General features: G+C 40.3%; 6 protein-coding genes across 6 annotated transcripts in view; 1 reads left to right on the top strand and 5 right to left on the bottom strand.

The window, feature by feature from the left end:
- The window catches only part of LOC139468689 (chromobox protein homolog 8-like), a 9,447-nt gene extending 8,238 nt beyond the window's left edge, over positions 1–1,209 (bottom strand). Inside the window, exons 1-4 of the mRNA XM_071250809.1 lie at positions 1,075–1,209; positions 936–979; positions 781–846; positions 591–654 (exon numbers count right to left, since the gene is read on the bottom strand). Of these exons, the coding sequence (XP_071106910.1) occupies positions 591–654; positions 781–846; positions 936–979; positions 1,075–1,143 (243 nt within the window). The 5' untranslated portion in view covers positions 1,144–1,209. The remainder of the gene's footprint in view (positions 1–590; positions 655–780; positions 847–935; positions 980–1,074) is intronic.
- A 14,222-nt stretch (positions 1,210–15,431) lies between these two features.
- On the top strand, positions 15,432–25,891 carry LOC139468688 (chitinase-3-like protein 1). The gene is made up of 10 exons (XM_071250807.1): positions 15,432–15,608; positions 17,428–17,620; positions 18,495–18,753; positions 19,102–19,226; positions 19,719–19,836; positions 20,471–20,656; positions 22,529–22,648; positions 24,190–24,326; positions 24,639–24,892; positions 25,623–25,891. Exons 1-10 carry the CDS (start codon positions 15,551–15,553, stop codon positions 25,796–25,798), a joined length of 1,626 nt encoding a protein of 541 aa, XP_071106908.1. The 5' UTR covers positions 15,432–15,550; the 3' UTR covers positions 25,799–25,891.
- A 5,777-nt stretch (positions 25,892–31,668) lies between these two features.
- On the bottom strand, positions 31,669–77,106 carry LOC139467444 (probable chitinase 10). The gene is made up of 32 exons (XM_071248999.1): positions 77,058–77,106; positions 74,994–75,186; positions 74,105–74,360; positions 72,607–72,731; positions 71,780–71,903; positions 70,434–70,619; positions 69,831–69,950; positions 69,261–69,400; positions 68,674–69,074; positions 67,078–67,253; positions 59,850–59,888; positions 59,546–59,600; positions 58,106–58,298; positions 57,370–57,625; positions 56,272–56,396; positions 55,315–55,438; positions 53,314–53,499; positions 52,411–52,530; positions 51,701–51,843; positions 50,797–50,873; positions 49,529–49,861; positions 48,656–48,836; positions 44,470–44,564; positions 41,913–42,105; positions 40,847–41,105; positions 40,375–40,499; positions 39,743–39,860; positions 39,082–39,267; positions 36,080–36,199; positions 34,249–34,385; positions 32,697–32,980; positions 31,669–31,976 (listed from the first exon to the last, which is right to left on the bottom strand). The coding sequence occupies exons 1-32, from the start codon at positions 77,104–77,106 to the stop codon at positions 31,801–31,803; spliced, it is 5,295 nt and encodes a 1,764-aa protein (XP_071105100.1). The 3' UTR covers positions 31,669–31,800.
- Positions 77,107–89,405: 12,299 nt separating this feature from the next.
- LOC139467443 (chitin-binding domain protein cbd-1-like) lies at positions 89,406–91,747 on the bottom strand. The gene is made up of 3 exons (XM_071248998.1): positions 91,714–91,747; positions 90,752–90,979; positions 89,406–89,581 (listed from the first exon to the last, which is right to left on the bottom strand). The coding sequence occupies exons 1-3, from the start codon at positions 91,745–91,747 to the stop codon at positions 89,406–89,408; spliced, it is 438 nt and encodes a 145-aa protein (XP_071105099.1).
- Positions 91,748–96,412: 4,665 nt separating this feature from the next.
- Positions 96,413–121,729, bottom strand: LOC139467442 (chitinase-3-like protein 1). The gene is made up of 11 exons (XM_071248996.1): positions 121,627–121,729; positions 107,848–108,040; positions 106,626–106,881; positions 104,744–104,868; positions 104,373–104,496; positions 103,786–103,971; positions 103,083–103,202; positions 102,819–102,949; positions 102,185–102,225; positions 100,359–100,397; positions 96,413–96,591 (listed from the first exon to the last, which is right to left on the bottom strand). Exons 1-11 carry the CDS (start codon positions 121,727–121,729, stop codon positions 96,413–96,415), a joined length of 1,497 nt encoding a protein of 498 aa, XP_071105097.1.
- Positions 121,730–129,097: 7,368 nt separating this feature from the next.
- Positions 129,098–134,954, bottom strand: LOC139468964 (uncharacterized). The gene is made up of 3 exons (XM_071251107.1): positions 134,447–134,954; positions 131,254–131,406; positions 129,098–129,971 (listed from the first exon to the last, which is right to left on the bottom strand). Exons 1-3 carry the CDS (start codon positions 134,637–134,639, stop codon positions 129,703–129,705), a joined length of 615 nt encoding a protein of 204 aa, XP_071107208.1. The 5' UTR covers positions 134,640–134,954; the 3' UTR covers positions 129,098–129,702.
- Positions 134,955–144,179: the final 9,225 nt, after the last annotated feature.

The raw sequence follows: 144,179 nt of genomic DNA, 5'->3' as shown, positions 1-144,179 counted from the left end.
GACGTGTAAATATGGCTAAATAAATAGCACGCATAATTACATTACATATAAAAAAAAAAAAAAATACATAATCATCACGAAAGTAAAACATTAAATTATTTTGATACACCAAGTGATAAATTTATTCAAAGTAAACAGCTAAATAAAATATGTATGTAGAAATAGGAAAAAAATCCACTAATTTCAATAAAATATAAATGTAAACAAATTCTTGGATTACAAACACAATGCTGAAACCATGTACTCCAAAATATAATTTTGTGTTAAAAAAAAAAAATTCTCAAATATAGCAGAAACACTGATAATTGACTTTTATATCTACATATATAAACACAAACATGGTATAAATCAACATATATATACATATATACTTTTCATCTTATCACATCCGTAAACATGACTTCATTTACACAAGTAAACAATTAGCACACACACGAAAAAAAACTGCATCAACAACCATCTCAGTGGAATTTTTAAAATATGCAACAAATGTCACGACTTGAATTGTTTGTTCAGTTAACTTCAACAACCTTGAAATTTCCAAAGTGCAAATGGGGAAAAAATCAATTCAAATATTCTAATATATTTACCTGCAATTTCTGTTTCTTTGGTTTTGGTCCCCGTTTTAAGCCAGTCGGCGGGTTGTCCCTCTGACTGAAGACATTAACAAAGCGGCTCAAATTACAACATTTACCAGGTGAACAATTACACACCACAGCAAAACGACAACGCGACTTGAATATTCAGAACGGCCATTATAATCTCACAAAATCAACCTACCTATTTTTGAAAGCTTCGATTAAACGCAGATCTAGTATGTTTTCAGCAGGCTCCCAAGTATTGTGTCTGAAATATAACAAAGGAGAGCGTTGAGTTCGTGTGCACAAGCAACAACGAACCCCAGTATCCCACGAAAATAGGTGATAGCTACTTACTTTACCGACCAGCCTTTCCATTTGACGAAGTACTCCGTCCTTCCCTGAAATCAAAACACGAGGACGATTACACACAATCATGGAGGGTGCCTTCGCTAAATCGACTCGCGCAAAGAAATCGGTGTACGTAGCCACCTACCCGACGTATCCTCTTTTTCGTGATGCACTCGGCAGCAAAAACTCGTTCCCCCATGTTCGATAGTTCCATAATGTGCGAGCCAAACAATGTGAAACGCGACCTTTGTTGACGACGCTCAGTTTATCTCGGCCGAGCTCATTCTACATCCCATAATGCTCCGCGCGTGACGTCATGACTATCATTTTCCACTGCGCGAGGCAGGCAGGGAGAGAAGAGTTTGAGTAAAACACGGGTTTACTTCCCCCTCTCACGGCTTAGCCCGGGGGTGAGGGGCGGGGGTGTAAATGTAATTGTCTGCTCTTTTTATTATCCTACTGATAGAAAATACCGTACTGTGGGATTAGAGGCATTCTTGAAATATATAATTATAATAACACATTCGGTGCGTTGTGGAAAATTTCCAGAGGCAACTCCTTAAAAAAATATGTCAAAATATCAACGGGTTATTCAAATTAATGACAATACGGAAATAGTATATTGCGTTTGTGAAAGGTGTTGTCAAACTGGATCATGTGTAATCTATTTTAAATGCAAGTTTTACATCGTATCTATTGGCGGGCATGTCGGCTGTTTACTGTGAACGACATTTCATATTGTTTTGAGTTAAGCCTTTATTTGTAACGCGCGATACGTATGCTTAAATTTTCAGAAATTAATCATGAAAACTGAATTTGAAAATTTCTTTTATTTTATTTATTAGTCACCGGATGTCACGAAGCCGACACGTGTAGCCTCCTGGTTTGATTCGAAACCAGTATCGCGCTTGCGTCAATATATCTGCAGGTTGCATGTTCATGAGGCGAGGCTGTTATATTTTTCACCGAGAAATATATACAAACAATACAAAAATCTATGAATCAAGAGTGGTTCTTATCAATATTTCTCATTATAACACAATCAGATATTGTTCCTTGTTATTATCAAAGATGGTAACTGTAGTCATAATTATTTTTGACAAATTACAGTTATTAAAATGATATGAGAATTATGATATAGACTATATTGCTTTAAAGAATGATGAATCTTTTGTGTACAAAATAAACAACTTCTCAAGACAGATTAGGATAGATTGATGCCATTATAATGGATACTGGGTCTTAAAGAATGCCAAGTTTCTCATTTCTCTTTCAATCTGATGTATCTCATATTGATGGAGTGAACATAACACATCACAAAACTTCTGTAAAGAACACAAATTGCTATTCCGATAGAGAAAAAAATTGTTTATATCTGAATTAGAAAAAACCCTTTGGAAAGCTTTTGGGACCTGGTTAACAAAATACAATTGCACCTCAAATGCATAAATTAAAAGATTTTTTTTTTCTAAAAGATCCCGATTTGATTAGCAGAACTCATATATTCCCATTACCTTTGCCCTTCAGGAAAATATATATACCACGATGGTTGCAGTCCATCCGGTAGTTGAATGTGCCCACTGTTAATTTCATTAAAACAGGATAACGGTAACTATGTGTGACAGGCACGTATTGCATCATTAAATGACATTCGTGTGAAAGTCACGTACATTATAATTCCCGTGTTTTTCCCGGTGATAATTTTTTAAATTGTAAAACCTTTAAAATGTGAACATGATTAAAATGTATAAAAGAAATTTTATCATAACTGTCTCACATAAAGTCAAGATTAAGAAATATTTCTCTCAGTCGCTGGAACAGTATTCAACTATTGCACAATCAGCAAACATACGGTGAACTGCCTACTGTTGAAGAGTTCACAGCTGTATAACGTGTTTACATAGTTTGTTATGACTTTTGTCATAAACTGTTGAACTGATGAAGATAAAAACGTGAAAGAAGGATTGTATTATGTTGTTTCCGACACAACAAACGCGTTTATATTTGTTTCTTTTATGTATGTTTAAACTTAAGTCCCATTTGAACCCGTTAACAGTTATTTTCAACAAAACTACGTCATTTCTAATTATGGTAATTCAAGGGAAATGTACAGATGTCAGCAAAGTATTATATTATTCATATAGTAGTGTACTTTTATAGTGATAAGAAGACAAAAGTAATTTCTGTGATGTAAGAACACGAGACACTATGGAATATTTCAATCAATCAAACGTTTATAAATAACAGCTAGGAGAAATATGACTTAACCCAAAACCATCATATGAAATGTGTTCAGTTTTGTTTCTTATAGTTCAAATATATTTCCTATATTCCTATATTCGTATCAAATTGTCACTGCAGACATGAATTTAGTACACTATAATTGTGGCATGTGTGTGAGATACCATTACCATTGTTCGTAATAGGGTCACACGTCACAACTGGTTACATATTGAACTGCATTGTGTTCCGACTGGTTTACCGTTACTGACACGACAACAGGTATATGAGAGACAAGATAACAGGTATTTGAGAGACGTACGACAAGACAACAGATATATGAGAGACGTACGACAAGACACCAGGTATATGAGAGACGTACGACAGGCATGCAGTCTGGTACTTGTCCATTACATATGATCGCCGAAAAATCAGGTAGGTATTAATAGTGAGTGAGTTAAAATTTAACGCCGCACCGGCATTATTTCAGCCATATAGCGAAGGTATTAATAAACTTACATATTCAAATAGGTTTTCATGAATGATGTGCTACATTCTTGAATCTAGTCTTTAAAAATGAAAATATTTTACAGAAAAAAAAGTTGTTAAAAAAGTTGTTAAATAATAATGAAATATAATAAAATTAGCCCAAGAGACACATTTCAACTGCAGTCGTCTAGACTTGCCAAACATTATAGTGAGTGAGTTAATATTTAACGTCACATCTGCAATATTTCAGCCATATCGTGACGAGCCAAACATTATAGACTGGCAAGGGTTGTATCGGCTATATTTGTGTCAGGGTCTGCATGACAGGCTACCTACATATGTGATTGAAGCTGACTTAATTTAACCTATTTTTATGGACAAATCACAACAGAACTGAACGAATGTGTTCCACGAGATCATCTCCTTTTTGGAACATCAGTATTTGACATAAACGAAATGTATACATGTTTGTCTTTATAGCCTCAATATTAAATAGGGGCGATCGGGTAGCCTCGTGGCTAAAGCGTTCTCATGTCACACGGAAGATTTGGGCCTTAAATGAAACTGTGTGATTGTTATATACGTAATACAATTTGAGACAGCGTATGAACAAAGTTGACGGGATTGCCCATTTCACGAGTTTAGGGGGCGGTCGGGTAGCCTAGTGGTTAAAGCGTTCCCTCGTCACGCCGAAGACCCGGGTTCGATTTCCGACATAGATACAATGTTTGAAGCCCATTTCTGGTGTCCCCCGTCGTGATATTGTTGGAATATTGCTTAAAGCGGCGTAAAACCATATTCCCTCACTCAAAATTAAATAAGGTGAGGGGCAAATAAACTATACCTCTCAGTTGAGTTCATTATCAAACTTTTCAATTAAAATTATCTGAAGTAAGCGATATTATATAAAAGAATGAACTGTAATGGCGCTTAGTCAGCATTTAATTATAATTGATTAAAACCTATGAAAAAAACTTTATTATCGCATATACACAACTGTTGATGGGTATCTTAGATATCTTATCTCTTAAATAAAAAACATTGCTTTTTTCGGCCCAAGTGTACAACTTTTCAAACATGTAGGAGTCACGTGGTTGCAATTCATTCCTTATTCCCGTTTGTATTATTTTTACAAAAGTGAAACAACAGTTTTCATTTACTTAAAAAACAAACTCAGTTTACATGTACTTTCTTTTGCCCCTCAATGTACGTGTAACTGCAAACATGTATACGACGCTTGGTTGTTATATTGTATTTTTCACTGATTTAAAACTCGAAATGTTTGTATAATGTGACAATAACTTTACTGATATATTCTGAAATCACGCTGTGACAACACTGTTTAATTCGAAACTAAAGGTGAATATAGTAGAGAACTACCACTGCGATATGACTTCTGTAATTACCAGAGTATTTAAAACGTTGGTGCGACTTATTATGTAGGATTTCTACGTAACTAAAGTTTGGGGCGTTGCTGGTGATCACACCACAAATGTAGAACTTATAATATCTGAGTTTCAGATCCCTAATTCTGTATGGAATTTGAGATGGCATATATTCTCTCTCTCTCTCTCTCTCTCTCTCTCTCTCTCTCTCTCTCTCTCTCTCTCTCTCTCTCTCTCTCTCAATACTGTTTAATGTCATTTCCCCATCTTGTTCATCTATCACTACGATTAAGGTATGACGTTATTGATAAAACTACTAAATATGTTAATTATTAATTTAATTATGATAATTTTTTATCAATCAATGTGGAAATAGTATGTATATGATACAGGATGTTTTCGAACCGAATTATTAACTGCCGGGCAAAAGAGAGTATACGCACTTGTTTGACCGTGGCTAAAAATGAAATACACTTAACATGTTTATTCGACGGTGATATATTTGAAACGGGCATCTTGGTGTTGGACCTTCAGTTTGCAATGTTTCGGCGACTGTTTTCAGCCTGGTAACGTTAAAATAACCTTTGTACATTTGTCAAATCCACTTTTAAGTGTATACTTTCTTTTGTCCGCCAGTGTATAGGCGTGTTCATATTCCGACATGTTTACTGTGACTTCTATTAACTGTGTTTATTGTGTAAAACGTGCCACATTTTGAACATAACCTCTTTCCCAAAAAGCATATACACTGCAAACCATGTTTTTAGAATGTAAACACATTCAAAACATGTTTAGATCTAAACATGCTTAGGAATGTGTTTCAATCCTAAACTGTATACATATTTGGTGTGTTCTATCTAAACACGTTTAGGGTCCAGACACATGCAATGAGCTATCGTCTCTAAGCCTAACCACCTAAACGCAAGATTCCCATAATCTAGACATTTTTAGAATTTACACACGTTTAAACCTGTTTAGAATGTAATCATGCTTAAAGTTTAAATGTTTAAATAAAGTGCATATCATTTGGCAATAAGTCAAATATGGATAAGATGTATAATTTATATTTAAAAATTAAATGTGCAAATCAGATGCACGGGCACTTGCATGACACATACACCTCCAGGACGTACAGGGAACTTGGTACACTATTAATATACAACTGTACAGATAAAGCTAGCTCGCTTTCCTGGCAAGGAAAACTGACATTTGTGACGACAGCAGTCGGTAGCACAGGTGGTAGCCTGAACGACTCAAATCAAGAGGTTGCATGTTCGTATAACGTCGCAGTTTAAACGTCTAACTGTAAATGTGTTGTTGCTGTATGGCTGATGTACCATGATAATGATTACAACCACAGATCCTTTTTTTAGTTGACCCAAAGACTGAAAGTCTGAAACAGTAGCAGAGGTCCGGAAGACAAATATGACATCCGTATTAAATACATAACCATCGAAGACCGCCTCCGTGGTCTAGTGGTAGAGCGTCCGCCCGGAGAGCGGAAGGTCCGGGGTTCGAACACCGGCCGCGTCATACCAAAAGACGTTAAAAGATGGTACTTGTTGTTACCCTGTCTGGCGCTCGGCATTAAAGGGCTAAAACAAGGACTGGTCGGCTCGGAGTCAGTATACTGTGACTGAGTGGGGTTTTCATCTTAAACTGCGTCATGGTATCTCAGTGAGCTAGCACTATAAATCGGCATCAGTCCGGACTAGTACAAGCAGCCACACAAACACATACACGTACATGCACGTCGCTATATAAGTGCCATAATCTTGGACGCGACGTTAAACCCCATTTCACCTCACATCACCATCGAATTTCTTGTTTGTTTCATTTTTAGTCACAATCAAACATACATTTTCTTTTGCCTGGCACGTTATTAGTTTGTCTAATGTAGAGTGGATTATACGCGTGTGTGCTTCAAACAGATACATATTAATTATACCCATCGCTTCCTTCGGAGAAATAGCAAAAATCATCTGATCCTCAACTTGAAAAACCAGTACACAAACGTACATACACACGAAATATTGTCTATCACCCTCCATTAACATACATGCTCTAAGTAAAAGATTGAAGATCTCACATGCATATGTCTTATCTTCAACAGCCGTAGTCTACATGTAGCTTTTGATTGTATCGTCGAAAGTATTAAATGTTTGACTTTTTGTGATAATGTTGTTGTTTTTATAAATTCGTGTCTTGACACATTTCAGACATACACACCTTCTGTGCCAACCAAGACGATGGTGTCCACGCCGACCCGAGCGACTGCAGTTACTTCTTCGACTGTGCTAACCACAACACCTACAGGATCCCTTGTGCCCCAGGGACGGCCTTCAACCCCGCCATCAACAAGTGTGACATGGTGGCCAATGTACCCAGCTGTCACCATTGATAAACGGCACAACATTTGTGTCTGAAATAAAACAGTTTAGTCCTGAAATAATTGCCAAATGTTTACCTCGTTTATTTCTGTCTTAAAGTGCCAAATATTTGTACAAGTATCAAGTTCAAGTTATCTTTCACAAGGAAAAATGTTTTCTATAAAAAATCCAAGGGGGGGGGGGGGATTTAGCTTTTAGCTGATAGTATACAACAGTAGGACAACGACGGTCTATGGCACTGTTTCCAGTATAAGAGAAATTTGGGACACGACTATGCCCAGAAAGGATACTTATCAACATCATATATATTACATATTCCTCCATACATGCTACATATTCCTCCATACATGCTACCTATTCCTCCATAAATGCTACATATTCCTCCATACATGATACATATTCCTCCATACATGCTACATATTCCTCCATACATGCTACATATTCCTCCACATATGCTACATATTCCTCCATACATGCTACATATTCCTCCATACATGCAACATATTCCTCCATACATGCTACATATTCCTCCATACATGCTACATATTCCTCCACATATGCTACATATTCCTCCATACATGCTACATATTCCTCCATACATGCAACATATTCCTCCATACATGCTACATATTCCTCCATACATGCTACATATTCCTCCATACATGCTACATATTCCTCCACACATGCTACATATTCCTCCATACATGCTACATATTCCTTCATACATGCAACATATTCCTCCATGAATGCCACATATTCCTCAATACATGCTACATATTACTCTATGTTTGTAATACATTCAGAGGGTCTTTTAGCGTATATATGTTCTCGTTATATTTATGTGTGACACCTAAGCTTAACAAGGCCAGGCTTTTCTATTTCTTATATTACATAGTCCATGGACCACACTGGCTGGTTGATGGTCCGACAAATGACCAGATATGTTTATATTTTGGATTTCTGGGACTAAATTGGTAGGAAGGAGGACGGAATAAAACACACAAGAAAATGTTGAATGTTTCCTGACTTATAGGTAACTACCATATTTGCTGTGTGTAGAGCGCCTTTAAAAAAAACCCACAACTACAGCTGTGCTGACTGTAGAGTAGGGTGCGCATAATACATGCATGCAATGACAGTCCGTGAACACGTCACAAAGGAAATACCATGTCAACAAATCCGAAGTCAAGTACGCACATTAAATCTGTTATTTCACCATCTGGTTAGAAAAGGTGGTCCTTGTTTATCTGGAATTACATTTGTAATCTGTTTTATTCGTTTTATTCAAAACTTTGTTCAATATTGTTTACAGTAATTTCGTTTATTACCCATATGGGCTCAAATATGCAGTGTAATAACTTTTTGATATTTGCACAGTGTGCAATTAGTGATTCTCGAAGCAGATTGGTCAGTGGAACAAAGAACAATTTTCATTGGACAACGGAACTATTTTTTTCTCATCCCATTCATTCCCAAATCCACGCCTTTCCCTTCAGATGTTTTACGTGCTACAATCTCACTGATTCGAGATTTTTAAGACAAGACACATAGTTTCATATTCACAACATGATTTCACATTATCATTTTTTTCATTTATTTCACATGATTTTCATTTTACAGTAAAAACCAAAACTACGTCCCCGTTTGTAAACAAACATATGGCTGGCCATTTGAGACCTGTCAAAGTAAATTACCTCGGAGATCTGACTGACATAAAAAGTTATTCGTATAATTCAACCTCTGAACACATTTAATGTCTTTGTTGTCAAAACTGCATATGGCCAGATTGAAGTTCCAAGATTCAGATTGTGATGTTGCCAGAAACTGTTTCTAGGACGCCAAGATCATCACCACCAAGTCCTGGTTTGCGTCTGTGTTAGAGGGCTTGCTGTTCGATGAATTTTTCGACACCCCGAATCCAAAAATCGGACTTTGTATAGACAGGTTTGCCTTTGTGAACGATGATGACATCGATAACTGCCAATGAAAATGAAAACACAATGAAAAAGACCAAACTTGTGAAGTTGACATGAACTTAGTTCACAAATGAAAAACACGAAAAATATGACTACTAACTCTTTCAACGATGGCATGAGAATAAAAACAAATTCATTTTGCAACAACATTTAGACTTTCCGAAAGACATCATAAAGATACACTATTTCGTAAAATTTGGTAACGTTGTGTGAAGAAATAAGAACGTGACACTTTTTTATACAATGTATACGTTTTTCGTAACCGCGACGTCTGCAAAGTACGGCGCTGAGCGGTATGCAGGCTGACTGACGTCCGGGGACAATATGACTATGAGGTTAATGACACAGGAAAGATGCAACTAAACATTATTATTTGCATCATTTGCAAATGTTTCATTTCGGCATGCACATCAGACAGTTCAGAATTCAGATCAAGAGTAGCATAGAGAGTTACCTTAGCGACATGATTACCAGCATCTGGTTGCGAATTCGGAGAGGTTTTGAAATCAAAACAAAAATAATTATTAAAAATACAAGGAAAAGAAAACTTACCCCAGCGAGCTGATCTTGTGTCCGACACTGAACTAAATGAACTCCGTGAATGCGGACAGCTTAGCACCGTGATTGTCTATCAACAGGTATTCGACCATTATGAATCACATCAAAATATCAACAAACTCCCGTCATCTGACTGTGTCCACTCCGCGTTTGACAAATCCTCCTGAAATCTCACATGCACATGTTTCCAATCAGTGACACTTGTCTCAAATCACACACGATGTTCATTAAACGTGTTGTCCGGATTAAACTGTAACGCCGGTTCTCTTGTCATTCCTGGTTTCGGCTGTCTCATATCTGGGTCAAGTCGGGTCATTCATTCCGACACTGTGACAGCAATCGTACTTTTCAAAGTTTACCTTCTTTTCGTAACTTTTCTCTAACAAACAAGACTTCTGTACATTCCGTCTATGTTGTTGTTATAGGTTTTGGCATTTTTGTCAAATGACATATAAAAAAATTGACAGGTTTTCCATGTTTCCTCTTCTCAATGTGAAATGCATGTATCTGCCGATGCACGACGGGGGCTGTCTGTCAGTGACGAGATCTTGTCAAAACAAGCTTTGATTTAAAAACCTGATGAACCTTTTTGGAAACCTGTCTTCTTTATCAATGCTAAATAGTGTACGCTGTGTAAATCGGACAGAAATATAACTGCAATAATGTGATCTTTACATTTTTTTAACAGAACTATATCTTTCACGCGTAACAACACGTTAATTGAGTAATGCGGTTGGAATGAGTGGACAGTGTTTTTTCACACGCGGATTGATTCAAAACAGCTGATTCTTGATCGGCGACAGTTGATTGTTTTTTTCTTGAAACATGTCTTTAATATGAATATGGGTAATAAATAGAATAACCCACTCGGTACGAGTGATTACGGAAAATATGTCACTCGCGAAATTAATGTTTTAAGTTCCTCGCTAAAGCTCGGAACTTAAAACATTAATTTCACTCGTGACATATTTTCCGTAATCACTCGTACCTCGTGGGTTATTCTATAAGTATTCGGCAGATCGCACCAACTCACCGTTTTTTTCAGATTATCGTTATTGACGACTTGGAACGAACTCTAGTTGTCAGGGAATGAATACAGATATCATAAATGACTCGTTTAGAGTCGTACTTGTAGTTTGACTATCATATTTCAGCATACAGAATTCACGATCAAAATTGCAAGACTTCGGGGAACGTCAATCGGTAACTCGTCAAACTGTTCCATACTTACAAGTGGTACGGTTGTGGTTATTATTTAATATATATAATACAAAAGCTGCAACTAAAATAACATGAAATATTAATATATTATTCCTGATAAAATAATGATTTCAGATACAATTTCTTCCTATCACTGCATCAAAAAAAAGAAGTTATTGGGTATGTTTTAGGTGAATCACCGGTAGATCTGCAAGAAAATGATTATATTTCCAGCTTAGTTTACAAGACCCCCCCCAAAAAAACGGTAATAAAACAATGTCTCCATTGTTTCCATATAGGCGAATACTTTAAGCGAAAACAGTGTTGACTTTTCATGTATTCCACATACTGATCAGTCACTACAGTCAACAAGTTGAAGCGTGAACACAAACATCCACTTACCAGTTGCTGTCAGTTTGAAATTCAAATATAAATATAAATACTTGAGACTATGTGCCAAATATAACACAAGTAACTATATTTCGACAAAGATTCTACAACAAGATTAGTTTTCATTTAAAAAAAAACAAAAAAAACCCAGATCATCCTCAAACACAGACATTTATGATGACTTTCAGAAATGTTTGTTCACTAGATTTTGAGAAGATTTATTTTTCAAAATCGTTTTCGACGCCGAAGTTTCATTCCCACCATGCTGCCTTAAACAATTTCGCATTCATTGCCAATGGAGGTAAAATGTGAAGTTTGCAATTGTTGTAACTAAACAGAACTTACAATAAATTCCAAATTATTTGATCGAATATGCCATAAAATGAAGAAACTTGTAGGACAAAGTTACCAATCCTCAGTCTCGAGATGAAGAATTTACAGACATTCAGAACTTTATCAAAGTACAGAGCTGAGGTTTAATCAAGGCCACTATTTGAAATGTTGCAGCAACTAAATTTCTATATATACACCCGATCACGTTCGTCGCCTCTCACGACGAGCATGGGTTGCTGAAAATCAATTCTAAACCGGATCGTCAAGGGCACATGGACTTCCCGCCGCTGCCTGAATTGCATCTTACATAGCTGAAGACATATATATACACACACACACACACACACACACACACACACACACACACACACACACACACACACACGTGCACATACACACAAGCGCGCGATGCGCAAAATTATATTCACATTCGCAAGCCCTGGTCAATTGTACGGTTTGCAAATAATGGTTTAGGTTAGAATCACAAATCACAATCACGGCCTCAAAAACAAATAACTGAAGTTCAATGGCAAAGTGAAAGTGTCTCATTAGCAGTGAAATCGTATTGTGTCCCGACACGAACAAAGATCGTAAATACGCGGTAAACCAATTTCTCCTAACAGCAAGTCGTGGCCCCGGTCTGGTAACTAGGCGCTTCAGTTCTTGATTCCAAAGATCACTCCAACTTGCGGTCCTCCCGCCACGGATCTCAAAAGCGTTTAATGAACGCATTTAGGAATGCGTTCATTGAACGCTTTTGAGATCAGGATCCTGTTTGCAGAGCTAAACTTCATGTTACATTATGTGACATTCTGTATTCTATCGTTTGTACTGTGGTTCTTGTTCTGAAATCGGATGACATCATCAACTCTAATTTCGATTAAACTTGTTATGTAAAACATTCAACTCAGATTCTTGTGCACCAATCGAGAATTTGAGTAACCTTTCACTTGCTTACTCTGCTTATTTACATTATAGACCGCCTCCTTGGTCCAGTGGATATAGCGTCTGCCCGGAAGGTCGGTGGTTCGAGGCCCAGCCGCGTCATACCGAAAGACGTTAACATATGGTACTTGTTGTTACCCTGCCTGGCGTTCGGCAACACGGACTGGTCGGATAGGAGTCAGTGTACTGTGTCTGAGTAGGGTGTCCGAGTCAGTATACTGTGTCTGAATGGGTCATTCATGTTACACTGCGGTGTGGTATCTCAGTGAGCGAGCATTATAAAATCGGCATTAGTCAAATGGAATTTACAGAACAACGAACGCCCTCTTTGCAACATAGAATGTACGTGGTGTACACCCTTAAGAAGTTAAGCACATCCGTATACGATGTTTGTGTTAGTTCATTGTGCACTCTGCGCGGGATGAAGGCTTGACATGTAGACTGTTTGTTAGTGGATTTGTAGAGCTCAATACACTCAAATATTTAATTTAACACAACTATCATGTTCTGTTTTCTAGCTCGCTGTGCTGAATGAACAACCGTGTCTTTGATGTACGGATGGGTAATTAACTGTCGAGAACTAGAACATTCAACTGTTTGTTATTCGTCGCTTTTTTTAACAGGTGCTCTCTGTACACACAGAGGTTGTTCAAAATAAATATATTTAAAAGCTTACTTGATAAATAACCCGTACATAAATAAGCGATGTGATACCAATACTTATGCTCACATAAAAATGATAATACTCAGTTGGTATAAAAAATTATGTGACTGGCGGGTGCTACCGGTAGGGCAGGGCATGCTTACCCTTTTCTCGAACACCTGGTGTCATCACTGATTTTCAGCGGTCCAATCATATACTTTTCACAGCTATTTTGCCCCTTACGTCAAATGGAATCTGTTTCGGCGGATAATCTTGACTGTTTATTCTCTCGCATTTACAATTTATATTATCCATGTTTGTTGTTTTACGCTGCATTCAACAACAATGATTATCCTTTATCACGATTGTTCATAAGTAATCCCATGTCACAGTTGTTCATATATAATCCTATATCACGATTGTTTCAAAATAATCGACCCGTGAAGAGTAAACATCACTGAAAAGCACAATTTAACAATCTCTATGACGTTGCAATACATGTATTGTATTCATATAAAATAGTTTGTGGTGTACGTTTTATATCGCTCATGTTGGTCTGCTCTTTATAAGTAGCGCTACGCATGCATTAGGGACGTTGGAGTTGACGTTTTTGGACCAGGATGTATCCCTGAGAATAGAGCAAGAAGAGGTTGACAGCCACCTGAAAGATAAACAAATAATGTCGGCCATGTTAAAAACCTGATCTACTGACCTACAAGGGCAACATAAAACAAGTGTTATACTTTTGAAAGAAAAGTAAATGAATTGTCAAAGCAAAACATTTGAGTTAAGGCAAAGTGGATCTACCTTTGAACGTCAGTGAAAGGTCGTTTGGTTAAATGACAGTTTTCCTGTATGTATTGTGTGGCCATTCGCCCTGTTCCGTCAACATCCTATTAAATCAGTCATCATTCATTAGCTTTGCTGAGTACATGTCAATAGTGTCTAAGCAGCTAAGTCAAACCCACAACAGGGTAGCCAATGAATGATTTAAGGAAGTTAACCATTGTAACATGAAGCTGGGCGGAAGCAAGAGAGGAGCGTGATTTCTTTACTACATATAATGTAAATGGAACACACTGGCCAGTTCCGAAAGGTGATAAAGTTGTCGGACCGAGGAAGATTAATCTATAACAATGTAAGTTAGTAAATAAATCAGGTAATTTTCCGTTTCCAAATACCTTCGAAACTCTACAGTTCTATGGTGACATGGTGACAAGCTTCACGTTGAATGACACACATGTGCAATGACTGCCCCTGCGACAATTTGGTATTTAATGTTATTCGGGATGAACCTAAAACTGTTCCCCAAAGGTCACCGTAGTGACGGTCATCAGCGAACTATGCACGTTGAGGATTAACTTGTGGTGACATGGTTGTGTTGGATGTTAATCCCAGCAATTACCTTTCTAACAATGCCTTGGTTATTTGGTAGGCCTCTTCTGAATTCCGTGACCACATTACAACAGACACATGATGAAGGCATGTGCTGTTTTTTTTAGTAAAGGCAATATAACCGTTTTCCATGTTCAAGTGTCATTCCGTGTACACGTCGTCGTTTAAAAAGAAACGTAAATTAAAACATACAAACATTAACAATGAATATAAAAATGTCGATAAACCATCTGTAAGGTACCCAACTGACCAACCTTCTCATTTGATGACATTCTGTTGGATGCTGACGGATGTATACTGGTAAAACAAGTTTGACTTCGAATTAACAGCTGTTTGACGACAGACAGGACCATCAATGTCACACAATACCTTAAAATAAAGATACACTGAAGTATCACATTTTCGACAGTGCGACGGCGTTCTTGAACAAATACTCCACAACAACGTTTTCTATGAGCATGCGCAACACGTGAGCAAGGTGATTAAGCTGTGAAAAAAATATTTGACGCTCCCTCCTCCAATTAAAAGTGAAAAGAGATGGTAAGATCCTACTCGCACCCAGTTCCCTTTGTGTGATCAGGGTCGTCTGTTAAGGAAAACAGAGGTGGGGGTAGAGCATACCCCAGAGGTACTCCAGTCTACGACGGGAGTCACTTGAAGCTTCTTCCGTGGAACAGGGATACCTTGTCTTTCAAAGATGTCGTGCATTGGATATCTAATAGCGGCTTCTTTGTTGGCGATCTGTGCGGAAGAAGGTGAGATACAGTGAAACTCCGTTAGTCCGGACTCGGAACAGAGTATATGAACGATTATCCTTAATGTCTACATGTATGCCATCTGGACTAACGGGGATAGCGTTTCACGTTTTCAGCATCAGAACCAATGTTAAGTTTGATCTAATTTGTAATGACTACTAGCGATCCTCACCAAAATGATGGTGATAGCTTCTAGCAACACGACTCATTCATCTCAGTCAATGCATTTATCTTGCATGTAATTTGTTTAAATCTGATAATTAAGGGTACTGATCGAGTTAGATCTGTTACATTTTAAGCGTATGTCAAAAGATTTCAAAATATCAAAGTGACACTCCGGTAATCCGGACTCGGAACTGGGTGTATGAACGATTACCCTCAGGAACGTCTACAAAAGGCGACTTTGCTCGTCGTAAGAGGCGACTAACGGGATCGGGTGGTCAGGCTCGCTTACTTGGTTGATGCATGTCATCGATCCCAATTGCGTGGATGGATGCTAATGATGTCAATCACAGGATTGTATGGTCCAGACTCGATTATTTACAGATTGCCGTCATATATCTTGAATGTTGCTGAGTGCGGCGTTAAACCACGAACTCACTCACTCACTGCTACATCGTCCGACACAGAGCCAAACATCAATAGAAACCTGTTTTAATTATGGGTTACGTTGCAATGCTCATGACAGCCACTGTTAGTTCACGCCGTGTTGCAATACTTTAAATTTGAAAACAACCGTGACATCTACTGAACTAAAGGTAAAGAATCATAACAGGAATATGTGTGTTAAACTGTATGCTCCTTATTTACAACAAAAAACATTCATGATCCTCAACTTTTTTGTTTAGTATATATACACGAGATGATATTTTAGTAAAGTGGTGTTAAAGCGATTGCATCTTGAAAATCAGAGTTTACTTTCCCTAAGTTTAAAACAAAAGCCCAAAAGGGGATCCTGGGTCAGTAAAGATTACCAGTATCTCGGATGGATCGGATGGTTGCACTGTGTGACCTGGCTGATCGTGTGTCTTCTTGTGACGACAAAGTAAACCTCATACAGTCAATCACTGGGTTACCTGGCCCAAATTCCAGGTACAGTTCCTCGCAGTATATCTGAAAAATATATATTGCGTAAAACAACATTTACCTAATTGAAAATAAGGATATCAACCTTTCCTGTAAACCGATATTTGTTTTACTACCATTATTTTACATAAACCTCTTCCAGCGTCACTGTTTTACGCGCTGTGTATCACGTTATCATTATTTATATTTTTTAGATTTATTGGTATAAATTTGGGAGGGAACTACCAACTGCCATTAACTTATTACACTTTGAATTACAGACATTCTAGCTTCAGCTGAAACTTGTGTTTCGGACTACGTGGGGCAACCTTTGCTCCACTCGTTATCCTTGTCTTTAATCCCAGCAAGTAGATAATGTACGGGAGATCAGATCAGTGTCTGAGTTAGTAGAGATCACTGGTTCAAACAGACCAAGGTCCCAAGGGGGATAAAGTCAGTTCCGAACCCATGACCAGCAGATCCTGACACGACAAAGGGACTGTTCGGAGCTTCACGAATTACTCGTACACACAAATAGCTGAACAGACTTGAGTCGCTACCATAACAGTTTTATATCATTTCTCTGTCGGGCGGAGGGGTACCCTAGTGGTTAAGGCGTTCGGTCGTCATGCCAAAGACCCGGTTTCTATTCTCTGCATGACTAAAATGAGTGAAGCTCATTTCCCGGAATGATGTTGCTGGAATATTGCTAAAAGCTCCGTAAGACTAAACTGCCTGACTCACTCTATTTCAGTGCTCGCGCAGAACTTCAACGTGGTTTGCTACTACACCAACTGGTCCCAATACAGGAAGGGAACGGGGAAGTTCTTCCCCGACGACATTGACCCCTTCCTGTGCACCCACATCATCTACGCCTTCGCCCAACTGCAGGGCAACATCATCATCCCGACTGAGTGGAATGACGATACTCAGTTCCCACCGGGCTTGTACGTTGTTACAAAGCAAAGGATGTTGAATATGTTCATTGGTGTCGTAGTTCATTGGCGTCTTAGTTCATTGGCGTCTTAGTTCATTGGCGTCTTAGTTCATTGGCGTCTTATTGTGTGTTGGAGAAAAAACACATTGCTTGTTGTGAGAAAGATTACTTTTGCATTTTCTGTCAATGAAAACAAAGAATGACATATAACAAACTCGGTCTCTAAAATAATTTTATCTATCAAAATTATAAAATTATACATATATGTTTAATACATACCCGTGTTCTCCCACTCTCGAAGACCAGTAGAGAAAGCCTGTGCTCACACCGTGACGGAAACGTCATGCGCTGCAATGAAGCCATCAAATATGGACCGGTTCATTACAATGCGACACCTATAAATTTATTAATCTATTTTAGTAGACTATATGGGTTGGTTAAAAGTCACTGTGTCATATTTCAGTATGTACTGTCCTACATAAAATTTAATCCAACCAATGGAATGGATGGAACATCTGGGCCGCATGATTTGATGCACATTCATATTTCATGTAGAGTAATGAATGCCTTGTGTGAAATGATTTCTGTCGCTATGAGTACAATCAATTGACTTTTTCAAATTTGATATATCAATCGACGCAAATTGATATACTGTATATATTTCTAATGGTGATGTCAGATGAATCAGTTCTCATTGTATGAAAGGTCTAAACTCAAAATAAATCGATAACGGGTTATTCTGTGTTCCCAAACAACACACACGAGCAAGTTTAAAGTATGTCACATTAACTAAATTAATCCAAGTACATGTTGTTGATGTCATAAAAGGAGTATAAATGATTTCAGCATAAACCTTTGACCTCCGTTTCGTCTTTCCGTTCCAGATACGGTAGAATGATGACTCTGAAACGACGGAACCCAAACCTGAAGATCCTGCTTGCTGTGGGAGGATGGACCATGGGGACTAAATCCTTCTCAGAAATGGCTTCCACAGGCGCCAACAGGGAGGAGTTTGTGTCCTCAAGTATCAACTTCCTCCGAGCCAGAGACTTTGACGGCCTTGACCTTGACTGGGAATACCCCGGATGGGAACCACGTGGAAGCCCGAAGGAGGACAAGGATCGATTTACGTTATTGTGTCGGGTAAGAGATGATCCACAGATACATAATGTTTCAAACACCATTATAATGACACACAATGAAAAAGAATAATGAACTTTACCTCGAAGGACAAGAAAAATATTATATCAGAAAATATTTACTCGCATGACAAAGAATGACGACTGTGACAAAAATGGCATTGTTGTGTTTAATTATCTCATGTCTTATTACACAGACCAGCTAAATTTGATTGTTGTGTCTAATTTGTCAAATAATATAAAAGTTCAAAAGCATTTTCACAGTGGTTCAGTTTATATGACGCGGAAACTGGATTAACGTGTGCATATGTTGATTTTTGTAAAGGCTGATGGTCGCCATCTTTCTTCCTAGGACCTGAGACAAGGATTTGAAGCCGAGGCGCGCAGGTCTGGTCAGTCCCGTCTCCTTCTGACGGCAGCCGTAGCAGCAAGTCCCGCCATAGTGGATGCTGGATATGATGTGCCCCAAATATCTAAGTGAGTGACAGAGTTGGATTAACACCGCTTATGACAGTGGTTCGGTTATACCAGCTTGATGTGAGGGGATGCGTTGGAGTGAAGCACGTTGTATGATTAGATGAAGTGTTACACAACTTTAAGTAATATGTCAGCCATGGAACGACGAGGACACCAATAATTGGCTTCACACGTGTTCCCATGAGGAGAATCGAACCCGAGTTCTTGGTGGTGAATGCTTGAACCGTTAGTCTACCCAACTGCCACTTATATTAAAGAAAACATCTCTCTAAGAAACAGCATCAACTAAATGACACCCTATCAAAATACGAAACACCACTTACCCCCTTGTAACACCACATTGTGTAATATTTATTCAAGATGGTCCATGACACTGATAACGACCCATGGATAAATGAATGAAAATTATCCTTCTAAATCATGTGACAATGAAACTGTGCAGAATTTACGAGAAGCTTGTAAAGTTAGTTTTCAATTTTTTTCAAATTTCAGCTACTTGGACATCATAAACATCATGTCCTACGACTTCCACGGCGCCTGGGACGCCGTTACTGGCCACAACAGCCCCCTTTACGCCGACCCCAGTGACGGCTCGCCTAAACTGAACGTGGTGCGTTATCAGTTAGTCTCGGTATTAAACTGCAGTGCCAATAGTTCGCCTGTTCCAATATTTCTCTGCTGGGATATCAGAGTTACCAATCTCTGGAGTTTCACGTGTAAAAATTCCGTTCACATATGGAATGTCATTGATTTCCACCAGCAATTGCTGCAATATTGCTGATGCGGCGTTAAATATCAACTCACTCACTCACTCTGGCTGAGGAGGAGAAGGAATGGATGGTTGAAGGTTTATTTCGAGAAGAAATAAACACGTTAAAATCTGACCAAAATACTTCTTTGGTATACCTTCCTTGATATAACACATCCAATATAAACAAATAGTGTTTTCAGTTTACTTCTGTCCCATATCTTTTCTCTTCATTCTTGGTCGAAATATTTTAGGAAAGGAATGTCGTGAATATAACAGACACACGTTAAAATCTGACCAAGATTTTATATGCATACTTCTATGGTACACGTTCCTTGGTTTTGCCGATCAAAATTATATTTCAGATCCAATATAAACAAATTGTGTTTTCAGTTCTTCAACTTCTGTCCCATATCTTTTCTTTTTATGCTTGGTCAAAATAGTTTAGGAAAGGAAAATCGTGAAAGGATTTATCTCAAATTATTGTCTTTTACAGGACTATACCGCAAATTATTGGTACGTAAAGGGTGCCCCTAAGTCGAAGATCGCCGTTGGCACCCCAATGTATGGACGGTCCTTCACACTAGCAAATTCCCGGAACACTGGCATAGGTGCCGCCGTGAGGGGAGGGGGAACAGCTGGACCCGTCTCCGGGGAGAAGGGTATCCTTCTCTTCTACGAGGTATGGTAAAGTTATGAGAGGTTTTCAGATCGATAACTGATCCGTGTATTTAATCAGAGGGACCAATGAATTTCCTTTTATTTTATTATCAAGATTAATATTAACTATTACTCAACTGAGTAGGCTCTAATAATGAATTTACGCAAATAATCGAATTGAATTGTACCCATGTAGAGAATCCAACCGGATTCTTTGGAGTGACGAATGAACACTTTAACAACTAAAATATCTATCCATCTTTCCGAGGAAAGAGCATCCCCAAGCCTTTTTCTTATCAAAGTCTTGTTTCAACCCTTGCCACATCAAGTCCACTTTCCTGAGCTGAATATGACTGGACTATCGCACATATCGATAGTCCAATCAGAGAACGTTACACAAAATCAACATCCACGACTAGTACACCTTTGTATGAAGGTGATCTACCGCTGCCTGTGTTTGTTGAAACGGATATATGTTTTTTTCGTCTTTTAACCAACCCCCTCCATCCCCACCCCCTAACGATTGCCTATGGTCTTGTGTCAGGGATGAAATGTTTTCGCTATCTGATCGGCTAGGTCGTCGCCTATGGCAGTCGCCATCTTTGTGAAGCTATAGGAGATGGCGAACAGCGATCTGATTGAATATCGCGTTTTTATTACAAGGGGCACAACTTGTTGATCTACGCGAGTTGGCGCCAGGGTCGAGCCAAGAAAAGTGGCCTTGATGTGGCAAGGGTAGAAAGTTGACGTTGATATAGGCTAGTGGACACGCTTGCCCCGGGAAGATATAACATATCCGGCTAACATCATCTCAAAACAATTCATCATTATCATCATTTCGGTGTATGCTTATGACCACGATACTTCGTGCTCACGGCAGACTCCGTACCTGCATTAAGGGCTGATATGAAAACACCGGATATCTCGCACTACTGATAGTTCGAAGATATACTACTCAAAAAAGTTAAAGAACAACCGATTCTCTAATTGTTCTATTGTTATTCTGTCTGACCGTGCTTGTACTATGTATTTTATAAATGTATTTTGCAATATGTTTTTTACTGTTTTAGTTAATATTTTGCATATATGATGACTTGTGTCTCGCAGGCATAAATGGCCGGATATTGCAATATTTATCAGGTGCAATCAATGCATGCAATATGTGACATTCAAATGAAATAATAATCTTCTTCTATCATCGTCGGACCCCAAGATTTGAGTTTGAGGTTTATGTATTATTCAATCATTTCATAAAGATTATAATGACGCACCATTTAATCCGCTCGTTTATCAATATGCATCTATTTTATCTATTTATGTTTTATTACATACATACATCTCACAAATATTTACACATCTATTTATTAGCAGTTTATATTCATTATGATTCATATCTTTTTAATTGTTTCTGTGCAGTATATATTTCATTTATCTATAACGTACCGATGTATTCTCAATCATCTTTTTCTAGCTTTACATTGTTTATTGCGATATCCAAGCCTAGACCTTGTAATTAGGGCCTTAATTGAAACTGTATGATTGTTATATACGTAATATAATTTGAGTCAGCATATGAACAAAGTTGACAGGACTGCCTATTTCACGGGCTTAGTTCTCGTTTAATGGCAAATGTCTTCAGGAAGTCTCTTGTTGGTTGATATTGGAGATGAGAAACACATAAAAATATGAATGGCCAAACAAGTCATCTTTTAACTGTATCTAGTAATCTCTTTCAACAGCTGACTTTTGACAAATTAAATCATAAACCCGACTATTTCAGTAGTCAATTGATTTGGTGGTATAAACCCTATTGCTGTAACTACGGTAAGAGTACACATTCAATTGCAGCGTGATTCAGCAAGGAGAGGTGCTAACTCCGCTATTATTATTCCAGGTTTGCTCCGGGGTGCTCGACAGGTACACACTGTCGTATTCAAACGCGTCCCGGGTGCCTTACGCCTACAGCGGGGATCAATGGGTGGGCTACGACGACAAGTCCAGCATCGTTGAAAAGGTAAAGGGAGATAACTCGGGTTGCGTTAAACGTACATGTACGCGTATTGCCTACCCTGTACATTGCCTTCACTGCTGTCAAAACCGCTTCAATGTCCGGTGAATATGGCTGTCATACCGTCAACGTTTCAATATAGCGAATCAGTCCCCCGTTTTGAATTTGTTGAATTGAATTTGAAAATATATTTACATTGTGTGAATATTCTAAAACAGATATGTTGGTATACTTTTGACAACTAACGCAAGAAGATTGATACTTTCTGTCATCAAATAGGGAGTACAATTTGTACAGATTGAAGACGAATTTCGTGTGTGGTGTATTTATACTAGGTATACGATTATAATATTGACCCATCATGTTCAGATGGTCAACAGACACTGATCAATGTACTAACCTCGAAGAATGTTGACCATATGCACTTTCAATCTTTGTTTCTCAAACACGTGTTCCCTTAATACAAACCTGGTTTAATATTTGTTGCAAATATTTTCACGTAATATTTTTTTCTGTCAATATGGTTGTGCTGGGGGACATTAGGCCTTTATAAAGCTATGTCTGTACATTATGTAGACATATTTTACTTTTTACATTAAAGTCAAGAAAGTCAGATAAGCAGATTATAATGATATATATATTTTTCGAACGTCCATAATTCGCAGCACAATTTATTCACTTCCTAAGATTTTCAACTGGTAATTTGAATAGCGAACGTCTTTTCTAAATTTATTTCATTTTTATGATTTAATAAAATACATATTTCCTAGAGTGTCAAGTCCATGTTTGTTGATAGGCATCTTTGAGCTAAGATTCAGTCATGATCAGTAGTTTCAAGTACGACACGGCTAACACTCCTCAGGTGTTGATGTAGCCATAGTACCGAATCATCTGGACAAATGACAACGAATCATTTAGCAGGTTATGTTCAGTATGTTGAGTCTCCTTTCGAAAAACAAGTGATTATTTCATCCTAACTTCATCATTACTGATAGTCAGATACGTTTCAAAATTGTCCATACGTTATGCAATATAAGATGCGCATACTGGAGAAAAAATTACTATATTATATTATTATATTGTTTTTATAATACGTGATATATCCGATACGATACGTTAATTTTTCACGAACATTTGTAAAATCCCTTGTTAACTGAGTAATATTTACCTGTGTTAAAGTAGGATTATTTCTTGGCATATTTGGGCACACGAATAACAAAAGTTATAAAAGTTATAAACAAGTAAGTGTAAACCATAATTAAATTAAATCCCTTATTCAAAGTAAAGTGTAACCAGAAAGTATATTTATTATCAACCATATTGTCAACCCCTACTATAAGACAATAAGACTTTATTTTCTACTGAGTTGTATCTATTGAAATGTAACTGCCATCTGCACGTGTATATCGTGTATTTCAGTCGAATTGGGGACAAATGTTTATATTGGTGTGTATATTATTTTGACACTCCCTCAGATGCTCTAAGCTGTTCTTGAGAATATACTCTGTGCTCAGAACGACCAACTACACGTGCATGACGTGTTTCAGATGAACTGGCTGATGGCGCAGGGTTATGGCGGCGGGATGGTGTGGGCTGTGGACCAGGATGACTTTAACGGGGACTCGTGTGGTGAAAAATACCCTCTGATGAACATCATCAAGCGTTGTCTCCTCGACGGAAACGGGTACGTGTAAGATCCAAATCTTCATCTCGGAATTAAGATTAACGGAAACACTGAAGTCAGATCCGTTGGACAAAAGCTTATAATTGAGGATGTCAACATTTTCAGAAGTATCTTCGCCTGAAGTCACAGCAATTCCTTGTACAGAGTTGCCTCCCTTAGGTGCCAGGATCTGCTGATCGTAGGTTCTCATCCAATAGCCATCGCAATTTATGGCTTTCCTATTACTTTGAACTGACATGCTGCAATAAAACGGAAATACAGTTCAATGTTTAACCCAACTTACACACACACCCTCTCTCTCTCTGCTTTCAGGGGATCCCCGTGTTCTGCAAATATCGCACCAACAAGACGACCTACCACCCGTAGACCAACCACTCGTAGGCCAACCACCCGTAGACCAACCACTCGTAGACCAACCACCCGTAGACCAACCACTCGTAGACCAACAACCCGTAGACCAACCACCCGTAGACCAACCACTCGTAGACCAACAACCCGAAGACCCACCACCCGTAGACCAACCACTCGTAGACCAACAACACGAAGACCCACTCCACCTGTCGATGGTAAGTATATCGATATATTTCTAGCGTGAAACAAATCTTGTGCATGAATATATTTATCACCATGTCGTATTCATATAAAAAAAATATTCTCTTTCTACGGGAGCGGGTTTCGGGTGGCCCAGCTGTCTAAAGCGCCGCCATTCGCTTTGCAGAGTTGTTTCCCTTGGGCACACCAGAAACCTATGATTGTTGGTTTGAACCCCGGTTCGCCACGATTTTGTTTCTATGTTTGTCAGCACCAAATCATGGATTTCGCCAAAGTGTTAAACGTCCTACATCACTTCAGGCTTTTCTCCCATATCAAGTTAACATGCCGTTGCATAACTGAAATACTATTTAAAGCGGCGTTAAGCTCAACCCACCCACACACTCTTTCTACATTAGAAATGAACGCCAATTATTGCATATTCAATTATCATTATTTACACAGCTTGCATATTTTGAACTCATTTTAATTATAGCATGCGACAGTATAAAACCAAGGACCTATATAAACATGATAGAACAAACTCGAAAACTTATTATTTTTTTTGGTTGAAAATGTGATTCCTAATCCCGTAGGTTGGTATTGCACGGGCACATAATTCATATTTACTGTCGTCCTCCATATAAATTAGAAAAATATCCGGCATCGAATTTCAAAAGTAGTGATTCTGGTAGCACCTCAACCAAATGTTCTTGTCAAGTTTACCAGCCAATCAATAGTACTGAGTGGCGATGTCTGTTTCAGATAACATCTGTGCGGGCCGCATGGCGGCGTGGCTGCCCGACCCCGTCCAGTGCACGGCCTACCACATCTGTGTATTCGGCAAGGACTACCGCTTCGACTGTCCCCCCGGGACTGGCTACAACGCTGCCGAGAGAAAGTGTGACTTTACTGGACAGGTTTCAACGTGCAGATTTTAAACATGTTGAGCACGTCATAGACACGGAGTGCCATTTGTGTATACATTGTAAGAGAATATTATGACTGCATGAAAAGATCAGAGGTTTTATTGACTGCCGTTTCATACACCATACACGTCAAAATATTTGATGAATGTTGATTTTATTCTTAATTAATAATTATTTGCACCTAATAAACTTTTCGATGTTACAATTTTCGAATAAAAATATAAAAAAGTTGTTTTGTTTCCTTTATTTCAGTGGCTGTGGATTATTGTGACCTTTATACTGAGCAGGATAACATACTTGTTTATCTAGACTAACATCTAGTCTCTGAAATAAACATGTGTTACAGAAAAAAAATTTAAAATCATAATAATATGATATAATAAAAAGGGGATGAGAGACTTTCCTCATTTTCAGAAACTGCAGTAATCTAGACTTGCCAAATATTATAGATTTGCATTGGCTCAATTTGTTTCATGGTCTGTATGACAGATTATTGTTTATCTGAATGTTGAATATGAGGTTATATATAGTTGTGCTTTTCTACGTAGTGTATTCACTGTTTTATATATAGTGAGAGAACAACCTACGAACAATGTAGGATTATTTGTCAGGAGTGAATTCATGTTGAAAGTTCCGAGCCTTCAATAATTTGCGACCTGTAATGATACGGGGAGAGAATTGGTCTTCAGCAATCCATGCTTGTCGTAAGAGGGGACTAACGGGATCGGGTGGTCAGGCTCGCTGACTTGGTTAATGCATGTCATCGTATCCGAATTGTGTAGATCGATGCTCGTGATGTCAATCACTGGATTGTCTGGTCCATAGTCAATTATTTTCAGACCGCCGTCATATAGCTGGAATATTGCAGAGTGCGGCGTTAAACAACAAACAAACAGTAAAGAACAATATATTTTATGGATGACAACTTCTATAATATGCACTTCGCATCATGTTATAGAATATAGAAGTTGTCACCAATAAAATATATTTTTCTTTACCCTTGTATTAAAAGACGAGGGAATCTGCCCAAGTCTGCATATAAATACCTGTAAACTATTTTCTGATCTATCATATTGCAAGTCTTAATTTTGTCTGTATAGTTTTGTATATTGATGAACTGATTTTGTATGTATGGCGTTCATTCCTCTCAACGCACATGACGTAAGAAGCTAGATTATCAATGTCATGCTTATTGCCGGCTAATTATCACAATTAATTGACACGTGAAACAATTACAGCCCCCATTAATGCTGGAGGGTGTAAATTGCCATCAATCACTCCACAGGCGGTCGGGATCTCTTGTCAGCTCATTATACACTGAAATAACACCGGAATGCGTCGATAGTATAATACAGTTTATGATAGGCATAATACCGTGTTTACGCCCACCATCGTTAAACTGAAAATAACGTGTGAATATGTGACATGCACTGCCGGACAAAAGAAAGTGTTCTTATGAAAATTGGATTTGACGGACAATTTGCAAACGTTACTAAACTGAAATCGTTGCCGAAACACTGAAAACACAACCATAACACCCGCACGTCTAGTTTCATTGTCGTCTTCATGATATCTTCAATATTACTAATTCTTACCCCCGTAGGTGTTAGTATTTTTCATGGATATTTTAATAGTGGTGTAATTTTAATATAACTGCACACATAAGGGGTAGAATAGGTCTTCGGCAACCAATGCTTGCCGTAAGGGGCGACTAACGGGATAGGGTGGTCAGGCTCGCTGACTGAGGTGATGCATGTCCACGTAATCCAGTTGCGGGTATCGAAGCTCATGATGTCAATCACTGGATTGTCTGGTCCAGATTCGATTATTTAAAGACTGCCGTCATATTGAATATGCCGTCAGAATATTGCTGAGTGCGGCGTTAAACAACGACAACAACAACAACAAAAACAACAACAACAACAACAACAAAATACATATAATAAAACGTGTTTCCTTCGCATGCATCAAACTGTACGGCATTGTTCAAATAATTCTTAATTTAGACGTCAACGCAAGATAATACTCAGTGTCGACTATCGAAACAGATTCCACTGAGAGTCAAATGCAGAATAGTTGTTCATTAATTTTCTGGCAAGAATAATCAAAGATTTTGTCTACGATGAGTTTAATGCAATGTGTTTAACAACTCTGTGTTTGTGTAGTTACCACTGTCTTTAAGTCAGATATTATTTACAATTACAATAAGATATTCTTGTACCGATGTACTGATACAGACATTTTGTATTATCGTTTTAAAATAGTGGATTGTTCAATCCACTTGTCACACGCTCTTGCACATGAACTATCCACACAAAACATACATACGAATGAAGAGTATCGAGCTACAGAAACTCCATTTGTGATACATAAACAGTGTGACATAAATACTTATTTTTCATCATTTAATATGTAACACAATTAATCTATATGATATGCTTTACATCATTTGCAGTCTTCTGAACATCTTAAAAAGAGTTGAAGCTAAATGATTTCAAAGTGTTCTATCATTCAGAAGAAATCGAAACGTATCTTCATCATAGAAATGACAACACTAACATATATAGAAACTATATAAACTCTTATTAAACAACAACGCTGACAACAAAATTCCAAGAGAGAACCAAAACAATCACTGGAATAAAGTACAATTTAAAGTACAGTATTTCTCCCCAAACCCTCTAATGGTCGTACAAGAATATAGATATACAACATACAATATGTATCAATATAGATCACAATGTCTGCTGCATAATTTAGACACTTTTATGTAATAATGTATACAAATATACAATGAATCTGGACAGCATTTTTAATTTGATATATTTTCAAGTGATAAGATTTTACTTAATTTACATATTACATATATAACAATTTTTGGGATGTATAGAAGTCGTTGTTGGAGAAGAGCTTCACACAGAGAAAGACAAACTATTAAGTGAAACTCATCTCCGTCAACGGATGAAGTGTACAGACCCTGTCTTCTCTCAGTCTCGCAGTACATATCGCCATCGGAATGAAGAAGTACCAAAGCTAGGGCACAAATCATGCGTCTACAACCAACGACTGATTGTAATATACGTGGAATGGATGGCAGGGGGTGTCTTTCATATTTTTTCATACGTATTTTACATGTGTATATGTGGATCTATACCACCGTTGTTGTTTGAAGATATAAAGGGGTTATGATTCTATCGGAGGAGAGCCAGTGTATTGTTGGGGAGATGGGTCGTGTATAAAAGGGGATTTTAATTTCACTCTTTACAACGGAAAATAATATTACATAATAACATTCGTCACTTCCTCGGGGTCACGGGGGCGGTTGGGTAGCCAATCGGTTAAAGCGTTCGCTCGTCACGCCGAAGACCCGGGTTCTATTCCCACATGGTTCAATGTGGGAAAAATTCTGATATTAATAACAACAACGAAATCGGTTATTTCTTATTACTTCTAATAATGATGATTATAATTGACCTTTCCCTATCAACTTTTAACCCGCCAAAATTTCCCTCCAATTTTGCTTTAATACACAATATAAAACAACATGTTTTCCATGTGAAAGCTACAGGCACGGCAATTCCCGTCCAATTCGACCCTCTGACACTATGTATGAAACATTAAATATTAAATTCACGCTCTATTTTATCCTTATTAAACTGAGCAACCACCCATTTAGAGCACAATGCCACTATCCCCACCTCTCCCGACCCTCTTTGAACCCAAATTCCACCCCGTCGAACTCTAAACAATTTGTGTTTTGCCTCTTCCAATTTGATTTATACTCACCCCAGTACTGTATATACACTAGATGCTCATGATGTGCCATACTATTTCTTTCTCCCGTGTTCGTTTTCCCATCAAAGGCATCGGACGGCTTATTTGAATTACGCAATCGTAACCAGATAAAAAACACACACCACATTAGGCCGTATCAGGTGTTATACGGGCCCTGGGGCGAGTCTATTTTGGTAAAAGGGGAGAGCAGGATGGCGTTTTCCCTCCACCGCTCGTTGCTGGGAATGTTTGTCAACAACGATTGGAATGTTATTTCACCGTCACATTTTGAAGATACGCTTATATCAGTTGGACATAAACTATACCGAAAACTTAACCATTTCATCATAAACCACATGCTATTTCTTTTTGACGTGTACATCAATTTTAAACAAAGATTTCAGACATATATTCACAGCACGTTTCACTCACCCATATGCGGTTTTTGCCGTCGAGATACAAAATGAAGTAGATATTTCAGTCTTAATTCCATTCGTTTCCAGACCCGAAGCCGCTCTTCAAATGTATTTTTGTACATATAGATTTAATGCACTATGCTAATATAACACGATCAATTTCGCCATCTAACAATTAAACATCCTTGATCTGAGTTGATGGTACTCATTTTCAACCAAATTTTTGATGATATTATATTTTAAAAATTATTCTCAGCGAGGGTCGCAGAAGATGGAGAAAACTAATTGAATACATATTAACATTTCTTTTTATCAAAAATACGTGTTTTACAACAGAAGAAAAGTTGACATGATTTCGTCCATTAATTCATCCGGGTGATTTCGTTCGAAAGAACTATTTTCATGAGATTACTACGCAGACTGTCTGCAATGAATGTGTGCACTTAATATATTATATTTTATTCTTTAAGGGTATTATTTAGTATTTTGTTGTCTGAATCGTGGTATAAGGATATATACAATGGGTAATATATTGTTTTGATGGCCTTGAAGACAGGATAGCCGTGTGGTTTAAGATGCGATGCTCAAATGCCTAGATCCACTAATCGTTTGTTCGAATCCAAGATTAAACCTGATTATGAACTATGGTTTGTCAACACCATGCTCGTGCTCGTGAGTTTGAAGGAAACGGTCAACCTCAACGACGGGCGCCACTTTTGACTTCACTGCTCTCATCCTGACATGACATTTTGTAATATAACTGAAATATTGTTGAAAGCGACGTAAAATCAAACTCGCACTGTATTTTGACATTTTGTTTCTAAATATGTCAGTTTAATCTAATCTCTGCTCCAAAGCTATATATTACCCAAGGGTAAAATTGGTGAAATGCGTTTCACTAATTCTCACTGAGCATTATAACAACATTGCTTTGTTTGCGAAGAGGCTCGTAGCAACGTGACGTCATATGAACACATTGTCGCAAATTATTGATTTGTTTGTTTGTTTGTTTGTTGTTTAACGCCGCACTCAGCAATATTCCAGCTATATGACGGCAGTCTGTAAATAACTGAGTATGGACCAGATAATCCAGTGATTGAAATCATGACCATCGATCTACGCAATTGGAATACGATAACATGCATCAACCAAGTCAGCGAACCTGACCACCCTATCTCGTTAGTCCCCTCTTACGACAAGCATTGATGCTGAAGACCATTTCTCTCCCCGAATCATCACGAGTCGCAAATGATTGAAGGCTTCATTGTTCGAAGGTTGTTCTCTCACTATACTCACTCACTGGCAGTGTATACACAATATGAAATATACAACTACATTTAAATTCTTATTTAACATTCAGATAAACAATAATCTGTCATGCAGACCATGAAACAAATTTAGCCAATGCAAATCTATAATATTTGGCAAGTCTAGATTACTGCAGTTTCTGAAACTGAAGAATGTCTCTCATCTCACACACACAAATCTGTAAAACATGTTAATTTCAGAGACTAGATGTTCGTCTAGATAAACAAGTATGTTATCCTGTCTAGTATAAACGTCACAATAATTAATATGTTAACACTGAAATGAAGAAAACAAAACAACATTTTATATTTTTATTCGAAAATTGTAACATCGAAAAGTTTATGAAGTGCAAATAATTATCAATTGAGAATATGATTCAAAAGCCTTACAAAATGTTGACGTTTGTATTATATAAAACGGCAGTCAATGAAACCGCTGATCTTTTCATGCGGTCATAATATTCTCTTACAATGTATACACAAATGGCACTCCGTGTCTATGACGGGCTCAACATGTTTAAAATCTACACGTTGAAACCTGCCCAATAAAGTCACACAGTCTCTCGGTAGCGTTGTAGCCAGTCCCCGGGGGACAGTCGAAGCGGTAGTCCTTGCCGAATACACAGATGTGGTAGGCCGTGCACTGGACGGGGTCAGGCACCCACGCCACGATGCGGCCCGCGCAGACATTACCTGAAACAGACGACGAAGAACTATTGATTGGCAGATCAACTTGACAAAACCATTTGGTTGAGGTGCTACCAGAATCACTACTTTTGAAATTTGACCCCCGATATATTTCTAATTGATAGGGAGGACGACAATAAAGATGAATTATTTGTCCTTGCAAATGAAAATTACGGATTTAGGAAGCACATTTTGAAACAAATAGTATTTAAGAAAATTTTGTAATAAGTTTTCGAGTATGTTCTATCACGTCCGTGGTTCTATACTGTCGCATGCGAAAATTAAAATGAGTTCAAAATATGCTAGCTGTGTAAATAATGATCATTGAATGCACAACAATTTGCGTTCATTTCTTCTATAGGAAGTGTGAGTGGTTGAGTTGGGCTTAACGCCTCTTTAAACCGTATTCCAGTTATGTAACGGCATGTTATCTTGTATGTGAGAAGAGCCCGAAGCGATGTAAGTCTTAGAAATCAATGATTTGGTGCTGACAATCTTAGAAACATAATCGTGGCGAACCGGGGTTCAAACCAACAATCATAGGTTTCTGGTGTGCCCAAGGGACACAACTCTGCAAAGCGAATTGCGGCGCTTTAGACAACTGGGCCACCCGAACCCCGCTCCCGTAGAAAGAGAGAAGTACGTTTTTACACGAATAATACATGGTGATAAAATATATTCATGCACAAGATTTGTTTCAGACTAGAAATATATCGATATACTAACCACCGACAGGTGGCGTGGGTCTTCGTGTTGTCGGTCTACGAGTGGTTGGTCTTCGTGTTGTTGGTGTACGGGTGGTTGGTCTTCGGGTTGTTGGTCTACGGGTGGTTGGTCTTCGGGTTGTTGGTCTACGAGTGGTGGGTCTACGAGTGGTTGGTCTACGGGTTGTTGGTCTTCGGGTTGTTGGTCTTCGGGTTGTTGGTCTACGGGTTGTTGGTCTACGAGTGGTTGGTCTACGGGTGATGGGTGGTCTTGTTGGTGGGATATTTGCAGAACATGAGGATCCTCTGAAAGCAGAAAAGGATGTTTCCTATCCGTCCACAGCGACAAATATTATCACAATTTAATCCTAAGTGCATTAAACATGTTGTTTCCGAGCATGGTCATCGTTTTAATTTTGTTGCCTAAAATATACTTTTGAAGATTTTCGAGATTAATCACTGACATAATAAGAATTTATTGGTCGCGTGTGTGAGTGAGTGAGAAACGCCGCTTTTAACAGTATTCCAGTCATATCACGGCGTGTCAGCTTAATGTGGGAGGAAGCCCGAAGTGATGCAGGTCTCAGACGTTTACCATCGGGAACGGGTATGGTGCTGACAAACCTAGAAACATAATCAGGGCGAATCGGGATTCGAACCCACAATCATAGGTTTCTGGCGTGCATTTTGGACGCAACTCTGCACAGCGAATCGCGGCGCCTTAGACGACTGGGCCACCCGTGCCCCCAGTGAGAGAGTGAGTTAGTGTGTGAGAGAGAGTGAGTGTGTGTGAGTGTGTGTGTGTGTGTGTGTGTGTGTGTGTGTGTGTGTGTGTGTGTGTGTGTGTGTGTAAGTTGGGTTTAACATTGAACTGTATTTCCGTTATATTGCAGCATGTCAGTTCAAGGTGACAGGAAAGCCCCAGATTACGGGGCCTATTGGATAAGAACCTACAATCAGTGGATCCTGGCCGCGAAGGGAGGCAACTCTGAACTCCGACTTAAGGAGGAGATACTTCTGAAAATGGTGAAACCTCAATTATAGTCTCTTGTCAAACGAATATGACTTCGCAATGACGTGTTAAGCTTGTGGTGCGGCAGATTTCAATTTCGTACTTTTACTTTGCCTGTTTTTTTTCACTTAACTCGTTACAATACCCACTGAGAAGATGTTTACTGTCAGGAGGCAAGTGTGACCATTAGTTTGTTGTGTGTTGACTTAACTTAATGTCCCAAAAGTGTTGATGGTTATCGAATGGAAAAGGTTTATTTACCTGTTAATCCCTTTATCCGCAAATTTGAGGAATTAAGATTGCTATCCGACATACACTTTTTAACTGCTACCTTTGCTCACTGAAACCACACTGCAATATCTCAGAATCATGATCACTGCGGTGTTTGATAATGATTTATGCCACTGTGTCGCTGAGTATAATGTTAATACATGTAAGTAAATGTGTGTGATTTCTACCTTTTTCAAAGAGTCATGTTTATCTGTTTCTAACAAATGTTTCCGTTAATATCTGTCTTCCATTAATATCTTATTTCCGAGATGAAGATTTGTATCGAACGTACCCGTTTCCGTCGAGGAGACAACTCTTGATGATGTTCATGAGAGGGTATTTTTCACCACACGAGTCCCCGTTAAAGTCATCCTGGTCCACAGCCCACACCATCCCGCCGCCATAACCCTGCGCCATCAGCCAGTTCATCTGAAACACGTCATGCACGTGTAGTTGGTCGTTCTGAGCACAGAGTATATTCTCAAGGACAACTTAGAGCATCTGAGGGAGTGTCGAAATAATATACACACCAATATAAACATTTGTCCCCAATTCGACTGAAATACACGATATGCACGTGCAGATGGCAGTTCTATCAAAATAGCTACAACTAAGTAGTAAACAATAAATGTTAAAAGGAACAATGTTCATCACAACGACTTTCTTGTACAATTAATGTTTTGTGAGAAATAATTTCAATATACTTCAAGGAATGAAAAAAATAATTTCAATATATTTTAAGGAATAAAAAAATAATTTCAACATATTTCAAGGGATGATTAGTGTTCTTATTGCAAACTATTTTAGCTGTGCCTCATCCAACAACTACAGATCGTTTATTCTGTCGAATGCTTTAAATCCTCACACAAGTACACTTTGTGAAGCCTCCAACATCTTTATCATCGTGTTATTCGGGTGCTCCAAACTGCTTCGAAATATACTCGCTTGAACACACATAAATATTACTCAATTAAAAACCAAAGGGCGTTTACAAGTGCTGATGAAAATTGTAAGCGTTGTATCGGATATATCACAAAGACAATTAATATTATTAATAAAATATATAAATTATATAATATTTTCCAATATGAGCATCTTATATTGCATGAAGTAATATGGAGGTTATGATGAAATAGTCACCTTTTTAGACAAGAAGACTCAAAATACTCATCAACACTAACATATAACCTGCTAAATGATTGGTTGTCATTCGTCTTTGTGCTTCGTTACCATGGCTACATCAAAACCTTGCGAGTGTTAGTCGTATCTTACTAGAAACTAATGATCATCCTGAATCTTGGCTCAAAGTTGTCTGTTTAAAAACATTGACTTGACACTGGGAAAGCTCTACGAAATATAATGGCATTTGCCATTATCTAAAATCATATAAAATGAACTAAAATTAGAAAAGATGTTCGCAACTCAAACTACCAGTTGACAATATAGGAAGTGAAAAAATATAGGAAATGAATAAATTGTGCTATGTGCGTTCGAAAATTCAAAGATAAAGAAAGGTCCTATCTCTATCTTGTAAAAATTAAAATATGTGCATATAATGTACATACATATATTTTATTCAAGAACAAAGGTCTAATGTCCCCCAATGCAACTGTATCGACAGAAAAAATTGTAACGTGAAAATATTTGCAAGAAATATTAAACCATGAAAAGGAATATAAAAGGAACACTTGTTTGAGAAACGAAGCTGGAGAGTGGATATGGTCAACATTCTTCGAGGTTAGTACATTGATCAGTGTCTGTTGACATTTGGACATCTGAACAAGATGGGGTCAATATGTTAAACGTAAATGTTAAAACCTGGTATAAATAAAATTTATACAAATTTGTACAAATTATACTCCCTATTTGATGACAAGAAGTATCAGTTTTGCGTTAATTGTCAAAAGTATACCAACATACCTCTTTTAGAATATTCACCCAATGTCAATATATTTTCAAATTTGAAATCAACACGGTGGACTGATTCGCTACATCGAAACGTTGAAGGTTTGGCAGCCGTATTCACCGGACATAGAAGCGGTTTTGACAGCCCTGAAGGCAAGGTGCACGGTAGGCAATACGCGAAATCACCGTTTAACGCAACCCGAGTTATCTCCCTTTACCTTTTCAGCGATGCTGGTCTTGTCGTCGTAGCCCACCCATTGATCCCCGCTGTAGGCGTAAGGCACCCGGGACGCGTTTGAATACGACAGTGTGTACCTGTCGAGCACCCCGGAGCAAACCTGGAATAAAAATAGCGGAGTTAGCACCTCTCCTTGCTGAATCATACTGCAACTGAATGTGTAACCGGCATTAGAACGTGTTCTCGTACCGTAGTTACAGCAATAGGGTTATACCACTCAATGACATGAATACTGAAATAGCCGGGTTTATGATTTAATTTATCAAATGACGTTGAGTCAGCTGTTGAAAGAGATTACCAGATAGAGTTATAAGATGACGTGCTTGGCCATTCATATTTTCACGTGTTTCTCATCTCCAATATCAAGTAGCAAGAGACTTCTTGAAGACATTTGCCATTAAACGAGAACTAAGCTCGAGAGTGAGTGTGTATGGTTTTACGCCACTTCTAGCAATATTCCAGCAATATCACGGCGGGGGACACCAGAAATGGGCTTCATACATTGTACCCATGTCGGGAATCGAACCTGCGTCTTCGGCGTGACGAGAAAACGCTTTAACCACTAGGCTACCCGACCGCCCCCTAAACTCGTGAAATGGGCAATCCCATCAACTTTATTCATACGCTGTCTCAAATTGTATAACGTACATAACAATCATACAGTTCCAATTAAGGCCCAAATTACAAGGTCTAGACCTCCACATCAAATGCGCAACAAACAGTGTAAAGCTAGAAAAGGTGAAGAAATCAGTAATTTATAGATACATGAAATATGTATTACACATTAAAAAAAAGAATCATTATGAATAAAAACTGCTGATAAATAGATGTGTCAATATCAGTGAAATGTATGTGCGTAATAAAACATAGATATACAGAATAGATGCATATAGATAACGAGCGGATTAAATGTGGTGGACAGCGCGAAAAAAATAAATATGCTTTCGTATAACAAGTGAGTGAGTATCTACCATAAACATTCATAAGTGAGTGAAGTCACATTGGCAATATTTCAGCCATACCGCAGCGAGAACTTATTTGATAATAATCATATTATAATCAACGAAAAATATAACAAAGGGCTACAGATCACCAGTAACTGAAGGTAGATCATCCTACTAGGGATCAAGGGGGCTTACAGTACTGTTGCTACCTGCATGGACCCCGGCAGGATTTACATCATCCCTTCAGTTTTTGGCGATTATTGACATTAAACAACATATATTCTACGATAAAAAACGTGGCAGAGATAAATATACGTTGAATAACGTGGTCTTACATACGCTCCCTGGGATATAAACACTAGCTGCCATTAGGTAGGGTTATAGAAGGAATTCTCTACCCCCGAGAGAGGGGCAGAATGGTGTTCGCGAGAAGATTACTAACTAGTTTCAACCTGTCCACCTTTGATGTTAGCAGCCTGCCGCCAGGTACACGGCCAGGTGTCTATAAACATCGAGGTCAGGTGGAGCACCCGCCCATAGACAGGTAAGACAGGTACAAATATATACTTGTTTCGTGACTATCCACGCTGACCGTTTTCGGCGGTTAACATCGGCTAACGTAACTTAAGCAGCCTGGTATTACCATTGGTCTAATCCTGGGGTGCGGAAACACCTTGATAGTCTCAGTAACATTGCATGGTGATTTGGTTTGGTTCTATTTCCAATATATCAGAAAGGATAATGGATCTGAAGGAACAAAATCTAACCCAAAAGAATGGTGCGTCATCATAATATTTATAAAATGATTGAATGACACATACACTAAATCTCAAACTCCAATCTTGGAGATAGAAGAAGATTATTATTTTATTTGAATGTCACATATTGCATACAATGATTGCACATGATGAAAATGTTTTGCAATATCCGGCCATTAAGGCCTTCGTATACGAGACACAAGGTGTCATACGTGCAAACTATTAACTAAAATGGTAAAAAATATATTGCAAAATACATTTATATAACACATTGTACAAGTAAGGACAGAAAGAATAATTATAGAAATATTAGAGAATCGGTTGTTCTTTCGAGAAGTATATCATCGAATTATCAGTAGTGCGAGATATCCGGTGTTTTCATATCAGCCTTTACTGCAGGTACGGAGTCTGCCGTGAGCACGAAGTATCCTGGTCATAAGCATACACCGAGATGATGATAATGATGAATTGTTTTGAGATGATGTTAGTGGGATATGTTATATCTTCCCGGGGCAAGCGTGTCCACTAGCCTATATCAACGTCAACTTTCTACCCTTGCCACATCAAGGCCATTTTTCTTGGCTCGACCTTGGCGCCACCTCGCGTAGATCAACAAGTTGTGTAACTTGTAATGAAAACGCGATATCCAATCAGATCGCTGTTCGCCATCTCTTATAGCTTCACAAAGATGGCGACGACCTAGTCGATCAGATTTCATCCCTGACAAAAGAACATAGGCAATCGTTGCGGGTGTGTGTGTGCGTGCGTGTGCGTGTTTGCATGTGTGTGTGTGTGCGTGTGTGTGTGTGTGTGCGTGCGTGCGTGCGTGCGTGTGTGCGTGCGTGCGTGTGTGTGTGTGTGTTAAAAGATGAAACAACTTTCGTGTCAACAAAGACAATTACTTTCATGCGAAGGTGTACCAGTCGTGAATGTTGATTTTGTGAAACGTTCTCTGATTGGACTATCGATATGTGCGATAGTCCAGTCATATTCAGCACAAGAAAGTGGGCTTGATGTGGCAAGGGTAGAAACAAGACTTTGATAAGAAAAGGCTAGAGATGCTCTTGCCTCCGGAAGATGATGGATATCTTAGTTGTTAAAGTGTTCGTTCGTCACGCCAAAGAATCATGGGTACAAATCAATTCTAATTGCGTAAATTCATTATTGGAGCCCATTCAGTTGAGTTATAGTAATGTTAATCTTAATAATAAAATAAAAGGAAATTCACTGGTCCCTCGGATCAGTTATCGATCTGAAAACCACTCATAACTTTACCATACCTCGTAGAAGAGAAGGATACCCTTCTCCCCGGAGAAGGGTCCAGCTGTTCCCCCTCCCCTCACGGCGGCACCTATGCCAGTGTTCCGGGAATTTGCCAGTGTGAAGGACCGTCCATACATTGGGGTGCCAACGGCGATCTTCGACTTAGGGGCACCCTTTATGTACCAATAATTTGCGGTATAGTCCTGTAAAAGACAATAATTGGAGATAAATCCTTTCAGAGATTTCTTTCCTAAAATATTTTGACCAAGGATAAAAAGAAAAGATATGGGCCAAAAGTACATTGTTAATTGAAAAGTTTTACACTATTTGTTTATATTGGATGTGTAATATAACTGTGGTCGGCAAAACCAAGGAAGGTATACCAAAGAAGTATACATTTAAATTCTTGGTTAGATTTTAACGTGTTTATGTTTCTCTCGAAAGAAACCTTCAACCATCCATTCCTTCTACTCACCCAGAGTGAGTGGGTGAGTTAATATTTAACGTCGCATCAGCAATATTGCAGCAATTCTGGTTCGAAATCAATGACATTCCATATGTGAATTGAATTTTTGCACATGAAACTCCAGAGACTGGTAACTCTAATATCCCAGCAGAGAAATATTGGCACAGGCGACACAACGACTGTAGTCACAATACTACTGATTGATAACGCACCACGTTCAGTTTAGGCGAACCGTCACTGGGGTCGGCGTAAAGAGGGCTGTTGTGGCCAGTAACGGAGTCCCAGGCGCCGTGGAAGTCGTAGGACATGATGTTTATGATGTCCAAGTAGCTGAAATTATTTTGTTTTTTGTATTGTTTCACGAAAACATTGAAAACTTACTTTACAAGCTTCTTGTAAATTCCGCACAGTTTCTTTGTCACATGATTTAGAAGGGTAACTTCCATTCATTTATCCACATATCATTGTCAGTGTCATGAACAATCTTGAATAAATATTACACAATGTGGTGTTACAACGGGGTAAGTCGTGTTTCGTATTTTGATAGGGTGTCATTTCGTTGATGCTGTTTCTTAGAGATATGTTTTCTTTAATATAAGTGGCAGTTGGGTAGACTAACGGTTCAAGCATTCACCACCAAGAACTCGGGTTCGATTCTCCTCGTGGGTACATGTGTGAAGCCAATTATTGGTGTCCTCGTCGTTCTATGGCTGAAATATTACTTAAAGTTGTGTAAAACCTCATCTAATCATACAACGTGCTTCACTCTAACGCATCCCCTCACATCAAGCTGGTATAACCGAACCACTGCCATAAGCGGTGTTAACCAAACTCTGTCACTCACTTAGATATTTGGGGCACATCATATCCAGCATCCACTATGGCGGGACTTGCTGCTACGGCTGCCGTCAGAAGGAGACGGGACTGACCAGACCTGCGCGCCTCGGCTTCAAACCCTTGTCTCAGATCCTAGGAAGAAGCATGGCGACCATCAGCCTTTACAAAAATCAACATCTGCACACGTTAATCCAGTTTCCGCGTCATATAAACTGAACCACTGTAAAAACGCTTTTGAGCTTTTGTAATATTTGACAAATTGGCCACAACAATCAAATTTAGCTGGTCTGTGTAATAAGACATGAGATAATTAAACACAACAATGCTTTTTGGTCACAGTCATCATTCTTTGTCATGCGAGTAAATATTTCCTAATAAAATATTTTTCTTGTCCTTCGAGGTAAAGTTCATTATTCTTTTTCATTGTGTGTCATTATAATGGTATTTGAAACATTATGTATCTGTGGATCATCTCTTACCCGACACAATAACGTAAATCGATCCTTGTCCTCCTTCGGGCTTCCACGTGGTTCCCATCCGGGGTATTCCCAGTCAAGGTCAAGGCCGTCAAAGTCTCTGGCTCGGAGGAAGTTGATACTTGCAGATACAAACTCCTCCCTGTTGGCGCTTGTGGAAGCCATTTCTGAGAAGGTTCTCGTTCCCATGGTCCATCCTCCCACAGCAAGCAGGATCTTCAGGTTTGGGTTCCGTCTTTTTAGAGTCATCATCCTGCCGTATCTGGAACGGAAAGACGAAACAGAGGTTTATGCTGAATATGCACAGGTCCTTTTTTGTCTCATGGATTCAATGTTCTCTTTATTATGAAACCTAATCATTTATACCCCTTTTATGACATCAACAACATGTACTTGCAATGTTTGAGTTTAGCTAATGAGACGTACTTTAAGCTTGCTCGTGTGTGTTGGTTAGGAACACAGAATAACCCATGATCGATTTAATTTGAGTTTAGCCTTCTAATACAATGAGAACTGATTCATCTGACCATTCATCATCACCATTAGAAATATATACAGTATATCAATTCGCGTCTATTGATATATCAAATTTGAAACAGTTAATTCATTGTACTCATAGAGACAGAAAATCAATTTACACAAGGCATTCATTACTAAATATGAAATATGAATGTGCATCAAATCATGCGGCCCAGATGCTGGTAAAAGAAGGAAGATGAGATTTCTTTTTTAAAACTATTCCATTGTTTTGGATTGTGTTTTATATAGGACAATACATCCTGAACATACATGTATGACACTTGTCACCAACTAATACAGTTGTCTGCTAAAATAGATTAATCGATTAATCGGTCTTTTTATTTATAGGTGACGCACAGTCATGAACCAGTTGATGGCGTGACGTTTCCGTTACGGTGTGAGGAGAGGATATCTCTACTGGTCTTCGAGAGTGGGATTGACAGAAAATGCAAAAGTAATCTTTCGCACTTAAGAACTACCAGCAATGTGTATAACAAACGATAAGACACCAATGAACATATTGAACATCCTTTGCTTTGTGAAAACGTACAAGCCCGGTGGGAACTCAGTATCGTCATTCCACTCAGTCGGGATGATGATGTTGCCCTGCAGTTTGGCGAAGGCGTAGATGATGTGGGTGCACAGGAAGGGGTCAATGTCGTCGGGGAAGAACTTCCCCGTCCCCCTCCTGTATTGGGACCAGTTGGTGTAGTAGCAAACCACGTTGAAGTTCTGCGCGAGCACTGAAATGGAGTGAGTCAGTCAGTTTAGTCTTACGCCGCTTTAAGCAATATTCAAGCAACATCATTCCTGGAAATGAGCTTCACTCAGTTTACCCATGCGGAGAATTAAACTCGGGTCTCTGGCATGACGACCGAACGCCTTAACCATTAGGCTAGCCCTCTGACCGAAATGATATAAATCTGTTATGATAGCGACTCAAGTTTGTTCAGCTATTTGTGTGTACGAGTGCTTCGTGAAGCTCCGTACAGTCCATTTGTCATGTCAGGATCAGCTGGTCATCGCTTCGGAACTGACTTTCTCCCCGATTATGATCCTTGGTCTGTCTGAACCAGTGATCTCTACTAACTCAGACACTGATCTGATCTCCGGTACATTATCTATTTGCTGGGATTAAAGACAAGGATAACGAGTGGAGCAAAGGTTGCCCCACATAGTCCGAAACACAAGTTACAGCTGAGGCTAGAATGTCTGCAATTCAAAGTGTAATAAGTTAATGGCAGTTGGTAGTTCCCTCCCAAATTTATACCAATAAATCTAAAAAATATAAATAATGTTAACGTGATACACAGCGCGTAAAACAGTGACGCTGGAAGAGGTTTATGTAAAATAATGGTAGTAAAACAAATATCGGTTTACAGGAAAGGTTGATATCCTTATTTTCAATTAGGTGAATGCTGGTTTACGCAATATATATTTTTCAGATATACTGCGAGGAACTGTACCTGTAATTTGGGCCAGGTAACCCAGTGATTAACTGCATGAGGTCCACTTTGTCGTCACATGAAGACACACAATCAGCTAAGTCACACATTGCAACCATCAGACCCTCTTTAGTCAGGGGTACTGGTGACCTATACTGACCAAGGATCCCCGTTTGCGCTTTTGTTTTAAACTCAGGGAAAGTAAACTCGCTGAAACACTACTATATTAAAAAATATCACCTGTATATCCCAAACAGAAAAAGTTAAGCATCATGAATGTTTGTGGGCATGTTATTCTGTTGTAAAGAATGAGCATACAGTTTAATACAAATATTCCTTTGAAAGTCATGTTTCTTAACCTTCTGTTCAGTAGATTTCACGTTTTTTTTCAAATTTAAAGTATTGCAACACGGCGTGAACTAACAGTGGCTTTCATGTGTATCTCAACGTAGCCCAACATTAAAACACGTTTCTATTGATGTTTGGCTCTGTGTGGGACGATGTAGCTACACACACTGGTTCTGCATGAAATGTCAAATGCTGGAACTGTTTGAATATAGCGTGCTTGAGACACTAGTGATGCATTCAATGTATATCTGGCATGTGTGATCACGGAATGTCACGACCTTCGTATTTGTAGTACTTGTTAAGCCAAGACGAGCGGCATAGGCCACTTGTGATTGCAGTGTGATGGATCAACGTGTCATTTGTGGTCAATAGATACAAATGATCTTTCTGTTCCGAAAGACGCGTAACGCTGATCATTGCAAAATAGTGCTTCACTATTTTGACTCTTCATTTCACTGTTATCGTAAATGGTTTGGGTACTTTCCGTCGTCGCATGACATGCCTACATTTGTGCTCAGTCAGGCAACAAACACATATTATTCTAATGCAAATATTTGAGTGGCGGGTGCTACCGATAGAGCCGGACACGCTTACCCTTTTCGCGAACACCTGGTGTCATCACTGATTTTCAGTGATCCATGCATATACTTTTCACCGGTATTTTGCTTTTCACGCCCAGTGAAATATGTTAATCGAGACTGTTTATTCTCTGGCGTTAACGTTATATTTTTACAACACGGCACGCTAGCTTTACGTGAAAGAAACACCCCTAATGACGAAGGTTGTAGACATTGATCACGTTTTTGAAACCCACGATCATGGGTATGGTTTTGTCAAACCTAGGATTCGAACCTACGCTCAGTGGTTCCTCGCAGGCCAAGGGACGCACATCTCCGTACGTATCTCTACACCTCATACATGTCAGTGTATCAGCAGCATTTTATAAATCAGCAGTATTTGATATTTTGAAATCTTTTGACATACGCTTAAAATGTAACAGGTCTAACTCGATCAGGACCCGTAATTATTAGATTTTAACGAATTATATCCAAGATAAATGCATTGACTGAGAGGTGTATGAGTCGTGTTGCAAGAAGCTATCACCATCATTTTGGTGCGGATCGCTGGTAATCATTACAAATTAGATCAAACTTAAACTTGGTTCTTATGGTGAAAACGTGAAACACTATGCCAGTCAACATCCCCGTTAGTCCAGATGGTAAACATGTAGACATTCTTAAGGATAATCATTCATATACTCAGCTCCGAGTCCGGATTAACGGAGTTTCACTGTATACAAGTTAAAGTTCTCACCTTCTTCCGCACAGATCGCCAACAAAGAAGCCGCGATTAGATATCCAATGCACGACATCTTTGAAAGACAAGGTATCACTGTTCCACGGAAGAAGCTTCAAGTGACTCCCGTCGTAGACTGGAGTACCTCTGGGGTATGCTCTCTCCCCACCTCTGTTTTCCTTAAGAGAAGATCCTGATCACCTGAAGGGAACTGGGTGCGTGTTGGATCTTACCATCTCTTTTCACTTTCAATTGGAGGAGGGAGCGTCAAATATTTGTCCGTTCACAGCTTAATCACCTTCCTCACGTGCTGCGCATGCTCAAAGAAAACGTTGTTGTGGAGTATTTGTTCAAGTACACCGTCGCATGGTCGAAAATGTGATACTTCAGTGTATCTTTATTTTAAGGTATTGTGTGACATTGATGGTCCTGTCTGTCGTCAAACAGCTGTTAATTCGAAGTCAAACTTGTTTAACCAGCATACATCCGTCAACATCCGACAGAATGTCATCAAATGAGACATTTGGTCAGTCAGGTATTTCACAGATGGTTGATATATTCAGACGACACGATTGACATTTTTTGTAGTTATTTTTAATTTCAGTATATTTTAATTTACGTTTATTTTTAAACGATGACCTGCTTATGGCATGGACATGGAAACACGGTTATATTGCCTTTATCCAGTAAACTAGCACATCCCAACAAAAGACGCCTCCATCATGCGTCTGTTTTAATGTGGTCACGGAATTCAGAAGAGGCCTACTAAATATCCAAGGCATTGTTAGAAAGGTAATTGCTGGGATTAACATCCAACACAACCATGTCACTACCTGTTAATCCTCAACGTGCACGTTTCGCTGATGACCGTGAACTACGGTGACCTTTGGGGGACAGTTTTAGGTTCATCTCGAATAACATTGAATACCGAATTGTCGCAGGGGCAGTCATTGCACATGTGTGTCATTCAACGTGAAGCTTGTCACCACGTCACCATGTCACCATTTAACTGTAGAGTTTTGAAGATATTTGGAAACGGAAAATCACCTGATTTATTAACTAACTTACATTGTTATAAAATGAATCTTCCTCGTTACGACAACCTTATCACCTTTCGGAACTGGCCAGTATATTCCATTTTTCATTTTATGTAGTAAAGAAATCATGTTCCTGTCTTGCTTCCGTTGTGGGTTTGATCCAGCTACACATGTACTCAGCGAAGCAAACGAATGATGACTTATGGAATAGGATGCTGACAGAACACGGCATATAGCCATACAACTTGGCAGCCGAATGGCCTTTCACTGACGTTAAACGGTAGAACATTTTACGTCAACTCGAATGCTTTGCCATGACAATTCATTTAATATTCTTTTCAAAATGATAACACGTGTTTTATTATCCCTTGTAGGTTAGGAGATCAGGTTTCTAACATGGCCGTCATTATTTTTATATATTTATTTATCAACAATTGTGACATAGAATTATTTACGAACAATTATTGTTGACTGCAGCGGAAAACAACAAACATGCATAATATAAATTGTAAATGCAGGAGAATAACCTGTCTAGATTATCCGCCGAAACATATTCCATTTGACGTAAGGGGCAAAATAGGTGTGAACATTATATGACTGGACCACTGTAACTCAGTTATGACACAAGGTGTTCGAGAAAAGGGTAAGCATGTCCTGTCCTACCGGTAGCACCCGCCAGTCACAGAATTTTTATACAAACTAAGTATTATCATATTTGTGCGAAAAGGAATCAGTTATGTGAGCATACGTATTGGTATCACATTGCTTATTTCTGTACGGGTTATTTATCAGCTAAGCTTTTAGATATCTTTATTTTGAATAACCTCTGTGTGTACAAAGAGCACCTGTTACAAAAAGCGACGAATAACAAACAGTTGAATGTTCTAGTTCTAGACAGTTAATTACCCATCCGTACATCAAAGACACGGTTGTTCATTCAGCACAGCGAGCTAGAAAACAGAACATGATAGTTGTGTCAAATTAAATGCTTGAGTGTATTGAGCTCTACAAATCCACTTACAAACAGTCCACATGTCTAGCCTTCATCCCGCGCGGAGTGCACAATGAACTAACACAAACATCGTATACGGATGTGCTTAACATCTTAAGGGTGTACACCACCTACATTCTATGTTGCAAAGAGGTCGTACGTTGTTTCTATAAATTCCATTTAGTGCTCGCTCATGGGATACCATGCCTCAGTGTAACATGAATGCTCCATTCAGACAAAGTATACTGACTCGGATACCCTACTCAGACACAGTACACTGACTCCTATCCGACCAGTCCGTGTTGCCGAACGCCAGGCAGGGTAACAACAAGTACCATATGTTAACGTCTTTTTGTATGACGCGGCTGGGGCTCGAACCACCGACCTTCCGGGCAGACGCTATATCCACTGGACCAGGGAGGCGGTCTATGATGTAAAGAGTGAGCAAGTGAAAGGTTACTCAAATTCTCGATTGGTGCACACGAATCTGAATTGACTGTTTCACATAACAAGTTAATCAAAATTGGAGTTGATGATTTCATCCGATTTCAGAACAAGAAACACATTTCAAGCGACAAAATACAGAAGGTCATTATGTAACATCAAGTTAAGCTATGGAAACAGGGTCTAGGATCTCAGAAGCGTATAATGAACGCATTCCTAAATGTTTTGAATCCTGCCCCCCGCCACACAGTTGTGTACCCGGGGCGGGAGGACCGCAAGTCGGAGTAGTCTTTGGAATTGAGGAACCGATGCGTCTAGGATCAGACCGGGGCCACGACTTGCTGTTATGAGAAATTGGTTTACCGCGTATTTACGATCTTTATTCGTGTCGGGACACAATACGACTTCACTGGCAAGGAGACACTTTCACTTTGCCATTGAACTTCAGTTATTTGTTTTGCAGGCCGTATTTTGTGATTTGTGTCTCCAACCTAAACTTAAATTTGCAAACTACGCAATTGATCAGGGGTTGCGAATGTGATAGCGTATAATTTTGTGTGTGTGCGCGTACTTGTGTGTGTGTTGGTGTTTGTGTGTGCATGTTTGTGTATGTATGTGCGTGCGCGTGTATAAGTAATATCACCCAAACAGATATCTGAGTCATCTCCTTTCTATTTTCGGGGCGGTCAGGTAGCCTAGTGGTTAAAGCGTTCCCTCGTCACGCCGAAGACCCGGATTCGATTCCCGACATGAGTACAATGTGTGAAACCCATTTCTGATGTCCCCTGCCGTGAAATTGCTGGAATACTGCTAAAAGCGACGTAATACCATACTCACTCACTCCCTCATCATATTATCATAAATAACCCGGAACGAAAATATGCCATTAGCATAAAGGAATGAATATGTAGCATGTATGGAGGAATAGGTAGCATGTATGGAGGAATATGTATAATGTATGGAGGAATATGTAGCACGAAGGGAAGAATATGTAGCATGTATGGAGGAATATGTAGCATAAAGGGAGGAATAGGTAGCATGTATGGAGGAATAGGTAGCATGTATGGAGGAATATGTAGCATAAAGGGAGGGATAGGTAGCATGTATGGAGGAATATGTAGCATAAAGGGAGGAATATGTAGCATGTACGGAGGAATATGTAGCTTGTATGGAGGAATATGTAGCATAAAGGGAGGAATATGTAGCATGCATGGAGGAATATGAAGCATGTATGCAGTAGTAAGTAGCTTGTATGGAGGAATATGTAGCATGTATGGAGGAACATGTAGCTTGTATGGAGGAATATGTAGCATTTAGGGAGGAATATGTAGCATTTATTGAGGAATATGTAGCTTGTTTGGAGTTACTCTCCAGTTTGTATGGAGGAATATGTAGCATGTATGAAGGAATATGTAGCATTTAGGGAGGAATATGTAGCATGTATGGAGGAATATGTAATATGTATGACGTTGATAAGTAACCTTTCTGGGTGGGCATAGTCGTTTCCCAAATGTGATGCTCTTATTCTGGAAACAGTCCACGTGCCATAGACCGTCGTTGTCTTACTGTTGTATACAATCAGATAAGGGCCATCGAGTAGTGTACAATCAACAATGATCGGTACTGATTACATATCAAGTGGCACTTTAAGACAGAAATAAACGAGTTAAACATTTGGCATTTATTTAGCACTAAACTGTTTTATTTCAGACACAAATGTTGTGCCGTTTATCAATGGTGACAGTTGGGTACATTTGCCACCATGTCACAGTTGTTGATGGCGGGGTTGAAGGCCGTCCCTGGAGCACAAGGGATCCTGTAGGTGTTGTGGTTGGCACAGTCGAAGAAGTATCTGCAGTCGCTCGGGTCGGCGTGTACGCCATCGTCTTGGTTGGCACAGAAGGTGTGTATGTCTGAAATGCGTCAAGACACGAATTGATATCACAGAAAGTCAACCATTTAATACTTTCGACGATAAAATACATGTAGACTACGGCTGTTGAAGATGACACACAAGTATGTGAGATATTCACGGTAAAACGTTGTTATATCATGACGTCATTTCTGGAGCTTCGAAAATGCGCTGGCCACTTGGTGACGTCATATATTGAACGACGTTATTTTTTAGAGGGAAGTGTCTAACTTAGTAAGATCTTCCCCATAGATGTAACTGGGCTACCCAGATAGACGAGGTGGTCGAACGATTGCATCCAAACGTGGGAGAGATATGACATTCGGTATTAGGAAAAAAGGCACAGATTAGCGACGTGACGATTGTGAGACTAGGCGGGAAATACCAAGCTTAACTCACCTGTTCGTAAAATGGACATTTCCGAGGTCAAATTCTATTTAGGGTGTCTTCATTGTTAAAATTTGGGTAAATATTTTTCAAGCTTGTACATTTTATCAACACCCTTTAGGAGGCGGTACATGGTGTTGATATCTCATTTAACAAGTAATCGACTCGTGGGCGTTGTTTATCTTATAATAGTGTATTATTGTATGATAAACAACCCCCACCCGTGGTTTATATCATAATTGAATAAAAAAGGAGTATTAGACCGTCACACGTGCTCTCCTCAAATAACACTCCGTGAACACTTACTGACGTTGCCAGGGGACTGAGTGTGCGTCGGTGAGTTAGTGTATGGCTTCTGGGTCACAGGCCTGGGGGTGGATGGCCAGTGGGTGTGCTGTACGGGGTGTGTTGGCGCCGGTGTGTACGTGTTGCCGCCGATGGTGCAGTGGAAGTTTCTCGGCCAGTCACAGAATCCGGTCTTTGAGTTGAAGACAAGTCCTTCCGCGCACATTGTTTTGTAGGCTGTCTGCCCAGCGCAGATGTAGTATTCCTGGCAGTCATAGGGGCTGGCATAGAAGCCGTCAGCTTTGCCGCCGCAGACGAAGTCTTGGGAGTGGGCAATGTTGCCGTGTCCGGAGGCTGATGTAAAAAAAAGTTTGGAAGGTAACAACATCGCGTGAGTGAGTATTGTTTTACGCCGCTTTTAGCAATATTTCAGAAATATCAAGGCGGGGGGACACCAGTAATGGGCTTCACACACTGTACCCATGAAGGGAATCGAACACGGATCTTCGGTTTGACGAGCGAACGCTTTAACCACTAGGCTACCCGAACGTGCCCCAAGCGCTTTGAAGAATTACTGCTCAAAGGTATAGAAGACAAATAGTTTATGCGTAACTCAGATGTTTCTTATTTGCTACAGTTTTGGTTTAGAAAAGAACACGGAGCTAATATGTCAGTGTTGACTTTGACAGAAGGTATTCAATATAACAATGTGACTCTGTAGTGCATGGTAGTGTACCTCCGATATTGTAAGAATTCTGGCTATTTAAACATCAATGTCTTCAAAAGAGTAATATCATATAATATTTATAATGTAACATGATAAAATGTAGTATAACAAAACCGTATATTAGTGCAGCTGTTTGTCAAAGCGCAATATTAATATTTATAATGATTAAATTATGTTATATAATTGTCCTCCATATCAACACGTATATTAACGTAAGATAAAGTATATAACATTGATATCTGCTCAGGCGACAAGAGGTCGGAGGGTTGAGGAATTAGTAGATGTCACCTCTGTGGTGATTCCGGTCAGAACAGGTCCCCAGCATCCTATGCTGGTCGAACGAGGCAACTTAATGGATCGTGATCCGGTTCAGTGACTTGTTCTGTAAAGTCTCATCGTACCCCGACGGAGTGGATCAGTGCTCACAATATCAATCAATGGATTGTCTGGGTACTCTCAAATATTTTCAGCGAGCCGTCATACAGCTGAAATATTGCTAAGTGAGGCGTTAAATAACAAACAAACAAACAATAGGCGGATGTAACTGGCGTGTACAACTTACTTGTGGCCTGGGGTCTGTGGGTGGAAGCACCTGGTTGAGGTCTGGCAGTGGTCGCCTGTGGGGCAGGTGTGTTCAGGCTGAAATATGTAGCACTTCCATTAACTGTGTACATTCTACATTGTTCCGGACAACTGTTGCCTGGGTGGTTTCAGAGGAAAGCTTCTAAAGTATCTCATTGTACATAATTAATCAGTTGTGGTCAAGATTTAATTATGGGAGTTAAGATGCAGTGCTGTTTTGGTAGGTTTTACAAATGTACCATGTGATACAGAGAGTAGTGATCAGTTAGTTTTGTTAATTCACGACACTCCACGAGAGCCCGAAGACTATCAGCACTTTAACGTTTACCATATAGCCGCAGATACAATACGATATTGCTCTGACAGTGCAAGGATTGTACTGGGACCAAGTCTATCATTCGGACCACGACTAGTGAATTCTGGAATGGTTAAGGGACGCGCCAACGCAGCATACCGACGCAATCCGCTCTGCTTTGTGTTGTTTGTTTGAGTGTTTGTTGTTTAACGCCGCACTCAGCAATATTCCAGCTATATGACGGCGGTCTGTAAAAAATCGTGTCTGGACCAGACAATCCCGTAAATGATACAAGAGCATCGTTCCACGCAATTTGGATACGATGACATGCATCAATCAAGTCAGTGAGTCTGACCACCCGATCCCTTCTGTTTTGCCTATACGCCATAGTTGTTGTCTCGTTTCCTACCAAAAGGCGAACGAATATCGACGCAATTTATTTCTGTTTCTGTGAAATTTTTCCCTGGGCCTCTTCACACAGGGTATGATACAAATAGGTCATTTAAACACAATAGGAATGAATAATTTGGAAGTTTGGGACGCCACATAATCTGACACTTTTAAATACTATATGAATATAATAACATACGATCCTCCAGATGCCTGGCACTCGTTGTGGATGGTGTGCATGAGAGGGTATGGACCCTTTCCACAAGCAGTCCCCTTGAAGTCATCAAGGTCGATAGCCCAGATCATCACACCACCGAAGCCATTAGTCTTAACATAGCGGACCTAGGAAACAGAACATACGTGAAACGATCAAACTTAATAATTATGTACTGGTGTTTTTGAGGTCGACATGTAGAGTACATTCCAAATTTGACGCATCAGTGACCAAAAGGATGTCCGATGCAATTACATATTTTGACATGTACCGTATGTTCCTGTGTTGCCTTGCCTTTGCATGTGTTTGTGACGGCTGTCAACGGTTTGGCAGGACACGCTCACCTTTTGACGAACACCTGCCATTATCACTCTTTGATGCTCATAAACATCGTTAAATGGACTTACCAGAGATGCATTGTGATCATGGTTGTGTTGCTTTTATTTATACGAACTTAAATATAAAGCTTCAGGAGTTTGAGAGACAGATGCCGTTATCGTTCAGAAACACTAAACCTAATTCAACATCTATGAAAACAAATCAGACTGGATAACATACTGAGAGTATTTTACTGTAATTGGTAAGAAATGTTAATGTAAACGGACAAATACGAATGCAGTATTATCAAAAAGGGCATATACTCGGTGGGTGTCAACTCGCAATGAATCACATAGTTTCGTTAAGCAAGAACACACCTTTTGTTTCAGGCTATTTTCGTTATCATAACCGATCCACTGGTCACCCTTGACCACATATGGCACTTGCTGGTCAGTCTCCTGGTGCACGACTCCTCCACTTTTAATCATGTTACAGATCTGCGCAAAAAATAGGGACGACATATATAAAGAGGGAACACATACACAAAGAAGGATCACATACACAAAGAAAGACCACATACATAAAGAAGGACCACATATATAAAGAAGGACCACATACACAAAGAAGGACCACATACATAAAGAAGGACCATATACATAAAGAAGGACCACATATATAAAGAAGGACCACATACATAAAGAAGGATCACATACACAAAGAAGGACCACATAGATAAAGAAGGACCAAATACACAAAGAAGGACCACATATATAAAGAAGGACCACATATATAAAGAAGGACCAAATACACAAAGAAGGACCACATACATAAAGAAGGACCAAATACACAAAGAAGGACGACGTACGTCATATGTATACAATACATATATCAATAACGCCATTACACGTTAACCCAGTGATTGAACGTATGAGCAAGTACGTGTAGTTGAGACCAATTCTTCCCTAGTATCCCCATAGGTGTCGAGATGGAAATTCGTCACTATGCTTATTAGAGCCAGGAGCGCAACATCACGAATTTGTCTATGGAGTTACTTTACACAAAGACTTAAGATTTAACGCATGAGTATGCTATGCAGCAATATCACAGGCGGGGGACAACGGAAATGGGCTTCAAACATAACGTTTATGTGGGGAATCGAACCGGGCCTAGCGATTACCAGCGAATACTTCAGCCACTAGGATACCCACCACGCGCATCTTTTAAGGCATGTCATGTGACATGCCTTATATCCTATTGGTTGTCGTTCAACGTGTTCTTACCTCGTAGTAGGCAAGGAAGCCTCCTTCTCTTGTGAACTGTCCTGCTTGACCTTTGCTTCTGGTGGGGTCGCCAACATGGTCTTGAGAGGCGGACTTCAGAGTAAACGACCTCCCATACGTGCCAAGTCCGATCACAAGCTTGTCCTTGGGTGCTCCCTTCTGAACCCAGTAGTTAGCCGCCCAGTCCTGAAACAATGTGGAAGACTCACATAGTATGTCGGGGATCCTTGTTGATTGTACTTATACGATGGTTCTATTGGGTAACTAGACCACGTATATAACTGTTAGATGCATTGACAGTGTAAGGGCAGAAGTACCCTCTATGGGGCCGTGTGGTTTGAGGTACCCTCTGTGGTGCGGTGTAGTTTGAGGTACCCTCTGTGGTGCGGTGTAGTTTGAGGTACCCTCTGTGGGGCGGTGTAGTCTGAGGTACCCTCTGTGAGGCGGTGTAGTCTGAGGTACCCTCTATGAGGCGGTGTGGTTTGAAGTACCCTCTGTTGGGCCCTGTGGTTGAAGGTACCCTCTGTGGGGCCGTGTGGTGCGGTGTACCCCATGTGGGTCCGTGTGGTTTGATGTAACCACCTAGACCACGTATATAACTGGTAGATGCATCGACAGAGGCACCCTCTGTGGGGCCGTGTGGTTTGAAGTACCCTCTGTGGGGCCGTGTGGTTTGAGGTACCCTCTGTGGGGCCGTGTGGTTTGAGGTCCCCTCTGTAGGGCGGTGTGGTTTGAGGTACCCTCTGTGGGGCGGTGTGGTTTGAGGTACCCTCTGTGGGGCCCTGTGGTTTGAGGTACCCTCTGTTGGGCCCTGTGGTTTGAGGTACCCTCTACGGGATCGTGTGGTGTGATGTACCCCATGTAGGTCCGTGCGGTTTGATGTAGGCCCCCTTTGGGTCCATGTGGTGTGATGTAGCACGGCCACACAGAGGGTTCACATCAGATTGTATTCCCCGAGGGGTATACCTGAAACGTATTCATTTAGCATAATTTGAGATCGAACCGAAACAATCGATATTGAGATATGAAGCCATTATTTTTACGCACCCTCAATGTTAGTTTATGTCCCCGAGACAGTATGTCTTATGCATACTTGCCTCGGTCCGAATCGCTAAGAATACCGCAGTTTGGCATTTATCAACTTCATTTTGGTAGATCTATTTTATTACCCCTAAATTATGAATTCGAAGTACAAAATGGTGGTTGGTACGTTGCAAAGGTAATGTTAACAGTTCGGCATTTCGAGCAGAGTACATAATAGAATTGTCTCAGAAATCAGAATCTGGTATTCACGTGTAAGGTAAGATATAGATATTTATCAAAATGCCATTGACCAATACAATTCAGGTATTTACATGCAATGTAAGGTAACTGTAAATGTAGTGGCAGGATGTCGGCATCGTCAGTACAGAATGGCCTTTTTAATTCCTGAAGCAGGGTTCACAGTTTTTGTGTAAATGTGACATATCCACAGGTATCTGAATCACATCTGACCTCATTACATTGTGCTGACAATTTTTTCATGGATTCTATTTTTTTTTTTATTAATCATTTATGTCAAAATTTAAACATTTCAAATTGAGTAGAAGTAATACCCGGCTGCCACTGTTTCGAGATCCGTGAAGATCCGGGTAGAATAGGTCTTCAGCAACCCATGCTTGTCGTAAGAGGTGGCTAACGGGATCGGGTGGTCAGGCTCGCTGACTTGATTGATGCATGTCATTGTATCCCAATTGCGTGGGTCAATGTTCATGATTCCAATCACTGAAATGTCTGGTCCAGACTCGATTATTTACAAACCGCCGTCATATAGCTGGAATGTTGCTGAGTGCGGCGAGTGCATAGATTTCGGGATATATGTTTGTGGTGGTTGAAAGACTCTGTGGGTTTACGGACAATGTTGGGTGTAGATTAAAAACACAAAAAAATGTTATCCATTCCAACATATCCGTATCATTACCTTGCACATAAGGCATTATTAATCCTACAATCTGTCCTTACCACGTTGAGGTGACGGTCATCGCCCGTCTCAATGTGGTCGGGGTACAGGGGGCTGTTCTCGCCAGTGTGGGGCTCCCAGCTGCCGTGCAGGTCATAGGTCATGAGGTTGATGAAGTCCAGGTATCTGAAACACAAAATAATAGATTCGTGCAACGACAACCATTGCATCACACCACCTGCCACCATCTCTGTATGAACTGACCACATGAAGGATTCGTCGATTTGATACCTTTGTAATGTTCATGGAGAACTAACAACATCCGTGCACATATCGTTCCTGCACCAGCAGTAGAGTATTGAAGCATATTATGACGTCACTTTAACATAAAGGTTGACATTATAACCATTTGAGCTGGATGCAGGTGATAATTCGTAATTTCTTTTCATAACGTTTTTTTAAGTACAACGGTGTATATTGTTTGTTTGATTGTTGTTTAACGCCGTACTCAGCAATATGACGGCGGTCTGTAATATTGATTGACATCATGAGCATCGATCCACGCAATTGGGATACGATGACATGCATCAACCAAGTCAGCGAGCCTGATCACCCAATCCCGTTAGCCGCCTCTTACGACAAGCATAGTCGCCTTTTACGGCAAACATGGGTTGCTGAAGACCTATTCTACCCGGATCTTCACGGGTCCGGTGTATATTGAATTATTGACTTGTAACACCTGTAACAATAATGGCACAAATTTTTCGTATTGTTTGCGCATTATTCAAACAATGTTTGTGAGAGGTACAAACTATCGAATCACAATGCCAATCACTTATGTATTCATACGACGAGTTCGTATATTTGAGTACAATACTACATTTACGGAGGTACCAAATACACGAGTTCCCGTTACATACGCATGTTTCAACAATCCAGATGTTTATATTACGTTTTGAAATACACACGTAATGGCCACGGTATCCTAAAGAGGTCACGTGTGTTGTTTGTGTGCGTACTTGGATATTGCAGGGATGTCGTAAGCTGTATCTATGTTGGGTTTTCCGGCAGCGACCGCGGCGGTAAGAAGGAGTTGGGGTTTACCACTGGACTGGCCATCTTGTTGGAACACTGCTTTCACTTCCTTGAGTGAAACAAGAAATACATTTTACATACAGCGACAATGTTTTAATGAGTCAGTGAGAGAGTAAGTTGAGTTTAAGGCCACTTTCAACTGTATTTCAGTTATATCACGGCGTGTCAGCTTGACCCACTGAGGAAAGCCTAAAGTGATGCATGTCTTAGACGTTTACCACTTTGGTTAAACCCACGAGCACGGCATGGTGCTGACAAATCAAGAAACATGCGTGCCTAAGGGAAGCATCTCTGCAAATGTTGATTGCGGCGCCTTAGGCGACCTGGAACGCGCGTCTTTAAAGAGTGAAGTGTCAGTGTAGGAAGTAAGTCCATAGATTAATGACACTTAAATAAATGCCCCTTGCACGAAAGTTATAAAGTGTCAAATGATATTGACATTTGCCACGACGAGAAGGGAAATCAAGTCTCGTTTGCTGAACGAGCGTTACAAACTAGTCCCTGACTAGTATATGCATTAATTATCAATTTCTAATCGAAGCCATTTGCTTTTTATGTGCCACGTTGTCCCCTCATCCTACCAAGGAGGCACCACATGTTAATGTGCTTCAGGGATACAAGTGACATCACGGCAGGTTTTCCATGAATGAGACCCGTGAAGATCCGGGGTAGAATAGGTCTTCAGCAACCCATGCTTGCCGTAAAAGGTGACTATGCTTGTCGTAAAAGGCGACTAAAGGGATCGGCTGGTCAGGCTCGCTGACTTGGTTGATGCATGTCATCGATCCTAATTGCGTGGATCGATGCTCATGATGTTAATCACTGGGTTGTCAGGTCCAGACTCGATTATTTACAGACCGCCGTCATATAGCTGGAATATTGCTGATTGCGGCGTTAAAAAAACAACCAACCAACCAACACCATGAATGAACGTCTAACATTGCTCCACTGTGGGGACTCCACTCCACGTGTCCACAAGGCGAGAAAGTGCATAAACCACAAATCGAGCACCAATTGAGTACCTTGAGAAGCTCCACATAGTTTTGTTTGTCGACAGACGGACTGCCTCTGTTGGCGGGGTATTCCCAGTCGATGTCCAGACCGTCAAAGCCGAGACGTCGCAGGAACTTGACGCTGGTGGTGGCGAACTCGTGCCTGCCGGAGGCTGATCTGACCATCTGTGTGAAGGTGCCAGAGCCCATGTTCCATCCTCCCACTGACAGCAGGATCTTCACGTTCGGGTTCTTGGACTTTGTGGAGTCGTGGAACTTCTCATACCTTTGGACCAATTTATATCCACTGTTATGCTCTCTTGTAAAAGGCCACAATATGGTTTTACTAATTTATATATGCAATATATTTTAGATATGTATTGAACACAAATGTAATTTTTTTAAAATAGTACACTGTTACGTTATCTTGTAAAAGGCCACAATATGGTTTTACTAATTTCGATATGCAATATACCTTAAATATGTATTGAACACAAATGTAAATTAAAAAAAATAGTACACTCAGTATAGTACACATCTTAGAGAAAAAACTCGGAGAGGAAGTTTAAAATTATGAATGTGTGTAGTTCTAAAATTTCGTAACTTATATTACAAGAACCAGGTCAGAGCTACTTTTGTCTGTGATTATATATTAAACGTCGTCTGCCATGGTTACAATTCCATCGAGCCTAAAATACGAAATCAGACATATTCATTTTTTGTGAAACTGTATGACTGTGTATGTTGGCATGGAGATTGATCTTACATCCCCTTCATCCAGTCAGTGGACTCGTCGTTCCACTCAAATGCCTTGATCTGATTCCCCTGGAGTTTAGCGAAAGCGTAGTTGATGTGCGTACACAGGGACGAGTCGATATTTTCGGGGGTGAACTTGCCGGCCCCGGGTCTATACTGAGACCAGTTTGTATGGTAGCAGACCACTCGGTTGCATCCTGCACCTGCACACAACGAGTTCACACAGAAAAACATGAATCAGATTCAAACAAATATCTATGGAAGAATGCAGCAACGAACTCACTGTAACGATGTGATTTGTACAAAAAACAACTTTGTCAGGGATCACTTTTAGCCTCAATCCATCGGTCCGCTCGCTGGAGTAATTGTCCTATGGAAAGTTATTAGTCTTTGAGATGCTAGACTGGTCTCCTGTCTATGTATACCAGTTAAAAGCGCTAAGCTTGCGTCGCCTACCAACAACGGAACCAGTGTTTCATGAAAGGTCACGTTTGTTTAGAATCTGACTGGTCGTTAAGAAAATGCAGTCAGATGTCCAACACACGACAAAATGAAACATGGTAACGTTCCCGAGATATGTAGGTCAATTCTAGCTGTTCTATACGCAGGGAAGGCCCCAAGCAGCAGAGGTCAACAAACACAGATATGGAAACCGATCCCGCTTGCGTTCGCAATTTATATCCAATTCTGCCTACATTTGTAAAACTACGCCCCTGGAAAGAATCATATTAAATGGTCGTCATTGTGTTACGATATGCCTGATATTAAGTAACATGGTCTGGGTTGGAGGGTGAAGTTGGTCAAAAGGGTTGTCAGTTTTTTGTAATCATATTGCGGTCATCAAAATACAAAATACACCAGTGGTTGACTGTGAAACGCGCACTCGACACTACTTTCCGAGCTGATCTTTTAGGGTGACGTCACCGTGCTCAGATTGCGCCAGATTACCTCTAGGGATGGGCTCAATGGTCTTGCATTATCTCTCCCAGGGCCCAGTTGTGTTCCTTAGCTGCTACTGATCGAGGGGTCGAATCCACGTTTGGGTTTCGAATCTTCTCTACACCCCTCTTCTGTGTATTACCAATATGACTAACGACTTTGGGTTCCCTCTTAAAGCAGACATCGCCGCGATATAACTGTTTGAAGCGGCGTCAAACTCAAATCACTCCTTCACGTATCTTCCTGTATGGCAGTACAACAACAGGCTGTAATGGATCTTTGCTTGTCAACAAGCTGTGTGGATGTACAGCAGAAACACTGATAAGCACTATGTCATTTTAACGACCTTTTTATACGGGTGTTTGTTTTAACACACGGGTACAGCACTGGGACCAATTCTAGTGTTGAACCGAGTTACAACACTACGCTGAAAAGCTGAAGATCTCACTCACTCACTCGCTCACTCACTCACTCACTCACTCACTCACTCGCTCATATTCAGTAGACTCACCATATGCTGTGCTTGCCACGCAAGCCAAGATGGCGAGCAGCGTTAATTTCATCATCTGAAAACACAACATTCAAACACTTAAGAAGAAAAAGAAAAATGAGAAGAAAAAAAAGACATTTCTCACATACTGGAAACCTACCAAGCTATTCTATGTGCATTTACCTACAGCGACTTCAACAGTGACGATAGACACGTGGAATACGACCACCTTAACTCATTAAAAATATTATATTCTTTTAAAAAATATGTCTGTACAACATAAAAGAATACACTGAATAATTTGCAATAAGCCTGACATGCCTACCTTGCCGTGAGACGACTCCGTCTGGTATTGTAGCTCTATATATGTGTATCAGTCGGGTCGGGTCAATGATTATCTGATAGAGGATTAGGCCTAGGTCACTAAAACCTTAGCTATGACACACGCTCCATCCCACGTTCGTGGAAACATTCACATGCAAATAGATGATCGGTTTAAGTTTGGATCAAAAGCAAAATCACGACCAAAAAACACGTCATCCCTTAGCGTCGTAAATTAAGCCATGTCGTCTAATTTGATTGATTACATAACTGTATATTTTCAATATCGATGTTTCATCCCCGTGGGTCAGGCAACTGGAGTAGTGGCCTAGGGGTGTTGTAAAATGTCATGCAATTAAGTGTATTCATGGTGGTAGGGGTGGGGAGGGGTGTGCTCAGGAATCAGGAAGAGCCGCACTTTAGGGGAGGGACGTGAAACGAACATTCACCAGGGTCCATTATGTTGCTGTAATGAATTAGTTATAGTGTAATCAGGGATATTAAGCACTCATCCATCACACACATTCTCATATTAAATGTCTTCCAATAACATAGAGGGTTACTGAAAACGATCATAAGTTTCAATAGTAAATCCTCGATTTGTTAGTGATGTGTTCGACACCGGACGAGACCGTTACTCGATGCATAAGGACGCAGTGTTACAGTCCGGCAATAAGCTGTTCTACTTGCTACTGGGGGCAGGGGTAGCCCAGTCGTCAAAGGCGCCGCGATTCGCTGTGCAGAGTTGCGTCCCTTGGGCACGCCAGAAACATAAGATTGTGGGTTCGAATCCCGGTTCGCCCTGATTATGTTTCTAGGTTTGTCAGCACCATACCCGTGCTCGTGGTTTCAATGAAGTGGTATACGTCTGAGACCTGCATCACTTTGGGTTTCCTCCCACATTAAGCTGACACGCCGCGATATGACTGGAATACTGTTAAAAGTGGCGTTAAACCCAATTCACTCACTCACTCACTTGTTACTTTTTTACGTCTTCATACATATCCATACTATAGTGTATGTCATATAACTCTGGTGTGTTTATGACGTCTTAACATGATTTGGATGATGTTGACAGTTAACCATGTTTTGTTGTCACCTTCCGATGACTGCATGAGAGAAAACTGTTATCGGGAAACCAACCTGCATCCACCAATAACTTAGCTTGGTGTATGTGTACATAGTTATCTTAGTATTGAGACCGCCTCCGTGATCTAGTGGTAGAGTGTCCGCCCGGAGAGCGGAAGGTCCGGGGTTCGATCCCCGACCGCGTCATACCAAAATACGTTGTTGTTACCCTGTCTGGCGCTCGGCATGAAGGGGCTAAAACAAGGACTGGTTGGCTCGGAGTCAGTATACTGTGTCTGAGTGGGGTATTCATGTTAAACTGAGGCATGGTCTCTCTGTGAGCTGGCACTATAAATCGGCATCAGTTCGGACTAGTACAAGCAGCCACGCACACGTGCATGCACGTCGGTATATAAGTGCAATAATCTTGGACGCGACGTTAAACCCAATTTCACCTCACCTCACCTCACCTCTTAGTATTGCATCAAGAGGTTCGTCCTGGTTCGATATGTCCGATGTAAGTACCTGTGAGTCTGACTGCACATCCAATTTCAATTTATACTAGTATTATACATCTTTCCCATATTTGAATTCGTCCTAATAATACGCACAATGCTCATGCTATCAATCACTGGAGTCTCTGGTCCAGACGCGATTATTTACCGCCATATAGCTGAAATATTGCTGAGTGTGGCGTTAACCAACAAATATACAAGCAAACAATATGATGCACTTTATTTACACATGTGTAAATTCTAAACATTGTTTGATTAATACGACAATACAGCATGGTATGCATTTTGTGATAAACATGTTTAAATTCTAAACATTTACATTAGGGGGATGTTGAGTTTAGGCTGTCAGACCGCTTGGCTAATTTCACGTGTTTAGGTACTAAACGTCTTATAGATAAACAAACAAAATTTGTATTGTGTGCTGTGCTAAACATGTTTACATCCAAAACAGATTTTGTACAGTGCAGGTAGAGACAACCGGTTTGTTCTAACCACTTTGGATATATTAGTAAATGTCTTATTTTCTTATGCACATATTCTAATATCATTTATTGGGTTTTTTCATATTTTAGTGGAGGGCCGGATGGCCCAGTTGTCTAAGGAGCCGCGATTCGTTGTGCATAGTTGCATCCCTTGGGCACGCAAGATTGTGGGTTCGAATCCCGGTTCGCCCCGATTATGTTTCTAGGTTTGCCAGCACCATACCCGTGCTCATGGGTTTCACCGAAGTGGTGAGTGAGTGAGTGAGTTAGGTTTTACGCCGCTTTTAGCAATATTCCAGCAATATCACGGCGGGCCGAAGTGGTGAACGTCTGAGGCCTGCATCACTTCGGGCTTTTCTCCCACATTAAGCTGAAACGCCGCGATATAACTGGAATACTGTTAAAAGCGGCGTTAAACCCAGCTCACGCATTTATTTGTTAGTGCTAATCAATTGTACAATATGAATTTGCCTGGGGATAATAAAGTCTTTGTCTTATCTTACCTTATCTTATCTTAACCCGAATCTCTACACTGATCGGTGCAACTGACACCTTCGTACAGATATAGAGACGCGTCGTATCACAGTAAAAGCAATAAAAGGAGACGCGAAGAATAATGAAAATAATAATTAGGCTTATTGATAAACCAAGAAAGCATTTTGCAAAGAGAATTGCAACGCTTAAGTCGACTATGCTCTCTTGCCCCCTATGTACCGAATATTTGCAGACATATCTCGGTCAGTTGAAGTACCTGTTTATCTGTTCATATCTGCATGTTTTAATTCACATGGACTTAAAATAGTCCGAAATTTATCCGTCTGCGCAATGAGAATTTTTTCGTCCGGTGTTGTCACATGTTCGACTGAACACGTACTCAAATTAAACTACTTTCCAACATTCCTGTTTATCTACAGGCACTCATGCAGTCTTATACCTGGAGATATAGCTGAAATATTGCTGAGAGCGGCGTTAAACAACAAACAAAAAACAAAACCTTGAGATAAGACCAACATGCATATATTGTATCACCGTTAAAGGGACATAACTCCTCGCGCCCTGATATGAGATAATTTATAGACTATCACATGTTGAGAACAGATTACGTTATATCATTTTGAATCAGTTTAACGTTATAAATCTAATACTTTCAATATTATTTTGAAGGAATATCATGTTTCAGAAATGAATGTGTTTTGATACATATGAAACAAGTTATTTTCTTTTCCTTGTTATTAAGTCCAATATGTATGCTTTTTGTTTGTTTGTTGTTTAACGCTGCACAAAGCAATATTCCAGCCTGACCACCCGATCCCGTTAGTCGCCTTTTACGACAAGCATAGTCGCCTTTTACAGCAAGCATGGGTTGCTGAAGACCTATTCTACCCCGGATCGTCACTGGTCCAATATGTATCCATCCGATGGATAATGAATATGCACCTTTTCAGTTATCAAAACGGTTTCATGTATGTTTGCAATAGCATACTTAGTTGTGATTATGATCTACTCAAGTCAATGTGTCGTGAGCACACAGAGTGTGAAATAGTATCAAAATATTGCCGGCCAGTCGGGTAAGCTGGCCTTAAAAGTTTCTAGCCAGATTCAAATTTCACCAGCCATGAAATCTGCACGGTTTATTTGGGAAGACAATTCCTTCCCAACCTGTTTTTCATATCCCCATATTCGCTCCTATTTTTTCTTTTCATCACTCATTTTTTCGCTTTCGAAATGGGCCAGGTTTCCATCCCGAAAAAGGAATGCGAGTTGCGCTGTGGAGAAATTTCACGGTGAGAGTTAAATCGCCAAACAAGACACGAAAAAATTATTGTTCGCGCGATATTTGACATGTGTTGTCTGTATACTTTTTCAAAACCAGCCAACCAGTCACAACCATTTCAACTAGGACATTCATAACATCCAGATTAATCACCAAGAGAGCGAAAAGTATGACGATTTTCAGCAACTGTAACATTTCATAATATCCACTGATCTATCTTTATATTTTATTTATTGTTTAAGTAATCGGACAATGATGACAAAAATGAACTAAATACTCTATCATCACATATTTCCCGATAACAGCGGCTTTTCCCTCAGTAACATGAGAAAATACCGTGAAATACCTCGGTTTTCGAAGCTTAAGCTTTTTAGGAACGGACGTGCGGAGATTCGTTCGTTGTTTGGTATCGTTCGAAAGCTCTGAACATCCATAATATTACAGTAACATCATCAGGAGTATTATCGTACTTTCAACATGGAGAGATTAGTTAGAAAATGGTTATTAATGATGCTCTGTGTCGTAAACTTTTGTTTATCTAATTTTGTCTTTGTTTTTTTATATTATTTAACGATTTGCTTGAAACGTCGTCATATTACTCTTTGAAATGTTTAGGGACAAGATCTTGGTAGGTGTACAGCTTTGTTGAAAGAGTTAAGCAACACAGCTTGTGATTGGTTAAACTACGACTTACAACCAATCAAAACAGTTTTGTTGTACGATATTAATTTGATTTTGTATGGTTGTATTGATCTACAGAAACGGAAGCACTTTTTCATTATATTTTGATCAACTAAGAGGCATGCATAAAAAATATCCGTTAAAATACCACTCGCCAGTCGGGATAGGGACATTACAGAATCATTAGCCCGACTGAAATTTTACTAGCCACGGGCTAGCGGGCACACGGTTATTTCGCACACTGGGCGCATATAAGACTCCCGTTGGCCCACATCGCCCATAAACTATAACACCATGTCACCATCGCCACACCTACGAGCACACCATATCCTGTTAGTCAGGCTCAATGTTCACTCACTTTCAGACGAGGCTGGACCGGATACTTAGCATTCGTTTTTCAGAAATACGCGGACTCTACTGCTTGGTCGTGTCAAAGGGAATCACACAATGTACGATTTATGCGATTTTGTAAAAGCGGACGAACCACCCATCCTATCATTGCATCTGTTGAACTCCTGGCCAACCCGTGTGCACCCGATACATATTATCACCGACGGACAATTGCGTTTTGATATTAGAATGTACCGTATTCGACGTAATAAGCGCCCCGCTCTAACAAGCGCCCATGGCGATAATTGCTTACATATTAGCTAGTGAACAATCCCAATTAGCACCACTTCCGATTGATCAATGTACACAAGACTTATTTATTCGCGTATAATACGCAATCGTGTGTTATATGCACCCTTAATTATGGGCAATTAAATTCTGGAAAAATATATCTGTCGTACATGAAGATTTCAGGCTGTCAGCATAAACCACGAAATTTATCTTTTAACTCTGTTTTTTCCACCAAAACAATATTCTAATCAGAGCCCCCTATTTGTAATTTTGAGAGCGCCCTGGGCGCGTATTACGTCGAATACGGTATGTGTACCCAGAGGTCGAGATAAGCTGCTAAAATTCGCATTAAATAAACTGAAATACACAGACAAATCAAATCCTTTCCTATCAAGTACGCCACAAAAACTATAAATATGCTATTGAAATAAAATTAATGCGTATATTAATTACACCTATATCAAAAAACGATTGTCTATATAACAACTGTTAGATAAAATGTTTGTGTATCAGTCGATCGCCAAATTCTCTTACTGACAGTTACATGCATTCGGGAAAAGATACAGATATATGGCAATGGAAAGGCACATCGTGTCTAGTCAATCAGAAGTGGTAAACGTCTGAGACATGCATCACTTCGGGCTTTCCTCTCACATTAAGCTGGCACGCTGCGATATAACTGGAACTGTTAAAAGCGGCGTTAAGCGCAACACACTCACTCACTCTTACAATGTTGGGTCTACTAAACAAAACATGGTTTCCCAGAGAGGGAGCCGCAAGCAGACGCAGACGTGTATACTACTATTCCCATAGTTTTGAAATGATGTACAGGGACTGTTACTGAACAGGTTTTAAGTAAAATACCTAAATGTCAAAAAAAGGGTGGGCAAAAAACTTTTTAAATACCCTCCAAAACTTGTATATACCAAATCAAAATTAACCTGGGTAAAACAGCCAAAAAACCCAAAAGCTTATCCTTTGCTCTGCTGAACCATTAACTCAATACGCTAGCTCAATATTCTCCCGTTAAAGGGACAAGGAGTAGCCCTGAAACGTCATGATAGAGAATAAATACGTCTTATCCACGTCTTCACAGTATTGTCAGGGCATGCTTAAACGTTTCGCGAACACGGTGATGTCAGTGATCTTCCATGATCAATTCACATAATTTACACCATTGTTTGCCTTTTGCGTACAGTGGAGTCTGTTTCGTCGGATGATTGAGGCATGCTATTCTTTGGGGTTGAAAGCGTTACAAAGGACTAACCATTTTTAAATTATTACTAAATTAAGTGCAGTAATCAATATTAATCACAATAGTTCGGAGGAAGCCTCGGTGGCTGAGTGGGTTAGATCGTTGAGTTTGTGTGCTGGCGATAAGGTGCCTCACTCTGACAGTTTGAGTTCTGAGTTCGAATCCCCGACGGGACTCAACCCTAAAAAGCACGAGAATCTGTACTTTACAAAGAAAGTGTTATTCCAAATATAACATTTGTTAACTTTGACACTTTCTAAATGGCATTGTGTTAATAGTTCGGAGTGTGGTCAAAATGAATACAGATGCAGTTAGTGTACTGTACACTATATTTATTTCGAACTATTTCTATAGCTGATATTTGTAAAAGAAAACCATATTTCCGGGTAAGACACAACCGATTTACAGTTTATTTACAAGATATGAAAGAACGAATTTGACCCTGGAAGCTGGAAAAAAACCCAGTTACATCCAAAAATTCATGGATTGTTTAACTTTGCATTATATACATATATCACTTCTTCGCGAAAGTGTATAATTCATGCGTTGCAATAATGTTTTGTGTAAACTGTTTTTGTCCGGCTGTCGTTCCGACATAACATCTTTTTGACGTGCAGAAGTTTCATTTTACAATCAGTTTCAGCTGGGTGAGTGCCGTTTCTGGCAAAAACCTAAGAATAATTGAAATTAAAAAAAATATACTATAACAGGTCAAATGCGATCTTGCACCTTCACCGTATTTTGAGAAACAATAACACCTGTACCAATTCATGCAATGCACATAAAATAATTATATTATCCATCAATAACGGCAATGATTATTATCATTCTATTTATCTTGCTCCAGGTACGTTGTGGGGCCAGTCGCACACCTTGGTCAGTGGGTTGAAGACAGTTCCTGTGACACAGGGTTGTATATAGGTGACACCACTGGAACACTGAATGTACCTGTAGGAGCTGGTCGGGTCAGCATAAAGACCGTCTGGCCTGCCTTGGCAGAAGTTCTTCAAATCTGAAAAAGGTATTTCATATCAATATATATTCTTTATTCCTCCGTAGGGAGTGTTCCACACATTTAAATACATTATTTACAACTGTCCAAAAAAGAATTAAGTGTGTTTAGTCAAATCCTGCTCACATGTCAGAGGATGTAATATTTCTTCACTTGGAAGAGATATTTTACTGCAGCTTTTGCAATTTTCAGCGGAGCTAGCTAAGGATATTGATCGCCATGAAAAAAATCACGTCGCATGATGCGAATCTGCAAAGTGATTACTGCTGAAATCGAATACACATCCAGGCCAGAGGTATATTATAATATTGTAATCCTTTATTTCACGTCCCATTACCACGCCTCAGGGATAGTTCTGACAGGTCATATTGAGCACCTCAACGTTGAGAGATAGGTAATTGACATATGTCTGATCCAATCATGAACAGTTGGAGTGGGAACATATTTTTCTCAACTGAACACCACCAGTTGGACAAACAAAGCCATTCGTCACAACACACCCTCTCGCTTTCCACATGCGACAAGTGATTTTCCATTTGCAACTGCACCTCCAGCTCGCCATTCCGTGCATGGATGGTGACAACGTTTGTCAGAATGTAACTTGTTATAGTTAATAGTACCACCCTTACTAAGCTCACTGCCGTTGCAGGCAGTACGACCCTCTGTTTGTTCGGAGGCACCGAGGGACACGAGTCCTCTACGACGCCGCAATGTGGTGTGCACAGCCCCGTTCCTCGGGCGTGCCAGAATCAGGTGATGGCGGGTTCGAATCCGAGTTTCGCCCTGATTATGATTCAAGGTTTCTCAGCACCGAACCGGTGCCTATGTTTCGCCATAGAGGTTAACGTCTTAGACCTGCATCACTTTGCCCCCACATCAACATGACTCGCCGTGATTTAATTAAAATACTGTTCAAAGCTGTGTTACACTCTACTAAATCACTCCGGGACGATACGTGGTTTACAGAAACTATAATACTTTGTTACTGTCTGTTCTATGTATAGGACTTGATAGTACAAACAATTGGTCGTTGGTATTCCAATCAACACATGGTCTAAATTATCATAATAGATCGCCTTTCAGCTCACTGATAAACACAGGTAGGCTCATATTGCATTGTTTGGATGACACATAGACACTATGTGTCGAAAATCCCCAAGAGAACATCAGGTACAGATACTGCAAGTTCTGTAACTATAACATATTATAATGATTGTGTAAGATGCTACTCTGACCTGAATAATCGAGTCTCAGTGGACCAGACATTCCAGTGATTGATAATACGAACAACGAATAGTTGTTAACACCAACAAGGAAATGATATATGTTATGTAGTGAGATACATGGGGTATCGCATTGTCTGGTCATGTACTAGTACTAGAAGCGGTAATGAGCAACAACATTCATCAATGGTACCCACCTTGCTCTGTAGTTGTAGGAGGTGTAGCCGTGGAAGGTGTAGTTGTGGTAGGTGCAGTTGTGGAAGGTGCAGTTGTGGTAGGTGTAGCCGTGGAAGATGTAGTTGTGGTAGGTGTAGTAGAAGGTGTAGCCGTGGAAGGTGTAGTTGTGGAAGGTGCAGTTGTAGAAGGTGTAGTCGTGGAAGGTGTAGTTGTGGAAGGTGCAGTTGTGGAAGGTGTAGTTGTGGAAGGTGTGGTAGTTGATTCGTCTGTAGAGTGTGTAACAGCTGCTGATCCGCCGCATGTTGGAACACCTGTTGTCGTACTCGTTGAAGTACTTGTTGAAGTACTTGTTGAAGTACTTGTTGAAGTACTTGTTGAAGAACTTGTTGAACCATCGGTCGTTACTGTTGGTTGGGGCGTTCTAAAAATACACAATACACATAACAAAAATGTCAACAAGCATAGCTGACAGTATTAATAACAACAGCTTTGGTGTAACTTCAAAATTACATAATGCCAACATTACTCAAAACCTGACTACAGGCTTTTCTCAATTCACCTACATAACGTATGATTAGATCAATGCACAATTCTAGGAAATATGTACCTCCCACCGTCAGCTGCACATTGCCCATTGACAGCAGTAAGCAGCGGGTATGTCCCCTCTCCACACGATCCCGTAAAGTCATCCAAGTCCAGAGCCCACACCATCACGCCACCGTATCCCTGGTCTTTCATAAACTTTACCTATGGACAGATTAAGCTGTGTTGAATGATCATGTTCACATGTATGGCATTCAGTGTTGACAATCACAACTAGAAACATTGTGGATTTGCAAATCGGTTGTGGTCGTGTTATATCTACAAATAATAATCTGATTTGACATTATAAATCTTGAAAAGTTTTACAATTCAACATAATAAATTGACTGTACTTTTGCTTCAAAACGATACCACATTTCAATCACATGGTATCTGCTATATCCTTTGCAATGAACCACGAGCAGCCAGTAAATGTAACTACGCCATGGTAGAGGATATTCACTCATCACAGGTGTTGAGGCAGAAGCTCAGTGGACACATCACCATTACAATCCCCTTCAGACTGCTCACATCGTCATGCCCCACCCACTGGTTGCCACTGACGGGCTACAATCCCCTTCATGACCTAACGTACCTTGGTCTGGAGACTGCTCACATCGTCATACCCCACCCACTGGTTGCCACTGACGAGGTATGGAACCTTCTGGTCTTCGATGTAATGGACATCCGCGCCACTCTTTATCAGCTGGCAGATCTGGAATTCATCAAATTCACAATAATTCTTTGCATATGAGGTAAGAGTTCTAGATAGTTCTAAAGATCTAAAGGTAGGAACGACCACTAGAACTTGAGTATAGACACGAAAATATGAATGGTATTTTTTAATCTGAATCAACTTAAGCCCTGGATGTATTATTTGAAAGTTTACGGACATACACTGAATACTCCATTCAACGATTAAAGATTGATCATTCACCAAACAGTAGGCAAATGACAAATACAGATTAATTATCAATGGCAAATAATTATAAACAAAATTATTTATCAATCGTATTGTTTCTGGCATAAAGAATAAAATACCTGTCCCAAAAAATGTATTCAGCATTACGGTAAGATTAATGAAAATTGACCATTACTGACTATTCTTCAAACAGATAATAAGTGAAATTAAGTGCGAAATCATCAAAACAAAACCAATATTACTTCTATGAACCCTGAAATTCAGCGAGAACTTCACCTCATAGTAGGACAAGAAGCCTGCTTCCCTGGTGTATCTTCCGGCCGTGCCCGCCCCCCGAGCCGGGGCACCCAGACCACTGTCCCCGGGGGACGCAAGGGTGAAAGTACGGCCGTACGTGGCCAGCCCAATTACCAGCTTGTCCCTGGGGGCTCCGTTCTTGGCCCAATACTCAGCTGCCCAGGCCTGAAGCAGATTCAGAGACTATGTAAATACTGACTTGATGCTAGTTGGCAGTTCAATGGAACGTTCCCATATAACGTGAATGAAAACGTATCTCATGCATGCTTGTATCCATCATTCCATCGATGCCAGGCCACTATTTAACATGGATACAGCACATTATTCAGACTAAAAGCCGACCAGTCCTTGTTTTCGCCCCCAAAACCCGAGCGACAGACAGGGTAACAAGAAGTACCATAGTTTAAAATCTTTGGTATGACGGGGCCGGGAATTAAACCAGCGACCTTCCGGCAGACCACATAGGAGGTCCCTATATATAGAAAACAAAACTGTTTCTGTGAGGATTATTAATTCTAATGTTTCATATTTATTTCCGTGAAGATCAGTTGTCCTCAGTAACCTATGCTTGTCGCAAGTGGCGAATAACGGGATCGGATGGGATTCTATATGGAGACTAGATGAGTTTGTTTTGTGAAATTCAGCTGCAAAACCAGAAAAACGAGTATAAGTAGCCAAAATTCATATTTTTAAAGCCCAACAATTTATTTTTGGTGGCCTACAATGTCCATTGATCTCCAACATTCTGAAGCATAATTGACTTTCTCAACCATTTTCTGGAACAATTTATATTTTTTTCGATAAAATCCCACCTGTCCCTGTGATACTTCAACTGTAGTCAAGCCTATGTGTTCATGTTATGACATGTAGGGAGTTGGGTATAACACGCGAAAGGCATACGGGTTGGGTATAACGGCGCTCGGCATTAAGGGGCTAAAACAAGGACTGGTCGGCTCGGAGTCAGTATACTGTGTCTGAGTGGGGTATTCATGTTAAACTGCGGCATGGTATCTCAGTGAGCTAGCACTATAAATCGGCATCAGTCCGGACTAGTACGAGCAGCCACACACACACACGTACATGCACGTCGCTATATAAGTGAAATAATCTTGGACGCGACGTTAAACCCCATTTCACCTCACCTCACCTAATACATACAGTATGAGATGTAAATTTGCCGATACGTTTATCACAGCCTGGATTTGCAAAAGGTGGAATCGGTTTACCAAATACAGAATCGATTCACATATCGAATTTGATTTCTTCAGTAATATGCGAAAAGGGTAAGTGTTTACCAAGAGAAAATGTTATGAAATGGTACTCACGACGTTCAGATAGCGGTTCTCTCCCTTGTCAATGGAGTCTGCATACAGAGGACTGTTATGACCAGTAGTCTTATCCCAGGACCCATGGAGGTCATAGGTCATGATGTTGATAAAATCAAAGTATCTGAAGAGCAAAGTCGTAGCAGTAAGATGATCGAAAAATGTTCATTAAATACGGTTAGATCAGATGTGGGTAGTCAAGCATTACAAAACAGTGATTGTAACTGCAGAGTTGCGTCCTTCAGGGGTACCAGGATCCTATGACCTCGCATTTGAATTCAGGATACGCCTGATTAGGATCTTTGGTTTTGTCACACCGTAATCGTGCTCGCGGTTCCATAAATGTGGTAACAAACATGCATCAATGTTTGGCAGGAATGCATTCCTAGGGTCATCAAGAAAACCAAATATTATTATAGGTGTCTACTTGGTATTAAACTCATTAAAATTAGATCTTTTACTCCGATACGTCATCTCTCGGACAGGTTCTAAGGGAGGTTATGTCATGTAGACTATAAAACCAACCAATCAACATCGACATTCGACATCGATTTCAATAAAGAGGTAAGACCAATTCTTGCGTTCGTCACCACTAAACACGCCGTGAAATAACTGAAATACTATTCAAAGCAGCATTTAACTCGACTCATTCTGGTATCAACTGATTGCATAACATTGTTTGGTTAAGTTACACTGTAACGCAAGCGCAGCCAACCCGGGAAACCAGGCTGAGCGTTTGGTTAGATGGAATTATCGTTAATGAATATCAATAAACAGATTATGAATAGGTTATTATAACGTTTGGTATGCACGTATTCATTGCATACTTTGAAATAACGGGGATGTCAAAGCCAGCATCGATATTTCCCTTCCCAGCAGGCACCGCGGCTGTCAGCAGAAGACGTGGACGACCGGTTGTCTGCGCATCCTCCTCATACACATTCACAAGCGTCTGAAGACAGAGACAGGTTTATGTAACCTTTCAGCAAACACTCGAATGGAGTGATTGACATCATAAGCATCGACCTTAGCAATTGGGATACAATGACATGCATCAACAAAGTCAGCAAGCCTGACCACCCGATCCCGTTAGGCGCCTCTTACGACAAGCATGGGTTGCTGAAGGCAAATTCTAACCCGTATCTCCACGGGTCAGAATAGGTATAATCTGACATGTGGTGCACATGCAATTCAGACGGTGATACGATCGTCTGTTGATTGAACTGATGTCACTTCTGAATTAATGAACTCTCCTTCAAACTATGTGTAGAAACTGGGCAGAATAGATATATTATCTGACATGTGGTGCACTTTCAAATTAGACAGTGATACGATCATGTCTTGATTGAACAGACATGACTCCTGAATTGAGTAATTCTCCATCACATTTATATGTGCATAACTTAAACTAAAGATAACGTATCTCAACAAATATTCTCGCCCTATGTATTGTACGTGAATGCTAACTTTAAGAGTATGAAATCAAATTAAATTGGGTGTTCTCATGTTGGTACCGTCTCAATCTACGCCCTAAAAGCTTTGACAATTACCAAGACTAAAATATACAACTTTGCACGAAATTCGCACAGCCATAGAAATCCTGCTAAAATAAAAAGACCTACATACAGTGTGTTTGTATGTATGTCCCTGAATTGTGTGTCATGTCTGCCATGGGGTGTGTCATGTCTGCCATGAGGTTTGTCATGTCTGCCATGAGGTGTGTTATGTCTGCCATGAGGTTTGTCATGCCTGCCATGAGGTGTGTCATGTCTGCCACGATGTTTGTCATGTCTGCCATGAGGTGTGTCATGTCTGCCATGGGGTGTGACATGTCTGCCATGAGGTGTGACATGTCTGCCATGAGGTGTGGCATGTCTGCCATGAGGTATGTCATGTATGCCATGAGGTGTGTCATGTCTGCCATGGGGTGTGTCATGTCTGCCATGAGGTTTGTCATGTGTGCCATGAGGTGTGTCATGTCTGCCATGAGGTTTGTCATGCCTGCCATGAGGTTTGTCATGTCTGCCATGAGGTGCTGGCATGTCTGCCATGAGGTGTGTCATGTCTGCCATGAGGTGTGTCATGTCTGCCATGAGGTCCTGGCAATGGCTGCGAATCCTAACATCGACCTTATTATACAATGCTGGATAAGTCTATAATTGATATACAGTTCAAAGCGATGATAAAATGAATTGATTCACATTCTGGTATATGGCCACATGCACCTTTAACTGCAAACTCACTATAAAATCATTAATAAATGTTACGTTAATATATTGTGTACCTGTAGATAAAACTTACGAGAAGTGGTCGACCATTCATTACCTTTAGAAGCTCAACATAATTCTGCTTATCCTCTGGTGGACTTCCTCGGTTTCCGGGATACTCCCAGTCAAGGTCAAGGCCGTCGAACTTTCGAGATCTGAGATACTGCACAGAACTGGTAGCGAACTCTTGTCTGTTTGTTGCTGTTTTTACCATGGCTGTGAATGTCGCCGATCCCATGTTCCACCCACCAACAGACAACAAGATCTTCACGTTCGGGTTTTGCTTTTTGGCATGGTCGTGTAGCCGCTCATACCTGAACATAAACCATAGGGAGATGTATGCGGACAGTACATCTGTAGTGGTTATGGCATTATACCTAACATGTTCCATGTCAATGAGGCATATTGTTTGGACACTTTCTGCTAAAAAATATAGTTTTGCAAAGTATGAGAATTTTGTGTTTTACAACCAGTGACAACAATATCTATGACAGTTTTATATATATAAAACTGAGGTTAGAGCTGGCACGACCAAACCAAATTGTCCTTATCGCTTGTCACAGGTTCGACTCTCCTACACTCCAACACTTGCACGATACTCGTACACGTCTTATATCTACGCCCGCCCCTAACCACCCCCCACCCCACCCCCCACCAACACACACACACACACACTGATCACACACTGATTGAACCGACATACAACTCACAGAGGTGTGCACTTTCTCAGAAGCTCACAAGGTCGAATTCAAATGTGAAATTGCCTCAAGGAAGTATCATTATATTCAATATCGCATTAACAAAGCATATATCTGTTTGCTTTTGACGTCATAGTATAGCAACACGACACTTAAGACGTTCACCGTACAGTGTGCCGACGTACACACACACATATTGAATTATAGTTCATAACCTTTACATAAGGAAGTTCTGAATCAAAAACATACATTCCTTTGGACCAGTCTGTTGAATCGTCGTTCCATTCATAAGGCGCCAGGTGATTTCCCGCTAGCTTGGCGAACGCATAGTTGATATGCGTGCACATCGTGGCGTCCACATCTTCGGGGAAGAACTTCTGTCCCTCTGGGCGATACTGGGCCCAGTTTGTGTAGTAACACACAACCCGATCACACGTCATGGCTGGAAAACACACAACGGCATGGTATCAAGTGCAGGGAAACGTTACACAAACTATGAAATACTATAAAAAAAATCGGATATTCTTTAACTTCTTTTGAGTAGTATATTTAGTATAGGGACAATTTTAAATGAGATCTTTGCGAGTGATTGCTTTGAGTTTCTTTGTCTACAAGAAATTAAAATTGATAACACAAAATCACGACGTATTAGTATTATCATACCCCATGTTAGAGTGATGAGATCTGATTGGCTCACGTGATCTTTATAAAGACTTTATACTATGTTTTGTTTTGCTTGTTTTTTGCTTAACGCCGCATTCAGCAATATTCCAGCTATATGACGGCGGTCTGTAAATAATCGAGTCTGGACCAGAAATCCAGTGATTGACATCATGAGCATCGACCTACGCAATTTGGATACGATGACCTACATCAGCCCAGTCAGCGAGTGTGTGTGTGTGTGTGTGAGTGTGTGTGTGCGCGCGCGTGCGTGCGTGGGTGCGTACGTGCGTGCGTATATCCGTTTCATGTTGGTGAACTTGAATGAAATTTAATGATGGACTGGATTTTACGGGTACTTTCTAATGTTGCACCGGTTCACGTCCCCATCAAGCAAACAAACATTGATCGTGAGCAAATTCTCCGTCTACCTGTTCAACCGGTTCACCGCTTCCGGCAAAACATTATTAACATACTAATCATAAATACCCTTGGTGGTCAGGCCACGCTGATACACATATAGTCACCATGCGGAGAACGCGCTCATCAAAACCCATAATATCCACCTAGACATTTTCTAAACTTGGGTCGTCTGACTTCGCTATGACGGTTGACTTCCTTGCAAAGGGAGGTAATTTGTTATTTACATTGTAAATCCCGCTATCCGCTACTCTGTAGGAAATGCGTGTTATACATGCACCGTATCACGGGTTCGATCCTGGTTGTCCCGCTTTCCTTGCTACTTTTACTGTTGGAGACAAATGCCGTTTTACCAAAGGAGAGGTGAGGTGAGGTGAGGTGAGGTGAAGTTGGGTTTAACGTCGCGTCCAAGATTATTGCACTTATATAGCGACGTGCATGCACTCGTGTGTGTGTGTGTGTGTGTGTGTGTGTGTGTGTGTCTGATGCCAATTTATAGTGCTAGCTCACTGAGATACCATGCCGTTTAACATGAATACCCCACTTAGACACAGTATACTGACTCCGAGCCGACCAGTCCTTGTTTTAGCCCCTTAATGCCGAGCGCCAGACAGAGTAACAACAAGTACCATATTTTAACGTCTTTTGATATGACGCGGTCGGGGATCGAACCCCTTTTTCATAATTCCAATGAAAGCATTCATATTATTATATTTTCAGCCCTTTTAACAATAATGTTATTGACAAGATTCAGGAAAAACATGGCAAATATGCAGAGAGTATCCGGGTTTGCTACCAGGAATACAGCCCTTCTGACAATCTGGGTAATGCAGAAGGCTGCAGTGTTGGGGAGTCTTCACATTTTCCGAACAGTTTTGGGTCGGTTTGACAATGCAGCGCTTCCTGGGAGAAGTCGCATTAGCTGTCTGGGCTGCGTGTTGAGGGGGCAATGACCCTAAGAGAAATAACGTCCCACACCAAAGGACTTACAGAAATCATGTACAAGGGACAAACAATATGTAATTCATATAAGCTCGTTGATTTCTCCTCCAAATCGTAGTCGATTTATACGACTGAACCAATATAGCCAATTTTGCTCATATTGAGTGCTTATCAAGGAACAGTAAATTATAGGTAAAACTTACTTCACACAAAGCCACAGTCCTTCCTTACCTAGTTTCTTATCAGACTAATGTCATTTGGCCAAACTCATCTGCACGAACGTGTACTCACCACCTGCAGCCAGCCAGAGACAGGAAAAGATGACGGACCACACCAACATCTGCAACAGGAGAGTACGCCTTCATATGATTCAGCATGTGGATGTTGCTAACGTTTTTACACACTATAAACACTAATATCGCACGCAGTAACACTTCCCGCTAGAATATGGTCGTTTCAATTTGTGAACAAATATTTAACTAAAACGTATATTTGCTTAGAGGATAAAAGCTGAAGGCAATCCCTCAGAAAGTCTTTCTGCCGAATGTGTTGCTGCTTGTTGCGGAAGGGAGTGGGATGACGCACACCGTTCAGTTGAGTGTCGTTACATAGAACTCGCATGTGTTGCCTTGGTTGTGAAACTGAAGTAGCATAATAGTTGCGATACGTCGAGTAGCTGAAGTAACATAATAGTTGCGATATGTCGAGTGACTAAGGTAATATAATAGTGGCGATATATCGAGTAACTGAAGTAACATAATAGTGGCGATATGTCGAGTAACTGAAGTAATACAACAGTGGCGATACGTCGAGTAAATGAAGTAGCATAATGGTGGCGATATGTCGAGTAAATGAAGCAGCATAATAATGGCGATATGTCGAGTGACTGAAGTAGCCTAATAGTGGCGATATGTCGAGAAACTGAAGTAGCATAATAGTAACGGTATGTGGGGTAACTGAAGTAACGTAACGGTGGCGATATGTGGAGTAACTGAACTAATTATTAGTTACCACGCCTGGCGCTCGGCATTCAGGGGATAAAACAAGGACTGGTCGTCTCGGAGTCAGTATCGTGCGTCTCAGTTGGGTATTCATGTTAAACAGCGGAATGGTATCCCAGTAGCACTATAAAATCGGCATTACTCTGGAGAAGAACAAACACACACACGCACGCACGCACGCACGCACGCACGCACGCACGCACGCACACACAAACCACTTCACCTCAGCAGTAAGTTTAGTGGCGTCATATCAAGTAACTCGAGTAACAGCATAAGTAGTAATATATCGAGTCACTGAAGTAACATAATATGTAGTGACAAAACGCAAAACTGAAATAACAACTTTACTAGTGAACTATCGAGTAACTGAAGTAACATGAAGTAATTCACTGTTCAGCAATTGATTTAAATTAATTTCCAGGACTGTATATGTTTTCGATGTAATTGATTAATTCTATTTAATCTGTTTTAAAAGAAGATACTGTCGTCCTATTTGTTTCTTACATACAGTAAACTACGTTTATAACGAACATGCTTATAACGAACTGATGGATACAACAAAATAGTCTTTTGGTCACGGCCATTTGATCTATATACGTCGCATATATGCTTATAACGAACTAAAATTAGCAGTCCCTTTGTGGTCGTAATAACGGTAGTCATTCCTGTTTGGCAAGAAAAATATACTCACCCTGTATTGTCAGTTGAGGAGCAATATCTGATTTGTCCGACTGGTGCACTTTTATATATACGACCTGGTAGACATCTCACTCACACACGGGTCTATCAATATGTCAAGATATTCCATATAATTAAATAATTGTACAACCTGTCAATGAGAGTGGACAGACTTGTCACGTGATTTAAATCTCGTGTGCTATATTGGCAATATATGGAGTCCCAACGAGCTGCCGGAAACACAGAATGAAACTAACATTTTCTGACGCAAAGGAAACATGAGATGTTATCGGAAAGTGGTTCGTGACAAATTGGTGTATGACTGTGCATGAGGAACAACTTGAATCCCTCATATCCATTCTCTAATTAAATTATAGTAAATGCGAATTGTTGTTGTTGTAAACTTTTATGGGACACTAAGACGGACGATTTAAACTATTGTTCAGTGGATTGACACGTGTTCAACGAGTTATCAAGCATACCAGAGTGGGTTGGGTTTAAAGCCGCATTTAACAGTATTCCAGTTATATCACGGCGTGTCAGCTTAATGTGGGAGGAAAGCCCGAAGTGATGCAGGTCACAGACGTATACCACTTCGGTGAAACCCTAGAGCACGTGTATGGTGCTGACAAACCTAGAAACATTACTGGGGTGAACCGGGATTCGAACCCACATTCACAGGTTTCTGGCGTGCCCAAGGGACGCAATATTGCAGAGCGAATCGCGGCGCCTTATTATTATCATTATTCTTTACAGATTAAAATAAACAATGCTGCAAAAGAGTTTGGGTGATCCTGGTACAGTCAGGCTCATCATCAGCTCAGGGCCCTTGCCCCCTCTACACGCAGCCCAGACAGCGAATGGGACTTCTCCCAGGAAACGCTGCCTTGTCAAACTCGCCCAGAACTTTTCGGAGAATGTGAAGACTCCCCAACACTGCAGCCTTCTGCAATACCCAGATTGTCAGAAGGGCTATACTCCTGGTAGCAAATCCGGGTACTCTCCCAATGTCGGTCAACAGATTGGGAGGTACCAAACCTAGGTCCGGGTCGTACCATGGATGGACCCCAAGCATGGCAAAGGCGATACAATGATCGAGCTACACCATCATGTCGCTTAAGATACTGCGTTTGTGCCAAAGCTAGGCATCCACTGACAATGTGTTGGACAGTCTCATTAAATTCATTTCATAATCTACATTTCACATCTACATTTTAATGCAAAATCACACATTGATGTTTTCGATATGGAAGTGACTGGTCCTGAGCAGCAAACAGAAAGCCTCCTGTTTCACCTTTCAGGCCAGCCGACCTCATCCAAGCGAAGGACTCTGCAGGGTTGCTGATCTTCTCAACACACTGCAAATAACCTCGATGCAGTGGTCTTTCAGAAAGCCTCTCCTTGAAAAACTGAGTCTGGGTCGATTTGAAATTGCACTTCGTGTAGTTGACACTGATTTCTGTACCGTCCAGCAGTACAGAACCATCAACAAAATGAACACCGACATTGAGATTATGTTCCACATCCTTGGCTCGTTTTAGAAAACTGTGGAATGCCTTGTTTTCATCATGAAACTTGACATGCTTTATTAAACATTAATCAAACCCCCACACCACCCCACCCCCCAATAATGATTGGTAAATATAAGCGACTGAGAGAAGAGCGAGGGTGATGGGATCTTTTGTCTGACATGATTCTTTGTGTGAGGGTGTCAATACCCATCCACGATTTCTTCTTCTCCTTTTTCTTCTTCTTCTTCTTATCAACTGTCCCATTCAGCTGTTATTTAGTTTCGACAAATCCACCATATAATTTTTTTATGGCGAGTAACTACACGATTCGTGGAGAAGGGAGAAGACACAATATGTACTTAATATATATAAAGAAAAGAAAGAACACGGGCGTTCAACTATAGTCATAGGAAAATATCAGGTGTCTTTAGCTTCTTTTGAGCAGTATATAATTTGACAAATATACAGATTGTCCAAGCAATTCGCAGATGTAAAATTATCTATAAAGGTGAGTAATTCATTCGGGAAGGGAAACACGAAGCAAGCTCTGTCGCAAACGCATGAGCCCTTACCTCTAAACTGCCAACACCTGGATTATCAAAGTTTGAAACAGCTGGTGCGCCTAGTTACCATGGTTACAAGTCACTGCCTGATTTATGATAATTGAAATAGTGTTTCACACATTCCAGGTTATCTACTATTGAGTGGTATATCGAAAACTGAACCAAACTTTACAAAGTTGAGAATGTACTGGGAACAGCTTTTCACTAATGTTTTACTATATCGTAAAGATGACACTTTGACACAGACGTACAATCGTGTGAGCAAGTCTAGTGTTGTGGGTGACCCTTTCATGGTAGACGTCTCTTTGGCTTGACGGGATCCAATGGGTCGTAGTCAAGATTCTCCCTGATGATCAGCCTTAGTGTGTCTGCAGCATATACGCGTTCTTGTAGCAGCATATACGCGTTCTTGTAGCCGCATATACTCGTGCTTGTAGCAGCATATACCCGTTCTTGTAGCAGCATATGCCCGTTCTTGTAGAAGCATAAACGCGTTCATGTAGCAGCATAATCCCGTTCTTGTAGCAGCATATATACCCGTTCTTGTAGCAGCGTATACCCGTTCTTGTAGCAGCATATACGCGTTCATGTAGCAACATATACACGTTCTTGTAGCAGCATATACCCGTTCTCGTAGCAGCATATACCCGTTCTTGTAGCAGCATATACCCGTTCTTGTAGTAGAAAATATTCGATCTTGGAGGACCATGTACCCGTTCTTGTAGTAGCATATACTCGTTCTTGTGGCAGTATATACCTGACCTTGTAGGTTCCATCCAAGCGGTGTACGTTTCAGGCTCACTTAATCATCCATGTCACGGGTCTTGAGCGTTTAAGTGTTAAATATTTGCAGTAGGTATAGTTTGATTGCACCTAGCACAAGATCTCAGTGCCTACTAACAGCAGCTCAAGTAGAATAGCCTTTCCTCTAACATTTATTGTAAGAGTGTTTGAGTCTTATTGAGGTCGGGAATTCCCTAAAAGTATGTATAATACACACACACACACACACACACACACACACACACACACACACACACACACACACACACACACACACACACACACACACACACACACGATAAAGTGAAGTATCAATTCTTTGAGATACGCCATACTGAAGAAAGCCAAACTGGTATTGGTTTTGGAAACAAAATGGCGGCCCCACCGAAAACACCACCGTTTTTTCTCTTTGGGGATTAGCCATTCGAGAAGAAATAGATATATAAATATTAACATAAATAGTTTACATATCTAAAGCCAATCTGAGACGTGGAAGTGCGCTGTACATCCTGCAGTGCACATTGGCAGACGTTTGAAACTTTCCCTATCTCTCCAACATCCTCTTTGTGACCTTTGTTTTGATCTGGCTGTCATATACCATTGTCTGATTAGCTGAAGTAACATAAAAGTGGCGCTATCTCAAGTAAAGGAGTAACATAGTAGTGGCAATAAGTCAAGTAAAGGAAGGAACATAGTAGTGGCAATATGTCAAGTAAAGGAAGTAACATAGTAGTGGCGATACGTCAAGTAAAGGAGTAACATAGTAGTGGCGATACGTCAAGTAAAGGAGTAACATAGTAGTGGCGATACGTCGAGTAAAGTAAGTAACATAGTAGTGGCGATACGTCAAGTAAAGGAGTAACATAGTAGTGGCGATACGTCAAGTAAAGGAAGTAACATAGTAGTGGCGATACGTCAAGTAAAGGAAGTAACATAGTAGTGGCGATACGTCGAGTAAAGGAAGTAACATAGTAGTGGCGATACGTCAAGTAAAGGAGTAACATAGTAGTGGCGATACGTCGAGTAAAGGAAGTAACATAGTAGTGGCGATACGTCAAGTAAAGGAGTAACATAGTAGTGGCGATACGTCAAGTAAAGGAAGTAACATAGTAGTGGCGATACGTCAAGTAAAGGAAGTAACATAGTAGTGGCGATACGTCGAGTAAAGGAAGTAACATAGTAGTGGCGATACGTCAAGTAAAGGAGTAACATAGTAGTGGCGATACGTCAAGTAAAGGAAGTAACATAGTAGTGGCGATACGTCAAGTAAAGGAAGTAACATAGTAGTGTCGATACGTCAAGTAAAGGAGTAACATAGTAGTGGCGATACGTCAAGTAAAGGAAGTAACATAGTAGTGTCGATACGTCAAGTAAAGGAGTAACATAGTAGTGGCGATACGTCAAGTAAAGAAAGTAACATAGTAGTGGCGATACGTCGAGTAAAGGAAGTAACATAGTAGTGGCGATATGTCAAGTAAAGGAAGTGTCATAGTAGTGGCGATACGTCAAGTAAAGGAAGTAACATAGTAGTGGCGATACGTCGAATAAAGGAAGTAACATAGTAGTGGCGATACGTCGAGTAAAGGAAGTAACATAGTAGTGGCGATACGTCAAGTAAAGGAGTAACATAGTAGTGGCGATACGTCAAGTAAAGGAAGTAACATAGTAGTGGCGATACGTCAAGTAAAGGAAGTAACATAGTAGTGTCGATACGTCAAGTAAAGGAGTAACATAGTAGTGGCGATACGTCAAGTAAAGGAAGTAACATAGTAGTGTCGATACGTCAAGTAAAGGAGTAACATAGTAGTGGCGATACGTCAAGTAAAGAAAGTAACATAGTAGTGGCGATACGTCGAGTAAAGGAAGTAACATAGTAGTGGCGATATGTCAAGTAAAGGAAGTGTCATAGTAGTGGCGATACGTCGAGTAAAGGAAGTAACATAGTAGTGGCGATACGTCGAGTAAAGGAAGTAACATAGTAGTGGCGATACGTCAAGTAAAGGAGTAACATAGTAGTGGCGATACGTCAAGTAAAGGAAGTAACATAGTAGTGGCGATACGTCAAGTAAAGGAAGTAACATAGTAGTGTCGATACGTCAAGTAAAGGAGTAACATAGTAGTGGCGATACGTCAAGTAAAGGAAGTAACATAGTAGTGGCGATATGTCAAGTAAAGGAAGTGTCATAGTAGTGGCGATACGTCAAGTAAAGGAAGTAACATAGTAGTGGCGATACGTCGAATAAAGGAAGTAACATAGTAGTGGCGATACGTCGAGTAAAGGAAGTAACATAGTAGTGGTGATATGTCGAGTAAAGGAAGTAACATAGTAGTGGCGATATGTCAAGTAAGGGAAGTAACATAGTAGTGGCGATACGTCAAGTAAAGGAAGTAACATAGTAGTGTCGATACGTCAAGTAAAGAAGTAACAGAGTAGTGGCGATACGTCGAGTAAAGGAAGTAACATAATAGTGACGATACGTCGAGTAAAGGAAGTAACATAGTAGTGGCGATACGTCGAGTAAAGAAAGTAACATAATAGTGACGATACGTCGAGTAAAGGAAGTAACATAGTAGTGGCGATACGTCGAGTAAAGGAAGTAACATAGTAGTGGCGATACGTCGAGTAAAGGAAGTAACATAGTAGTGGCGATACGTCGAGTAAAGAAAGTAACATAGTAGTGGCGATACGTCGAGTAAGGGAAGTAACATAAAAGTTGCGAGTGGCTGTCATATATTATTGTCTGATTTGTGGCTAATTACCCTCTTTGTATAAACTGATGGAACAATGTATCTACAATGTACACTTTCACTACAGTAGTGCAAACATGCTACTATATACCAAGTGAAAACAAGCTCAAAGTATACCAAGGGCGACACACTGCCAGTTTACCAATGGCGAACAGGCTACCAGTATACCAATGACCAACAGGCTACCAGTGTACCAATTGCAAACCCGTTATTAGTATACCAAATGCAAACCCGCTACCAGTATACCAAGGGCAAACACACTGCCAGTATACCAAGGGCAACACACAGCCTGTATACCAATGGCGAACAGGCTACCAGTATACCAATGACCAACAGGCTACCAGTATACCAATTGCAAACCCGCTACCAGTATACCAAGGGCAAACACACTGCCAGTATACCAAGGGCAAACACACAGCCAGTATACCGATGGCGAACACGCTACCAGTATACCAATGACCAACAGGCTACCAGTATACCAATTGCCAACCCGCTACCAGTATACCTAGGGCGACACACTGCCAGTATACCAAGGGCGACACACTGCCAGTATACCAAGGGCGACACACTGCCAGTTTACCAATGGCGAACAGGCTACCAGTATACCAATGACCAACAGGCTACCAGTATACCAAGGGCGAACACACTGCCAGTATACCAATGGCGAACAGGCTACCAGTATACCAATGAACAACAGGCTTCCAGTATACCAAGGGCGAACACACTGCTAGTTTACCAATGGCGAACAGGCTACCAGTATACCAATGACCAACAGGCTACCAGTATACCAAGGGCGAACACACTGCCAGTATACCAATGGCGAACAGGCTACCAGTATACCAATGAACAACAGGCTTCCAGTATACCAAGGGCGAACACACTGCTAGTATACCAATGGCGAACAGGCTACCAGTATACCAATGACCAACAGGCTACCAGTATACCCATTGCAAACCCGCTACCAGTATACCAATTGCAAACCCACTAACAGTATACCAAGGGCAAACACACTGCCAGTATACCAAGGGCAAACACACAGCCAGTATACCGATGGCGAACAGGCTACCAGTATACCAACGACCAACAGGCTACCAGTATACCAATTGTCAACCCGCTACCAGTATACCAAGGGCAACACACTGCCAGTATACCAAGGGCGACACACTGCCAGTTTACCGATGGCGAACAGGCTACCAGTATACCAATGACCAACAGGCTACCAGTATACCAAGGGCGAACACACTGCCAGTATACCGATGGCGAACAGGCTGCCAATATACCGATGGCGAACAAGCTGCCAATATACCATGGGCGAACAGGCTACCAGTACACGAAGTGCGAACACATTGCCAGTATACCAAGGACAAACACACTGCCAGTATACCAAGGGCGAATACACTGCCAGTATACCAAGGACAAACATACTACCAGTATAGCAATGACGAACAGGCTGCCAATATACCAAGGGCGAACACACTACTAGTATACCAAGGGAGAACATTTACCAGTATACCAAGGGCTAACACACTACCAGTATACCAAGGGCGAACACACTGCCAGTATACCAAGGACGAACAGACTGCCAATATACCAAGGGCAAACATTCTGTTAGTATGCTAATTCCGAACACGCTACCTTTATACAATGTGTGAACACACAACCAGCGTCACGGATGCGAACACAGTTTACCAAGGGCGAACAAACTACTAGTATATCAAGGGCAAACACTACCAGCTTACCAAGGGCAAACGCTACCAGTATAACAAGGGCGAACACACTACCAGTATACAAAGGGAGAACATTTACCAGTATACCAAGGGCGAACACACTACCAGTATACCAAGGGCGAACACGCTACCTTTATACAATGTGAGAACACACCACCAGTGTCACGGATGCGAACACACTACCGTTATACCCTGTGCAAACAAGCTCAAATTATACCAGATGCGAACACATCACCAATACAACACACGTGAACACAGTACAAGTACACAATGGGTGAATACAACACCAACATACCAGCGAGCAAGGATAACACAAGATAGTAATTACTTTCCGAACTATGAGATGAGCCCTCAGATATGTGTTACGGATCAGCAACGTTTATCCGAATGCACTTGAAAGTCACGATTGAAGTCACCCCAGTACTTAAAGCAAAACTGAAAACAGTGTCGTTTATCACCGTGACATATGGATGTGTACGTGCATGTGTTGTATAGATGACACACCCAACACAAGGTCCTTCTTCCTGCTGCAATCATCCATCGTGATACGGAAGAAGGGACGCCTACTGTACGAATTTATGAGGCATAATTATGGAATTATGGGAAGATACACGAACATCCGATGTCAGCTCACAGTTGTACCTGGGGCGGTGGGGTAGCCTGGTGGTGAAAGCTTTTCGCTCGTCCCTCCGAAGACCCGAGTTCGATTTCCCACATGGGTACAATATGTTAAACCCAGATATCATCGAATATTCAACATTGGCAAAACCTCCATGCATTGTACATATATCTTCCAAATATGCAAGCGGACATGTGTGTCGAGGGCCCCGTTCCACAAAGCGATTATAGCGCTAAGATGATCGTAACTCCCATATTTTAACATAAGCTTACGACAATCATAGCACTAAGATCGCTTTGTGGAACGGGCCCCAGGGCGTCATAAGCGCCACAATTGATATAATAGTTTGTTTGAATCCCAGATTTGCCCTGATGATGTTTCTAGTTTGTGTCAACACCATACCCGTGCTCGTTCATTTCAACAAAGTGGTACACGTCTGAGATCTGCATCCCTTCTACCTGACCCATCGTGATATCACTGAAGTACTGCTCATTCCCCCCAAACGTGCATCTTCCTCTTCATTACTGGACTTGCAACAACGAATTAATTTCTGTTTCTTCAATGCACCTTTTTCTTATTCTTTGAGTTTCTTGGTGTTCTATCTATCTTTCACTTCAGGGAGGCACGGGCGGCCCAGTCGTCTAAGACTCCGCGATTCGCACCGCAGAGTTGCGTCCCTTGGGCACGCCAGAACCCTATGATTGTGGGTTCGAATCATGGTTCGCCCCGATTATGTTTCTAGGTTTGTCGGCACCATACCCGTGCTCGTGGGTTTCACCGAAGTGGTAAACGTCCGAGACCTGCATCTCGTCGGGCTTTCCTGCCACATTAAGCTGACACGCCGCGATATAACTGGAATACTGTTAAAAGCGGCGTTAATCCCAACTCACTCACTCACTCACTCACTTTCACTTCAGCAAAGTCCTTTAACGTGCACTGACAAACAACACGTAGGGTATTGATTTTCAAAGGTCCTGTATTATTTCCCCAGAACGTATCAGGTAGATCGTGTTTGACGTCCGGCTCAGGAATGTCAGCAATAACCTTAATCATGTCCGGGTCAGGTTGGATTACGAATAACATAGAAAACCTCAAACATTAGCGAAAGATAACGTCTTCAACGGCAAATCCTCATTTGTAGCACATAGTATAGTGGTAACACCAGAGTTCCCCCTACCCGACGAAGCCCATATATTTTGTCCCCGACGTCATGGGTAGATTATTGTCAAGAAATCTTTCCCCAGGCGTGTCAAAAAGTATCCTATCAATCATAAATATTTAATCTTTAAGTCACATGTTTAATTTGCCTGCATATTTTAATGGGGATGTGTCATGCATTCGTGTGTTCAGAATGGCGATTACGGGACCTTTTTGTTCAATATATTTGAATAAGAGAGTTAATATCCTTTTGTCATTGTGAGATCACTCATGCAAACCAATTACATGACATGATTCGTCGCGGTTAACATGAGGTCAGTGGTATATTTTACAGTTGGTATTTCAAAAAGAATACTAGTGAGTGAGTGAGTGAGGTTTTACACCGCTTTTAGTAATATTCCAGCAATATCACGGCGGGGTACAGCAGAAATGGGCTTCACTCATTCTACCCATGTCGGGAATATCGAACCCGAATCTTCGGCGTGACGAGCGAACGCTTTAACCACAAGGCTACCTGACCGCCCCAAACCAATACTAGTATTACCTGATTATTCAAATGTCACTTATGATATACATCTTCCCGGGGCAAACGTTTCCCCTAGATTGTATCAAAGCCTAGTCTACAAGAATTCAATACTCTTGCCGCGGGAAGATGTACACAATGTATGATATATGGAACAAAGTTTCATGTGACTACTGACACGGGGAGGTAACTCGCAGATTGTAATTGAGGTAGAAGGAATGAACGATTTTCTCTCAAATCCAAAGTTTAGTGACATGTATATTTATGGGTATGCGATTACAAGGAAATGTGAAAATGTTTAAGACAGACTTTCTATTTCCCAGGTAAATTGACGGTTGTTTGTCAACAAGATTGGTTCGAGATTGCAGATCAACAGGAAAAACCCACTTCCTCCTTACATTCAGCTTCATGTATGGCTGTAAGCTGCCAAGCATGGTGGAAAACAACAATGCTTTGGTAGAGATCGATAATATAGAGAGCTCTACGAGAGCTCTACGAACGGGACATTGCTATGAGGTGAGGTGAAATTAGGTTTAACGTCGTATCCAAGATTATGGCACTTATATAGCGACGTGCATGTACGTGTGTGTGTGGCTGCTTGTACAAGTCCGGACTGATGCCGATTTTTAGTGCAGGCTCACTGAGATACCATGCCGCAGTTTAACATGAATACCCCACCCAACACAGTATACTGACTCCGAGCCGACCAGTCCTTGTTTTAGCCCCTTAATGCCGAGCGTCAGACTGGGTAACAACAAGTACCATCATTTAACGTCTTTTGGTATGACGCGGCCGGGGATCGAACGCCGGACCCTCAGCTCTCCGGGTGGACGCTCTACCACAAGACCACGGAGGCGGTAACATCGCAATGAGGCGCTTCTGCTTGTCTATACAATGTTGACTGTGACGTCACAGTTGTTTCTGTTGCACATCCTGATCTAATGAGTCACATTAATAACACTGTAATAAATGGCTGCAAAGTTTATTTAACGACAGAAAATCTGACATATTACTGTGAAAAACACAATAGATATAACACAGAATAAATGTTGAGACAGTAAAACACAATAAAATGTGCGACACAACAATTTTAACCACTTCAGGAACTTTAGGAGTATTTCGTATTTCATATTTCATTTTGAAAAGAATTGTGTCAAATATAATTGGGTGTTCCTGTAAAGCTTTTACCATTTGCGTTGACCATATAGAAGAAGTGCACAAGAATATTGGATATGGTGTGAGAACGACTGCTCTGGGAGTTTAAAAATGAGCACAATACATCAGATAACAGATGATGTCCTTTTTCTGGTATTTGTGTTGAACGTCATTCATTTACATCCAAGGACATTTTCAGGAAAGTCACAGTATCCCTTAGTATTGAAGGCCAGTCCGGGAGAACATGACATGCTGAACGTGCGGCCCTCGTAGCAGTGGAGATACAAGGTACAGTCATTAGGGTTGGGATAAAGACCATCACGGCTGTTGTCACAGAACTTCGTCAGATCTGAGAAATGAAACACACCAATGGATTATGATATCAGAAACAACTTGCAACCAACAAATACAAAATTATAATGCCTGCCAGGACACGATAGACACCGCTCTTCGAATGGCGTGTCTGTTTTCAAGGTAACAGGGTTGGTATGTTATAAAGAGAGTATATGAAAATTCATGTTTTTGGTTACTATTTTCACTGGACAGATGGGTGACGGGGTGGCTCAGTCGTCAAAGGAGCCGCAAACTGCTGAGCAAATTTGCGTCCATCAAGCCTGCAGACTATGAGGTGAGGTGAGGTGAAATTGGGTTTAACGTCGCGTCCAAGATTATTGCACTTATATAGTGACGTGCATGTACGTGTGTGTGTTTGTGTGGCTGCTTGTACTAGTCCGGACTGATGCCGGATTATATATTTTTTTTTTGCTAGCTCACTGAGATACCATGCCGCAGTTTAATATGAATACCCCACTCAGACACAGTATACTGACTCCGAGCTGACCAGTCCTTGTTTTAGACCCTTAATGCCGAGCGCCAGACAGGGTAACAACAAGTACCATTTTTTAACGTCTTTTGGTATGACGCGGCCGGGGATCGAACCTGCAGACTATGAATCATTCTAAGGTATGGTCTCGTACATTAATGAACCTTGCTTAAGTAGTCTTAAGTGTCTCTGCTATATCTTCATTGGATATGTTCTTAGATATTGTCCTACTGATAGTTTCATAGCATAATGCAAACGGAATAATTGTTAATATATTGTATTACGTATGAGACAATGAGGATTCTGGGTCAGAATAGGTCCCTTGCACCCACACCTGACATGAAAATATACTTGGATTAGATTGAAGGACTCTGACCATGGCTTGGTTGCTTGTGTTGCATTGTAAACAGAAGGGTGCTCATCCTATCGATCACTGGTTTGTCTGACCTAAAATCGATTATTAAGAGGTCGTCATATTATAGCTGGAATATTGCAGACTTGTTTAAAACAACATTCACTCACTCTGAAGGAAGATATTCATTTTCTTCAATCTCGTCGCGGCATGGCACTTTAAACCCCTTTTCATTTATATTTTTATCCAACAGAATTCCATTGATAATATGTACCCATGTTAAATTATTAGTGTATCTATATATGTTTTATATTATTTTAAGATTAATATTATTGTTTTAATACCTTGCTCCATGGCCACGCCGTCAACAGGATTACTGCCAATGGTGCACTTGAATGTGCCAGCTTTCTCACAGGCGATGGTAATGGGGTTGAACTCGGAGCCAGAAAAGCAGACCAAGACGTATGTAGTCCCATGCATGCAGTGGTAGAACTCCCCACAGCTCACAGCACTGGGGTAATATCCGTCCACCCTTCCCCCACAGAAGCCTGTTCCAGGAGCGTAGGCCGGAACTAAGCACGAAAAAGAGCTTTAAAAATGGCTGACAAAACAAAATTGTGATGCTGTTTTACGTAAAATATAAATAGTATGCTTATTAACACTACGAACACGAAAACGTCGTATTTTTCATTATATGGTCATTGGACGCTTTCTGACCATCGGTTTTCCGTCCAAATAACGACGCTATTTGAAATCGGAATACCCCGCGAGAGAACGATGTTATCAAATTCCTCCCTTTTCTTGATTAACATTGTCAATCAAGCAACAGCGTTTACCGGTATTTCTATTTCTCAGCTTCCATTGGTCAGCTCTCGCGTGTCAGATTACAGGAACTGCTGAATTTTACCGTATTCGCATGTGGATTGTTTAATTAATACCTTGTCTAATTTGCCGTTCTGTGCGTGCGCGAATTCGCAATTGTTTACAGCAGTTACTTGATGTAACACGTCGCTACTGCTGGAAGCTGTCACGTGCATTTCTCATGAAATTACGTAATGATAACGTTGATAATTTTAGTCCAAATAATTAGGAAAGGGCAAAGCTGAGGAACGGCTAAAGTACAGAAAATGTTTATTACTTTCGCAGTCAATTATAACAAACAAATACGCAAACTATTATGAAACTGAAACTGAATAAGGGCAATGACACCTTATATTTGTAGAAGGTGATTGTTTGGAATATATTGCCATAGCACATATACAACTACTGGTTTCTGATATTGCTTGCCCTCTAATTGTCATCTGACCTGTGCAAATTGGCCGGGGATTCCCCTTTTTCATTTTCACACGCCACTTACCTAAAATCTTATACAGTAATCTGCGTAATAGCATAATGAAGTTGTCTATTCTTTGGATATCTAGGCTGCCACCCAAACTGATCCAAGCAGGGATACGAATGTTAATTGTATGCAATATAGTGCTATGACAGAGTACCAGAATGTTTTCCGCTAGACTGTGTTCTTATGTTTACTTTTAAGTCATGAAAAATGAGCAAACGATAACACCAAGACTGTAGACTTAGAATCCCATCATCTAGTATTGGCTGATAGAAGTTCGATTGAATGATATAATTTACTTTGAATCAATGATGCATGCGCGTACCTCCGCAAATAATAACTTATTTTAAATTCCCCATAGCAGCCTCATGTGGACTGTCATTTAGGCTAATTTCTCAACTTTGTGTTAGTTATCATAATATCACGGTATGCGAATGTGTATAGTTTGCAAACTTCCGACATAACATCAAGGGCTGTTTCCGTGCCGTTTTTCTTGTAATTTTATTAAGCTGAACTAAAGACGTGTGTAGATCTACAAACGTCTTTGGCTGCAATATCACGAATATGATTCCCACAATATTCACTTTTAACTGAACTTATTGTCGAAACTGGCCGCATCTCATGAGAACAGCGACAAATGATAAAAAGACAATCAAAAGCAGAGTCGACTGCACCATTCCGACGACTTCATGAGCATGTGTCCATGCATCACTGTCAAACAGTGATGACACCAGGTGCTCGCGAAAAAGCGAGCACACGCCACCTCATCGGTACTACGCGTCCCAAACACATGCAAAGGCAAGCCAATTAATCACCCGAAAAGACACGGGACACACGGTACAAGTCAAAATAGGCAATGGCGTTGGACACTATTTTGGTCAATGATGCGTCAAATCGGGAAATGTTGTCCACACGTCCACCACAATACCTTTTAAAAGCGCCAACAAGGTCCCGAATGCTAATAATCCGTCATGATAATTACATACATTTCACCCTAACCATAAAGTGAGATTGCGTTAACCACACTACAGACCATTTCCGATGAAATGCAAAATAGATATAAATACGAAGGCAACAATTCGTTTTAATGCCATGAAAGTTATTTATTTGTCCATACCAACTCTTCATCATAATTAATTGTCATAGAGGAGAGAAAAAGTTGTTTTACAAACTATCATGTAATTGTTGGTGGTTTAATGCCTGTTGTTACAAGGGGGTCTGTGCAATAAACATAACAGCTGAAGGGCTTCGCGGAACATAGGGGTGGTCTCAAAACTTCTATTCTGAAATATTTACATGACTGTCAATGTTACTGTCAAATGAAATAATAATGTGACTGACAGTTGCATGATTTGAACCATCTCTTTTACAATATGAAGCTTTAATTCCCCACTTTGTCTACGCTATATTCACACATATTACTTAAAAGCATAAGGCCTGTGGTACATACACTGCATCAGTGTTGGCATTGAAAAAGAGGAATTTCTGAGCATTTATCCTTAAGGAAAAGTGCCCAAAATTCATAAATATATATGTACATTTATGCTATTTATGGACATTTGGAGGCACATAGAGAAACCTTTTTTATATATGCTGATTGTAGATGACTGAGATCGTGCATAAATAGAATCTCATACGTGTGTAAGTAATCCGGTTCTTACCACGTTCAGCAATATGTACTTTGGGAATCAAGGTTTCCAGTTGTAAAATGATCCCTCTTTTCTGTCTGTACCATCACCTTATTACACTGAACCACCTGCAGTCCTGCAACCATCCATGCCAAACCTGTCCTCACAATAAGCCACAGGGTTACTGTTATTTAACTGATCAGCGAAGGGCCCCGACCCTGCCTATGTCCGGCTATATTGTGTCTGGCGTGTTGAGTAGCCTTGCTGTGGTTTTAAATATTTTTTAACAATGTAGAAACCTTTTTTATGTAAACATCAAATATAATATATTCAGTTTTATGTCTTTTATGATCAGCGTTAACATGTGATAGCGATATCTTTCCTGGTTGGTCTATCCATGTTTTATATCCAAAAACATTTTTTAAATATAATTCTCCGAATCATGTTGTGAGTGATTATGGTTTAACGCCGCTTTATTCAGATCTCTGATCTCTGCAGCCCTCTTACCCCGGCCTCCCTCTCACTCATCTTTGAAGTGTGTAATTAAACTAGGCCGAATCTTCCTACCGCACAAAGCAATATGGATATGCGGAAATAACTCGGACCATTTCTTACAAATAAATTGCACATATGATTGAAAATAGATCAACTGAAAGCTCGAACAAGATCGATAAATGTTTCAATACATTTCAATTTTAGAAACTTAAAAGTTAAAATATGTTGGTCATTAATCACCAGCTATGTAAATATAGCCTGTAAATGGAATGTACTCTGGCAACTTCAAACACCACAATCTCTCCTTAGATCCGAGCAAATTCCGAGCACTGGAAGATACTTGCAGACTTATTACATTGTTAGTTTAAATCATAATGTCAAGATGATAAAAACAAAAAAATGTCCCTGGAAACGACTGGCATCCTTAGACTGTCCGCTAATTTAGACTTGCCAGTAATAAGGACTGAATTAATATACATCGGTGGACACATCATTCAGTACAGTCTTGGCGCAGAGACCATAAAATATCATAAAGCTATTTAATCGGTAATGCTTATCATAATTATATGCTTTTAATTGATGCACTTGTTTTTTAACATTACGTTCCTATTTGTTCATGTTTGCTGTTTACAATGTTAACATTATAAAGAAATATGATGCTGAGAGCTATAGTTTCATCCACCAAGAGACAGTTTGCAAAATAGTATAATAATGGATGTTGCTTCTACAAGTATGTTACGTCTTGATGTTTGGGGATGTGAGTGAATGCATGCTATTTTATACCCAAGACATCAATAACTAAGCTATATTTCAGCAACCTGTAGATTACTGAGGTACACCCATTCACACACGTGGTTGATAGCATGAACATAGCATGTGCCTTATTTATGAGACGATCACACACAATGAAACATGTCACACATTGTGTATTTGTCTTGTTTTTATCGCTACAGAAATAACAATAACAAAGACAATGTAGGTGGCTAAATGACTCACTTATGAAATAGTCCATTCTAATCGCTTTAAGCAACATCTCATATTTCTTAAGATTTACTTTTATTTACAATTGTAACCAAATATTACACAACCGATTGTCCGATAGAGCTAACTGTTCATGGTGGTGGGATATTTGATGTCAGTCAACTTGGTAACATGATTTTGTTTGACTTCCTGGCGCGTGTCTGAATGCAATTGACAGTTCAATATCCTACAACTGACGTATCAGCAAATCTCGCTGCACTGCGCGGGACAGATACTTGAGAAAAACATGCAAACGTAGCCAGGAATACGAAACATACTGCTTTCGGACACTCTCTGGACGCTCACCAATTAATCAATTTTAATGGTTTATTTTGTCGTTTTCCCGTCCATTGACCATATACGAATAAAGACCGTTCGTGCTTGCAGTGTGACCCAGATTTGCATTTGCCCCTATGTCGGATCGTATCACTACGGCAATGTATTAAACTAAAGTTAGTTTATTCACGCGCAACACATATAGTTCTTAAGCCAAAAAGTAACGATTGAGACTAAGTGATAAAGAAATACCTTAACTGTTTGCATTCACCAAGGCTATAGATTTATACTCCTTAATGAAAGTTAAAGAGCATCCGAGTTTTTCATAAGACCTTAGTTAATCTGTCATGCTATGACACAAAACTGGAACAACAGAGCGTTCCTTAACTTAAAAATTATACACATTATAACATGTACAAAACTGATTATGCACGTACAACATGGAACTTGCTTACATAAACTGCAACGGATTAGAATAGGCTGTAAAACAATACGCAAAGTTCATGCATATACTAATGTAATGTATGTGCATAATAAACTGAAGACACGCATATTCAAGCTGCTTTGACAGATCCAACTACAGACATCATGAAGCACACTTCATAAGTCACAAGCGAACATATTCATATTGCAAATGATTTTATTGGCGTCAAAGTACAATCGTACATTCTTTGAAAAGAATTGAGTCATATGGCTTTTTAGGGAACGACAATTTTATATTAAGGAGGGGAGGGGGGAAATGCTTATAAAAAGTATTAAATTACATTGATGCAAGGAGGTTTAAAAATATATTTAGATTCAGAGTTTCAATTTAAGAAATATCTGGTTTTGCAGTTGTAGTATCCATTTTTCATAAAAAAATCCTTTCCAATCTCCTTTTCCTTATATCAAATGGTCAGTCCCTAAATGACATTGGAAAAAGATCTAATATATATCTAAATACAATTTAGGGATTCCTTCTTATGATAACAGACAGTCTCTTAATTGAACATATATTAATTGATCTTTAGCTTGAGAAATTGTTTCGCAGAGACGTCGCGCACCTAAAAGTAAGGGGAGACGGAGGAAACAGAAGTATCTACTCTTAACCCATTGTAATGCCATGCGACCAATTTTAACATTCGATACTGACAACTGTTGATATAAGAACAAACATTGATTAGATGTATAACGATTAACGATTAGATTGATTGTCACGCGGAGGCTCTGCATATAAGTCAGTATTGTGCTTCAACTTTGAGATACAGTCGTTATGCGCATTCTGGCACGTTGGCAGGAAAGTCGCAGGCTCCGCCTCCAACACTGAAGACCGTCCCGGGAGCGCACTGCATCCTGTTTGTCTGGCCTGCTGCGCAGTTGTAGTAGAAGGCGCAGGTGGTGGGGTCTGAGTGGAGGCCATCTGCTTTGCCGTCACAGAAACCCCCATCGCCTAGAAGCACGAGGTGTACACAATCAAACTAGTTAACATCTGTCCTTTGCTGGAAATTAGTAAACAAAGCGACAAAACCCTTTCCACATCCAATAGAAATCTCTGCATAAAACAGAGTTGATTGTACGATAAAAGAATTGTTCTCATGTTGAACAATTATAACTAGGAAACAACATTCCTGAAACTGGTTTAGTCTATTTTCAACAATTTAAAGGAGCTCAAGCAAAATATAAAAGACGGAAAAATACCATATTCATGTGGGCGAAGAAGTATTTTCCTCGGCTGTGCCGAGAGCATAAAAGCAGGAAAGTTATCTCCAGCAAAATAAAACAAATCTGTTTCAGAGGAGTTCAGAAATAAGCATCAAGCTGAAATGTTGCGCTGGGAAGGATGTCCCGATATGTAATTTTACCTTTTGATCTCACAAATAGATGACGTTTACGTGAAGTCGTTTACCTGTATTTCGCGTTGCAGCCGTCTGTCATCAACGTCATTGTGTCGGGGGGGATCAGAAAGGTGCAATGCAACTCATACATCTTATACATATATTTTGGCTTATATTGATTCTAACATTCCCATCCCCGTAATAAATTACACGTGAGAAAGAGTCATGAGCTTTTATTTCGCTTTCATTCCAATACGGGCATAGTGATAACACGCTGGATAATAACAAACACACGAGCGTCGAGATAACTCAAGGCTCTTTGATGGTACGTGTGTAATTTTCAAGGATAGTAAACCAATATACTGGATACCGAATACCAATGGAAAATACAATACCCTAGCATTCAAAGATACCGATAGGTTTTGGTAAAATAGATGTGAGAACAAGATTGTGTTATTTTGAGTGAGTTGAATTTTACACCGCTGTAAGCAGTATTTCCGTTGTGAGGTGACAGCTCAAAGCGACGCTTGTCGCAGACGTTTACCACTTTGGTAAAACCCACGAGTCCGAATTGGTTAATGACAGACCCTGGAACGTGATTGGAACAATTAGGAGATTCGAACCCACCACGCGGATCCTGCTATAACTGTAACGAAGCACTGGACAAAACGCGTCATTTGTAGATTACTGTTTCCTATAATGATGAGAAATACAAATATTATTTCAAAAGTGTTATCTTCACCAAGTTAGTTATGATTAATCACGCTTCTCTTATCAAAACTAAAGGGAACGTGAGTCATTTATGACCCGGCTCAACGTATGTCGCACAATTTGGAGTCTCGTGGGGGAACAGATATTTTCATTAAATGTGATATTTCTTTTTTAATATATGTGTGCTTCAAAACGGCTTAAAATTTAAGTACTAACATCTTAGAGGAAGTTACAGTGTCCGGGGTTCAATTCCGTTTGGTATCATATGGTAGTAACCTTAGTAACCGTTCCTGTTTTACCCTTGTAAGATAATGCTTAACATATGGAATAGACATGAAGCATTCACACTTGCAGTAAACACAAATAGAGGAAACTGTTCCAATTATTTCCTGCACTCGGGTACATTTTGTGGTGTATTGCAGCCTTGAGTGCTGCGACTATACACCGTTCCCAATGCACAGGGCATCACGTAGGTATTGGAGCTTACGCAGTCTATATAGTTATTACAAGTCGTGGGATCGGCATATCTGCCGTCGGCCATTCCTTTGCAGAATTTGGATACTGGCATTGATGAGTGTCTTGGAGTATGTGCAGGAGGTTGTGCCTGAGGTTGTGCCTGAGGTTGTGCCTGAGGTTGTACTTGAGGTTGTGCTTGATATGGAGCTTCATACGGTGCTTGATACGGGGTTTGATATAGTGGTTGATATTGTGCTTGACGTGGTGCTTGATATGGTGCTTGATATGGTGCTTGATATGGTGCTTGGGTCTGAGCCTGAGCTTGAGCTGAAACAGATAGGAGAAAGATCAATGTTTCAAACATGACTTTCCTGAAACATTCGAACTTTTTACAATAATTAACACAGGAAGGCATCATTAAGCATGTATCTTGGAAGGCAAAGGATAGGTTAATTCTTAACCTCTTGTTGAATGTTCACTAATGCAGCTTATTATGGTTGACATAAAGGAAAACAACAATTTTAGATGACACATTAATTTTAGATGACACAACACAGCGTTAATTGACAGTCATGCGCGTTATTAACACCCCACAACCAAATTTACAATTGTAACATTGTTTACAGTTATTGTTAGAGTATACAAAGATTACAATTTACCTTTCTATGACGATGTTAGTACATGTACAGTTTGCCGTTGCCGACGATGCCGACGATTATCCGTCATCTTTGTGAAATTACCACGTTTCTGCTCATGCCGTCCTCTGGACATGTGCTTTAAGAGTTGCCCCTTTTACCCATGCCATTAGATAGATCGATCTTTATATGAATAAACATAAACAAAGATATTCTATGGCAACATAAAAGAAACAGGCCGTTTGCAATATTGTGAAAAGTGAAGTTATTGGAAATTACAATAGAACAAATTATGAATATTTTGATAGAGAGGAGCTTTTGCAAATTCTTTTGAAATAATAAAATTGATCGCCATTATTATCCATCGTGCTTCGTCTATAGAGAGAAATTGATAATAGAACTTAATTTGGGTAGACTTGATCGAGTTGATAAAATTGAACTTTTCGCCATTTTTATCCACCGTGCTTCGTCTGTAGATGAAATTGGTGATAAAACTGGGTAGATTGATCGAGGTAGGCATTTTAATTGGGAAAGTAAGCGTCAAGATGTGAGATGATGCAAATCATCAGTATTATGAATGATACATATTGTAGACATTAGTTGGTAAAACATTTTGGGGAAACATATTCGTGCCAGACACCCGTGTATGACATCAATGACATCACCGGTGACACCAGTGGACACATGATAACGTGATTAGACAAAATGTTAGTATCACATGCTGCAAGTGTTTGACTGACATTGAATGTGAAATGTTACATTGAGGGACCCTTATACGTGCACCTCTAGACCTAAAGTACAAGCCAATATATAGAATATATCATTTTAATATTAAGTACTTAATACCCTGAATCATTGAATGCATTCGATGCTTCCAGTCAGAATAATCAAGAGGTGCCGCCTGCCACAATACTGCAAGAAAGGGTGATACCAGATTTAACTAGTTTTAAACAAGACACTCTGTGAAGGTTTCCCTGGCACAAGCAAAAATAATATTGTAAGCGTTATAGGCTGTTGTCCAACATATCAGCATTGGATTTATAAGAGAAACTGAACTATTTGCCAATAGCAGAATTGACGTGTTATGCTGCATTGTTATTTTGGTTTTCGTTTTGACAAACACTGAACACAAATAGACAAGTGTCGTGAAATGAGCTCCTGAAAAAGTTATGTTTAGAGCGGTGATCGTGCTGAAAGGCAGAAGATGGCAAAGCACAGAAAGACTAGCAACTACAAATACCAATAGACAGTGTACATTTAGAAAGAAATTAGCATTATCTACAAGTACAGCTACTACACTCTTGAAAACAAAATACCATAATTAACACATTAATTATTTTAAACTTTTCATAGAATTCTCAATACCTATTCTTACATATTGTATATCACCAAATAAAATGACTATATTAATATATAAAAACAACAATTGTAAGTGTAAATATATCTTTCAAAACTATAAAAAATATAACTTTAAAAAATTAGACGGTTATTTTAGTCATAATTTTACTTAAATATCTACACTATTCTAATGTGCAAATAAACTACTGAACTAATGAAGTTGCAATGTATTATCAACGTACCGACAGGTGCTGCTGTTGTGGCTACTGGTGGTGCTTCAGCTGTAACAGCAAGCGGGCATTTGTAATTATAGGGCCAGTCACAATACTTCTTGTTGGGGTTATAGACCAAGCCTGTCTCGCAGGACTTCTTGTATGAATGGTGGTTAAGACAGGTAAAGAAGGTTTGGCAGGAAAGAGTGCTAGGATAGAGACCATCAGGTTTCCCCCTGCAATTGACGTCCCTTGGCTTGAACGCGTTCACGTCACCCTCTGTTCCACGTGCAACGTCCGTGATTTTAGTTACAGTATTAGCTGAGATAAAAGATGTCCGCATGCCCAGACGTCCAGGGAAAGATGGAGCTGGAGTCTGGGTCAACACGTGGTTTACCTTTGGTGACGTTCGAACATTTTGTTGAATGACGGAGCCTGGGCGTGATAAGGACTGGCTTATGTGACCCCTTGAGTAGTTCGGGAGCTGGAACATCTGGACAGATTTCTGGACTGGGACTGGTGGCGGTTCGTATTGTTGTGCTGACTGAAGAAGCGATATCAGTGACTGTGTGTATTCTTGGAGTGTTGGGTAACCCGGAGCTTGAAAGGGCTGAACCACGGATGACTTCGGATAGGCCTGGTAAATAGAACCAGTTTGCGTTTGATATGGTTGTGAGGCACGAAAACCCCACGCAGATGGGGATTGGAGGGGTCGGTTGAGGGTACCAGTTGTCATGTGATATGGTTGCCTTAGTTGAGGAAATGACTCCGATGGATTTAAATATGATTGACCGAAAGAAGGCGTTGGGCTTTGGTATGGTCGAGGAACCCATGGATTTGAATGCGATGGTAAAGCAGCGTCCATTCTCACTTCATATGATTGATTTGATCGAAGAACTGATACACCAGGTCTACGTTGAGTATTTCTTGAACTCTGGACGTTGGGTCTTGGCTGGAAGACTGTTCTTTGAGGCTTGCCATATGCACGTCGACCTGATTGTACTGGGTATTGTTGCAGTGTCTGAAGAGCTGAGTACAGGGACGCCGGTTTGGGAGTCGATACAGGTGCACCTTGAGGCAGTTGCGATGGTTGGGAAGAACTTTTGGGAGCTTTCGGATTTGACAGGCCCGCTGCACCGGTGGACTTAGATGATGTCCCAGGAATAATTTGACTGGATAGACTCGAACTCGGGAACAATATAACAGGCTTACGGAGAGCTTAAAGAGGAAGCAATAGTCATAAGGCATGGAAAAAAGGTGCAAAGAAATCTATACATATAATGTATAAAATAAGAAAGAAAACCTACGTTCGGGAATATTTCTCTCGATTACTTATAGAGGAGGTCCAATGACCTAATTGGCAGTAGCGTACCAAATTCCCATATAAATGGAAACTTGACTTTGTAAGAGGACGTTATTAGTTCAAACGAATCAGGAAGATGTTGGTGTTGGTAATTTTGTATAATTTCTTAACCAATTTGTCCATTAATGAAACAGGTGTATTTTAGAGACTTGTATGCACAGATGTTCTTTGCACCAACAGTATAGCAAGGTGGAAGATATATATAGTACAAGACATTATTAGCAGGAAATGTAGAATAAGAATAAGCGAGAAACGTTTGAAAAGTTTAAGCGGGTCCCTTGTCTACATAAACAAAAGACAGTCAAAAAGTAACATATTAATATCAAGGTAAGTTAGAAATCTTTTTCATACAGTTGTTTAAATTCATATCAATAAATGTTCTACTTGGAGCTGTGATGAAATTATTTGATAGAAATGACGAGATAAATACATCTATGTAATATAACCATTTATGACAAATGAGATCTATACAATCGGTCTTGTTACAACTTACTGGCGGCGGGGGCTTCAGTAGGGACGACTGCGGGAACAGGACTGCAAGAAACATTCGACTCTGGTTATAGCAAGGACGCAAACAGAGAATAGTCCGTTACAACGAACAATGCTCTAATCCCCCAGACTAATGTTAATATACATGTGGATATTCAAACTTCGGATATTACGAACTGATTGAGTTGGTCCCTTGAATATTCGTTATAGACGTGGTTGACTTTTTGACGCTATCACCACCCACGGTTTATTTCAACAAAAGTGATTGTGTTGTGTTTAAAGGCACATTTCAGTTATATCACGGTGTCTTTGTTAATGTTGGACCAATACCCAAAGTGATGCATGTCTCAGAAGAAGTTTGACACTTGTGGCAGGATGCGCTCAGCTTTTCACGAACACCTGGTATCACCACCATTTGATAGTGATTCATAAACACATGCTTGTGATATAGTCGGAATCGCACTATAGACTTTGCTTTCAGCAGAGATTATTTATGATTATGGAAAGAATTTTTATTGCTTTTGTTACATTAACATTGGAGTGAGAGGGAGTTGTGCTCAACTTACACCAGTGCAGCTATGTTGGGTGAGTGGTTTACAGTTTAAAAAATATGTCGTTTTTATAAATAGGATGCTTACATTCCGCCGCATTCATTGACGATGGCGTTCATCAGTGGGTAGACGCCATAACCGCAGGCATTTGAGAAGTCATCAAGGTCCAGAGCCCAGACCATCACTCCGCCATAACCGTTGGTCAAGGTGTACTGCACCTGAAACGAAAGGTGGTTTTATGTTTGAAAAATTAATCACGAGTACATGGTTATTGTTAATATGGAGAAGGTCTAGAAAAAAATTAACATTTTCAAAACCACCATTAGTTGAGCTAGGCCTGGGTTAAATTACCTTTTCCCTCAGACTCTGTTCATCATCGTATCCGATCCATTGGGTTCCGGAGACAATGTAGGGTACTCTCTGGGAGTTGATTCTATGTACTGGTGTCCCGGAGTTGATCATTGCACAGATCTAAACACAATCACAGGCCTAATTACACGTTGTTTTCACCAATGCTCAGGAATCGTCAGGTAATGTTCTGGAGGGGCCTGGGATGTTTATTTGAGGCGGGATACATCTTCGTTCACAGCTACAAAACACGCCACGTTCTGCTGGTTAAGGGGGAGCCGAACGTTATAATTTGTTTGGAACAATTTTCTTTTCTAAAGGTTCCCAAGCCTCCCCCATCCCCCCGAATTTCCAATGATTGGTCCCGTACAAACATCCGCACAGTTTATCTAAGTCTGTCTTATTTAATACATATGACGTTTATGTTATTTGCTGATATATTCAAATCCGTTCTGTCACCATGTACCACGACCCTTGTACAAATGCATAACTTTAAGACTACTTTGGTGATGAAGATCTAGTTTTATGAGGGCAGATACATTATATAATAAAACGTTCATCTAGTTAATCCCAGTAAGGATATTAACAATTCCGGTTTGTGACACTTGTCTGACGAGCTTCGCCTTGGCGTTACAAACATCACAGAGATCTGTTTTAATATTGCTGACAAAAACAATTCCTCACACAGTACAGGATATTTATCTACCTCATAGTAAGACAGGAAACCGCCCTCTCTGGTGTATTTTCCTGCGGAGCCGCCCCCGGAGACGCTATCGCCAAGGCTGGTCTGAGTGGCTGACTCCAAGGTGAACGTCCTTCCGTAAGTGGGGAGGCCAAGCACGAGCTTCTCCTTGGGAAGGCCGAGAGACTCCCAGTATCGTGCTGCCCAATCCTAGGATATAGTTCAGGAGGCTTCAGGGTTGTTCAGGCTTGACAACATCTAATTTATTGTTATGGGGAACACACCGTCCCGGAGTATATTCTTACTCCATCCTCAAACGTGCCTCTCCTTGCTATTGTTTTAGATGCATGAGAATCATTGAATGAGAGTTTTATTTTTTTGCTTTATTTTACTTTGAGTGTATCTTGATATTAAACATTATTTGCTTTTCGAATCTATGGTGACTACATCTAATTTCATGTTTAACAGACGACACATTATAAATCCAGTTTGGCCATGAATATACCGAAACGGTATGTCTGTACGCCACGTAATAAGCTATACTACCAGAAGTATAGTGTCATGGTGAAAAAGGATGACGGTAAAAAAGGTATTGCTGCGCGAAAACATACGACATTCAGGAAGACCTGGTCCCCGGTCTCGGATGGGTCGGCGTACAAGGGGCTGTTATGTCCAGTAGTGTTGTCCCAGCTACCATGCAGGTCATACGTCATGATGTTGATGAAATCGAGGTATCTGGTGAGGAAACGTCATGGTTTAGTGCGGAAAGCTGCACCATTAAGTGGCATAAGCACCTGGATAAAATACACTAGTCAATATGTACGCACTGATTGACAGTGTGATTATCAATTGCTTAACAAAGAATAGAACGACGCCGGATTGATTGGCTTTTACAGAGAAACCCAAACAACACAAGCCATATTGTGGATGAACACGGAGGAAGCTGTTTTCAAAGTGTATTAAAAACTTTGTCAAAGCGTACGTAGCCGCTGCTGGAACGTCGTAGCCAGTGTCGATGGTAGTCTTCCCGGCAGCAACGGCAGCAGTTAGGAGCAGCCTCTCATTTCCAGTTGTAGTTGCTTCGTCACGGTACACGGCGTCCAGTACCTACATAACAATACAATAAACTAGACTTCACGAAGCCTGCCGTCAGGTACATTGCAAATAACAACACAATCAATTGAGTCCTCGCGAAACATGCTGTCAGGTATCTTGAATATAACAACGCAATCAAATTAGTCCTCGCGAAACATGCTGTCAGGTACCTTGAATATAACAACGCAATCAAATTAGTCCTCGCGAAACATGCTGTCAGGTACCTTGAATATAACAACGCAATCAAATTAGTCCTCGCGAAACATGCTGTCAGGTACCTTGAATATAACAACGCAATCAAATTAGTCCTCGCGAAACATGCTGTCAGGTACCTTGAATATAACAACGCAATCAAATTAGTCCTCGCGAAACATGCTGTCAGGTACCTTGAATATAACAACGCAATCAAATTAGTCCTCGGGAAACATGCTGTCAGGTACTTTGAATATAACAACGCAATCAAATTAGTCCTCGCGAAACATGCTGTCAGGTACCTTGAATATAACAACGCAATCAAATTAGTCCTCGGGAAACATGCTGTCAGGTACCTTGAATATAACAACGCAATCAAATTAGTCCTCGGGAAACACGTTCTTTTCATGTAACAACCCAATCACGTAAGACCATAGGAAACAATTTTCATACATTGTATGGTAACACAATCAATCAAGACCGCATATAACACGATATGTTGTGGGGGCACGGATAGCCCAGTCCTCTAAGGCGTCGCGATTCGCACACCAGAAATCTATGATTGTGGTTTCGAATCCCGGTTCGCCCCGATTATGTTTCAAGATTTGTCGACACCATACCCGTGCTCGTAGGTTTCACCGAAGTGGTAAACGTCTGAGACCTGCATCACTTCGACCTTTCCTCCCAAATTAAGCTGACACGCCACAATATAACTGGAATACTGTTAAAAGCGGCGTTAAACCCAACTCACTCACTCATGATATGTTGAATACTGCATTTGACGACACGATCATCTAAAACCAGACGAAACACTGCGCCATATCATTACAAAATAATGTGAGATCTTATGATGCGCTATTTGACACCTTGTCTTCAACAAAACAGTCATGTGACGCTTCATAATAACAAACGAAACATGCCAGCTATATTCAATATGATGAAACTAAAAATAAATCCAAACGGAACACAGTGTCCATTCTCTTATTTAGAAGATCTTTAGTATGTAAAACAGTGTCATGATTTGTCCTTAACTATAAAATGATGATCCATAAACACACCAACAAGATATGGCTCATTAAAAAAATTAAATTTATTTAAAATTTAATATCGCGTCGGCAATATTTTAGCCTCATTGTGACTTTTGTCTTTATAGAATCCACAATACACAAACTATGTATACTATTAGGTGAGGTAAGGTGAAATGAGGTTTAACGTCGCGTCCAAGATTATTGCACTTATATAGCGACCTGTATGTACATGTGTGTGTTTGTGTGACTGCTTGTACTAGTCCGGACTGATGCCAATTTATAGTGCTAGCTCACTGAGATACCATGCCGCAGTTTAACATGGGTACCCTACTCAGACACAGTATACTGACTCCGAGCCGACCAGTCCTTGTTTTAGCCCTTTAATGCCGAGCGCCAGACAGGGTAACAACAAGTACCACCTTTTAACGTCATTTGGTATGACGCGGCCGGGGATCGAACCCCGGACCTTCCGCTCTCCGGGCGGACGCTCTACCACTAGACCACGGAGGCGGTTATATATACTATTAAATTCAATAGGACATAGCTTACCTTCAGCCACTCGATGTAGTTCTGTTTGTCTTCTGGTGGACTACCTCGGTTAGCTGGATATTCCCAGTCAAGATCCAAACCATCAAAGCCTTGTTCACGGAGGAAGGTGACAGAGGTGGTTGCAAATTCCTGCCTTCCTGCCGCTGTCGCTACCATTGCGGTGAAGGGCTCCGATCCCATGTTCCACCCACCAACAGAGAGCAGGATTTTGGCATTTGGGTTTTGGGCTTTGACGTGGTCTTTCGTTCTCTCATACCTGGAAGAGAAACGTTAATGGATTTCGGGGAATTTACGCACTGACCCACGCACATTACATGTAACCATTTCAGTCTCTGGCACACTGCATTCTTCAGGGTCAGGATGATTTGGTTGAATATACCTAATTTAAAACTACAATGGATTTATCAACATTACCTCTTTGGAAGGATTTTGCGATGGGCGGAACTATTCTAAGATAGTAACTGACCCGACAATAGGAATTATTAATAATCACGTTCAAGCATCATTTGTAGTATTGTTTGTTTGTTTGTTGTTTAACGCCGCACTCAGCGGTCTGTAAATAATCGAGTCTGGACCAGACAATCCAGTGATTGACATCATGAGCATCAATCCACGCAATTGGGATCGATGACATGCATCAACCGAGTCAGCGAGCCTGACCACCCGATCCCGTGAGTCGCCTCTAACGACAAGCATAGTCGCCTTTTACAGCTAGCATGGGTTGCTGAAGACCTATTCTATCTCCGATCTTCACGGGTACCTTTGTAGCAATTAACTCTCATAAATTTGAGGCATTCAGTTCACCCAGCGTTGGTACCCTATTATCACGATTTCCTAAAACGGCCCAATCAAGAATGTGTTTTTTTCCCAGATATCTTCAAACATAGTGTACCAAGCAGTGCACAACCGTAGAATAATAGCGTAATGAAATTAGATTTTAGTGAATGCTACTTCCAGCTTAAACGACGACACAAAAGTTACCTGTTAGGATATCGCGTGGGGCTTCTGTCAAACTTCATTGCTGAACGAAGTTTATTTTATCTATTTATGTATGCAGTTGATAACACTAACGTGACCTTCCCATTATAAATGCTGGATTTGATCCTGCCCTTGAGTCGGGAATGGGGAGGGGAACTTTCGTACTTATACGTTCCAATATGGTTTCAAGTTGATGAATTTGCTGTACGTTATGATAACAGCACATTCCATAATGTCCACTCACATCCCCTTAGCCCATGTCTCTGACATGTCGTTCCATTCGAAGGCGGCCAGCTGATTTCCGTTCATCTTAGCGAAGGCATAGTTGATGTGGGTGCACAGTCGAGGGTCGATGTTTTCCGGGAAGAATTTGAAGGGCTCAGGGCGATACTGGGACCAGTTGGTGTAATAGCACACCACTCGTTGACATGTAGAAGCTAAAATATAGTTCATGTGAAATATTACACAATTATTAATCAAGCAACTCCATTTTAACTGTATTTGGAAAGGGAAACTTTGAAAGTTGCAGTGTCCTTCATGCAATGTCCTCATGTTCGCCAGTACAAGAGTACGACCAGTCTTGTGTATCCCCCGAAACTGAGTGAGTTAAGTGAGTGAGTTAAGTTTTAAGTCACATCGGCAATATTTCAGCCATATCGTCCCCGAAACTGATTCTAATTAGCGCAATATGCAAAATAGCAGTAAACTATATGAGTGGACCACCAACAATCAGTGATGACACCAGGTGTTCGCGAAAGGGTAAGCATAAGGTGCCCCACCGGTAGCACCCCCCCATTTTATTTTGCATTTTCCATAGGAGCAAACAAACAATTCACCGACAAAACATGCTGAATGTATTAACATAAAATCTGGAGCTAAACAATAAAATAATACCATAAACCATTTTATATGGTACATTTTAGAATTATGAGAACTGTTTTTGTTTTTTGTGTGTGTTCTGTTGGCTATCCTTTTTAAATGATTTAAACTCACCGTATGTCGAAGCAGCCAAACAGGTCAGCACAAATACTAACGCTATCATCTGAAAAACGATTTAAGGATTCTGTAAACAATGAACTTTTGTTTGGTTGTGTATTGATTTAAGAATTTCGAAGGTATTTAGTCATTTTCACATGTGATTATATTGTCTGTGAAATAGATATATAATGAGGCTATGCTCGCTTCGACAAGAGAGCAGAACAGCAATAAAATATTCCATATGCAAAAAAATTGTTTTTGTCATGTTGTTAGATTAAGGGAAAATCTATTAGATTTGTAGTGGCTGTTTTTGCGAAAAGGTCACTTGTTTCAAAACTTATGCAACACACTATTTATTTACTGAGCACCATCAAACAATGTTTTCATTGTCACTGTTAACACAAAATGTTTTACGTTTGGATATTTTGCACAAAACAAACTAATCATCTTCCACACCACTGCCAATACAGTAAACTACGGTTATAACGAACACGCTTATAGCGAACTGACGGATATAACGAACTAACCTTTTAGTCCCGACTATTTGCTGTAGTTATGCTGTATATATGCTTCTAACGAATTATGGTTATGACGAACTAAAATTAGTGGTCCCTTTGAGTTCGTTATAACCGTAGTTTACTGTATTCCATTCAATATGTTTTAAAGACTTCCTTGAAGCCTATTATATTAATTTGATATAAATAAGAAGTTGGCAATAAATACTCACGGTTGTTGGGTTACGATCCAGTGAAGCCGGTTTGGGTGTGCGTTTGCTAACTGAAAAATAAAATAAACAAAATGCACTAATCATTGTGCTAATCCGAGTGTACATGTGACTCAAAGGAATGTATACACGATATCAATAGATACAGTAAACTACGTTTATAACAAACACGATTAAAACGAAGTGACGGATATAACGAACTGTTGATTTAGTCCGGCTATTTGCGGTATGCTTACGTTTAAACGCTTATACCGAACTCCGGTTATAACGAACAAAACGTTGGTCCCTTTGAGTTCGTTATAATCGTAGTTTACTGTATTAGTAGTATTTTGGTGAATGAGTCGATTTGGTACAGGGCAGCTCTGATGTCAGTTATATAATGGTGTGCCAGGACCGAAGAGATGCGGGTCTTAGACGCGTAAATTAAAGCGACAAAAACCTTTCAATATTCATAAGAACTGTTTCTGCCTAAAACACGACTCCGAGCATATCATGAACCTGTGTCCATGAATCGCTATCAAAAAGTGATGATACCAGGTGTTCGAGAAAAGATGAGCGTATCCTGCCCAACCGTTGGCATCGGTCACAGACACATGCAAAAGCAATAATATGGCACAAGTCAAAATAGGGTATTGCGTCGGACATTCTTTGTGTCACTAGATGCGTCAAATATAGAAATGTCCACCATAACACTTTTTGAAACTGAACAAGAGTCGCAAGACGCTCTTCGAGTGAGTGAGTGAGTGAGTGAGAGAATGGTTTCGCGCCGCTGCCAATATTCCAGCAATATCATGGCGGGGAACATCAGAAATGGGCTTCACACATTGAACTCATGTGGGGAATCGAACCCGGGTCTTTGGCGTGACAAGTCAACTCTTTAATTACTAGACTACAGACGCTCTTTGAAATCTTCGAAGAAAGAGCAAGCTCGATTGTACCTCCAAGCACGATCACCAGTTCGGTGCTGACGAACCTCAATATTATCAGACGCCATGATAGTAACAGACGCATATCAACTGAGTCTCCTTGGAGTTTGCAAGATTCATTTCGGATTATCAAATAAACATTGAAATGATTAATGGCGGAGGTGTCTGAAATACATATGTTATACAAAACTGAAATATGTTTGTTGCACTCTTGAAATCATATGAGCTCCATGTGACAGAACTATGGATGTGAGCATGAAGGTATGTCTGTAATTATTCTTCAGTTAGTCATTATGAACCCACTGGATGATTTACCTCATACTAACACCTTTTGAGTGTGTGTTCAAGTGGCATTTATAAGAAAGACTATAAGAGCTACAGCGTTAATATGATAATAGCCATACGTTAGTAGGTACGAGAATTGTACAGATCTTTTGGTTTTTTTTAGTGACTATTGGTTTACGCTCTCAATTCGTTTTGTAGGGTACATGTTTAATTAGTTAAATTAAAGATGAGCTAAACTATTATTTGGACAAGATGTTTCCCTTCGGTTGAAGAAGAAGCTGCGACCTGTATAGAATGTGTTCCTTTTTGGGGTTGTAGATCTCTGAATGTTTTCTTAAACAACCTGGGAATTGATTATAAAACCATGCCGAAACGAATGTATGATTTCTGTTAAACTCATTAAGCCCTAATCTGAAAAATCTTTGGCAGTCATATTAAAAAAAAACATTCATTTTACAAATGTTGCAATTTCAATAATTCTAACAGTGTTATAATCAAAATGTGCCTGACCACCTTTATTGTTATAATACATAAACTCTTCATATCGATAAAAACAATTCCTAATATGAATACAACACATTCTTAAGAAAAAATGCTGGCAATGTTATCATCTTAATTTTACTCTTCGTTTATCGAACTATTAGATTAGAGTAACTATTGTTATTGACAATTTTATTTGAACTATATCTTAGTCAATATAAGTTGTCTGCTTAATGGAGTTGTCGGTTCTCAAGTAACATGACTATTTTATGCTTCTACATATAGTAACGCTGAAAAACAGTTGCAGAATGAGGAATGATCATTACATTTCAGTGATTATATGCATATGTTTTAATTGAACAACCATGCACTTTTATGTGAATCAAGCACCATTTATTGGTATTACCAGTTTTTCTCCTATATTTACTAAATATCGTGAATATGAATAAGGATACTCCTAAGAGAGCCGAGAAAGTAAGTCAAGTACACACTGATCCACTGACCGGAGTAATAGTAATGTAGTCATGTAATGCCATTAGCATTCATTTAGTGAATAGAACAGGGCGCATTATTAAAGCAGCTCAGGTGATCCTGGCACAGTTTGGCTGGTTAGGCTCATCATCTAATGAGTGCCCTTGCCCCCTTCTACACGCCGCCCAGTCACAACGAATGTGACTTCTTCAAGGAAGCGCTGCCTAGTCGAACCCAGCCAGAACCTTCCGGAGAAGTCTCCCCAAAACTGTAGCATTCTGCTGCATTACCCAGATTTTCAGAAGGGCTGTATTCTTGGTAGCAAACCCGGGTACTCTCCCAATGTCAGACAACAGATTGGGGAGGTACTCAACCGAGGACAATGAGGCGTGGGACAACTTGGTACTAGCATTTGGGATGCAAGCTGATTTTTATTCAACAATACTGCGAAGGTAATTGTCCTATATATTGCTTCCTGTTTCCTGGTCCAAGCCAGCAGATTGACACAAGGAAATCTGGAGCAACTTTACCATGCCTATATCTGTCTAAGTAGTCTTTTTCTGATCCAAATAATGTATATTTAGAACCCCGTCCACTTCTAAACTAACATTAAAAAAAACCCAAAGCTACAATTTCGCAAAACCTCCTCAGCCCCCGTCAATAAAGTTTGTGGAATTCACCAACTAATTCTGAAGTAAATGTCACATTATCATTGAATCTCAGTATTTAAACACGTATAAAAGTCAGAGTAAAACGTTTGTTGTTACACTGTGGAGTAACATATCGGTTTGTCTTACCTGCCAGTGCGCCCGAGTCTCGCCTTCTCTGGTTAGGTATGGGGAAGTTGTGGCTTTATACATTTGACTTGTTGGCATTAACTCTTAGTTTTCTCATGAAAATCACATTTTATGTGATAAAAACAGATTGGGAGTTTTATTGCATCTCTTCTAAACTAGTCTCGTCTCAGGTTGGCACGTATGTGCGTCGATTACCCTCTTACAATAACACGTGAAATATATCATTGAAGTGTATTCTGGCATTTATTGGAAACATTAATTTTTCGCTCACCAAATTAGATCACTGAACAGCCTTGAAAGGTATCAAAGCTTAATAAATAAAATATAAAACGCAAGATATATAGCGATAGCTTTAGGAGAACGTGAAAATCTCTTAAAAAGAAGAAGTAAACAGACACACGAAGACTTAAGGGCCATAACCTCCTAATGAAGGCTATTCTGTGTTGTCAGTTGGTCACAGAATTTACAGACTATCGCCAATGTTAGTGACTACGTATACGTGATTAATGCAACGGTTGCCTTATTTATTGTAATCAATACGGCAGTTCGTTGTTTGTCACATGAAGATCAAGGAAGGATTAATAAACTACATTGATTTTTATTAAAATAAAACGAAACTACGTGTATGAGCTAGACACGGATCGCCAGTTTATCGCAAAACCGTTCATTTGATGGTATGTCCTCAATGAAATAACAGTTGTCCGGCTGAGAAGGTATAGGACAGCTCCAACTGATTAGTGTAGCATAATGTCAAACAATTCTCAAAATGATTGTACATACATTTTTGTTCTTACTGACCCCACCGATTTTGTGATCCTTTAAAATAAGAGGGTTTTTTTAGAACACCTGGTATCATCACTATTTGATAGTGACTCATAAATCCAGGCTCCTAATATAGTCGGAATCGAACAATGGACTCTTATGATTTCTTATGTTGATGGAAATGATTTTATCGATTTTAATTTGAAGGATTTCTTATTATTATGGAAATGGTTTTGTCACCATTTTGTCAAATAATATATAGATTAATTAAACAGTCATCTGAAGAGGAACAATGTTTGTATTACGGTAATTCTCTCGTCAAATCGTGCACTGTGAAATTTGTTGCTAATTTTTTTATGATACCTGACTGGATTTTGAAGGAGGAACATACATGTTTCACAATTTCTTATATGAAGACACATTGTGTTAACAATGTGAATCATGTGTTTTATGTCAATTCCAAAAGCGATGACAAAACATCAATCCTAATTAATTGTATGAATGATTTATAATCATGTTTCTTTTCATTTCCCAAGTTGCTTTTACATCATGCATATGTATGAACAAAGTTCACTACAGATCACTCCATCATCTTCCAATAAATCTATATCTAGCAGTACATCATCCAATTGAATTATATTCATATTATCCTGGAAATAATTGCCTTCAATCGCAGATTAGAAGAATAAAGGACACATGAGTTGTGCACCCATTTAAAACTTAAAGGTGCTTTTTCTCACCCCCTCATATAAATAATTACTACTAAGCTCATTTACCAGAATTCGGACAGCACATAAACAAACGATATCATAAATGATACAAGACATTTTATTTAATGACAGATTGATATAAGTAGTCCGATATATATGGCACCATAACTGACAACTGGGCTTTTTCAAGAGTATGTCCATGCAATCGGTGCATGCCAAAAAGATGTCAGGTAGATTTTCCAGAAGGGGGTCAATGATTGTGACGAAATAAATAAATCATGTGCACATTAAAGTCGAACCAGTTTCCAAATGGTATTGCTTTTCAAAGACTTTTCACCGCTTTCTTTAGAATATCATGCCAACACATGTTGAGCCCTTGTTAATACGGTCAGGCAACACGTTTCTGATGCATGTTCCTTGGACTCGGGCCATGAACTCAGCAGGCGTTTGCACGTGACGTCGCAATGAATTACCTTCTTTACTGCAGGGATATTGTTGCTCGCCAACCAGCAGTGACCTCTGTTTGTACAACACAGTAACATTGTCACATTGCAAGAGACGTTTTGTTATTTATTCTGACAACATGACAGAAAGTGGGACATTGTATTAGCGATTAAGAGACAGAGAAAATGTGTTTATTTGGCGTGCAGTGGATTGGTCATGTTAACTGGCGAAACAATAGTTTGTCGTTGAGGTGAGAGGAGGTGAAATGGGGTTTATCTTCGCGTTCAAAATTATTGCACTTAAATTTGCGACGTCCATGAACGAGTATGTGCGTTTCTGCGAGTGTGCGTGTGGCCGCTTGTACTAATCGGGACTAATGCCGGTTTCATATTCCTAGCCCACTGACATACCATGTCGCACTTTAAAATGGATACCTATTCAGACACGACTGACTTAGAATCACCAACTCCTTGTTTTATCCCCTTACTGCCGAGCACCAGGAAGAGTAACAACAAGTACCCTATTTTAACGTCTTTTGATATGACGCGGTAGGGAATCAAAGCACAAAATGTCCTCCCTCAGGGCAGACGTTTTATCCACGAGACCACGGAGGAACCCAGTTTGTCGTTATAAATTGGGTGTTGCGCTTGTGCTGTCATCTTAACCTGCTCACCCTTTTGATGAAAGCATCTGTGCAACAATAATGCACGCCCTTAATTACAGTATTCTAAGAATGCATAATAATGAAGAGTCTGTTAGTTGTTGTGACGTTGAGAGCTATTCTTGATCAATAACCTTGTCAAGGTCCAAGTAGAGGTTGCCCGAAGGGCTCATTATGAACAGAAGAACTGCCGTGTTGGTTCCAGGTAATTTGTCACTGTCTTTGCACAGCTATTACACATTGAACTTAAACGTCTTCTCATAACAACATGCATAATGTGAAATGTATTGTGATGTGCGCAATGCACATATATCCGCATATACCACACACTTGCTTCCTTACGTTAAAACCACTTCACAATTTATGATTACAGTGAGTGAGTCTGTATTGTTTTACGCCGCTTTTAGCAATATTCCAGCAATATCATGGCGTTGGACACCAGAAATGAGCTACACACATTGTACCCATGTCGGGAATCGAACCCGGGTCTTCGGCGTGACGAGCGAACGCTTCATCCATTAATCTACCCCACCGCCCCCTGATTACAGAAATGAGTAAACCACTGCGGTCTGTAATGTTACCTAACCTGAGATTCCAGATGACACGATATGTGACCCTCTCGCACTCAGAGATTCTATACCAGTCTACTGCTGCTGTGACCACGTTGTCCTAGCCATAGTAAGTGTCCACTGAGGTAAGTACAGGACAGTCAATTACAGTGAAGTACAGCACAGGATAGTGCATTACATTGAAGTACAGTAGAGGACAGTCAATTACAGTGAAGTACAGTACAGGACAGTGCATTACAGTGAAGTACAGTACAGGACAGTCAATTACAGTTTAGTACAGTACAGGACAGTCAATTACAGTGTAGTACAGTACAGGAAAGTGCATTACATTGAAGTACAGTACAGGACAGTCAATTACAGTGAAGTACAGTACAGGACAGTGCATTACAGCGTAGTACAGTACAGGACGGTCAATTACAGTGAAGTACAGTACAGGACAGTGCATTACAGCGTAGTACAGAACAGGACAGTCAATTACAGTAAAGTACAGTTCAGGACAGGGCATTACAGCGTAGTACAGTACAGGACAGTGCACTACAGCGTAGTAGAGTACAGGACAGTCAATGACAGTGTAGTACAGTACAGGACAGTAAATTACAATGAAGTACATTACAGGACCGTCCATTTCAGTGTAGTACAGTACAGAACAACTAATTACAGAAAAGTACAGTACAGGACAGTCAATTACAGTGTAGTACAGTACAGGACAGTCCATTACAGTTTAGTACAGTACAGGACAGTCCATTACAGTTTAGTACAGTACATCACAGTCCATTACAGTTTAGTACAGTACAGGACAGTGCAATACAGTGTAGTACAGTACAGGACAGTCCATTACAGTTTAGTACAGTACAGGACAGTCCATTACAGTTTAGTACAGTACATCACAGTCCATTACAGTTTAGTACAGTACAGGACAGTCCATTACAGTGCAGTACAGTACAGGACAGTCCATTACAGTGTAGTACAGTACAGTCCATTACAGTGCAGTAGAGTACAGGACAGTCCATTACAGAGTAGTACAGTACAGGACAGTCAATTACAATGAAGTACATTACAGGACCGTCCATTTCAGTTCAGTACAGTACAGAACAACTTATTACAGTGAAGTACTGTACGGGACATCCATTTTCAGCGTAATACAGTACAGGACCGTCCTTACAGTGTAGTACAGGACAGGACTGTCCATTACTGTGAAGAAGATTACAGGACAATACATTACAGCGTAATACAGAACAAGACAGTCCATGACAATGTAGTACAGTACAGGCTAGTGCATTACAGTATAGTACAGAACAGAACAGCCCATAACAGTGTAGATCAGTACAGAACAGTCCATTAGAGTGTAGTACAGTATACGACAGTACATTACAATGAAGTACAGTACATGACAATGCATTACAGCGCAGTACAGTACAGGACCGTCCATTACAGTGAAGTACAGTACAGGACAGTACATTACAGTGTAGTACAGTACCGGACAGCCCATAACAGTGCAGTATAGTACAGGACAGTCCATTACAGTGTAGTTCAGGACAGGACAGTACATTACAGTGTAGTGCAGTACATGCCAGTACATAACACTGTAGTATAGTACATGCCAGTACATTACAGTGCAGTGCAGTACATGCCAATACATTACAGTGGAGTATAGTACATCACAGTGCAATACAGTTTAGTATAGTACATGCCAATACATTACAGTTTACTATAGCACATGCCAGTACATCACAGTGGTGTACAGTACATCACAGTTCATTACAGTGTAGTACATTACAGTGCAGTACATTACAGTTTAGTATAGCACATGCCAGTACATTACAGTGTAGTACAGGACAGGGCAGTACATTACAGTGCAGTACAGGACAGGGCAGTACATAACAGTCTATCACAGTACATCACAGTACATTACAGTGTAGTTCAGGACAAAACAGTCCATTACAATGTATTTCAGGTCAGTCCATTACATTATAGTACAGTACAGGGGGCAGTCTATTTCATTATGGATCAGTACATGACAGTCCATTACAGTTTAGTACAGTTCAGGGCAATGCATTACAGTGTAGTACAGTACAGGATAGTCCGTGTTACAATGTAGCACATTACATAGGGTTTACATAGAATTCCCTAGGGTTTCCCCAGGAATGTGGAAGTAGTCCGTCAGTGTTTACGTCATTTCAAGAACACGATCTCGTGAAAAACGTGTGAACGTCAAATTGTGTCGTTCATACACTTATGAACGTCAATTTCGCGGTGATGTGACCGACCTCTCGTCCAATGGAAAAGCCGTATATCGTGTAAACTTCAAGTTAAAAAATTATTACAATGTAATACAATACAGGACAGTATATTACATTGTAGCACCGTACAGGACAGTCCATTACATTGTAGCACCGTACAGGACAGTCCATTACAGTGTAGTACAGTACAAAACAGTCCATTACAATGTAGTACAGTCCTGGACCGTCCAATACAGTGTAGTACAGGACAGGACAGTCCATTACAATGTAGTACAGTACAAGACAGTCCATTTCAGTGTAGTACAGTACAGGACAGTCCATTATAATGTAGTACAGTACATCACAGTCCTTTACAGTGTAGTACAGGACAGTCTATTACAATGTAGTAAAGTACAGGACAGTCCATTACAGTGCAGTACAGTACAGGACGGTCCATTTCAATGTAGTACTGTACAGTACATTATAGTGTAGTACAGTACAGGTCAGTACATTACAATGTAGTACAGTACATCACAGTCCATTACAGTGTAGTACAGGACAGTCTATTGCATTGTATTAAAGTACAGGTTAGTCCATTTCAATGTAGTAAAGTAGAGGACAGTCCCTTTGAGTGCAGTACAGTACAGTCCCTTACAGTGTAGTACAGGACAGTCTATTGCAATGTAGTAAAGTACAGGACGGTCCATTTTAATGTAGTACAGTACCGTTCATTAGTGTTTAGTACAGTAGAGGACAGGCAATTTAATGTAGTACTGGATAGTACATTATAGTGTAGTACAGTATATCACAGTCCATTACAGTGTTGTACAGGACAGTCTATTGCAATGTAGTAAAGTACAGGTTAGTCCATTTCAATGTAGTACAGTACAGGACAGTCCAATTGAGTACAGTACAGTACAGGACAGTCCATTTAATGTAGTACAGTACCGTTGATTAGTGTTTAGTACAGTACAGGACAGTCAATTTAATGTAGTACAGGATAGTACATTATAGTGTAGTACAGTACTGGACAGTCCATTGCAAAGTAGGACAGTGCAGGACCGTCCAATACAGTGTAGTACAGGACAGTGCATTACAGTGTAGTGCATTACAGGGGAGTACATTACAGTGTAGTGCATTACAGGGGAGTACATTACAGTCTAGTACAGTACATGGCAGTCATTTACAGTAGTGCAGTACATGGCAGTCATTTACAGTGTAGTACAGTACATGGCAGTCATTTACAGTCTAGTACAGTACATGGCAGTCATTTACAGTGTATTACAATGTAGTACAGTACATTGCAGTCATTTACAATGTAGTACAGTACATGGCAGTCATTTACAGTGTATTACAATGTAGTACAGTAGAGGACTGTCTAATACAGTGTAGTACAGGACAGTGCATTACAGTGTAGTACATTACAGGGGAGTACATTACAGTGTATTACAGTACATGCAGTCATTTACAGTCTAGTACAGTACATGGCAGTCATTTACAGTGTAGTACAGTACATGGCAGTCATTTACAGTGTAGTACAGTACATGGCAGTCATTTACAGTCTAGTACAGTACATGGCAGTCATTTACAGTGTATTACAATGTAGTACAGTACATTGCAGTCATTTACAATGTAGTACAGTACATGGCAGTCATTTACAGTGTATTACAATGTAGTACAGTAGAGGACTGTCTAATACAGTGTAGTACAGGACAGTGCATTACAGTGTAGTACATTACAGGGGAGTACATTACAGTGTATTACAGTACATGGCAGTCATTTACAGTCTAGTACAGTACATGGCAGTCATTTACAGTAGTGCAGTACATGGCAGTCATTTACAGTCTAGTACAGTACATGGCAGTCATTTACAGTCTAGTACAGTACATGGCAGTCATTTACAGTAGTGCAGTACATGGCAGTCATTTACGGTGTAGTACAGTACATGGCAGTCATTTACAGTGTAGTGCAGTACATGGCAGTTCATTACGGTACATGGCAGTCCATTGCAGTGTAGTACAGTGCAGGACAGTCCATTAGAGTGTAGCACAGGACAGTACATTACAGTATAGTACCGTACATGGCAGTCATTTACAGTGTTTCACAGTGCAGGACAGTCCATTAGAGTAAAGCACAGGACAGTACATTACAGTATAGTACAGTACAGGACAGCACATTAGAGTACAGAACAGGATACACTTACTATGGGTAGGACAGTACATTTCCTATCGGCGCAGAAGACACTTACTATGGCATTACAGTGTAGTACAGTATGGGACACATTATACCCATTTGGGAATTATATACTTATGTGTAGTGTTAGAATAGTACAAATCTTATACACACAATAAGGCAGGCGAGACAGTACGGCTTCTTTTAGCTTTGATCTAATGTAACAGCTGCGTAACTAAATACAGTCAGTTACAAGATTTTTTCTTTTTAAATTATAGAAATTGTAATTGTATAAAAGAAAATAGAATAGAATAGCATAGGATATATATATATATATATATATATATATATATATATATATATATATATATATATATATATATATATATATATATATATATATATATATATATATATACTGAATATAAAACTGAAACATGTAGGAGAACAATCCGTGTTGTGTAATTATTTTGTGAATTTCTTAACACATGTGCTACTGTACTCCAGTGCATCTCACCACTTACATATACAAGCGACCCCGATAAACACGGGACATATATATACAGATGAGCGCTCTTAAAGAAGATTATTTCCTGTAAAGGATGCAAGAATGAGTGACTTGTTATCGGGTTCTCAAGTCACTGAGTTAATGCTGGGCGTGTTTTCGACGGCCTACGCAGGTTGTATATAACATCCCCCATACCTGTTTGTAGCAAACCATTGTATTACACAAGGGATGACCCTGTAAAACAAAGCCACTTACCCGTTATATCTTCTGATTATCCCCGACAATATACGAATCTTCAGAAAAATCTCTAAGATTCTAAAATGGGCGCCCTTCTTCCCAAGATCTCAAACAAGAGGTGACGATCTTTGAGATGGACAGGCTATAAATCTCATAACTTCTCAAGCGTGAGATTAATGGATGTATAGGGCCCAGTTCAAAGACAAGGGTAATCTTAAGGCTTTCGTAAAGTTTAAGAAAAGACAATTCTTTTGTTTGTAAATATGCTCTTAGACATCTACGATTAAGGTCCACTGTCGGTCATCGGTAAATTATGCACTAGTTCATTATCAAAAATAATATGTTTGCAGTTTTAACTCACAATGTAAAGTATATACAATTAATGTCAAGACAATCTGCCCGACACATGAGTGATGCCAGCTGTTACGACAACGAACACACAACAATGGCATGTATAAATGAGGCACAACAGGAAACAAGACTGCATGCATGTTCATGAAGAATATGTGGTAACTTCCCTGTGTGGATATGTGTCATCATAAACTATAACCAGACAATGCATTGTTTTATTTCATTTAAACACTGAAAATGCAACATAAATCTGGGTATCAAAGCATTCTGAAGTTACTATACTATATTAGTAAATCATCACAAGTTGAATTTTAAAGAGAAGAACATTTTAATCAATACAACACAACCATACGAATATATTCACAATGACCTGTATGAGTTGTGAGGTATGTGTTGGGGCAGGGTATGTTTATATTGTCAAACTTGTTTCGCGAACCCCTGGTGTCATCACTGATTTTCAGTGATCCATTCTTATAGTTTTCCCAACTAATTTGCCCTTTGTTCTCTGGCATTGGCGCTGTATATTTAAAACGTAATATACTGGTAAAATGTCGCTTTTAATGACTCAAGTAAAACACCCGTCTTCAAAAGTCACCCTGTTAATGTTCCTTAATAAGGACGAGAAACTCATAATCGAAATGATGTCAAGTTGTGCACATCCAGACAAAGTGAATTGTGAAGCAGATTAGTGAGGATGATATTGTGTAATGTGTCCATCCTAACATTTACCCTTGCAGCAGCGTACTGTCCTCAAAAGTGGTGTCGGAGCAGGGGTGACATTGATTGACAGTGTTTCATTTGGTGTTAGGAACAGGTCGTAATACTGAGACATTTCGGGCAGACTTACAACCTAAACTCGTCACAATCACGACACGTTTGAGAATGCAGGAAATCCTGTGCTATTTCTGCTTGTATGTTATCGCTCTGACGTTGTGTAGCATGAATACATGAATACATGTATGTCAGACGGGATCATCACAAACTGTTTATAACTATCAAAAAGGTTATATACCGCTACATCTGTGTATCTGCAGTAGAATCCGTCTAATCCATATAACCATGTCTCTATATCTATTTATATGCTTTCAGGAATGAACAATAGACACTAATAACTTACCCAACTTCCGAGTCGAGTGACCTGCTCCAACTCGGCCATTTGACAGAGGATAGGAGCAGGAGAAAAGTGTTTCTTTGCAAAAACGGATTTGTTGGAAACTAATTGGGGAACGTCCTTGTTTAATGACAAGTTAATGGAAATCATACCTTTCAAGTAGTATTAGTTCAGGGCAGTATAATTATGGCTTTGTTCAATCCATTTTTTATTTGGCTATTAAAAATGATATTAAGCATTTAAAAAACCAGCAGTGTTTAATGAACACATAAGTCAATGAAGGTTTCATGCAACTGGGTCCGTCAGAGCGTTGCGACAAAAGGAGGGGGTTCGGTCTAGTCGTCTGAGGTGCCGCTATTTGTCGTGTAGAGCTATGTCCCTGATGCTTGTCGAAATCCTGTGGCCGTGCGTTCGAAGTTTAGGTTCGCCCTGATTTTGATTCTTGTCAACAATAAACCACCCCTGTCCTTGGGTTTCAGTAAACAGGTAAGCGTCTATCACCAATATATATCCACGGGTAACCCTTCCGTGTCAATCTGTCCGTACTACAACTGAAATGCTGTTCAAACCGTTAAACCCTATTCACTCATTTTAAAGTTTCATGTTTTACAAAACTATACACAAACTGAAAATCTATCCTCTGACACTCTTAGGTGCAGATGAGTGTACCGTCCTGTTTGTAAGTCTCACTATACTATGCCACACAACAAAGGTCATATAGAACGGAACAATCCACGACAGTACAGTACAGGATTAACGTCCCTTTGTCAAAATATTCCTATAAAGAAAAAAACTTTATTTGAAGATACTTCCATACAGTTGGAATAAAAGCGGCAAAGCCCTTTCCATATTTATCAGAAATATCCCCTAAACATTGTACGATTCCGACTGTATCATGGGTATGTGTTATTAATCACTATGAAAAGGGATGGCACCAGGTGTTCGCGAAAACTGTATCCTGTCACACCGTCACAAGAAAATCCACGGGAACATGTGGTACAAATGCAAAAGAAAACATACATTCTTAAAAAATACAATCCTGCTGCGATCGTGAACATATAGGAACCAAATGTAATTCAATGTTGTCAATATCTAGATACATACATTACCTTTCACAGATAGCTTCGGAATCTCCAATATCATACATGTATCCGTATGAGACAAAATAGGAACTCCCGTGAAACTCGACTGCGTTAGGTAAACAGCTTCAATATTAATCAGATGCAGGAAAGTGCTTTGGGAAAGGGGAAGATTTATTATAACCTGCAGCTGTGGTTTCATGTCACAGGGATCCAGGTGTTATGTACGTGTTGCACAGCCAGACTAAAAATAACATTGTCTGAATGTCTTCCAGATATTTGTGCGCCATGATGTATGACACAATGAATAACTTAATGTTTACGAGTGAGTAAGTGAGTTGGGTTTAACGCCGCTTTTAATAGTATTCAAGTTATATCGCGGCGTGTTAGCTTAATGTGGGAGGAAAGCCCGATGTGATGCATGTCTCAGACGTTTACCACTTCGGTGAAACCCACGAGCACGGGTATGGTGCTGACAAACCTAGAAACATAATCGGGGCGAACCGGGATTCGAACCCACAATCATAGGTTTCTGGAGCGCCCAAGGGACGCAGCTCTGCACAGCGAATGGCGGTGCCTTAGACGACTGGGCCACCCGTGCCCCCTGTCTATGTGTCGTTGTTGATATTTCCAAATTTGACGCATCAGTGACAAAAATGATGTCCGATGTTATTTCACTATTTGTACCTTATACAGTACCATATGTACCATTTGTTCTCGTGTGTTTTTTTCAGGTGAACAATTGACTTGCTTTTGGGTGTGTTTGTGATGATGCGAACGGTGTGGCAGAGTACACTCACCTATCTTAAACACCTGGTATCATCACTATTTGATAGTGATTTTAAGCACATGCTATTGATATCCTCGGAATCGTGCAATCGACTCTGCTTTTGGCAGAACTTTCTTATGGATATGGAAATGGTTTTGTCGCTTTATTTACAAGTCTAAGACCTGCATCTCTTCGGTCTTCCCCCCCATCAAGCTGACACGTCATGATGTAACTGAAATACTGACAGTGTTCAAAGCTGCGTTGTACCAAATCGAGTCATTCACTAAAATCAATCTACTGTTCCCAGCTGAGATTTCTCGTGTATATGGAAAGGTTAAGTCGCTTATGATTATTATTGACCATGAAGTCATACTAACTTGATGTAATTTCATCTTTGTGACTTCACAGATTCACTACTATCAAAGTATTGCGATTCATGCATTTGGATTGTGCTGTTGTCTTTCACTTTGTTACATATTAGTAAGGCGACACGGGTGGCCCAGTAGTCTGAGGCGTCGCAATTCACTGCGTAGAGTTGCGTCCCTTGGGAACGCCAGAAACCAACGACTGTGGGTTCGAACCAGATTGGCCACGATTATGTTTTAGGTTTGCCTGTACCCATGCTCGTGGGTTGCACAAAAAGTGGTAAACGTCTAAAACCTGCATCACCTCGGGCTTTCCTCCCACATTACCTTGACACGCCGTGATTAATTACAATGTTGCTAAAGCGGCGCTAAACCCAACTCTCTCATTTTTTCAATAATGAACGAAATTATAATAAATGTAAGGTAACCTCAGTTATTTTTTGCTGTCAACGTCAGTGAATCCACGTGGAAAGTTGAATTAAATATTGTTACTTAATATTTTTCTAGCAGAGTGGAAATAATGAAACAGAAGGATTTCGGCTCAACATGAATGTCAAATGTCTCCTAAATCACTTCACAAGCCAAGACAGGCGATTACTTCTTGACAGTAAACGGCGTTTTACGTGATGTCTGTAGAAAGGGTCAGGACGACCTACACCTTGTTGGTCAATGGTCAACAAAACAGTCTTCATTTGATATTCAGACAGGGCATACGGGGTGACCTGATAGCGCCTTTCCCATTGTTTCAGAACACAACAGGTGTGTTTCGTTTCACTCAGGTCAGAGGTAAACCTACAATGTGAACCAACGCCCTGTTCCACACGTATTCGTTCGACAGAGGAATAAATTTATTTGATTTTTCCAAGCCTTTGTTTTATGGGGTATATATATTTAAGTTAATTCTCTCATCAGTAAATTTTAGAATATAAAAAGTCAGAGGCAAAAATAACTGTGATCAGATAACTTCTCATTTACCAATTGTACTGTTACCTAAATTAAACGCATCCCTGGTCATAAAAATTGGTGAAGATGTAATAATATATAACAAATAAAAAAAATATGACATTCAGCTTCTGCCTGGCAGGTTCTGTGTTCTTTACTGATTTATCAGTTTCATTCTCCAATAAGGGACACGTGTGGCCTCGTTGTCCAAGGCACCGCAATTCGATGAGCAGAGTTACGTCCCTTAGGCACACCAGAATTGTATCATAATGGATTCGATTCCTGGTTCGCCCTCATTATATATATTTCTAGGATTGTCAGCACCACGGCCCTGCCTCGTAGACTCACCAAAGTGGTAAACGTCTTAGCATTGCATCACGCTCGGGTAGCCTTGAGGTTGAAGCGTTCGCTCGTCACGTCTAAGACCCGGGTTCTATTTCCGACATGAGTACAATGCGTGAAACCCATTCCTGGTGTCCCCCGCCCTGATATTGCTGGAATATTGCTAAAAGCGGCGTAAAATCAAACTCACTCGGGCTTTCCCACCATAACAGCTGACATGACGTGACATGACGTGACATGACGTGAAATCACTGAATACCGAAATACAACTTAGGGACCTGGGATTATGTCCGGAGATTAGATGGTTTTTTTCGGCTACAGCTGCAAACCAAATTATGATTATGAGCCTGAATTTTGTTTCTTTAAAGAAAAGCACATTGCAGCATTATATTTTTTGTGGTGGACGCATTATTATTGTGTTTAAGTTTTTGTTTTAGACAATTTGGATATTGATAATACACATTTACATGATTATCTCTGTGTGGCAAATAAAAGCTCCGTATTAGTAGAATCGTTAAGCTATAGAGTTGTTACTGGCATCTGAAAAGATGGAAACACTGTAGTGAGTGAGTGAGTGAGTTGGGTTTAACGCCGCTTTTAACAGTATTCCAGTTATATCGCGGCGTGTCAGCTTAATGTGGGAGGAAAGCCCGAAGTGATGCAGGTCTCCGACGTTTACCACTTCGGTGAAATCCACGAGCACGGGTATGGTGCTGACAAACCTAGAAACATAATTGGGGCGAACTGGGATTCGAACCCATAATCATAGGTTTCTGGCGTTCCCAAGGGACGCAACTCTGCACAGCGAATCGCGGCGCCTTAGATGACTGGGCCACCCGTGCCCCGACACACTGTAGACTGTCTGCAATGTAGATATGTCACACGATTAGAATATGTCTTCGGCACACCAATTAAATGCTTGTCGTAAAAGGCGACCATGCTTGACGTAAGAGGCGACAAACGGGATCGAGAGGTGAGGCTTGCTAACTCGGTTGATGCATGTCATCGTATCCCAATTGCGTGGATCGGTGCTCATGATGTCAAACAACGGATATCTAACAGACCGCCGCCATATAGCTGGAATATTGCTGAGTGGGCTTTAAACAACAACCAAACAAACACAAGAAAGTCACACTCTATAGCGACTCGCGCAATTGGGCCGAAAAACAGGAAGCACTCAGTACAAGTGAGAAAGCTTCGGGTGGGTTAATCTTGTTTTCTTAACGTGAGGATACGCGGAGACACCCGAGTATAATGCAAGGGCAACATACGGTCTATGGATATACGGTGTAAAGGTTAACTTAGTCTAGTGCACGTTAGCTTTGCATTCAATGGTAGAATCGCAATGCTGAGATAACGTCATTAAAAATATATTCATTCGATACATGAATCCCCATCATTCAGTGCAATGAAACTGAACTTTTTTCTCAACCCCTTTTGGAGGGAGGGAGAGAGAGGGAGAGTTAGAAAGAGAGAGGAAGAGATAGAGAGAGAGAAGAGAAATAGTGACAAGAGAGTGAGAAAGTTCGAGAGAGAGAATGGAGAGAGTCAACGAGAGAAGAGAGCGAGGGAGAATGAAGAGAGAGAGAAAAGATATAGAGACAGAAAGAGAGAGAGAGAGAGAATGATGGAGAGAGAGTGATGGAGAGAGAGAGAGAGCGAGAAAAGAGAGTGAGGGGAAAAAGAGAGAGAGACGAGAGAGAAAAGTGAGATATAGAGAGAAAAGGGAGAGAGAGAGTGGGAGAGAAAGAAAGAGAGATAGTGAGAGAGTGACAGCGGGATGAGGTGCTGAGGTGACGTTATTAAATAATATAATTCGTTCGATACATGAATCCCCATCATTCAGTGCAATGATACTGAACTTTTCCTCGCCCTCAATATGGTGCTCGGCAGTGAAGCTTCAAGAGAATGAAAACACAATACTAGTACGTCATTATTGCCCTTGCGTTTGACACAATGATGTTTTTGTTTCATGACAGCGGATGTGGCTGATGGGCGAAACCTCCACTTAATTTGAATAACCATGATACATAAAATAATTGTAACGACGGCTTAGCTGTCACCCCTCATGCTGGGAGAGGCTAACTTCACATTATTCTGCTTCCGTTGAAACAACGTGACAATGATAAATCACACATCAAAGACGAGATTGGGACCGAACCCATGCTTGTGACACTGTAGCTTGTCTGTGAATAAAGTATGGGCGACTGTCCCAGTATCACTCCTACACATACGAGTAACCTAACGAGAGAAAGAGAAAGAGGGTTGTGGGGAGAGGGAGAGGGAGAAACAGGGAGAGAGGGGGGGGGGGGGAGAGAGAGAGAGGGAAAGAGGCAGAGAGGGAGAGAGACGAAGAGAAAAAGAGGGCGAGAGAGGGAGAGAGATGGAGAGAGAGAGGGAGAGAGGGTGAGGGAGAGAGAGGGGAAAGAGGCAGAGAGGGAGAGAGATGGAGAGAGAGAGGGAGGGAGAGAGGGTGAGGGAGAGAGAGGGAAAGAGGCAGAGAGGGAGAGAGAGTGAGGGGAGAGAGAGTGAGGGAGAGGGAGAGAGAGGGAGAATCAAGGGGTGTGTCAACATGTTCCTTGGTTCTACGCACCATAGCTATGCTTTAACATTTCACTAAAGTCATGCATCGGGGAGAAAGTGTGAGAGGGGAAAGAGAGATTGAGGGGAAGAGAGAGTGGGGGAGAGGGAGAAAGAGGGAGAGAGAGTGAGGGGGAGAGAGAGGGAGAAATAGGGAGAAAGAGGGAGAGAGAGTGAGGGGGAGAGAGAGGGGGAGAGGGAGAAAGAGGGAGAGAGAGTGAGGGGGAGAGAGAGGGAGAGAGGGGGGAAGAGGGAGAGGGAGAATGAGAGAGAGTGAGGGGGAGAGGGAGAAAGAGGGAGAGGGGGAAAGAGGGAGAGAGAGAGTGAGGGGAAGAGAGGGAGAAAGATGGAGAGAGAGAGGGAGAGAGGGGAGAGAGAGGGGAGAGAGAGAGTGAGGGGGAGAGAGAGTGAGGGGAAGAGAGTGGGGGAGAGGGAGAAAGAGTGAGAGAGAGTGAGGGGAGAGAGATTGAGGGGGAGAGAGAGTGAGGGGAGAGAGATTGAGGGGGAGAGAGAGTGAGGGGAGAGAGATTGAGGGAGAGAGAGAATGAGGGGAGAGAGAGTGGGTGAGAGGGAGAAAGAGGGAGAGAAAGAGGAGAGAGAGGGAGGGAGAGGGAGAGATGGTGATAGAGAGGGAGAGAGAGAGCGAGAGTGAGAAAGAGGGAGAGAGAGAGGATGAGAGAGAGGGAGAAAGAGGCAGAGAGAGTGAGGGGAGAGAGAGAGGGTGAGAGAGTGAGAAGGAGAGGGAGAGAGAGTGAGGGAGAGAGAGAGAGAGGGAGAGTCAAGGGGTGTGTCAACATGTTCCTTGTTTCTACGCACCATAGCTATGCTCCAACATTTCACTAAAGTCATACATCACTTAGAGCTTTCCTCCCATTTTACCCAACACCCGTGAAATCATTGAAATAATGTTCCGTGGCGATAAACCCTTATGTGGGAGTACATGCGTCTGTGTAACATTGAAAGGGAAAGCTTGGCTTCAGTAACCATAAATTTTATTCTTCCATTTTCTACATGTACAAGTACGTGTATACACGCGATACACATGTTGTGCAATAAGCGTCACGCCCGACTGGAAAGGTTCATATGGTAACACGGGCGGTGGTGTAGCCTAGTGGTTAAAGCGTTCGCTCGTCACGCAGTATACCCGGGTTCAATTCCTCACATGGGTACAATGTGTGAAGCCTACTTCTGGTGTACCGCACCGTGATATTGCTGGAATATTGCTAAAGCGGCGTAATACCAAACTCACTCACGCACTCATTCAATCATTTGGTTACAACGTGGCTGCTGATTACGTGTCATCGTATTGTACCGTTATTTTATTAACAGTAATGCATACTGTAGACATACATATAATTCGTGTTAGGAAGTGAAAGAACGTGTAATTTGAATATTACAACATTTAAATGCTAACGTAAGAATATATATAAAATAACACAACATTGCGTGGATTCTAGTGTACATCAAATTGTTTGTTTTCAATCGTTATCAATAACGATGGGTCGTGGAAATAATTCGAAATGTTCCCAGCAGCAGGATGTAAATGACTTGTGTAGTTATGATATGCCTACTAGGTGTGGTAAACAATGAATTATTCAATAGCTCTATTGAGTGTTTTTAGTAAAACACTTCAGTTTCAGCAGCTCGCAGTGGACTTGGTTCAACAAACACTGGGTTGATGGTGGAGCTGAATACAGGTGCGCTGCGGATGCTGTCAAGATCAAGTTCATCCTCATCCAGCTTTGGTTTATGACACAACAAGAAGACCCCACACAGGAGGCCAAACGTAGAACCCACTAATACAAGATAGAGTCCGGAGGAAAACGTGGAGTGTCCGTCGGCTTCACACACAGCATAAACCACTCCTCCAGTGAGACCCAGAACACCTGAGAAGTATATGAATAAGCATATATGAAACAGACATTGTAGTGAGAATATAAAATATTTTCATTATCTTTGAAAATCTCATCATCATAGTTCATAGAATATATGCGCTCTTAGGCGTGCCACAAACGCATTGTCGCTGACCGAATTTCAGAATCGTCCTGAGTATGTTCTGATATGAAAGTTTGTCCGCACCATACCGTTGCTCTTGGGTTTCACCAAAGTCGTAAACGTGTCAATACAAGCCACAAAACCCTTTCCATAGACACGACACACCTATGTTAAAGCATAGTCGATTGTACGATTCCGACTGTGTCACGAGCATGTGTGTATGAATCACTATCACGTAGAGATGATAGACAGACATGCGTCACATCAGCCTTTCCACGTGAAGCTGATACACCGTGATGTAACTGAGAAACAATGTACATTAAGGCGTTAAACGCAAATCACTCATTATTGAGATGACACTCGACACAAACGTATACTTAAACCGTAACCTCAACATACTTTCAGTTGAGTTGAAGTATCTGTATAACTTCTCTATTCTGTTTAAGAAATACGTAGCACCTATATATTCAAGCCGGTGAACGAATAGATTGTTCTGGTACAATTTGTCAAATCGGAGCTCGAACCAAACAGTTTATTTGATTTCGAAAATCGCATCAATAGAAGATGCTGACGTTTCATGAAGTGATTTAATAGGTATGACACATGATACTTAGTTGTCAAATAAATTGCCTTGCTTTGAGTCATATTTCGTAAAATGTCAAATTACAAGTCCTATTCGAGGCATGGGATTACAGAAAATCATGAATAATTCATAAAATATAAATATTCTTGGGCCATAGAAGCCAGACTGTTTATTTTATAGTGTATTCTAGGATTACACTGTCATTGTTCCCAATGCAGTAAACAGAAGAAATGAGTTTAACTGTATGTGCACAAATCCGTCATTATCGCATGGGCATTAGTGGAACCCAACCATCTGATGCCCATCCACATGATTACCAACAAAATAAGCACATGGTGTTGATATATTGACAATACAGTTGATATATGTACACAATAAATGTCGAGCGTTGTCAACCACCCTCTAATTTTATAGTAATCGCATGTAACTGACATGAAATAAGGGATTTCTGTATGAAAAATGCAATCAAACATTTGAGTTCATCGAGGAATTTACCGATCAAATATAAGGGACATTAACACATGAGTAACATCTCAAATAACTAACAATACACGGTATTATGATAACGGGGTGTATGTAAATAGCCCTACCCGTACAGACACACAACGCTGGGAGGCCGAATCTGTCACATCTGACAGCGTGGATGTTGCGCGAGGTACAGTTCAGCTCACATAAGATGACAAAGCATATGCAGTAGTTAACAAGAGCTACGGCCTCTACTGCCCTCACAGCGTCAAACCAACCTGAAACATACATCATTTGTGTCATATGAATATAACCTGTCGGGCAAAAAAAAGTGGTTAAACATGGTTATTCGAAGGTGATCAAAGTTGTGTTTTGGACCTGAAGTTTGAAGTGTTGCCCTGACGGTTTTCAGTGTGGCAACGTTGTGATAAGTTTGTAATTTTTGGTGAGTTCTAAATTTCAAGTGTATGCGTGGCAGTATATGTTGAATCACTTACGTCGACGGTATGTTCGAAGACATATTAAGGTTTGACTTAAAGAGGCGACTTTGTTTGTCGTAAGAGGCGACTAACGGGATCGGGTGGTCAGGCCCGGTGACTTTGTTGATGCATGTCATCGCATCCTAATTGCGTAGATCGATGCTCATGATGTCCATCACTGGATTGTCTTGTCCAGACTCGATTATTTACAGACCTCCGTCATATAGCTGGAATACTGCTGAGTGCGGAGTTAAAACAACAAACAAACACATTTAAAGTGAGGCTGTGTTCCACGTTTTGGAACCCGTTTCCAGTGTTAGTCTAGGCGTGGGGCGGTCGGGTAGCCTAGTGGTTAAAGCGTTCGCTCGTAACGCCGAAGACCAGGGTTCGATTCCCGTCATGGATACAATGTGTGAAGCCCATTTCTGGTGTCCCCCGCCGTGATATTGCTTGAATATTGCTTAAAGCGGCGTAAAACCATACTCACTCACTCACTCACTCACTAGTCTAGGTGTTGTCTTTATTGCCATGTTTAAATTGAGACATTGTTTGTTATATGGGTGTTAATTAAATTATTCCATCATAATACAATTAGAGTTACAATTGTGACAAAGTGGACATTAATGGGGTGGAACGAGGCTTGCTAGGGCTGCAAATCGGCGTTAGCCAAGAACCCCTCAAGAACGAAATAATATCAGTTCGACGTCGTTGATCGCAACTATACGTGTATGTGTATGAAACAAACTAGTTTTAATCTGAATGGCTGAACAATGTTTGAATAAAGAATTATGTTGTATTCCAAAGAAATGTCCTGATAGGAAGTATTAATGGAGGTCCATCGATGATAAAATATATTCCGGGACAGACAGTCAGTATTTCCTTGGTAAAGAGTGACAGTACAAAATTGTAAGATATTTTAGTTTCTTGTAGTTGTATGATGCTAATAAACTAAACCGACAGGGAGTATGACGGTAGATGTTATGACCGCCATTGATCTTGAAGGACGATAGGGATAAGATGGGAAATTTCCAAGTTGACATTTATCGATCAGTTGTGCGTAATACCGCCACGATCTGTCAAACATTCATGCACTCGATGAGCCATACTGTGTAAGTGTCTCCAAATGTCGAGTTGGGGGAGTCTGTCTCACCCCCACTCCCCAGCCCCTTGCAGTGCCTGGCCAAGTTCAGCCAACGTGGTCGCGATCGAGAGCCAGTGACGTCATCCTATCATGTTGACGCACTCTCCCTATCACGTACCAGACGTATTCGAGGGGGAACTGTCTGGGTCCATTGCTTGCCCTGGCATTCTATAGATGCTGTGGTGATGGGGTGAGCATTGTCGCATTGAAAAGTGCTGCAATTTGATTCGCCCTGTACTCTTGTCGTTGACCTTGGTCGCCCTGAACGGGGTCGATCGTCAACATTTGTGTTTGGTACCTGTTCTCATAGTCAGCTAATCACAGACTGTGAAACACTAAACGCATTGGCCGCTACACTTCTGCAAGTTTCCAGCATAGACCGTAGACGATCCGCGCGTTGCAGACGCCCCTTCGGTTGTTCATACACAAACAATGAATTAAATCGAGCAAATGACAATTGTCAGTGGATTCGGGTATCTGAATATGTTCCGTAATATATTTTTAGTTTCAAAGGTTACAGTTAATGGCTGCAAGGAGAACTGGGGACAAATGCAACCCGGCGTCTTAAGCGCATCATTCGCTCTGCAAAGTTGCCTCCCTTATGTGTGCCAGAAACCTATGGTCGTGGCTTCGATTCCCGATTTGCTCTGATCATGATTCTAGGTTCGTCAGCACCATACCCGAGCTTTTTGTTTCACCAAAGTGTCAAAAGACTCAGAGATACATCACTTCCGGGCTTGTTCCCACACGAAGCCGACAAGCCGTCATATAAATGAAATACTGTTACAATCGGTGTAAAACCAATCTTGCTGACTCCAACAAGAATATGATAATAGCAAATAAATGCAACACCGGATGTGGTAACAAGTCAAAGTTATTGACATGGACAGATGATCACAGACAACACTGTCGGAACACGGACACTTTACTTTGCCAATCGCCGTTGAACCATAGTTAGATGTGACACATATTTAAACCATGGCTCCTTTGTCGCTTTTGTTACTAGGCAATGACGGAACTTCTTTTTTACCCTATCATTTACCTTGATGATAGAACAATTTCAAGAAAAACGAGTGTCGTCTGCTGGCTTTGAACCCGCGAAGTCCGCAAAAGAGACTACCGAATGTAATCTTCTGCCTCATCTACATGTAAATAGCGAAAAACACAACAATATTTTCGTACATCAGAAGTAATTGTTTATCTGTTTATGAACAGTGATTTGTGTGTTAATGTTATTTTTTATGTTATTCTATGTATTGCAAGTTCGTGTGGTCTGATAGCTGTCGTTCAAACAATCTAACCGGGGGAAGGTAATTACCCATATCTTGATCATCAGGGCTATGTTTGCTCATCGGCATGGTCAGGTAATATTTAGGTGATTGATAAATGTGCTCAAGTTGGTCCCATCCGAATTGCCCCGGGACATGCATTTCGCCCGAATCGTCAAACAACGTCGTGCTCCGCGCCTCGGACACTAACTAAACATTTTAATGATTAGACACAAGGTCCCCGTACTCTGAACTATACATGATAAAGTTTCGTGTTCGTTGGGATAGGAACAACCATGTGATGCGGCATGGTGTCCATGAATATGATGGGGTAGTAACAGCATAAACACACATGCAAACATTTATACCATTTGATGCCTGTGTTGGTCGGCAACAGAGATTGGCCAACTATACGCTTTCAAATACATACCTTCTCCACTGTGTGTGGAATAGGACTCACACTTGGAGAGAGAGGCGGTGCAGTTCTGCCACAACCCAGAAATGACACGTGCATCTCGCTTCCACGCTGGCAGACCAAAGCCGACAACGAATTGAAGAAATCCGAGGACAATGCCACCACAGGCCAATCTGTAGCTACATGACTTTAAACTCCAACCTATCATGGTAGGTTGTTAGTGTTCATCTCGATACAAAGACATAACTACATATTTCAATTCTATGTTCTGTTCCTTTGAAGATCCTCATCGATCATGTAACCACCAAAGATCCTTGATACTCACTCAAGTATCCTTGTATCATACTGTACCATGTTGTATCATGACCCCATGGGATACAGTCTATCAAATATTCCATCTTCTGTTATTTAAACATGGTATCACCATAACACATCCATAGCTAGCCCCTGCTAAGGGTGTCCATATTTTGATGTGCTTACGAAGGCGCTTGAACAGAACGCAGGCAATGAGTTTCGTGGTCTACCGTGTTACAGCTTCACTATCTCTATGTTACAACATACACTATCCCACACCCATCAGTACAGTACATCACGACCCAGCCTTAAGATGCTAGCTTAAGTCATTGGGTATTCAGTAATATTCCCTGCAGAAGCATTTTCAATATAACGAGCTATGTCACACGGGGCGGTCTGCTTGACACCTCCAAGTACAATACGTGTAAAGAAATATCTAAAGCTAAAGTATATTTGCACAGATGTTAAGCCCTCAACGTTCTTCCCTGTAGCTAAACACATCTTCAATGGCCCTACTCCACAAAACAGCTGTACCATAATATCCGAATCCGGTCATCTCAAAATCTTTATTTTCGAGATAGTGTATCGTCTATGATCTGTATTGCAGGTCGTGTGTTATATCTAGAAACGTTAATGTCAATGTGTCACTTAGTTTTGTGTTAATCCCTGTAAGTATTTGAAGTATGTTGTGTGTGTTTGTCACGTCAACTCCTTTTATCCATTTACCAGCATTTCGTCATGATTTCTCATGTCAAGCTCTGTGATAGATTTCATATTGTGTTTTTCATTTATCATGATTATTAATAACAAACAAAAGCGACAACCCTTATACCGTTTGATATCAAATATATCAACACTGAGTCTCGTCGACTCGTAGTCTGAAACTTGTGTTGATATATTTTATATGAAAAGTCAATCGTGTGAAATACTCTATATCAGCTTAGAATAGATGAGGAGGAGTTTATAAGTACGACTGAACAGTGTTCTTCCAGTGGATTAATTAAATAATGTAAGTAAATGGACAATAATCTCCCGTTCCTTAAATGTCCGCACACGGGTGGTTCGTAGTCGTCCCGAGATGAACGTTTGAAAATACATGTACTATTGGGAGGGCCCGGTCACAAGGCAAATTGCAATGAACACTATGCTAATGACATCTTCCTGAGGCAAGGGAGTTAACTGACTACAAAAATCCAATTTCCATCCTTGCCGAACTAGGCTGGAATTTCTGGGCGAGTTATATACCTTCTATACCACCTCCTATTGACCTCTCATATCACTTTGCATTTGCTTCAAACAAAATGGCAACAAGACCATCTGATCGGGTCTTACCTCGCGAAGTGGATCAAATCATGTGAGCACCTTGGTTATAAACATGAAAAGATTTAGAAAATATCTGTTGCCGTCCAGTTGACGGTACACATCTTTTGCAAATCCTGCAGTCGACATATCTGCACGTTGAAATCCGTGTTGTTTACCAACTGGATGTCAATTGCGTTACGTGAATTTGATTGGACTATGCATAGACTCGTTAGTCCAACCACAATATAACTCCATTATTCCTAATTCGGCAAGGGAGAAAACTGGACTTTTACATTCAATTATTAACAGCCCTGCCTCGCGAAGATGTGCTCATGTGACCGGGTCCGTATATAGAGATTATGTTATCATAATGTGCCAGACACATCTTGTAAATTATTACATACCTAAAGTGTTAATATTTGGCCGGCGTCATATACCTGGGATATTACTGAGTGCGGCGTTAAACAACAAACAAACAAACAAACATTACTTTGCGGCTACTTTTGTTCCATGTATGTATTTTGTGCAAGGTATAAGCGCACTCTAAATGTTTTTTTGACTACGGTTAAAACGAACACGCTTATAACGAACTGACGGATATAACGAACTTACATTTTGGTCCCGACTATTAGCTGTAGTTATGCTGTATATATGCTTATAACGAATTATGGTTATAACGAACTAAAATTAGTAGTCCCTTTGAGTTCGTTATAACCGTAGTTTACTGTATAGGACTTGGTAATTAATAATGCTTCAGTGGGGATCATTGTAATAATAATAATTTATTATAATATGATATTGTGAGTGAACACCCCATTGGGTAGTTATGTCTCCGATACTGCCTGATTTCTTTCATTCATGTTAACTGTTTATCAAGGATGTACTGTACTTGAAACAACTGTGCCGGCTTAAAGCCCCATAAAAAATAGACCGCAAGGTGACGGTGTTTCAGGTTTAACCAGTGACTGGCATCGTAAATAGAACCGATTGTCGAGTGAAACTTTTTGATAACCGTAAACAAGGTCACCAAAGACCGTCAAACTTCGTATCAACATGAATGACAAACCATGCATACCACAAATGGCTCCATATCTAGACATAAGTCAATAATTGTTCAGTCTGCTTTTTTATCATAAAAAATCGAATCGGTCGTGTTTGAGCGTCTGCATCGATCACAGTGGGCGGAGCGTATTGTTGCAGCTCTATAAATAGCAATGCACATTGTCATGTGTACATGTGACACATTCGATGCTTTTGTGGTCAGTGTATTGTGGTGTATGTAGAACAGCAGCACGTTAACAGTTTGGGTAAATGTAACAGTGTCAATTTAAAAGTGAGTGAGTGAGTTGGGTTTAACGCCGCTTTTAGTAGTATTTCAGTTATATCACCGCGTGTCAGCTTAATGTGGGACGAAAGTCCAAATCGATGCAGGTCTTAGAGGTTTACCATTTCGGTGAAACCCACGGGCACGTGTATGGTGCTGACAAACCTAGAAATATAATCGGGGCGAACCGGGCTTCAAACCCACAATCATAGGTTTCTGGCGTGCCCACGGGACGCAATTCTTCACAGCGAATCACGGCGCCTTAGATGACTGGGCCACCCGTGCCCCCGTCAATTATATATAACAGGAGTGTGTGAATATGGTTTTATGCGAATGTTGACATTATTCGAAAATTATTATTGAAGTGGACCCCATAAAATGGTTTCATATTAAACCAATGTCGGGAATCGAACCCTAACCTATGGTGTGACAAACGAATGCTTAAAACTACAAGGCTACCCCGACGCCTAATGAACGCCATTTTCGAAACTGTTTACAAAGTACATATTATTCTGAGGAAGATTAATTCGGGATATTTGTACTTTGCGGATGGCCATAGCATTACTTCATTGTTCAGTGGTCACGCTCTCAGACCCAGGCAAATTATCTTTGGATTGTTTGTAATATCGAACCTTTGCCTCATTGAGTGAGTGAGTGAGTGAGTATGGTTTTACGCCGCTTTTAGCAATATTCCAGCAATATCACGGCGGGGGACACCAGAAATGGGCTTCACACATTGTACCCATGTCGGGAAAGGTAGCCGGGTCTTCGGCGTAACGAGCGAACGCTTTAACCACTAGGCTACCCGACCGCCCTGATCACTTATAAAGCATACATGCATAAGAACTGAACAACTGTAACACGTACATGCACACATAAGTGTTTAAACATGTAAGACGCACATGTGCAAGTACCGAACACGTGTAAAGCATACGTGAATGCGGGAAGTGTTGTCCAGCAAACATATGATTGGTTGGTTTGTTTGTTGTTTAACGCCGCACTCAGCAATATTCCAGCTATATGACGGCGGTCTGCAAATAATCGAGTCTGGACCAGACAATCCAGTGATTAATATGACATGTATCAACCAAGTCAGCGGGCCTGACCACCAGATCCCGTTAGTCGCCTTTTACGACAAGCAGAGTCGCCTTTTACGGCAAGCATGGGTTAATGAAGACCTATTCTACCCCGGAATCTTCACGGGTCGCAAACAGACATTTTTATGACGCATCATACACTTCATCCTTTGACTGAAACATTAATCAGTGACGCGACATTAAATGTTAACTTACTCTGACGCTAAAGCTAATAACGTAAGGCTGTATTCAAATTATAACCGTAAAACGTTTCCTACGCTTATTGAAGGACATTCATGCGTTGTAGGTTGGCATGCATATTTATCGTTTCAGTGGCTGCCATCATTCGACATTCATGTGAAAAAGGATTACAGCGATGCATTCCATAATGTTTTAAGTGTTAAAAACACGTATAGCGTACATGCATAATTTTGGAACATATGTAAAGTGTACATGCACAAGTACTGAACAAGTGTAAAACGTACAAAGTTATGCATAAGTATTGAACATATGTAAAGCGTACCTGCACACTAGAAGTGTTGTCCAACAAACATTTGAACACAGCATTACGCATGTCGCATCATACACTCCGCTCGAGTGAGTATGGTTTTACGCCGCTTTTAGCAATATTCCAGCAATATCACGGCGGGGGACACCAGAAATGGGCTTCACACATTGTACCCATGTCGGGAATCGAACCCTGGTCTTCGGCGTTACGACAGAACGCTTTAACCACCAGGCTACCCGACCGCCCTTCGCCCTATGACTGAAACATTAACAAGCGATGCGATGTTAAATGTTAACTTACTCAAAGATTGCTCCAACTTTGTTTCAAAGGTTACAGAGACTTACTGTTCTGGAGATTCAGGACAAAAATGAGGTCCATGACAGTAAAATAACTTACCCAGATGCTGCCATAGGGAACAGAAAGTATCTCGCAATAATGTATATTCATTGCAAATATAAGAACACATATGGTAAGGAGTTTTCTAACCTAACGTATTGCGTGAGTGAATGAGTATGGTTTTACGCCGCTTTTCGCAATAGTCCAGCAATATCACGGCCGTCCCCTTAACGTATTGAAAGCAAGAAATGTGGCATGTACAATTAAATCATTACAGCACATTTGTATTCCTAAGATACATTGAATATTTTGATATACACTAAAAAATTACTGTCATAGTAATAAATACTGTCAAGCCCATCTTAAGACATTAGACTTCTCTCTTAATGAACATTTAGGATTCCGAAATGTCACAAATGCTACATATGGAACTGCCTCTTCCCTCAAATGTTTATACATAAACAATATACTAGAGGGCCATGATCTGTATGTCCTTGTTGAATAAAGCGACAAAACCCTTTCCATATCCAATAGAAATCTCTGCATAAAACATTAAAAGTTTATTGACAATTCCGACTTTATCATGCATGAGCTTCTGTTTGTGAATCACTATCAAATAGACTTTAAGTGATGAATCCAGGTGTTGGCAAAAAGGTGAGCCTATCCTGTCCAGCAGGTGGCACCCGTCACTAACACATGCAAAGGCAAGTCAATTGTTCACATGAAAAAAACATGGGAACATATGGTACAAATCAAAATAGTTTTTGCATCGGACATCATTTTTGTTACTGATGTGTCAAATTTGGAAATGTCCTCCACATAAAAATCTAACTGAATTTCATAAAAAGTCAATGTGATATATAGAATACTGAATGAGCTCCCGTGTAATACCAATTTTATGAACCGAGTGAATAGTTGTGGTATCTGACTCGCTTTCGCTCGTCAGATACCACAACTATTCACGAGTTTCATAAAATTGGTTTTACACGGGAGCGAGTTTAGTATTTTATTTATTACTTGCAATTTATAACGTTTTTTTAATTATACTGTTGAGTATGAATAGGCTGATACCTATATGATTCACGACGTAGTCCAATTGAGCTTAACAGAATAATACTTCAAACACGTCAATAGTTGAAACGTATGAATTTCATACCATACAACGGGTCTACCTTTAGAATTCACAAAATTATCGTAGGGCTAAGACTTTCGCATCTCACATACTTTAACTTAGACCAACGACTGTCGTTGCGCTACAATACGATCGTCTTGTGGAACGGGCCTTGCACCTCAAAGATTTCAATAACGTCACAATACCCGATGACGTAATTTGTGGAGTTTTGATGCAAGATCCATCGGCGAAACAATGCTATGTGACGTCAGCCTAGCAACAAGGTTGCTGGGGTCATCGAGTGTGCATAAGCTCCTCTCAGTGATCTATCAACTCCACACGCAATGTCTTTGAATAAGCCAAGCGTTGTTGAGAGCTTTCAATATTTGTTCGTGAAACGTGTTCCGAGAGTACATAAGCACGCGTTTTGGTATTACACAATGTGTAATAAAGCTGTATGTTTATTAAACGGGTGATCTCTTCACGGGCAAGTAATAAAATAGCATAATATCGATCTTTTACGACGCAGCTCTCACTTACATCCCTTAAACATTGAAAAAAGGTTCTCTGGAAGGAAAGACGTTTGCATATTACAGTTATGTATTCCTTGTTCTAAGGCTAACGGGATTAAAAGACGTTGATCACAGTGGCACGTTTGGACCTCATCTTCCTGCCTTTTCTTCCTTTAATTTCCAAACGTCTACTTGCGATGTTAGTAATGCTTTGACGCGGCGGTTAGAGTTGATGAAAACGTACAACACAATGTCCACATATTCCGTAAAAGAACATGGGACAACAATTACTGTTCCCCCTAACATAAGGTAAATAAAATTTGCATTCACGCAAATAATGTTCACATAATGAAATGTTTCGAGAAATAGCATACGGTACATTGACTTTGACCTTCCAAAGAGCCAGGCTTAGATAACCTTAGATAGATCTCACTTGTTAGGTTGCTGATCTTGTTATTTACGAGTAATTCTTTTCCACTTTTACAAGAGCTGTAATGTAATGTAAGAGGTAATGTTTAGATCACTTTCTAATCTTCAGACATGTTTCTTATTTAATAGCACACGATTCGCCGAAGGTCTTTTGAGGTGGTACATCTCTGACAACACTTAATCTGTCCAGTTATAAGATTTATGGATTATATTTTGATATATTTTGATAAGTCATGTGAAAAATCTTACCACTGTACAGTACTATGGGAACAAGATACGCTGGTTCAATATGCGTTAGTTCTAACCAGCACAAGTTATTAAGTTTAATTTAAAAGGTGGTTTTATCGCACAATCCTATCGCATGTGCATGCAACTATCTCTATTTCCTGTCATGGATGATATTAGGTAAAGCTGCTGGTAGAATATGAATCGGAAACCTCACAGAGTATGACTGTCTTTATGATGGTCATCTTGCGGGACTGAAATCGATAGAGGAGAGATTAAGATATGTTTTGCTGTAGCTATTTTGGCATGTTCATTGGTGTGTCATCTGCTGTCCTTGTCACATTTGGTTTATTTCTTTGTTAACTACTATATAGATTTCGTTGAAAATTGATATTTTTTACTACGCAACAAAACATAGATCCAGGAAAGTGGATCCTTCTAATCATGAGTCTGTTTGTTGCCTTTGTTTCCGTTGCGAATAAAGATCGTGAGATTGTTGTCATTGAGCTTCTGGTGAATCTGGAGGATGAGTCAGACATGAGGCTGAACTTCCATCAGAGGGATTTCACCCGTGGCCGTCCTATAGCTCACAACATCATCAAAGCTGTCAAAACCAGTAAACTAAGGTTACCGTGTCCAGAGTTCTCAAAGTGTCACTGGTGTGTCCATGAGCTTCAGATGGCTCACATGGAGAGTGTGTGTCTATTGCCAAGTATGTGTTGCTAAATATTATGACGGAGCACATTTCGACCACCAAAATACCTGTGGTAATACTGTATCATACACAATCGGTTTCGAATTTGCAATGTCCTCTTGAAGAGGAGAATGACATGTTCTGGACAAATCGGATAGATTCACTCAAGTTGTAGTCACTTCTCACGCCTACAGCTTTGACTTGTACCAAGCAGTTCTGCCCGTACCGAATGGTCATGTTAGACAAATTGCAATCGAAATACTTCATTATGCTGGTCACCAAATAAGCCATATTGTATATGTAGTATAGCATATGTTTCAATTCTAATTGCCACCTGTCTTATACAAAGCTTTGTGTGAAATTGTGTGCGTTGACATTGCATCCCGACACAAAGGTTTAACCGAAAATGTTTAATTATATATATGCTTGTTTATTTCCATACTTTACTGAGCCCATCTTCCTATTTTGCCATACGGTTTTATATAAGTTTCAAAATATGTATTATGTTTGATAGTCACGATATGGTTGAAATATTACCGATGCGACTTCAAATTTAAACTCACTCACTCACTCAATATTTTGCCATACAAAATAGGAAAATGTTCAGATTTGTTCTTTTATATTGATGAAAATCAATCTGCAGCGTCAAAAGGTTTTCTGGTATGATTTATATTTAACAATAACAATAACTTACGTTCACCTGGCTATTTATTTACATAAAAATGACTTGAAGTTGTGGTGAGGCACTAAACCAAAATATACATAAAAAAGGGCCACAGGAATATATGTGATAAACAATGATGACATAATATGGAACTACAGACACATATGATAATGCCCTGTTACTGGTCACTACCCTTATTCTGTGTTCCTTACCACTGTGGGAATTCCGGGCTAGATCTCAGCAACACATGCATGTCGTCAGAACAAACTGAATCGAGCGGTAGGGCCGGGTGACCTGACTGATTGCGTTCAGCGTACCCCGACAACATGTGGCACTATTTATGATGTCAATCACTGGTTTGTCTGGTTCAGACTCGATTAATTACAGGCTGCCGTCATAGACCTGGAACATTGATGAGTTTGGCATGAAACTATTTGTACCTTGCAATATAACATGTGGCTTGGGAGTATAGAGTGAGAGACAGTGACAAATGTCATAATGTCATAAAATAGTGATGACTATATTAATGGATCCCAGAAAATCAGTAGTGACACCGGGTGTTCGCGAAAAGGGTAAACATGTCCTGCTGTACAAGTAGAACCCGCCAATCACACAGTTTGATATAAAATAGAAAATTAATGTTTGCTTGCTACCCAAAGCAGTACGCAATACGCATGCTATACGACGGCGGCCTGTTAAGACAGATATAGTAAGTTTCACTCATGGCTGAATGTAGAAATAACAGAAACAAGTGTACAGACAACGCCACACAAGGCAAATACCAGCGATATTCACTGACTGATATTCAAGAGGTTTTACCTCACAACACTTTTGGTATTGAACGAGCGCTTCAGAAACAACGTTGAAGCATCCAGTGAATTCGCACTGCTGTTGCATTGCACTACATACACACAGGAGTGAGTGTGTACGCCGTGTTTGCATATATTCCAGAAATACCACGATGGCACCAGAAATGGCACCACGATGGCACCAGAAATGGCACCACGATGACACCAGAAATGGACTTCACATATTGTACCCATTTGGTTATTCGAACCAAAGTCTTCGGCGTTACGAGGGACCGTTTTAACCACAAGGCTGTCCAATCACCCCTTATACATGAATATACCAAAACATGCAAAATGAAGTTGACGCATCAGTGACCAAAATGATGTCTGTCGCAATTACCTGTGTTAACTTGTACCGTATGGTCCCCTGTTTTTCAGGTGAAAACTAGTCTTGTCGTAACACGTGATCTTGACGGTGCTACCTG

This window comes from Haliotis cracherodii, unplaced genomic scaffold, assembly GCF_022045235.1.
Source record: "Haliotis cracherodii isolate W230 unplaced genomic scaffold, xgHalCrac1.p SCAF_2, whole genome shotgun sequence".
Classification (NCBI taxonomy): Eukaryota; Metazoa; Mollusca; class Gastropoda; order Lepetellida; family Haliotidae; genus Haliotis; species Haliotis cracherodii.
The sequence above is the reverse complement of the archived record's forward strand: the minus strand, read 5'-3'. Positions and strand labels throughout refer to the sequence as shown.

What these genes read in the sequence shown, in the direction of transcription:
- LOC139468688 (XM_071250807.1), top strand. Translation starts at nt 15,551, where the DNA reads ATGTCGTGCATTGGATATCTAATAGCGGCTTCTTTGTTGGCGATCTGT. An exon ending in GATTTACGTTATTGTGTCGG is followed by an intron (nt 18,754 to 19,101) that starts GTAAGAGATGAT and finishes CTTTCTTCCTAG; the next exon opens with GACCTGAGACAAGGATTTGA. An exon ending in ACCCACTCCACCTGTCGATG is followed by an intron (nt 24,893 to 25,622) that starts GTAAGTATATCG and finishes TGTCTGTTTCAG; the next exon opens with ATAACATCTGTGCGGGCCGC.
- LOC139467444 (XM_071248999.1), bottom strand. Translation starts at nt 77,106, where the DNA reads ATGTTGGTGTGGTCCGTCATCTTTTCCTGTCTCTGGCTGGCTGCAGGT. An exon ending in GGCGATCTGTGCGGAAGAAG is followed by an intron (nt 42,106 to 44,469) that starts GTGAGAACTTTA and finishes ACTCCATTTCAG; the next exon opens with TGCTCGCGCAGAACTTCAAC. An exon ending in GATTTACGTTATTGTGTCGG is followed by an intron (nt 40,500 to 40,846) that starts GTAAGAGATGAT and finishes GCTTCTTCCTAG; the next exon opens with GATCTGAGACAAGGGTTTGA.
- LOC139467443 (XM_071248998.1), bottom strand. Translation starts at nt 91,747, where the DNA reads ATGAAAAAGGGGAATCCCCGGCCAATTTGCACAG. An exon ending in TCCCCGGCCAATTTGCACAG is followed by an intron (nt 90,980 to 91,713) that starts GTCAGATGACAA and finishes TTTCGTGCTTAG; the next exon opens with TTCCGGCCTACGCTCCTGGA. An exon ending in CGGCGTGGCCATGGAGCAAG is followed by an intron (nt 89,582 to 90,751) that starts GTATTAAAACAA and finishes TTCATTTCTCAG; the next exon opens with ATCTGACGAAGTTCTGTGAC.
- LOC139467442 (XM_071248996.1), bottom strand. Translation starts at nt 121,729, where the DNA reads ATGTCTCAGTATTACGACCTGTTCCTAACACCAAATGAAACACTGTCA. An exon ending in GACAGTACGCTGCTGCAAGG is followed by an intron (nt 108,041 to 121,626) that starts GTAAATGTTAGG and finishes ACTATATTTTAG; the next exon opens with CTTCTACATGTCAACGAGTG. An exon ending in GAGACATGGGCTAAGGGGAT is followed by an intron (nt 106,882 to 107,847) that starts GTGAGTGGACAT and finishes TTTCTCTTCCAG; the next exon opens with GTATGAGAGAACGAAAGACC.
- LOC139468964 (XM_071251107.1), bottom strand. Translation starts at nt 134,639, where the DNA reads ATGATAGGTTGGAGTTTAAAGTCATGTAGCTACAGATTGGCCTGTGGT. An exon ending in TTCCACACACAGTGGAGAAG is followed by an intron (nt 131,407 to 134,446) that starts GTATGTATTTGA and finishes TGTATGTTTCAG; the next exon opens with GTTGGTTTGACGCTGTGAGG. An exon ending in AGCGTTGTGTGTCTGTACGG is followed by an intron (nt 129,972 to 131,253) that starts GTAGGGCTATTT and finishes TATACTTCTCAG; the next exon opens with GTGTTCTGGGTCTCACTGGA.